At 37.0% G+C, this 132,127-nt stretch overlaps 5 protein-coding genes, 2 long non-coding RNA genes and 2 other non-coding genes across 10 annotated transcripts; 5 read left to right on the forward strand and 4 right to left on the reverse strand.

Annotated features, from left to right (window-relative positions):
• Positions 1–765: 765 nt before the first annotated feature.
• LOC135154332 (uncharacterized) lies at positions 766–6,578 on the reverse strand. Its single transcript, XM_064100443.1, has 2 exons — positions 6,248–6,578; positions 766–5,717 (listed from the first exon to the last, which is right to left on the reverse strand). Exon 2 carries the CDS (start codon positions 4,576–4,578, stop codon positions 766–768), a length of 3,813 nt encoding a protein of 1,270 aa, XP_063956513.1. The 5' UTR covers positions 4,579–5,717; positions 6,248–6,578.
• Positions 6,579–7,564: 986 nt separating this feature from the next.
• Positions 7,565–29,320, forward strand: LOC135154539 (uncharacterized). Of its 2 annotated transcripts, XM_064101082.1 has the most exons (9): positions 7,565–7,669; positions 8,205–8,342; positions 8,889–9,065; positions 11,238–11,594; positions 12,722–13,864; positions 13,895–14,074; positions 14,709–14,882; positions 15,302–16,708; positions 23,693–29,320. In XM_064101082.1, exons 1-9 carry the CDS (start codon positions 7,580–7,582, stop codon positions 24,785–24,787), a joined length of 4,761 nt encoding a protein of 1,586 aa, XP_063957152.1. In that variant the 5' UTR covers positions 7,565–7,579; the 3' UTR covers positions 24,788–29,320. The 2 variants fall into 2 exon arrangements, with proteins under 2 accessions (XP_063957152.1, XP_063957151.1); XM_064101081.1 differs by having other exon boundaries at positions 12,722–14,074.
• Positions 29,321–32,639: 3,319 nt separating this feature from the next.
• LOC129263290 (small ribosomal subunit protein uS17-like) lies at positions 32,640–42,394 on the reverse strand. The gene is made up of 4 exons (XM_064100444.1): positions 42,383–42,394; positions 40,101–40,223; positions 33,736–33,941; positions 32,640–32,821 (listed from the first exon to the last, which is right to left on the reverse strand). The coding sequence occupies exons 1-4, from the start codon at positions 42,392–42,394 to the stop codon at positions 32,695–32,697; spliced, it is 468 nt and encodes a 155-aa protein (XP_063956514.1). The 3' UTR covers positions 32,640–32,694.
• LOC129264013 (small nucleolar RNA SNORD35) lies at positions 33,267–33,355 on the reverse strand. Its single transcript, XR_008584820.2, has one exon. It is a non-coding gene; the product is annotated as a small nucleolar RNA SNORD35 (small nucleolar RNA).
• LOC129271673 (uncharacterized) lies at positions 36,024–38,709 on the forward strand. Its single transcript, XR_010293815.1, has 3 exons — positions 36,024–36,175; positions 36,949–37,061; positions 38,014–38,709. It is a non-coding gene; the product is annotated as an uncharacterized LOC129271673 (long non-coding RNA).
• On the reverse strand, positions 39,160–39,247 carry LOC129264007 (small nucleolar RNA SNORD35). The gene has a single exon (XR_008584814.1). It is a non-coding gene; the product is annotated as a small nucleolar RNA SNORD35 (small nucleolar RNA).
• A 15,176-nt stretch (positions 42,395–57,570) lies between the features above and the next one.
• Positions 57,571–62,007, forward strand: LOC129262899 (uncharacterized). Its single transcript, XR_010293920.1, has 3 exons — positions 57,571–57,674; positions 58,840–58,954; positions 60,380–62,007. It is a non-coding gene; the product is annotated as an uncharacterized LOC129262899 (long non-coding RNA).
• A 9,122-nt stretch (positions 62,008–71,129) lies between these two features.
• LOC129262900 (secreted frizzled-related protein 5-like) lies at positions 71,130–73,581 on the forward strand. The gene has a single exon (XM_054900877.2). The coding sequence runs from the start codon at positions 71,374–71,376 to the stop codon at positions 71,950–71,952; it is 579 nt and encodes a 192-aa protein (XP_054756852.1). The 5' UTR covers positions 71,130–71,373; the 3' UTR covers positions 71,953–73,581.
• A 24,849-nt stretch (positions 73,582–98,430) lies between these two features.
• Positions 98,431–104,986, forward strand: LOC129263752 (uncharacterized). Its single transcript, XM_054901658.2, has 2 exons — positions 98,431–98,534; positions 100,686–104,986. Exons 1-2 carry the CDS (start codon positions 98,444–98,446, stop codon positions 101,297–101,299), a joined length of 705 nt encoding a protein of 234 aa, XP_054757633.1. The 5' UTR covers positions 98,431–98,443; the 3' UTR covers positions 101,300–104,986.
• The last annotated feature ends 27,141 nt before the right edge of the window (positions 104,987–132,127 follow it).

Genomic DNA, 132,127 nt, shown 5'->3' on the forward strand with positions numbered 1-132,127 from the left:
ACACACACAATAGCTATCGAACACAGTGAGGGGTTGCCTACTCTAGCAGTCAGGTTTGGTCTATTCATAAACAAATTAAGGAGTTACTCAACCAAGTAGGCTCTTCCACTGGCTAGTAAAGGGGAGTTTGAATAAGCTTCTGACAATTACCCCCTATTTGAAAAAAATGTATCACATTTTGCAAAAACCAAAATATAAGAGCTTATTTCAACTCTAACATTAACTTCCTGTCTTTGTTTCAATATCGTCAGTAATCAAATTAAACACGACTCCTTTTCTGGGATCGAGTTTTTTTCTTTTTTTTTCTTCTTCTTCAAAGAAAATCATCAACAATGCATATGTGTGTATATATATATATCTATTCCTATTTAAAACATGTATACAGATGTCTTAGTAATTATAGTTATTATTTGTCACAGTGTTCAAGAAACTTGTATTTATCAGACATGTATGTTCATATATTATGTATATTATGTATACTTACTTACTATAACTGAACATTACACTTCAATACCTACTAAATTTATGTTAATGGTATTGGTAACAAATTTGTTTTCATTTTTTTTTTTTTATAAAGAGAAATTATCGAGTAAGTTAATTACGCTTGATTTATTATGCGGATATTTCTATTCCTAACAAGACAAATAAAATATCTCTTTACCTACTTAAGATCTTTTCATGGTATTAGACAATCTTTTTTTTTTAACACAAAACTTTAGATCAAGATAATAAAAAAAACACTAGCTCACTTTAGCTAGTAAAATATTAAATTACATTAAACTCTACTTGTTGACAACCCAGTTGACATTTACTGAGCCGAGCAGTCAGTCCTGCTGCTCGCAGTCTTCTCAGCAATTCTTGTAGAATAACAAGATGCTCTTCCCATGTAGGGGTGTGGATCAAGATGTCGTCTAGCTTCGAAAAGAAGCGGGACCCTGACAAACTAGAAAATATTTCTTGTGTCTTTGGAAGGGGCTCAGCATCAAAAACAGTCACGCGGTTCAACCGCCTAAAGTCTATGCAAAAGCGATTACTCCCATCTAACTTCTTGACAATAACAATTGGGGATGAATATGGAGAATTAGACTTTTCTACTACTTCCATCTCAATCATCTTCTCAACTTCATTATCAATTACGCCACGGAGGGCATGAGGAACTGGATATGGCTTCTGTCGGACGGTGTCGTCAGACGTTAGCCGAATCGAATGTTCACCTAACCGAGTCTTACCAGGTAAATCAGTCATTACATCTCTATAACTACCAAGTATCCTCTTCAACTGACGCTGCTGACTAGTTTCTAAGTTAGGTCCTAACTTTACATCTTCAACAGTCTCTTTCGCTTCCAATCTTGGAACTTGTATAGTAATTGGGTTTGATGTTGGAGATGGATTGTCCTCGTCGTCTTTCTCTTCATGGTCGACGATCGTGGCCTGGGCAATCACATCCAACAACCCAGCAACAGTAACATTGGGATCTGGATTATTACTACTACTACTATCTGAATTTGCCTTTGTTTTGTCAAACCTATCAATATATCTCCTCAAAAGGTTTGCATGGAATGTCTTGTGGTTTCCATTAACATCAAGACGATAATCATTATCGCCAAGCTTGTGTACAACCTTAAATGGACCTTTCCACTGGAGGAGCAACTTATTATGATCAGTGGGGAGGAGGATAAGTACCTTATCTCCAGGGTCAAATTTACGCTGCCTACTCCTAACATTGTAGTGCCTTTCACTTCTAGACGTTGCCTTACGAAGCTCATCATGAGCAGCTTCTAGAGTACTCTTCAATCTCTCTTTAAGATCGACTACATATTGATAAGTAGTCTTCAACTCGGGATCATGAGTTTCATCACTCCATAAGTCCTTGAGTATTTCTAGGGGACCTCTAACCTGCCTACCATAGATCAATTCGAAAGGGGAATACCTAAGGGATGCCTGAGGGGCTGATCTATATGCAAACAACACTGGTCCTATGTACCTGTCCCAATCATTGGGTCGATCCGCACAAACTCTTTTCAAGATTTGCTTTAGGGTCTGGTTGAAACGCTCAACCAAACCATTACAAGAGGGGTGGTAGGGTGTTGTGGTCAATTGTTTTATTGACAACAACCTACTCACCTCCTTCATCATGTCAGACGTGAACTGACTACCACGATCGGTAAGGATTTCCTGAGGAACTCCCACCCTACAAAACACTTCAACCATAGCCTCAGCTACTGTGGTTGTTTCGATATTTGGCAATGCGACTGCCTCTGGATAGCGAGACGCATAATCAACAATGGTCAGGATATACCTGTTCTTCTTTGTAGTCATTGGATGGATAGGGCCTACTATATCAATAGCCACTCTGAGAAATGGAATATCTATTACGGGCATTTTGCCAAGTGGCACTTTGGGAACTCTTCCCTTTGGTACTGTCCGCTGACAAATGTCACAAGAGCGACAGAAACGAGTAACATCGGCATGAATGCCGGGCCAGAAGAAACAAGTTAAAATCTTCTCAGTGGTTTTGCCTATGCCTTGATGCCCACTCATTATTCCTTCATGAGCAAGTGACAACACAACTTTCCTAAAGACCCGAGGGACTACCAATTGTTTCACAGAATTACCTCTCTCATTCTTAGGTTGAAACATTCTGTACAACAGTCCATCATCTACTACGAAATAAGTGTTCTTTCTATCATCATCTGACAAACTAACTTGAGCGAGTTCTCTCGCTCTCTTCAAACTAGGATCCTTTGCAGTTTCTCTTCTAATTTCTTCAGGAGAAACATCTGGGATTTGAGATGGAACTTTCAAGGGCCGCTGGGGGCGTCGAGCTTCTCGACTCTGAGACCTTGTCTGCACAGCTAGGCCTACATTAGTACCATCATCACAATTAACTTCAACTATCTCATCCTCAGAATTAGAGTTACCATTGGAATCTACATTCCTAACATGACCTTGAGTAATATCATCATCATGAACTTCAACTATCTCATCCTCAGAATTAGAGTTACCATTGGAATCTACATTCCTAACATGACCTTGAGTAATATCATCACCCTGAACTACCATTTTCCAATCTGGATGGGGATTACTCACGGCACGGACACCTTCAATGTCCCCTATTATAACATCAAAAACTGGTGTCTCTATACACAGTGCTTCTATTGTACCTACAAACAAAGGTGAGCTAATATGGACATTAGCAGTAGGAAACCTACGCAGAGTCTGATCTATCAAAACACATTGTCTATATTTACCAGTAAATTGATCTGACCTCACAAGACTTTTCTTAACCGCAACACCGGAACATCCTGAATCATAAAGAACATCAACCTTGTGTGATCCAATCCTACCTTCAACAACAGTCAACTTACCACGCCAACGACGCTGACATGCAGCACACATCATCGGTGATTTTTGTAAGGTATCTCTATTAACTATCTCTGACTTATCTTTCTCACTAACTAAAGACATTAACAAAAGTCCAAGTGTCTCACTTCCTTCCATATCTGGACTAACAAGCGAACAAGTTGCACAAGAATCTGACCTACTATCAAGTGACACTTTACTATTTGTTTCATACTGAGTTGATTCTCTTTTCTGATTTTGGCTACTACTTTTTGAATGATCAGTACTACAAATTAGACTTGCACCTTGTAATTTAGTGTTACATTTAGCTGCTAAATGCCCCATCTTGTTACAGATGAAACACGGACCAATTCTTTTCCGTTCAGGAAGTGAATTTCTTAAGTTCCCCGGACTTGTTTTAGCTTCACTGTCTGACTGAGGGTACCTACTACCTTGTGGCTTTCCCTTGTTATCGTTCTTATTTTTCCTGGTAATTCCAAAGTGACCACTATGGGCCTCTACATACGTGTCTGCTAGACTAGTCATCTCTGAAATATTCTTAGGTTTCCTTTCCTTCAGAAAAAGACCTAGAGAGGTTCCACCTCTCTCAACCAGTTGTTGCTTGAGCAACATTTCTACTACACCATCGAATGTACGTTGCGTACCTGACAGATCAATCCAACGACTCAAATAATGTTCTAACCTAACAACAAATTGAGTGGGGGTCTCCCCAGACTGTGGATTGGAATACCTGAACTTTTGACGAAAATCGTCACAAGTAAGTTCAAACCTTAACAACAATGCTTCCTTGAGGGCATCATAATCTTCAGCTTTATCTGCTGGAAGTCTTGAATACACATCGAGTGCCTTACCCTGCAAGAGTGCACTTAAACTAATGGCCCAACTACTTCTTGGCCATGGCTGAACTTCCGCATACTTCTCAAACCTTTTGAGATATGCGTCCATATTATCTTTTCCTTCAACAAAATGAGGGAGTTTCGGGGTTGGTACCAAACTACGACCGTTTCCATTACCATTATCACTATCAGACCTACTCTGGCTTTGAACACGAGCCAATTCAAGTTTCATCTCCAGAATTTTTTCTTCCTCTTTCCTAACTTCTCTATTAGCCCTACGTTCCTCTCGCTCTAATTGTTCCCTTTCTCCTACAAATGAAAGAAGCTCAGGCCCTGACAGACCTAATTCCTTGCCAATCTCAAACCACTTAGTACTCATGTTTAAAGGTTTAAACTACCACTATCTAAGTCAAAAAACTATTGAGTAACTATATACTATATCAACTATTTCTTATAGGGGTGTTTGATAACTTGTGTGGCACAATTTTCATACATATTCAATTTTGCAACTCACCGACAATCCAAAATAAACCTTTACTCGCACTTGACCTTGCTGCGCATGCTCGTCGCTAGCAGGAGTGTTGGTGCACTGGATGGTCCTTGGCCCACTGACACAAAGAACTTGAAGGATTTCGGCTAAATTCTGAAAATTGAACAGAAAATTTTTCATAAGTACATGTCACAAATTTTGCGAGGGGTCATGTCATCGACCAATTAAATCTTATGTTTGTTGACCAATAAAACAAACAGAAAATCCTAGATTATCTTCATCAGTACATTATACAAATCTAACAATCAAATCCTATACCAATTAATTCAACAAACAGGGTATGTTATGGCCTAAACAACTCCCGGACAAGCCCCCAAATTGTCACATTGTGTTTGATGTGAACTTGACTTATTAGTCTAAACAGGTTGTTTGACCACCCAAGAATTAAACTATAAGATAAAATTGTACCTTTCAATCAAAATGAATTTATTATATATATCAATATTGCCATTATCGAGGCTCACAAGCTGTCAAAACATAAAGTTCAATAAACCAGTATCAATAAGTTTTGGAACAATCTGTCTCAATTCAAATTAGTATAATGTAAATAAACTAAGTATTGTGACCTGCTATTCCTATTCAAAGGAAAGAGCATAAACTCTGTGTGTGTTCATGAAAACAATGTATATACTATACATATACCGACTTTATATTATGGGGAAAGTTCAGTTTCTCAAGTCTTCACTCATCACCCGGTGTCAGACGCAAATGGATGAGCAGTGCCGAACGGAAGACGATATGAGGATGAACTCGCGAATGCGATGAACTTGCCAAACTAGAAGAAACCGGATAACCTAGATCTCGGGACTTTCCCGTGGATAACGTAGCAATCGTAGAACGTCGTAAGACGTCGAAGAGGCCGTGAACGTCACAAGACGTAGGACGTAGCTAAACGAGGAGAACTTTGGCGATACATGGAGACACGGAACGTCAAAAGACGTGGATAAACCATGGAGAAAAACGGCCGTCTGGAAGAGAATACGCAAGGATTAACAGCCTACAGTCCATATCATTTCTGTTATTCAAATGGCTTATAATAAAGTAAATGCAGAGTACATTCAAGCAGGTCACTGAACTTTCTATACTTGCTTTCGAGTACCTAATAGCAGTGTCCTAACTCTGAACAAGTGAAACATTAATCCTAACAAAGCGTCATATAAAAATCTCCACTCTCCTTAGTTGACAAGTGTTTAACATTTGTAGTAAATAGACTAATTGTCTTGATAAATGACAAAATAGCTTTCAAGTTAAAATTATTGGACAGTTAAGTCACTTCCTAAAACAATCATTTCATGACGTGTGTAAGGCATAAAATGTATCATAAAGTGTATGACATAAATATAATATCCGATATCTTTACATGTATGTCTTATATCTTAGTCTTTAAATAGCATAATTATCCTTCGTCATGTTCAATTGTAATACAAATTAACATAACAGTTTCTAAATGTTATCAAAGCCTTCCATAATTATATGGTAAAATAAAACATCAACTTACAGTCTGGACCTTGAATTCCAACCAGTGAACCAACCACTGCTGGCTTACATGCCACTCCAAATATCAAAGGCGTGGCACCAAAGTGCTGGCTTTCCCAGCCAAGGAGCTGCTGAAAGGTGCTGCTGCACCCTATGCTTGCTTATCTGCAGTCTGCTGAGCATTTGCTTGCATTGCCCTATGCAGTGCACACACACAATAGCTATCGAACACAGTGAGGGGTTGCCTACTCTAGCAGTCAGGTTTGGTCTATTCATAAACAAATTAAGGAGTTACTCAACCAAGTAGGCTCTTCCACTGGCTAGTAAAGGGGAGTTTGAATAAGCTTCTGACACCCCAGCCATTGTCTGTTTTGCTTCAAGAAATTTACCTACATTGTGCTGTACTCAACCAGTTACTGGTAAGAAGAAATTCCTCAAATGCCAGAGCAGACCTGCTTTTTTTTTACAAAATCGTAATTTATTGAGAAAAACATCTCTTTATGTCTCTATTTCATTATGGTCATTAGATCAATGTAATTTCAGGTAACTTGTTTTTTTTTTCAATCATTTTGTAAAAATCAGGATGAGATATACACAAGTTTCAATGGTTTTTTTTTTTTTCATCTGCAAGAGCAGTGCGCATTTTAGCTTGCATGCAGCTTGAGCGTCGTGATGGGAGAGTGCGCCAAGCATTTTATTATGAAATACACTTTTTTTGGGAAAAATACAAAATATTTATCTCACACGGTAAAAATACTGATTTTTTTGTCAAAATACTGATTTTGGGGGATAAGAATACTGAAAATGCAAAATACAACTTGGCAGCTCTGCCAGAGCACCTGTAGGCAGCACGGCTATAGCCTGGGTAATAATAATCCACTTTTATATAGCGCTTAATGGTACGCTTAATACATTGGAATGAAGTGTCTTAGTGCTTTACAGATATATTATTACCCCGGTCAGCGGATTCAATCAGTCATTCCCGCGTACAATGTGTGCACATCCTTGACTCCCTGTGGAGCATTCCAGTCAGTTGCCGGTGAGGCGCACACAATACTGGACAAGCTACAATAACTTTCACATCCTACCTGGTACCCATTTAGCACCTGGGTCAAGAGTGGCAAAGTGTGGATTAACACCTTGCCAAAGGACGCCAGACAGTGGTGGGATTCGAACACACGACCCTCTGTTTGCAAGGCGAGAGTTAGAACCACTACACCACGGCTCCTCCACTTTAATGATAACGTTATTGCATTGTGCAGTTGAGTATATACTTGCGCAATGTAATTGTACAGTTATTTTTATCTGTCAATTACTTTGGGTGTTTGTGTACAGGGTGTCGAAGAAACCTCCAATGCCATATGAATTCTGGCAGGACAAGCTACGCAAGAACCTTGATGTCTGGTATGCCTTTCTAAGCGTTGAGACTGCTACACGACAAAGTGTGAGTTGAATCGTTGTATTCCCATTCTCAGTTTCTGTTTCGTATCGCCATGTTAATAATGATAATGATAGTAATATGGATATTTGTAATGCTCCAGTATCAATAATGAGAAGATGTTTATGGCACAGTAAAGACAAGAAAATAAATGGAAACATATTTTTAAAATAGTCAAAGGTTATATGTGACCTGCAACCCCTAAAACAATAGTAAGTCACCCAAAATTAATTTCAAGATTTTTATGGAGCTTGGCAATTCCATAAAATGATCAACCATTTTGTACGTCTGATCCCCATTTTTCTCAAGTTGTACTTCACTTCATAAACTCACCAAGTCATGGTCCTTTGAGAACATTACAGACTCTCAAAAGAACAAGAAATATGAAACAGAAAATTTCATGAAGGTCCCACATAGGGGGGTCGGACGTACATATTTATGGAATTGCCCAACTTTGTCAGCTCCGGTTTAAAAAAATTGGATGAGTCAGGCCTAATTGAACAATAAACTTTCGTTATTGTTTGTCTGTGTAATTCCTCAGGTTGCCCGTCATCTGTACATCTCTGAGCGTTTCTTTGAAGTGCTTGGGGATGTGAACCCCCTGACTGGTCGTCAGTATCATGATCTATCCATCTATGAGAGAGTTTGGATATTGAAGGGCATGTGTGATCATCTCTTTGTAAGTCTGAGCTTTATTCAAGCAATTCCATGACATTTGCTCCGGCGAAAATTGCTCCGATGTAAAATCTACACGTTTAGCCAAACATAAGACCTAACCTCCAAAACTAAATAATAGACCCTCATCTTAATCTTTACATTATTCTGAACCAAAAACTCTATTACAATCTTAACTCTAACCCTATGCCCTCAGAGATATTAAGTCCAGAGCAAATGTCGTGTCGCCACCTGCGAAGTCAGCAACATATCTTTGAAATGTATCTTACATGTTGCACTGTTTATATTGGATTTAAAATTTCCCCTAAATTACATGTAGGTAACATCAAAAGGAAAAGAAAATCTCCCAGTTGACTTTGCTTGACCTAACTAATGAGAGGTACTGGTATATTAAACATGTTCTTCATGAGCTGGTCTAATTGCTCCGACTTGTGAATTTTATATGGAGTTTGAACTGTGAAAGTTGAACCTATGTCTGTTTATTTTTGCATAATATCACTGTGATTGTGCCATACGCTCATTTGGATGATTTTGTTTCGCTGATCCCCAGGAAACGGACTATGATGTATGGTTTGGTGTGGATACCAGCACAATAGAGGATCAGCGCGTTGTGATGCTGGGGGAGGATGACGACAAGGCCAGCTATCTCTACTTCCCTCATTTCTTGTCGACTGATCTGAGAATCTATCGTCAGGCTCAAATCAAAGAAGACAAACGAAAGAAAAAGGTAACGAAAAATGGATTACTGACGGTAAACTTGCAGGCAGATTATTGTATGTTTTCAAGGGGAATTTTACACATTTCAGGAATAAATCACTTCATTTATAAACCCCCCCCCCCCCAAAGTGCATATCACAATTCCAATTCGTAACTAGATTTATATTAACCTTAATAAGATGGGGGTGCTGATTCAGCCCCCCTCAACATTTTTCGCGATAAATCCGCCGCGCAAAATGAGACCAAAATCGCGACCCCTGGGTATGCGGTTCGGATATTATGCTACATCTCATAAGTGCACGCAGACCCGAAATTGCTCAGAAACGTGAATTTGTGTACAAATCCAATACAAATATTGTTTTTAGCCAAGCAAAATCATTATATTTCCTTTTACTGATGAAAATCAATTATTTTCATCTTGTTTATGGTCAAAATGAAGTCCCCGTAAATTTCAATTGAAAAAGCAATACAGAACAAAAAGTAAAAAAACAAAGAAATACAGAAGAAATTAAACAAACGAATCATAAGAAAATAAATGTGATGTTTAAATATTTTTAAAGTACATTTGATCAGTTTCCTATAAAGAGTCTGTGAATAAAAAAATAGCATTTCAGGGGCATTATGTTAATTCAAGCAAAATTTTGGTTTTACGCATAAAGTAGAATAATTAGCAATGAGATTTTTTGCAGAATTTGATCTTATAGTTTTGTAGATTATGCCATGGATATTACGTGTGCCAATTTTTATCACGATAGCGCGATCAACGGCCAAGATGACAAGGGGGACTGAATAAGCCACCCCAACTAAGTAGGCGTCGAAATAGCCCAGTCTATTTTATAGGGTTAACTCCCTTATTAAACTGGGGGGGGGGGGTCAATTTGACCCCCCTCGACAAATTTCGTCACTACGCCGTCGCGCCAATTTTTTTTACCGCACTGCTCGCTTACTTTTTACTTTCAAGTCTTGCGCATCTTTTGAGACCAAATTTGCGACGCCTGGGTACGTGGTTCCGAAATTACGCATGTGCATGTCAGACCCAAAATTGCTCAAAAACGTGATTCCGTGTACAAAGTCAATGCAAATTGTGTTTTTCAACCAAAAATCATAAATGTATGATTATTTTCACTTTTGTTGGTTTTAATGGATTTATTTTATGTTATTTATGATCGCAAAAGGGTCCCTGACAAAGTTCATCAGAAAAAACAATAAAAAAAAAAGAAATACATAAGAATTTAAAAAACAATAAAATACGTAAGAAATTAATCATATTTTTGCAATTTTTTTGTAGATATTTGTTAGAAATGTGATAATTGATACTCCCACCAAATATTAGCATTCTTCTAGCTATATAAATTGAGATAAAGGCAAAAACATACACAAAAACCCAAATTTAGGGCAAATTTCATACGCTTATTTGCATAATTAAGTAATTAAAAAATATAAACAATTAATATTTTGAAAATTTTTCTATACAGTCTTGTAGTTTACATCCGGCTCTACGCGTGTGCAAATTTTCGCGGCGATCGCGCAATCAGCGGCCGAGATCTGAGGGGGGGTCAAATTGACCCCCCCCCCCTCCAGTATATACTGGTCGGAAATAGCCCAGTTAAGATAGGGTTAAAGCATGTGCCACAAAACAGTTATGATGTGAGATATATATAGTAAGATGTGTTTCATTAGATAAATTAAGAGATTTTACAATTTGATTTGATTAGGTTCCTGATCAAAATAAGATATATCCGTATTCATGTCTTGTTTTTTATGATACCCCTTTTCAAGCATAGAATTGGCTGAAAATTTTGGTATAGAATTTTTTTTTAATCCTTTCTAATTTCTGATAACTAAATATGTAAAGAAATTGCTCAAAGGTGTATTTTAGATAAAAAATGAAAACATTGCTGAGAGAAAGGATGTTAGATGCCAAATTTAAATTCTAACAGCCGCAAATGGGCCAAATTTGACACAATGTATGAAAACAGTTTAAGGTGAGTTTTCATTTTTCTAACGTTGGCAGTGAGCTCTAATCTATTATTTCCTATCATTGTATCCAAACCCAATAATTTGATGCCTTTTCTACCTTACATTTAGAAAGTATTAGAAATCCCTTTGAGTTGAATGCCATCTACCTGGTTATAAATTGAACAGAGCTTTTTTCCCCAATCTTTGTTGCCTCTCCTCTCAGAAAGCGGAAAAGGAAGCGAAGAGCCCTTCAAAGAAGGCAAAGAAAGAAGCTGAAAGCGCTTCTGAGGTCGAGGAGGGGCCCAAGAAGAGAGGCAGGCCCAGGAAGAATGCAGAACCCGATGAGAATTCGCCCAAGAAGACTGCCAAGACACCCGCAACCCCTGCCAGTGTAGGACCAAAGAAGCGTGGCAGACCTAGGAAGGATGCAGGAGAGACAAGTGAGTCAGAGACTACTACTAGTAAAGGGAAGGAGACTGGTGGTGAAGCCAAGACCCCAACTCCGGCTACTCCTGGTGTGAAGGCAGGTAGAGGGAGACCTAGGAAAGATGGTTCCACTCCAGCTCAGGCTGCTAAGAAGGTGAGGCATCTGTTCTTGTTTGTATTTTTATCATGTTTTTATATTGTACAATTTGAATTTGAATATTGAAATAACTGAATTGAATTGAATAAAAATTTGGCTGGATAGGAATCATGGAAAAATATTCCACAGGGCCTCTGGCAATTTCACTCCCTGAATGCTGAAAAGAACCCTGGAAAATTAAAAACCTGCCCCAGAAAATTCCCATTCACTGCAATGTTAAAGCTTATTCAGGGTTCCCACAGTCACGGAAAATCCTGGAAAAATTTGTGGTCAGGGAAAAGTCAGGGAATTTGGAAAATTTGTGACAAGTCATGGAAAGAATTGCATTTACCTCTTTGCTATAGCAGCTTTCCAGTTTGTCGTGTCTCGCAACTCTCATATTCTGTCATCATACTCTGCTATTATAATTGATGTTCATGATTTCAATTTTTCCCAGTTTTGTGACGTCCCAAATTCTACTTAACTCCCGGGACGTCACAGGAAGTCATGGAAACCAGCAATTTAGTCATGGAAAAATCATGGAAAAGTCATGGAATTCTGTTTTCAAATTTCTGTGGGAACCCTGTTATTCATTGTCGCTTATTTAGTTAGTCGGTTGTGGAAAGAAGCCCCGAAAATACAAAATTGATTTTTTTTTTTGCCTCAGAGAGAGGGCGGGTGCACTAGGATTCTTGTCTGGGAGTGATAAATGAATTTCACCAAGTATGTTATGAATTTAGAGAATATTTGGTCATTTCTACGGTGTTTTTTCTTGATTTTTCCAAACAGTAAAGACCTGCGAGTTTTGCAAATTTTGTAAATGGTTTTTTATTTAACGGTCATTAGAACATTCATGAACCGTTCTGGCTCAGACTTACTAATTACATGTACCTCCAATATTTGTTTATTACAACTGAAAACTGTCAATATTTATTTGTAAACAACAAGCTGATACATTTTAACATGATTTATATACATGTAGCATTGCATATCTTTGCAGGCAGACCTTTTTCATCATTGAATTCTCATTACATGCCCCATTAAGACACTTACTCTTACTCTCCATACTATCAAAGAGTTATTGATTTTGAAGCAAATTAAACAGACACCTTGAATATTCTTTTTTATTTATCTGTTGACTACAGACGCCCGCTAAGCCAATGGCAATCGTAACACCAACAAGGCGTTCAAGTCGGCGATCGGCAAGATTAGAAAAACCTGAGCTTGAGGAGCAGGATGAAAAACTGGAAGAAAAGAGCCAAAGTGGCAGTGGTGACAACGAGGATGTTACAGATGCTGCCTGTGACTCACAAAACAATGAAACAAACGTTGAAGATAAGGACCTAAAATCTGATAGGACAGTGTGTACTGATGGACCTCAGTCATCATCCGTGTGTGATGACAGTCTGGATAGGACAGAAAATAAAGCAGGGACTCTATCTCGGGAAACAGAAGAGGACGCAGATAACTTGGACAATAAACACCTTGAAACAATATCAACTAAGGACATTGACAATGTTGTTGATGGTTTATCTGGGAGTGATGAGGGAAGGACTCGCGAAAGTGATGTACAGGGAGGGGAAGCCTGTTGTACAGCAGAAGGGGATTCCCCTCATTCAGCGGGAGGGAAATCCCCTTCCGAGAATGTATTATGTAATGGTGTAATGGAGGTGGATGATAGCAGTCGTCAAACACATTCCAATGATGCCCCAAGGGGCTCCAAAGATGATGGTGCAGGTCATTCTGTTGAACTTACTAAACCAACGGAGGAGGTAACCAATGGACCTGATGCCCAAGTTTCACCAGATACTGTCCAAACCAAGGGTGAGTCAGTGGATGAGACTCACCAGTTGGAAAATGGCAGTTCCGCCAATGGAATGAGTACGCTCAATCAGATCCAATCTAATAATGTTATGGACATTGACCACAAGGTTGCCCAGCTTTCTGGAAATGACATCAGCAAGGACCCATGCAGCAATGGCATGGACACTGGGGATAATGTCAGTAATGACTGCGTAAACAATTCTAAGTCTGTAGATACTGAAGCAACAAGTGCTAAAAGCGATGATCTTTGTCAGGAGGATTGTTCAGTGGACAAAGATGTAGGTGCCCAGGATGGACAAACACCACAAGAATGCTCTGAGAAGGATTCGGCGGATGCAGAAAATGGCCCATCTGTAGCCAAAGCCGAAGCTCTGCCAGAGGTCAAGGCAGAGTTGGCCGTCAAGGACGAAGCAATGGAGGTGGTGGAAGGTGACCTGAAGGGGAATGACCTGAAGCAGGGTGACCTGAAGCAGGATGACCTGAACCAAGATGACCTGAAGCAGGACGGTGAGGTCATGGAAAGAATCCCAACCCCTCCTCCCCCACAGCCTTTACCGGGTATCCTCCCGCCAGAGGGAGAATTCGAGATGGTGTGTGACAGTCTGGAAACCTTCAGGGTCCTGGTGGAGAAGTTTGCCCAGAAGGATGAGACTATCACCAAAGGACGAAAGACGGTAAGATCAGGAATCTAAGTCAATATCAATAATGATATCGGGAGCCTTTAATGGCACTACGGAAGTAGAAGACAGAGGCCTATATGCTGAAGTCTTGTTCAACTTTGACCATGGTCTAACTGGCCTAAAATTTTCATTTGTTTCATTTGTGACCTGTGTTCTTTCCCTATGCTTTGATGGTCTCGGAAACAATTTTAGTAATTATGAGACAGTTATGAATAAATTGAGCATTTTACAGAGTGGATTTTGAACTTTATAAATCACATTATTATTATTATTTTAACAGCTATTTCAATATGAGTTCATACAGAATCCAATGAAATGACCACCCAAATTTCTGTTAGTATATGAGCAAAATGGTTCTGGAAGAAAATCTGCAATTGCTGAGAATTTCTAAAAACATCTTGGCATTCCAGCCAGAAAGGGGTCTTTTCCCAATCAATAATAATACACTGTTCTACAGTGCTAATCTGTAGTCACGATCGTTTTCAGCTTTATTTCATAAATTTCAGTTTATGATATATATGATCTATGATGATACAGTGGCAATTAACCTTGGTTTTACAGACTTTCTCATGAAATAAATGATTACTACAACTGCATTTACATAGCTTTAATCTTCGTACTTCTTCAGATTGTCCAACCTATCAAGAGATCCGGTCGAACCACTGACCTCCACAGGACACTCGCCAAGATGCTTGAAGACTTGGAGCCAATCGAAGCCAAGCTGCAGAAGGTTGTCCACAAGGCCAGAGAGGTGGTGTACAATGAGCAGGAGGCCTACAAGAAGGATCCTAGTCCTGACCAGGTATGGTCATGATTAATTTCCATTGGGCAAGGGTTGTCATCAGATGTAGGAGGGACTACTTTGAGCCACTCCAATTGGGGCATGACTGAGAATTTTATCTGAAAGCAAGGGAATGTTAAGGGCATATTCAAGCTCCCAGTAAACAATTTTCAACATTCGAAAATTGCCCGGCACCTTGCCACAAGGTTCAGGGGGGGTGGGGTGAAATTAGCTGCTTTTATTATTTTCAGATCATTTTCTTTGTCAGTGGGGAAATATTTTTGACCAGTAAAGTTAATATACTCTGTACAGGAAAAAACATGAATCCACTGTAATTTTGTTTATATTAATGATGCAATGTACTTGTTCTCAAACTCCCACCAGTAGGTCATAGTTTCCTAGAAAATTATTCAATATATTTTTCTCTATCTGCTTTGCAGGAGGCAGCAGCTTACTGGTACCAGCTTCACGTCAAGAAGCCATTAGAAGCAGTTGAGACATCCTCAATAGCGGCAAGCAGCATTGATGATGACTTCTCCAGTTCGGAAAGCAGCTCTGAACTTGACAGTGATGAGCTTAGCGATCAGGAGAGTGATGATGACACAGCAGAGTATGATAACAGTGATGGCGATTATGAAGTGTCTGTGTCGAGAGGTCCAACCCCTAGTGTTGAGGTCAATGGGTCGGAAGGATCTGAAAGTCTTGGAGGGAAGGTTGATCTGTACTCTGGTGTTGAGATTGCGGGAAGGACCATGAGGTCTTCAAAGCGTAGAAGAGCTCAGAAGAGGGAGGTTATAAGGGACCGGAAGAAAGCCAAGCGATCTAAAATCCAGATCGTCAAAGGCGTTCCTCTTCAAGGTAGATATGCGCAACGTGGTGAAGGTGAGGAGACGGACGAGACCAAGCTCAAGAAGGTTCATGAGGAACTCAAGGAGAAATTGAAGGCAGGTTCTACGTTTCAAATGACAAAGAACATGGTCCCAGGAGCAGCGCAGAGGAATTTTCCGCCCTATAAAAAGAATGAGAGTTACAGCCGTCCATCTGCTCCTAAGAAGAAGGCAACTCCAGTATTCCAACGGGATACAAGTGACAAGTTCATCAGAATCCTGAAGCGTACTGCAGGAGCTAGCGAAGCTGCTGCAGTATCTCCAATCCCTAAACTGACCAAGCAGTCACCAAAAGAACCAACATTGAAAGTTCCATTTCTACAGAAAACCAATGCTACCGTTCAGCCTACTACTGATGCACCAATTGCAGATAAGAAAACAAAGACAGAGACATTTTCGTTCACCATTGACGCTAAAGTTTGGGAGTCTCTGAAGGACAAGCCAGAAGAGCGTCAAAGACTAATTGTAGAGCATGTTGAAAAGATGAGGGGTGCCAGTGGACAAAAGAAGGAAATGTCTCAGAAAGTTCAGAACTATAGGAATACACCATGGTTCTCAAACAAGAGCAGTGGTTCAAGCAAGTCTACTAGCTCAGCAGGTGGGTCAGCTGAGGAATTCAGCCTATCTCTGCCTGAGGCACCGGAAAAGAGATTGCATGTGGCCATTGGGAATGCCAGCCAGGGGCAGACGGGAAGTCCTGTCGTCAAGCAGAAGCACACTCCAGGCATTCCGGACAGCATGCCCATCCTAGATCCAATTGGTAGTCACAAGGGATCAGTGCTTCAAAACACCAACATGCCTACCCTAGCACCGGCGGTTTCACAGAAGATTGTTCAGTCTAACATCTTAGTTAGTCCAGGAAGTGTCTCTGTGCCACAACAGGCATTGGCTCAAACCCAAGGACTTCTGCAGCCAAGATCGGGGAATCAACCTACTGCAATAGTATCCTCAGGAAATAATGTAAGTACTTCAGTGCCCAGGGAACAACTGTTCATCCTCTTACCAAATGGACAGCTGACTCGAAGTGACGGTACTCCTCTGGAAACCAAGCACTTTGGTGTCGCTAACAAGGCTACTTTTTCTCCTTCACGGCAAGCAATTGAGAACTCTCAACAGCTTCCTAGGGTGCAATTAGGCACCCAACAGTACATGTACATCCCGCCTCAGAATGTGGGAAATGTTCTATCTGGTGCCAAAGGTAATGTCGTCAGAAAGGCGCAGGCACCAGGAACTGCTTTGTCCTTGAATGTAGGGATGGCTCATCCCACCGCTGCCTCTGCTAGCACTCAGAGTGTCAGACAGCAGGTTCAGGCAACGCAACTCCAGGACCAAATCAACAAAAAAGTGGTAAAGTCCCAACCGTCTACTCCTTGCACTCTGTATATCATACCCCATTCTAATCAAAACCCACTTTACACTGCATGCAAATCATCCAATAATGCTACCAAACCCAGTGCAAGTCAGGAAAATACACCTCTAAATCTAATAAATTTCCTCAACATACCACTTGGTACTACTGACAAGCAGGGTAGGAGTAAGAAAACTAATGAACAGGCTGCTGAGGAAATGTCTTCATCAGGGGGGAATGGAGATGGTTCTCATCGCATAAGTCTCAAATCCCCACCCATACATTCTAAAATGACAGATTCTCCTGCAAACGTAGGAGGAACTAATTTTAGCGGTTCAAATAGGGGCATGACTGAGAACTTAACCTTGAAGCAACAAAACAATAAGGGCATAGTTAGGCTTCCAGTAAACAATCTTAACCAACCATGCATAGTTCTAGGTAAGGTGTTTCAGCAAGCTTCTGGGAGGGATGAACTTCAGCAACCTAATTGCAAAACTGATAAAACTGAAGTCAGAGGTCGAGATCCCAATCCTACAGCTGAGGAAACCGTTCCCGTGAAACCAGATACTGTAACATCTATTGCAATGAAACCAGTGTCTGATGAGGTAGCTGGAACCAAACCTGATGAGATCACTCATCAAGCGAAGGATCAGTCAAGTTGTAGTCATTCTGAAGCTCATGCTTCACCAGATGAGGGTGTCTTTAAGCTACTTAATCAGTACTTTGATGAAATCCTGGAGGAGAACCTTGGCCCCTTGTACATGCCTCCTTTAGATCAGGGTGCCCAAGATGCAGGGACATCAATGTAGCTTTCATATGTAGTCCAAGAGCCAAGTCTTGAACAGTGTTATTGGGAATACCTCTTTTGCCTCCAAATGCTTCCCAAGATATACAAGGGCCAAGTCTTTATGGACATGGTTTACAGGAGCATTATATTTGTAGTTCCAAATGTTTTCCACCAAATATGTGGCCAAATTTTATGAAAACGTTTTTCAAGATTAAATACTTACGAATTATGGGGGCAGACCGAAAGATGTACTTTTGTATAAATATAATCTGTATGATTTTTATTGGAGAAAGTGCTTAATATTTATATAGGAAGAGGACATGGATTGCAGAAATCTACATATTTTTTTCAGAGGCCAATGTAGTTTAAGGATGACGGTATTAGATCAATTTAGACAGATTTTGGAGGTTAAAGGTGATAATCACTTGGACTCTTCAAATGATTTATTAGTGACGGAAATTAATCCATCAAGATTTTCCATGAAAGGACAATGGGGGGGGGGGGGGTCAACTCATATTTATTTACTACACTGAAAGATATTAATCAGTTACTCAATTATTCTTTTGAATAGATGAAAAAAATTCAGATGAAGATGCGATAAGGGGAACAAGAATTTTTTAATGTATAGTCAGTGGACATTTATAGATTAAAGGTGTGTAATCAGAATAAATATCCCATTGAAATATGGAAAGCATTGCCAGTCTGGTACCACTAAAAAGCGAATAGTCATTCGCTCATGCAACCTTGAACCGTAGGACTTTTCCATCCAGAGGCTCTTTTTCAAGGATAAGATGCTTTGTTCAAGGTATTTTTGACAGCTTATTCAAAACCAATAGATTGAATCGTCCTTGGCTCCTGAACCTTATCACCCAGAGGCGATTCTTGCAGCATACGCTTTTCAGCATGGCAATCACCTGGCATATGAAGCAAGGACTCGGGATTTGTTTGAGCTTGGTAACTATAGTGTATTTCACTGATAAGTGTTTGTTGTCAAGAGTTCACTGTTTAGAACGGTTGAGTTTAATTCCTGCTTTTCTGTTTAAAAAGGACAGTTCAGTTGTGTCCTATCGGCTGTTATCTCTTTGGCTTCTCATCTGATACCTGGTAATCCCTGTAAAAAGAAAGGGAAATGTATTTAGAGGTCAAAGGGTAAACAAGTTTTGACTGACTCATTTTCATCACAGTTTCAGTTTTGGCTTGCTATAACTCCAAATGTTTTACTTTCCCCAAATTTTGCATGAAAGTTTAATTTGTTCTGTTTTTAACCTAATTTGTTTTTTATCCCTGCTTTAACTTTATTAATGATTCATATTTACACCATATTTACCATTTCATAACTTTGATATATGCCAACCTGGGGCCCATAATAAGTAAGAAGCTCTGTGATTGATTGTTACTTTGTACGACATTACGATCAATTCAATGAAGCATAAAAATCAACACTTAAATGAATCACCAAGTTCGTTTAATGGGGCATTGGTGAGTCTTTCACAAAGCTGTTCGTAAGTTACAAGCGACTTTACGCCTGGCTGGTGATATCTTCTTGTGGTAAATGATATACTCCAGATTTTCATTGATTTTGATTCAGCACCTAAGGAAGGATCACTATTTGTTCATTAAAGATAAATTCCAGTATTGGTAACGATCTCAAAATGACTTTTTACAAAATCTAATATAATGACCACCCAAGTGTCTGTTTTTATGAATAAAAATATGTGCCAAAGGATTCTGGAAGAAATTGTGTAATTGCTGAGAAATAAGCAAAATAAGCGCGGATTCGGTCACTTCCGTCGGGTCTTTTTTCCAGCAATAATAATACAGTGTCCCACGTGTGCCTATCTGTGTTGGTGATCTTGAGTGTGAACATTTTTCAGCGTAGATTTCAAGATTTCACAAAGTTAAGTTATGTAACTGTACCAGATCTAGATCCTCGATGATATACTGACAATTAAGCCTGGTCTTACAGACTTTCTCATGAAATCAGTGTTTACTGCAATTACTGGCATTTCTCTTTAAGTCACTGGTAAATTACGAATAGCTTTATGAAACACCCACCATGAGTATGATATCAGGGTGCCGTTTCATGAAGATGTTTGTAAGTTAAGAGTGACTTTAAGAACGACTGGTGATCCTTGTAAATGATATCCATCATTAGTGATTATTTAGCACATAAAAAAGGTTCACCAGCAGTTCTTACTTCTTAAGTCCTTCTTAAAGGTCAAGTCCACCCCAGAAAAATGTTGATTTGAATAAATAGAGAAAAATCGAACTAGCATAACACTGAAAATTTCATCAAAATGGATGTAAAATAAGAAGGTTATGACATTTTAAAGTTTCGCTTATTTTCCACATAACAGTGATATGCACAATTCAGTGATAAGCAAATGAGACAGTCGATGATGTCCCTCACTCACTATTTTGTTTTTTATTGTTTGAATTATACAATATTTCATTTGTTACATATTTGATAATAAGGACCAACTTGATTGAACAAGTATTAAACAATGCTAATTCCACAAGTTCAGGGAGGAATTAATTGTTTCACTTGACAATGATGAGAAAATTATAATTTTTTGTAATTTTTATAAAAAAAATACAAAAGAAATAGTGAGTGGATACGTCACCAGTCTCCTCATTTGCATACCGACCAGGATTTGCATATGACTGTTTTGTGAAATTAAGCAAAACTTTAAAATGTCATAACTTTCTTATTTTACATCCCATTTTGATGAAATTTTCGGTGTTATGCTTGTTAGATTTTTCTCTTTTTATTCAAATCAAGTTTTTGTTGGGGTGGACTTGTCCTTTAACTTACAAACAGCTTTGTGAAACACCCACCCTGGCCCCATCTTACATAGAATTGTGATTGATTTGATCAGTTTCAACTATGGAAATCCATCCATGTCATAATTCTTTGTAGGAAGTATACACAACACAATATTCCTTTTGAAATGGAAGGGGGATGCTGATTGGTCAAGAAAATGATGCATGCATGATTTGAGAAAACACTTAAAACAGACATAGTTCTATTCTAGAATTTGGGTTCCCTGTCTTTTCATAGTTAAGATTAGATCAATTGGATCAATCAAAACTCTTCATGAGACGGTTCCCTGTTCTCTTGGCCAGTGAGTTTTTAGCATATGTGACCTACTACCCAAAAGCTACCAATAAGTCGCCAGGTAAGGTCCTGAAGTGGAATAAAAGAAAAGACACCACTTTTTCGGACTGCTTGGAAGTTTCACTGAGATTACACGGTATGCACATCTCATGCTTGAGTGAACCCCAGACTTCCAACCTTGTTTTCTCCCGATTTTTTAAAGCTCTTGCTTAATTTCCTCTGCATTCAAACAAGTACTTGTAATGGTTATTGTTGGTCAATTTCAACACATCATATATCATTTGAAAGCTTAGGAAGTGAATTTTCAAGCTCAATAAAAATCTCAATTTTCATTTTGGTCGACTTATTGTTGGTTTTGAGGTGGCAGATCACATATAGACATGACAATATTCTCCATATTCAGCATATCCATGAGTTCGCAAGTTTTTACATTTGCTAACAGTTTCGATAATTATTTACTGTACACCTGTATAAAAATGGAAATCCTAGAAATGTTGCACTAGCAGAAAAGTGGCATAAATCAGTGCAAATGTCAAATTAGACATTAATATGCATTTCAGTAAGTATGAAGCTGCAGTTTGCTGATATGCTAATATGATTTATGTTTTCTTTTTTCTCACTAATTGTTGAAATAAGGTGAGAGAACATTTTTTTTTTCATTTTGTATTCAATATAAGTTCAATTTTTTTTTTCATTGTTAAAAACGAAAGGCATCAATTTTCAGATTTTTATTTTTTATTTTATTTTGTTTATTTTATTTTATTTATTTATTTTTTTGTTTGGGGAGTGATATTCTTTGCATGATGTTATTTGTCTATATCAGTGGCAGATCCAGAATTTCTAGGGGTGCAACTATGGCAATTTTCTTAGATTTAGATATATCAATATCTATGTTCAGTGCTTCTCAAAATACAGGTGGGACATACGTCCCTTGTGTTTTCGCCTGGATCCGCCACTGATCTGCATGAGTTTTGATATACACCTTTTCAGACTCGTATCTGGAACGTTACCACTTACTCACTGATGACTCATATTTTCATGTTACATGGAGCCAGATATAATCTCTATTGTGTTCGCAATGAAGTCCAGGGGCCCGTCCAACAAAGAGTTGCAATTGGTCCTATCAATCGCATCTATGGAAAGCCAGAAAAGTCAACATATTAATGCATGTTTGTTCAAAATAATTTCTCGATATGAATGAATATCCATAAATTCATTGATTTCTTGACAATTTGGTGTGTTCTCCTTTGTTCACAGGGGGCATTTTGCAAATTTCCTGTAAAAAAAATTATGACACTGATTAATTGTAACTCTTTTTAAGAAGGGGGCCCAGGAACCTGCCTCACAGAGAGTTGCGATTGATCCAAGGTACCTCACCTATATGGAACCCCATCATTGACATGTTCGTAAAGGAAATTTGCACAATGCCCTTTGTCAAGGAAGAGAAAGCACACAATTGCAAAGACAATAACGAATACATGAATGTACATCATATTTACATGTAGAAGAAAAAAAACCAAACAAACTTGCATTTTAGATGTTGGCATTGTTGGCTTTCCATAGTTGTGGTTGATTGGATCAATCACAAATTTTTGCAAGACTGGAGCCTGTAATACAGTGCATAGTGACTGCTCATGTGACTAATTTTTATTTTTTATTGTACATTGTGTTCAAGGCAGTTGAAAACAAAAAGTTGGTCTTGGATCATTGCTGCCAACTTCAGGGGTGTTGCAAGAAAAGATCTGTAATCGCAAAGATTTGCAACTACAGCAAATTGAGTTTTATTGCTTGTTGCAAGATGCACACCATCAAGCAAGAACATATTTGCAATTGATTGCCAGACGTATGATTGATTTTGGACTTGTAATTGAGTGGTTTCAATTTTGGTGTCGGTGTTAGGTCAATTTTTACATGAATATAACACCAAACATGAAATGAAGATGGTCCTGAAAAGTCACTCACTAGTTGTTGAGATGTCAATATTGTGATCTGGATCAGTTTTACAAACTCAAAATAGGTTTTGGAGCTAGGGGAAGCAATCCAAATTCCAACACCAATGCCAAGACCGGACTTGAAATCACCCATTGCTTGACAAGTTTTTTTGCAACACCCTATTAGTGTTACTGTCCCCAGGAGAGGATTTCACAAAGTGATTTTCACAGAACAACTGTTATTAGCTACTGAAATCCTTGCATCTGATTGGCTAGCAGCAACTTTGTCTGTTATGTGGAACCTTCACTCTTGGAATAGGAATGTTTATTCTTGAATTGAAAGAAAAATATTAAATTGTTCACCATATATTTGGGCCCCGTCTTACAAAGAGTTACGAATGATCCAATCAATCTCAAATGTTTAGAAATCCATCCATACCGTAATTTTTTTACAGGAATTTAGCACTATCTCCGTAGTAAACAAATAGTGTTATACTGGATCTTCAAGAGATTGATGATTGTATGAATATACATCATATCTAGAAATTATTTTGAACAAATTTGCATTTTAGATGTTGATGTTGCTAGCTGTCCATTTAACTCTTTGTAAGATGGGGTTCCTGGTGTATATTTGATAAACCTAGAATACTCTGCCTATTTTCGTTTAGCTAGGAATGTGGTAGTCCTATATTGCGATTGCAGATGCTGATGGGGTAACCTTATTGAATTAAATGTCTTTTTTTTCTCTTTTGGATATCAGGCACAGAGCATCATCCAATCTAACGCTGTTGGAACCAATTTCCCAGGAGTAACAGGAGCCAAAGGTATGAAACCTCAGGCGACTGTCATTTCCCTCTCACCTAAGCAACAAGGGGTTCAACAGCTTGCCTCACCGACGGCGCAAGATATCAAGGGAGTGCCAAATATCGTGGCGCAACTGACTGCAGGTGCTTCAAGTACCGGCGCCCAGAAAACCGTAGTTCTGCCGACCAACTTGAAAGTCAATATGCAAAACAAGCAATATAAGATTTTGTACGTGCAGAAGCCTGGTGCGTCTAAACCTGAATTGTGTCTTCAACCATGCAACACAGATGGTTCAACTGCACCTGGTGGTACTCTTCAAGGTTCGGTGCCTCTGGTATCTTTGCAGCAGCCTATCCAACCGATCCCTGCCGCTACCTCTGGCAGAAATGTGCAGATTCAAATGTTACCACAGGGTGGGAATAAAATTGTAATGCAGGCTGTAGGGGGAACCCCACAAGGACTTATGGTGCAAAACACTCAACAGCCGCAAGTGGTACAGAATTTGGTATCACAGAATGTTCTACAGGCGCAAGCGTTGCAGAATGTGGTGCTTCAGAGTCCTGTAGCGGCACCGCAGGTTGTGAATCCAGCTGCAGGTAGCAATACCAGTGTAGTTACTATGATATCTACTCCGATACCACCAGTTCCACCAGTATCAGTCATATCAGCACATTCAGTCCAAATGGCACCTTCCATCCAGGTTCCTTCAGCAGTTAGTCCACTATTGGTAGCACCGCCAGTGAATCAAACTACCATGCTAGCAGGGAGCCCTTCCAAAGCTGCGCCAAGCCAGATGGTGCACCTCCTTGATTCTGGCATTGTTGGAGCGTCAGGAGCACCGACCATGGCGCCAGCTGGCGCACCATCATTAATACCATCATTGGCACCGCCCATGCTTTCCCCTGTCACTCAGCAAGTGACACATTTGGGGCCATCAGATAATGTTATCTTACAGGCGGCGTCGGCTTCTGGGTTACTTTTACAGGCACCGGAACCGTCAATGCAGCAAATTGCAGTGAAGGGATTGTTTGAACCAAGTGGACAGTGTTGAAAGAATGTGCATTGCTTCTAAGCGGAGCCCACTTCAATGTAATTACCACACACTAAATTGTCATAATGAATATTGCAATTTTTGTAGAATATTTTCATTCTTGGCCACCATTTCCACTGTTGTGTTGTAGTAATTTCTCTAAGTGTCCCAAAATTGGATACTATAGGAGCATTTCATGAACCAACTCGTCATTGATTCTACTGGAAGCAGTTGTTACAAGCTTCTGAAATCCCTGCATCAGATTGGCTAAGAGCAAATTTGTCAGTTAATATTAATGACGAGGTGCTTCATGAAAACACTCCTTTAGTTGTAATGGAAAGTCACCATAATAGCATGACAAACTGACCAGGGTCCTTTACACAAAATGTTATTAGCGATTGATCGTACAATTCAGTTTTATGTACATTGTGGTCATTTCAATCAACCATAAAAGTTTATTCTCCAATCAGTTGCTATTAGCCGAGTGTAACAGGACCCAGGGGACAGTTTCACAAACGGTAAGTTGGATAATAATAAAGTCAGGCGTCGACGCCGAAACGCATAGTATCTAACTTCCATATTTCATTGGTAGACTTTGCCACAGAGTCTGGACTCCTTGTAGAAGTTGACCATTACGGTGAGGATTTGTATTTTTCTACACAAGTTTGATAAGCCCAATAAGATGTTGTGTAAAATTTTGGTGCAACTCGTGGAGCATTGGAAGGAACTTGCCATCCACTGCACTAGTCAAATTTGGGTCAAAAAATCAATCATCAGTCAGGCAATAAATTGCAAATTTGAATCTGTACTTGATGGGGGGGGGGGGGGGTGATTCACAAAGATTTAAGTATGAGTTAGAGTCGCACTGAAGTGCCCACACGTACATGATATGCAATGCACAATCTTATTGATTATAAATATGCAGTAGTGCGCGTTCTCTAGCATATGACCAATGCAGTCATGCCTTTTATACCGCACGAAAATAGGCATTTAAGTGTGAATCTAAGTCATACTTAAATCTATGTGAAACACCCCCCCCCCCCTGGTCTGCTTTTTGCAACAAGCAGTAAAAATCAATTTGCATTAGTTACAATTGGTATATATCACTTGCTAATTTTTGGATTGGAAATTTGCAATCAATTTCAATTTTTTCTTTGCAACACCCCCCTAAGACTTAACTTGCTACTCAAGTCTAAAGTTACTCCCTGTGAAACAGGGCCCTGGGGAGTGTTTCATGAAAGGACTTGTCAGACGTTTTATCCGACAAGTCCCATTTTGTCTGACAATTACCATAGTAACAATGCTTCTCTGCCAATCAACATCAGGGAAAGTTGTCAGATCTGACAACTTGTCGGACAAACATGTTGATGAAATTCTCCCCTGGTTTGCCTCTTTTTCAATTTAACTGCAATTCCATTCTATATACATTATGTGCTACCAAAGTGGTGAAAGTCAAGGTTCCCAGTTCCAAAAGACTTGTCATAGTAACAAATGCACAATTTCTATTACAAGTTTACTATCAGCCAATCAAATTGAAGGATTTCAGTAGCTTGTAACTGTTGTTGCAAATTTGTTATTATAACAGGTTTTATGAAACGGGGACCTGGAATAATATTTTTTGTATGAAACCGTCTTACATCGATAATCATGTACCTGGGTACCTATTTCCTTGATGTAGTAGTATGTAGTAGTAGAAGTATACTAATTTATTGTAGATGATATAATGCTTGGAGCAGTTCGTGACAAAACATAGGCCCGTATTCTGAAGTCGGGTTTAACTTAAACTCAGGTTGAAAGTTGTGGTTTAACTAGATGTATGGAGAGCCAATTGGAGCACAAATGAAATCCCTTACAGTATACATTCAATTTATTAACTCATTTGACACCAAAATTGTTCATAATTGCCTGAGAATGGTAGCTGAAGTATTTTTCTTTGTTATGAAAGCAAAATAAAACAACATAGTAAACATAAAGAAATATACAATATGAACAGAATTTTTGAATTTTTGCCTCCCCATAATTTTAGCACAGAGTTAGACCATGGTCAAAGTTAAACCTGACTTCAGAATACGGGCCATAATAGAGTTTTGGAAGAAAATTGAATATTGAGAAGATATGTTGTCAAGGGATCGTCTTTCTTTGGGAAAGATCTGGGTCCCGTCACATGAAGCATTGCGATTGATTGTTTGGCTGACTTTTATGATTGATTATGAATGCAATCAATCATAAATATTAGCTTTGCGATTAATTGTTAAAGGAGAATGAAACCTTTGGAACAAGAAACCTTGTGTGAAAACAGAAAATCAAAGAAACAGATCAACGAAAGTTTGAGAAAACTCGGACAAATAATTAGAAAGTTATGAGCATTTCAATATTGCGATCACTAATGCTTTGGAGATCCTCCCATAGGCAATGCAACAGATGTTTGATGTCACTTGTGAACAACTATCCTATTACTTAAGTATATATTTCACTCAAACTGCCTCTCTTATCACATCTATCAGTAGATCATGTGTTCTTTCTTTAGGAGGGCATGTAATACAGATTTTTAAAGAATACATCATGGATAAAGAGTTTGTATCACCATAAGAAAGAGCAAAAAGAGACACTTTGGGGGTATTTTATAGTCCATCAAAGTAAAAGTTGTTCACATGTGACATCACACATCTTTGTGGCATTGCCAAGTGGAGGATCTCCATAGCATTAGTGATCGCAATATTCAAATGCTCATAACTTTCTCATTATTTGTCAGAGTTTTCTCAAACTTTCTTTGTTCTTATTTGGTTTTTCTGTTTTGACACAAGCCTACTTGTTCCAAAAGTTTCATTCCCCTTTAAGCTATATGTTACAGGGCCTAGTGTTTTGGATACTTTTATGAGCAGGTATGAATGATACATGTAGATTTGAACTTAAGTTGTTCCATTTGAATGTTTTCCAGAGAATGCGAGAAGCTCTAGAAATGACTTGTTCCCCAGTTTGCATTACATGTTGCTATGTCAGCAAGCCTATGCCAAGCTTCAGTTTTCTAAAAAAATTATCATTATTTATAAGGACATGTATGCATAAAGTTTGATGATGATTTTGTTTTTATATTTAGCTGGCTTTGTTCTTGCATTGATGATTATGTTGAGGAATGGCAGTACAATTTTAAGCATTCCAATCTGAAGTAAATAATGGATAATTTAGGCTGAAAATTGTATGATATAAACAGAGTAAAATCAGTAAAACAAAATCGAAAATCTTAACAAAATGGCCAAGGATTAACAAAGTTATGACAATTCAAAGTTTTGCATTATTTCTGTGAAACAGTTCTATGCATGTCCTCATGAATATGTAATTAGCCAGCTGATGATGTCATATCCTTATTTATTGTTGTATGAATATTGTGTCCTCCAAAAATGAAAAAAATATGTGATTGACTACTGATTTACTGTCTACGGTAATCATTGCTGAACCTATTTCTGTTACATGTACACACACGTGTATAAAATACGAAAAAAATATTTCTAGAAATAAAATAAGAAAGCGGGGACATGACATCATCAGCCCATCTATTGCATATTCATGACGACATTCATTTTAAAGAATATTGCTTAACTTAGGAATTCAACAACTTCATTATTATGTCAGACGTTGGTACAATATATTCAGAGCAAATTGCTCTTTGAATGTTACTCTGTTTATTTAGATATTTCATTTTCAGCTTGGAGTACCCCTTTCAAAACATTTTTCCCAAATAATGTTTTTTAGCCTTGAAAGTGGACAGGCAGTGGATTCAATCGGTGCTTGTGCGTGCCGTGCATTGCTTCACTCCACCTAATTTGCATGCCAAGAGCACAATGGCCCGTATTCTTAATTCTGGTTTAATTTAAATTCCAGTATAAATTTGTGGCTGACTATGGATAGCCAATTGTGACACAAATCAGTTCAGTTTGTCAGCTCATCTGTTACTGAGATTATTCTTTCATATTCTTTCAGAGAATAGTAATTAAGTTTGTTTTCTTCACCATTATAACATGATGAAAGAGCACACAGAACATAAATATGTTACAGGATTTTAAAATTTTTGGCATCCCATAATTTTAGCACGTAGTTTGACCATTGGCCTAAGTTAAACCAGACTAAAGATTATCGGCCAATGCATAAATATTAATTATTAAGCCATACTTTACTAGCAGTCTACTTGTGAACAAGCAAATTAAAATGCCCTCATGATGGCGCCCCATCACCTTTGCCAATGGTAATTATTTACTTACCATGTCGTTGTTTTATTTGACAGTAATGATTCAATCTTGATTACATGTACATATATGTAAATGTACAAAATACAAATGCAGCCAAATTTGTTTGTCCAGCTCCTGTTTTTGTTTAATAGTGTGTAATGAATGTAAAGAATGAATGATCTGAACTCGATTGATTTGATTGTACAATAATTTCAATGTTAGAATATGTATGTTCTAATACTCTCTGCTATTTCACAGAAAGAATTGTATTTTGGACTGTACATGTACATGTAAAGGAAAAATTAAACAGGTATTCAGGTATGAAAAAAAATAGAAGAAAACTGTGTCATTTGTATTTTGGTTTATTTATAGGTGATTGGACTTGTTTCTATGCATGTCTGCTACAGTGAAATATATTGTTTTAACACCTTTGAAATTGATTTGTCATGTTTGAACCCCCCCCCAAAAAAAAACCCCACAATTTTTAAAAAGAATGATTCTTAAAGAGGTATTCAGGTATGAACAAAAAATGGAAGAAAAATGTGTCAGTTATATTTTGATTTTGTTTATAGGTGATTGGATTTCTTTCTGTGCATGTCTGCTACAGTGAAATGTTGTTTTAAAATTGAAAACACCTTTGAAATTGATTGTCATGTTTGACCCCCCCCCAAAAAAAAAGTTTAAAAAAGAATGTTTCTTATCACAGCAGTAATTTGATGCGTTTTTGTCCAATAAGAGAAATGATAGACTGACAATCTGTGGCCCGTTTCAGAAAGAAACTCCCACAAAACCGTAAATTTTGATTCGTCAATGAATCATAGGCCTTTGTGGAGGATAATTACCACAAAATACCGATACAAGAAGTCCCTTTCATTCGATTTACATTAACTATTTGAATATCAATATATTCTGCAAGTATTGATGCTCAGATTGCAATCATGTTCCTACTGATGATACACCGATTATGTGACTGTATAAATGCATAGAATAGGGCAAGAGTTATGAAGTGCCAGAGTGATGATGGCGCAAGTTTACAAAAAAATTTCTTGTATATTTTAGCGCTTTTGAAACCATATCTTGGTGAAGCAGGATGAAATATACTGTATTCACGACCCAAATTTGGTGGGAGTCGAACCACAGCGGCCCCCAATAATGTGTTCAGACTCATGAATGCGTAATAAACCCTATTGTGTGGAGGAGTGTAATCATGCTCCGCCAAAATATGGGACAGTATCAGAAACACTAACATGCACCAAAGAAAAAAAAATAAATGGAGGTACTCTATTCACTTTTACACCATATTTTGGGCATAATTCATTTTGACATGCTTTGTTATATTAAAAGTTTAATCAGTGTGGATTGAAGAAAGACTAGTAACATAAGAAAGTGTAAGAGTGAAGAATAGTTTTGAGCATGACGGAATAAAGAGGAACGAGCAAAGGAAAACTTAAATGATGGGAGGATGAAGATGGAAAGATTTGTTTTCTTTCAAAATAATTATTTGCCAAAAAATTACTAATAGGGAGGTCATCAATGTAGAAACTGTCCGTATTTTAGAACATATATTTACATATTTCTAATGCAAATCCACATTTCTACAAGGCATATTTCTTGGTACAGAACAATTTTTACAAAATGAAATAATGAGGGGCACTGCTAATCTCCAAGTCAATATTAAAATTTCAGCCCTGGTAACAAATATGGTACTAGCTGTGAATGCATCTTGCTTTTAGGTTGTTTCACGGTGACACCCTCCCTCTATGGGCTGTATGTGCCAATTAAAGGAAACCAAAACCCAAGAAGAGAAGTAATCTTATTGGAAAGAGTAAAATGAGAGGAACAATTTAAAAAAATTTCATCAAAATCGGTTATAAAATAAGCAAGTTAAAGTCTTGCACTTTCTATGGGGATCCTCAAATTGGCAAACGTGCTTTGAGGCGCGATAGCTCAGGGGTTTCGGTCACCCGGGTTCGATTCCCAAGTGGTGCACTAGTGCCCTTTGGTAAGGCATTTATCCTCATTACCAGGTCCCTCGGAGAGGACCTTAAGCCGTTGGTCCACTGGTTGCTTGCTCACAGGCATTCATGCTTTCTTAGCAGTCAGGTAAAACAACCTCGGTATAACAAAATGGCTTATTTTTTGGACAACTCTCCATTTGTTTTGTACACAAATTTTCCTCATCTTTCAAACTGCATCTTGCCTCCTCAGCGTAACATAATTCATGGGAAAATATAATTCACACCACATATGTCAAGGTCAGGAGATGATGATGTGAAATATGTCAAATAAAGGGGAAAATCTGAATGATTGTGTACGAAACAAATGGAGAGTTGTCCACAAAATCAGCCATTTTGAAGCACATTTGCCAATTTGAGGATCCCCATAGAAAGTACAAGACTTTTTAAACGTCCATAACTTGCTTATTTCATAACCAATTTTGTTATTTTTACTCTACCCAATAAGATTGCTTCTCTTCTTGGGTTTTGGTTTCCTTTAAACACAAAATACATGTATGTACACAGAATAGGGCAGAAATTGCAGAAGCTCGGTGTACTTTATATGGTATAGTGCATGTTGCACAGGGGTGTAGTTTAACTAGCAGTTATCAGCAATTTTGTTTTTGATTTCCAGCCTTTTTGTATGCATATCCTCATAAGGTTGAAAATCAAGAACAAAATGGCCGATATGTACTGGTTAAACTCCATCACCCCCTGTGCAAAAGGCTTTACACCCATTTCTTCATGCATTTCTCTGTCTTTTTAATCTGTTCATTCTGACTTCCTCTCGTTTCTATAAATTTGATCGCTTAATCATCGCCTTCTTTCGTCGTCTTTACTCTCTTTCTTCTCAAGTTCATTCATCTTTCAAATCTTCATTTCTCCCTTTTATTTTTAACCTTTCTTTCTTCTACGCATCACTCGTCTCAATTTCTTAACCTTCGCTCGCATCAAAATCTTACTATGTCCATTTTTATTCTCTTTACCTTCCCACTAATGCCTATTAGTTCATGACTGCCATTCCCTCTCTAGCCTCCCTTTCTTATAAGTATTTCTTTTTTCAAATCGTATCTCTCCCAATAAACCCATTTCCCAAGTGATTAAAATTAATGCATGACATGTCATAGCGCCCTCCCTCAGAGGATATAGGGATCTGTGTAAACAGAGATGTGCCAGCTGCAGATCACCAACACATGCAGGGCAATGACGTCATTGCACAAGGTCTAGATAAGGTCAGTTTATTTCAAAATGGTTTATAATGCCGATTCGTCTACTATCATTTGGTCTCTATCAATTCATCCACTATCCCCGTTTCATCCGCTCAACATTTCATCTAATAGCCAGTTGGTCCAGTAGCCGTTTAGTCCATAAACCATTTGATCTAATTGGACTAAAGTGTTGATTGGGCGAAATGAATGAAAAGAAAATGGGTATTAGACCAAGTGGTTATGAAATGAAATGGTAATAGGCAAACTGGTGATTAGACGAAGTGATGATTGGACCAAATGTTGATGGACGGAATGGCATTTGACAAAATGAATGTAGACCATGTGATAAGTGGACAAGTTGGCAATAGACGAATCGGCAGTTTACCAAAAGGTCTATTCTCATTATACACAACACTTGACAGACCAATACTAAGAACAGTGCATGTTGATGTGATGTTAATTTATTTCTACATTCCCTCCAAATAATCTCTAGACAGCCTTTAGAACTTGGCAAACTGCTTCTTTGCTGATCCTGGAGCCTGTGTCACCTTCAGGACGTTGAATCGAACGGTCTTACTGAGAGGGCGACATTCACCAACGGTCACGATATCTCCGATTTTGGTGTCCCTGCGAGGAAGAACACGAGAAGAAAAACAGTGAATATGTATTCAGGCTTGCCGGGCTAAGCTTGGGATAAATATGATTATGTACATGTAACCTAGCCTACGACTAAGTCAAATCATTTAGGATAACAATCGTTTTCACTCTGGAGAAATTCAACTAAAAATATAATGTGTGTCCTTCATCATGTGGTTTACAAGACTGCGTCTTGAGCAAATATTCATCTTATGGAAGGTGGATTTGTCTGCTGGAAGTGGCAATAGACCTCAGATGACAATGTGATATGTGCTATATTTAAGTGGGATATTATTATTTTGATTTTTGCTATTACCACTAAGATCACTATACATTCTTGACAGAGGTATCCAGCTGTTTGATCAAAATTAATCAAGATAATCTGTACAGGCTTTTTCTCCCAGTGTGGTGATTTTCTTGGCATGAGTACAAGGGGAAGATTGCATCAGTGAAGTGCTTAAAAGCAATGTCAGCATCCCTCCTTGGGAGGGAATATGAAGACCATCGTGAGAAACATCATGTGCAATATTCCCATCTCATACTAGCCAATGAACGTTTCTTCAAGCGTAAATAAAATCAAGATAAAAACAACGGTTTAACTCAGTTGAACTGGCCTTGGTAACTTTACGTGACATCTTTCATCATGTAATTTTTTACTATATAGAAAAATTAACTCTTTCTTTTCATTCTCACTAAAAACAAAATTGTCATCATCCAACAGTAAGTCAGATTATAATAGTAATGACAAAACAAATTAAATATCTTCTTTACTTTTCATTCCTTTACTTGAATCTTTAACTTGGTTTATGGATTACTTATCCATTTCCTTCATTCATCTTTTGATTACACAGCAATTTATTGCCTTATTCTTCTTTGTAAGATGGGGGGGGGGGGTGTCGGCTTACCTGAAGCAGGGTGAGAGATGGACAGACATGGTCTTGTGCCTCTTCTCAAATCGGTTGTATTTCTTGATGTAATGGAGGTAGTCGCGCCTGATGACAATCGTCCTCTGCATCTTCATCTTGGTGATGACGCCGGTCAAGATACGGCCGCGGATGTGGACGTTGCCGGTGAACGGGCACTTCTTGTCGATGTAGTGACCATCGCGAGCCTGCGAAAGAAAACACGAAATGTCCAGTGTTAGTCAAGAAATCATGCTTAAATGTGTTTCATCGGGATACCATGCATTCCTGGGGGGTGTTTCATCAATATTTTCGTCCGACAACTGTCAGCGCTGACTAAAATTGTCAGCGCTGACAATTTAGTCAGCGCTGACAAAAATTCGTTTCATCAAACTCTCGGAGCTTCTCTGACTATTGTCAGAGAATTTTTATTTTACAAATCGTCTTGAACGAGGTTCGCTGACTAATTAGGCCACGCCCACTCACAAAGTCGTGAAAAAGATGTAAAATTGGTTGATGTTTTCGCCACGACGATTCGAAATGAAACGAAGACATGAGAAGAAGCGAAGGTCCTCGTAGAGGTGAATGAGGATTTTACCGTAAGTAAAACCCTTCAAAATGTCGTTCATATTGTATGTAAGGTGATTGAATTATTCGTTGTGCGTGATTATCAAATGAATTACAAGAAAAGAGGATCTTCTGGCAGGACCCCTGTCGATACGATCGGTGAACTTGACAGTACAAAATCCAGTCTAGTCCCATACCCGTGTTTCTGTGTCTGTAGAACTATCTCAGGTCCAAACTAACGACACGGCTCACGGCTGTCACGTTTTTATGATCCGCACATGGCTGCAATTTTATAAATTTTGCAAAGAGAATTCTTTATATTGTTCTACCTTTATGTCATTCTATGTTGCAAATCATATTTTTTCATTTCCTTTGGTTTTGTAATAATTTTGTTGCTCGGTGTGGTCGGAGATTATCATTGATCACCAGGCAAACCAGCGTGTGCAATTGTAAATGTACACATATCCAATGGGGCCATCCTAATTCTGTGTCACAGAAATTGGAATTGAACAGGAGCTAAATCACATGGTAATAGTGTGAGTGGTAAATTTGTAAAGTGGATGTTCTCAACTATTAATGTAGGCTTAGCCTTAGCAAGTCACAAGTCGAATGAAGTGAAGGCTCTCGACAGCTGGCGAGGATTCGGGGGGGGGGGGGTGATGCGATTGTGGCAGAGGTGCGTTCACACCCAATAAAAATTAAAATCTAGATATAAAAAAATTATTAGATCTAACTAAGTTTTAAATAGTGCAACCGGCCCGTGGCCGTACTGGTATAGCTTATAGATCTAGATCTATCTTAAATTATCTTTGACTTTGCGCACCCAAGTGAAATGATCGAGCCATTGCATAGCTCCCTTTTAAAAAAAAGATTGATCGTCCAATTTGGGGGAGAGGAAATAATGCTCTTCATTTGTGTGCGATTATGAAGTTTGTTTTGCTTTTATTTTTCTAAGTCAATTTTTTAGACAAATTACTATTTAGCATGAATCTGCAATAGCATCGGTGTTATTGGGGTAAATAAATTAAATTATTGTTGATAATGTCTCTTAATCTATTTTTTGAAAAATACTGTTGTACCACATAAAGTTAGAGTCTAGTCATACCTAACCTTAAATAGCATGTAAAGGTTAAAGGTCTCTTCATTAGAAAAAAATATAGGAGAATATGGAATGGATCTCATCAATCCCAAGTATTTTTCTGCCTTGAATCTCATATTAAAGTTCCATTGAACAAAGGTCACAGTCCAGAAATAGTTGACAGTTTGATGGGGATGCAATTTGCTGCAGTTACGAATTAGGAGCCTATTCATATTTTTTATTAATTTGATCGTGGCTTTTAACCGGCAAGGTATCCAAGCGCTATTGAGTTAGAAAAAAACTTTTATTTTTATTTTTGAATTAAAAAAAAAAATTATTGAAAAAGCTGTTTTACTATTTTGTATAGTTAATGTGTTAATTACCGTCTTGTTTATAATCAAGTGAAAATTATATGAATTAACAAGGATAAATTGTTGACCGATTGTTGGTAAATTCTATAAATTTCAGGATAATAAAAGAAGAAAAATGATTGGTATATTCGATCATTCCCCTTTATGAAATGTCAACAATATTCATTGAAAGTGCAGTATTTTTCAATGATCACTGTAAATCTACATATTTTCTTTGCTACATGTATAACAATGTGATATTATTAATATTTTAATTTCAGACTATGGACAGTTGAACAGTATGCAGAAGAAGACGGATCTGGAACTAGAAAGCAAGGCTCTGACTGGTCTACTACAGCAAGGAATGTGCCAGCGGCCAATCTGATGAACATGTGACAGAAGATTTGGCAATGGGTGAAGAAATACTGAGATTGAAATGCAACCACAGGTAACATGTAGACTAGTAAAATGCGATAATGATTAAAAAATAATGAAGGATATTGTTTTGGTTGCAGAATGTAAAATCATAAAAACCCACATCAATGACAATGAAATCGGACTGTGACCAGATTTTCTATTTAAAGTCAGTTTGAAATGCAAACATTACATAAGCATGAAAGACATAATAGATTCAATATATTTTGCATGTTAGCTGCAGGGTCAGCAGAACGGTTTTGAAAGTGAGGGGGCTGAGCCGAAAGTGGGGGGGGGGGGGGCTGACCAATGCAAAAAAGCACAAGCAGATGGTCAATTTTACATTTTTGTACATGGTTTTGGAAAACAGTGCGGGGGCTGAAGAATATGAAATGACCATCTGGTTACGATTTTTTGCATGGTCAGCCCGTTCACTGTAAAAACCGTTCCGCTGACCCTGCAGCTAACATGCACCCCCCCCCCCCCCGCCGGTTTCCGGAGCCCCTGCTCTCACCCCTCAATCCATTTAGCACTACTTGCTCATGTGTATGTACATACAAGCTACATTGTGAGGAATAATTTCACTTTTTAAGTTTCTCAGCCAGAGCATATGTCATTTACTATTGTTTGTATTTTTTATTAACATAATAAAAACTTGAACCCTTTATTTACCCCCTTCTATATGAAACCTGGTAATCAAAAGATGTTTTATTTCCTGTTTTTAGACATGTACATATACATGTGAGAAGAAATACCAGATTATGGCAAATATTTTAATTAGTTATTTCAATACTATTTTTCCTTCAGGTGGAGGCTTCAACCAAACTTTTCAGACAGACATGAGATACAAAGTTACACAAGTATAAATGGTTGAAGGTTTAGGAGAGCCAGACAAGAAGGCAGGAAATGTGATGTCACTTGTAAGTTAAAACACACTTATTTATGACTGCCTCACTTTGGCGAAGAAAGTAAAGTCACATTAAAAAAAATATTAAATTACTGGTACTGCTCTCTTCTTTATTTGGTCTACTCAAATATTTGAAAACAATGACATCTATAAGTGCTTAGATGCTTAATGGATTAATGGTGATATTTATTGGACAGTTGTAAAACAACCAATATCAATCAATGCTAGATGGTGTGACTTGCTTTCTATTGCCAAAGTAGTAAATGAATGTTCCATTGTTCTGCATTCCTATTAGACCCCCCCCCCCCCCCCCCCGCCCCATCACCATCTGCTTTGTATGGGAGTAACACTGGAAGATTACCCCCCCCCCCAAAAAAAAAAAAAAAAAAAAAAAAAAATTATATCTCTTGTAGGCCTGTATAAATGTAATGCCTACAAAAGCAGTCATGAAACCTCATTAATTCAAATGATCTTGGTAGGGGGGGGGGTGCCTCAGGATCTTGCCTGTTGATTGTGCACTCGCTTCAGAAATCATGCTGCTGTTCCTGATGGTTTTTTTTAATATTTAATATGATAACATGACTCTTGCATGAAATCAGCATTTGGCTCAAGAAATAAAGACCAAATGTGATAATTTTGGATTTTGACTCCCTTTCTTTGGTAAACCAATGAGAAAAACCCAAGTCATTAAAATCAATTGTGTATAAAAAAAGAGGAAATTTTAATCATTTTCTTATGCATTTCTTTGTTATTAACTTTTTTGTTTTCATTGTTTAATAAGGCTTTGGTGACAATATTTTAACCATTTAGAACTTAAAGTTCTTATTTCAAACATTAGAAATAAAAAAATGTAAGTTTTAACAATGATAATTAAATTAAGAATAAATGACTGATATCAATAATGATGGAAATTGATATCTTTATTAATAAAATATCACATGCTCTATAAATTAAATCCATTTCAGTTACTTCAATGAACATGGACAGCAGCAGGAGCAACAACAGCATCAGCAGCTGAAACTACAACTGCAGTAATAGATGCAACAACCACACCGACAACATCAACAGCAGCAGGAGCTCCAACAACCATGCAGAGAACATCGGGCGCAACATAAATAACTTCATCAAGAGATGCAACAACCACAGTGGTAAACATCAACAGCAGTAGCAACAACGACAGTAGAAACAAAGCCAACAGCAAGGATTCTAACAAGCAATCATACAAGCAACAACACAAGCGACAACATCAATAGATGCATCAGGAGATGCAACAGCCACACTCGTAAACAGCAGCAGTAGCAGCGATGACAACAGCAACCACACAGGCAACACCTTGAGCAACATCAGTAGCAAAAATAACTAATTGCACCAGGAGATGCAACAACCACACCCACAACACCAAGAGCAGCAAAAACAAACAGCAATTCCAGCAATCACGATGACAACAGCAGCAGCAACACCAACAACACTAATGAACATTGAAAAAACTTGTACAAAAGTCAATGAGGTCGCATTTTTCAGACATTATCAGACATTATTGATTAAAAAATGCACAATGATTTATTTGGGTTAAAGAAAATTATGTTTGAAAAAATGTGTACATTTGAAGATGTTTCCTATGTATTGATTGATATAATATAGTTTTAAAGATGAAAATATTATTCTTGAAATGTCTACTTTTTATTTGTCATTGACTAAAAGTAAATACATTTTCTTTGAATTTTCTCAATGAAATGAAAAATAAGCAATTTATTAAAATGTTATATTCAAAATCAACTGAAATTGATCGATTTTAGCTGCAAAGGCCCTCAAAAGGCTGATTAGTCGGTGAAAATTGGATTAGTCGGTGAAAATAAGTTTTGTCGGTAGGTGAAGGCCACCGACCAAATTAGTCGGTGGTTTCCAATAATTTGTCGGAGAAAATCACCGACAAATTTTCATGAAATGGAATTTAGTCGGTGATGGCAAAATTGTCGGTGAAAATGAAATTAGTCGGTGAAAATCACATTTAGTCGGAGAAAACCACCGACTAATTGTTTGATGAAACGCCCCCCTGATTTATGATAAGGTTGGGTTTACCTATTGGTGTCAATTTGAGGATTGTTACAACGTAGATTGCATCAGTGAAGTGCTTTAAAGCAATGTCAGCATCCCTACTTGGAGGGAATATGAAGACCATCGTGAGAAACATCATGTGCAATCTAACACTTCCAAGTGACACTCTATTATCTTTGGGACATTTCATTTTCAAGAGGGGGGTGGGGGAGGCACTAACTGGTGTGATCACCTGTTAAACAAATATTTCATTAAAGAACAAGTCCACCCCGAAAAATAATTGATTTGAATAAAAAGAGAAAAATCCAACAAGCATAACACTGAAAATTTCATCAAAATCGGATGTAAAATAAGTTATGATATTTTAAAATTTCGTTTAATTTAACAAAACAGTTATATGCACATCCTGGCTGGTATGCAAATGAGGAGACTGATGACATCATCCACTCACTATTTCTTTTGTATTTTATTATATGAGATATAAATATTCTAATTTTCTCCTCATTGTCAAGTGAAACCGTAATTAATTCCTCCCTGAACATGTGGAATTAGCCTTGTTTAATACTATATGGTTCAGTCAGGTCAGTTCCTATGGTCAAATCTGTAAAAATATTGTATAATTCAAACAATAAAAAACAAAAGAAATAGTGAGTGATGGATATCATCATTGTGAAAAATAAGCGAAACTTTAAATTGCCATAACTTTCTTATTTTACATCCGATTTTGATGAAATTTTCAGTGTTATGTGAGTTTGATTTTTCTCTACTTATTCAAATCAACATTTTGCTGGGGTGGACTTGACCTTTAAGTTCATCAGATACTTGGTACTACATGAGGGGGGGGGGGGGGAATCCCCTTAAAGAAAATATTTAAGAGATAAAGATGACCCTAGTGCAGCTCTCCACATATCTTACCCTAACATGTCATCCATAGTACCCCCCCATGAGTGAACCTTGCTTAGCCCCTGCCCCTGAAGAGAGTGTGTTGATGACATACCTCAGATGGAGTCTTGAACCCTAGACCAACATTGCGGACGAGTCTGTTGGCCTTCTTGTTGGAGGCCAATAGCCGCTTGTTGTTCTGGAACACGGTGGGTTGTTTCTGGTACGCCCTCTCCGTCTAAACAAAAGAAAATTGACATTTTAACCGTCATCATTTCTCCAACAGAAAATTGTAAAAGCCATTTTAAATTAACAACCTTGAAACCTTCAAAATGGAAAGACCTATGTCCTTACCAGCAACTGTGCGAGTGTGACATTTTGTGAAAGTTGGCACAAATGGCACTATATATCATGCCCACTGTTAAACTTTTATCATCACCATCACTACCATCACCACCGTCATTATCATCATTTTGCTCTGGATTTTCCTAAAATGAATGCATTAAATAGCAAGGATATTTATGAATATTGGTACTTTGTAATATTGTCTGATATTACTTTCAATCAATTAATGAAATATCAAACACGAAATATTCCTTAAATTGTCCTCTTGCCTGGACAAACAACCTGTCTGGAAATATGAAAACCAGGGATATGACTTTCTTTTGCCAAAAAAGATAATTCTCTTTTATTTTCTCTCCTTTCATTTTGTGGACGCGATCCAATTTCAATTTCCTTTAAGATAGCCAATTCCAGCATTTGTATTCTAAATTGCCTCTTTTTTTAATATCTAAGAGTAAGAAATGGCAACATTCATGAACAAATTTCAACAGTTTTAATAATGCATTTCTATAATATCTTTTTTTTTAAATTTGTTCTTTGATATCCTATCAATGTAACAAAAAAACACAGTATAAAGCTTAAAATTAGATTCAGCAGACACTTGACAGGGTCTGTAGACCATCATGAGATAACATCAATATAATCATCGCCCATTGTCAATAAAGCCATTCGTGAAAGTATTTGAATTATTCTTGTGTTTTGCATCGAGTATCGAACATTTGTCTCATTCAAGCCCCCAAGTTTTGCCAAATTCCATCAAAACGTCTGTTGCTGTTTCAGTTCATTCATAATTGTCATTACCATAATACACATTGTAAAACTGGAATTATATCCAATATATACAAATTGTATTCTAAATTACCTCTTTTCTTATAAGGAGAATGAAACTCTAGGAGCAAGTTAGCTTTTGTGAAAGCAGAAAAATCAAAGAATAAGATCAACAAAAGTTTGAGTAAAATAGGACTAGCAATTAATAGAAGAGTTATGAGCATTTGAATGTCGAGATCACTAATGCTATGGAGATCCTCCCATTGGCAATGCGACCAAGATCTATGATGTCACAGATGAACAACTCTCCCCTTTTGGACACTGAAAATATAGGAACATCTCTTTTTGCTCATTCTAATCATATGACAAAACGATTCATCAATGATATAATGTTGTGAAACCTCTGTACTTGTCCTCTCATAAAGAGAACACCTCACCTTGTGATCTAGACTCTATAAAAGTGAGAATATAAGTGAAATAAGTACTAAAGTAATGAGGGAGTTGTACGTGTGTGACATCACAGATCTTGGTCGCATTGCCAATAGGAGGATCTACATGCCATTAGTGATCTCAATATTAAAATGCTCATAACTTTCTTATTATTCATTTAATCTTCCTCAAACTTTCAACAATATGTTTCTTTGATTTTTCTCTTTGATATGGATTCAGCTGGTTTCATTCTCCTTTAATATCAGGGTGGTCTTTTCCTTCCTTGATACCTTGAACATATGTTAAGTCAAGACAAGACTCGTGCATTCTCAACTTTTTTGTGAAATACAGTCTCAGATGGTTTTATTTCCAGGATTTTGCTGAATTTCACCATTTTCCTTTGTAAGTTCGATTATGATCACACATTCAGATTTTCAATCGAACCCTCTATTTATTCACTCAAACACTGCAATGCACAATACCCTAACATTTTGTCCATAGCTCTCAAGTCTCATTCACTTCCACTCTGCACACTCACTGCCAGAGAGGTTGTGTGTGCCTGCCCTGCCGGCTGCCCGCCCCAGGAATAAGCAATGTACGCTCCGCTCGCTCACACATGCACACCATACACGAACATGCCGTTTTCCACACGGACGTGGTCGTGGGTTTCCCTCACCGTTCTCGTCAAGAAGTTCCCACCCATTCTACCCCACTAAACTGGTATCATACTAACTCTATCTTAATCGAATATTATCTTTATGTCTTCTTTTATCATATTAACGATTTATTATATTATTGAGGCATGGAAAAATCACTAAATTTTACATTTATTCAAAGGATATTTTGTCACACACGCACCTGATCAGCCATGTTGAAAGGCAAAAGAAAGCAGGCAGGACTGTGTAAATTAGAACTGAGAGGGAGCTCTTTATTTCATATTTCTTTCGGGATGATCCACCTCGAAGGGATGATGCTGAGAAAAAAGGGACCGAGAAGAGGGGAAAGGGGGTGGGGGAGGCATGGGTAAAAAAGGCATTTACCCCTCTCCCATGCATTGCCCCAGGAATTGACGAAAATGGATAGTGTATAGTAATTTGTAAATAATATGCTGTATTAATCATCATTTTTCCACTGTTATAGTGCTTTAATTCAAGTTCAAAACCTTAATCAGACACGGATCAGGCAATATGCACCCAATATGCCTGTGTCAGCTGCAAACGGGGTAAGGGATAGAAAAAGGCCTATATAGCTATGATTGCCTACTGATGTAAATTTGCGATTTACTCATAAATGAGTTGCTTTACATCGTAAATAATGTTCTGACTTTATTTAGCTCCAGTGCTATCTGCCTTTGTGAAATGGGTGAAATACAAAGTCCCGTATGTACAAAGTGAAACACTGCGATAGGGATTTCCCCTTATTTATTTGCCACTCACTCATATGAAAAACAAAATAAGTATAGTGAATTTTTGTTTACCAAATTAAAGATGTAGGACTACTTCATGTTTGACTCTAAAAATATAGCGGATTTTTCTCTAACCATGATTAGTGTGGTTTTCTTCTGTAAGCGTGATTTAATTACCACTATGGGTATAGCAACCTACGTCAAAGTGACGCTAATCTATTTTTATGATTTTTATTGACCGTAAAATAATCTGATCAGTGAATTGGCATGCGAAATTAACAATTTTTCTCTATTTGTAGCAGTAAAGGTGTTGGTTCAGGTATTCAAGTTTTGAGGACATTTGAGAACTGCCAATATTAAAGGGAGGTCCGAGAAAAGCGAAGTCTATAAAGTGAAAAAAAAATGTGAGTTGCAAAAAAAAAGCTATTTTTTTTTATTTATCGTAGTAGCACTGGCTGACAGATGGGGGGGGGGGGGGGTGTCAAGGCTTTCGGGCCATATTGACCCCAAAAGTCTACCCCCCCCCCAAAAAAAAAAGAGGAGAAATTCAGAGAAAGAAAATGAAAGGAAATTTTAAGATATCCTAAATATTATGTCAAAGTCAATCACAAATTTGATTTTTGTATAAAAACCAAAGTTTGCACGCTCTTTTTTTTTTGTTGCTTTTCTTCTTCAATTTTTACCCTACACGCAATGTCTGGCCCCTCATAATGTTTAGCTCATTACGTCACTGCGTAGAGATATTGATTGCTGAATTGAGAGGCCAATGATGAAAATGTGATGAACTAAAATATATTTTGGTTATGATTTCCAGGCAGTTCTAATTTTGTATTTGATCCTGGGATAAATAATGTAAACTTCTAAAATGACTTCAATCGCCAAAAACCGTACCTTGCCCCGATTAAAAAAAATTGTAGTTCTTTTTTTTTCTTCTATTTTCCCTTTTCTTCCCCTTTTCTCCGTTACCCCCCCCCTCCTCCTCCCTTCCATGTCCCTTCTATTTTTAAATGCAATTCCCAGGGGCCGCTGAACGGTTTTCGAAGTGGGGGGGGGGCTGACCATGCAAAAAAAAAATCACAATCATATGGTCATTCTTACGATTTTTTTGTACACGGGTGATGGGAAAAAGTGGGGGCTGAAGCCCCCAGCCCCCACCCCGCTTACGCGACCCCTGCATGATTCCATGCCTGTACACAGTCTTCCATTTCTTGTACTGCCGTACAATCTTTCCATCCTTCGTCTCGCCATTATAACTGGCTTCTATATAACGGCAATGGGGGGGGGGGGGAGCATTATTGTAATATGTCTACATTACGACACTCATGACTGTAAACGAAAAGGCGAGATTGGAAAAAGAGGAATCTTCACAAATGATAAAGAAGGTGGATAAAGTCGTTTTTTCCGGATATTTTCTTCTCATTTCCGAGATGTAATATCATGGCCAACTGCTCCGTGCCTTTTCCGTATTTAAAACACGCTCCATGCTCGAATGGCGTGAGTATAATGTTGTCACCACTGCGGCAGAAAGATTGATAGATTTTAGCGATGATTTTGTCAGAAAAGCAATTTACTGTGAATCAAGGGAGAAAAAAAGTGTGTTGATAAGATTATGCGAGGATGTTATGCGAATGTGATGATTAATGTGATAGAATTACCATTTTCGCCCACCCGATTTGCCTTTAGTTAGTAGGCCTAACCTATCTTAATTTTTGTCTCTATCTCCTTTGTTCGCTTTTACTTTTCTCTTTGTTTTATGATTATTACTCATTATGATTATAGACGTCGTCATTGTGATAATTACCATGATCATTATCATTATTGCTATACCATAATTATCGTTATTATCATTAGTATCGTCATCATCGTCCATGAGCATGCATAACAATAATTAGCATCATTATATCATGAGCATCATTAGCATAATATTAAAGTTAAAAAATATCATTTAGTGTCTATCATTATCATTATCACTCTTATTATCATCATCATTATAAGCTTTTTTATCATTATTATGATTATCATTAACACTGTCATCACTTTTATTGTGATCATCATTATAAGCTTTTATCATCACTATTATAATTAATCAATTATCATAACATTGGCACTATCATTAACATAATCATCATCATCATCATCATCACCACCACCACCACCACCATCACGAAATTAACATATAGTTGTCAAAATTACCATTAAGGGATATCATTATTATTATCATCACTTTCATTATCATTATTATCACTATCACCATAATAATTTCCATTATTATCATTATCATCATTAGTAACATTAGATGACCCCCATCATCATAGGTACTGTTATTATCATCATCATTATCATCATCATCATAATCATCATCAATTTCAATATTATCATCATCATCACTTTCATTATTATCATTAAATCTTTATCATCTTCATCGTCATCATCATAATCATCATCACTTTTAATATTATCATCATCATCATTACTTTCATTATTGTCATTATAATCATCATCTTCATCATCATCACCATCATCATCATCTTCATCATTATCATCATCATCATCATCATCATCTTCATCATCATCATCAATATCATCATCAACATCGTCATCACCCTTCTCCTCCTCCTCATCATCATCACTTTTATCATTAACCTCATCATCATTATAGCATCATCATCATTATTATCAGATGCCCCCACCTCCACTGGTGGGGGCATCTGGGCGTTGTGGGCGTGCGCCTGTAATCCAAGCTATGTGGGGAAGTTACAAATTGATGCAGAGATTCGAGGTTCGATCCCTGGTCACGTCTTTCGGATGGTGACGTTAAAGGTCGGTCCCAGACGTAAATAATCATATCTGATTGATACACGTCTGACAAAACTCAAATACACACATCCACCCCCACTCCACCCCCCCCCTTGTCAACACCACTGCATCTCCTCCAATCTTCATGATCGATAGTGAAATACTATCGGTCATTTTGACACCCGGCTAATAAACGCCGAGAATCACTTTCGAGACAGAACGCGTCAATTATATCGGGGATGCGGTCACTTTTGTGTGAGGCTGGAAGGAAAGCGGATCTTCAATCATAATTAATATGAAATGAACAGGCCTATATCATTTAGATACCGGTTATAGCAGTATTTGATAAGAATCTGCGGAACGTAAGATCTCGATTGCCGTCAGTTACCGCTTATTTCACCTCTGCCGGAGACATCAATTATTATATCCGTTTGGTAAGTCTTCTTTTTAATTCATTTATCAATATTGATAATTCTTTTGCTTTGAATTTCGAAAAAAAGGTGGTTTCTAGCAAAAAGTAGATTACGCTGTACATGTACATTTCTAATTTATAGGCTATTTTTCGCAATCTATCTATTTTATCCGAAGTAATTTGTTAACTTTATTTTATAGAAAAATACAAGAAGAAGAAGAAGAAACTCATGCTAGGGAATACTTTTATTAAGTGAAAAGCAGTGCTTTCTGCAAATGTAAAACCATTTCCACGCAGTATTCATTATCACATTTTAATAATGCAATTACGTAACAATCATGGTCACAAGTCATGATGTAAGTCAGTTTCCCCCTTTGTGTGCATGTGTAGCACTAGGATGTAGTTTTGGGGGAATTTACACTATCTTCGAATGGTTGATTTTTTTCTTCTTTTTCACTCCCTTTAATATATGGGTCTTTTACCAGTGGTTTTCAGAGACGGATTTGAAACACGTATTCTTTTTTCTTATTTTTTTTCTCGGGGGGGGGGGGGGGGTGCCTGAATCGATATTACGTCAACATAAATTAGTTATGCACTGTAGTTATTTTTGATCCGGTTGACAGAGTATAGTTCAATACTCAAAACACCAAGTCACACATTACCATAAATACCGAACCCACTGACGTAAGTTGGGGGGGGGGGGGGTGCCCCCCAAGAAAAATCCATGAATGTGGAGAAAGAAAAAAAAAAGTGTTGAAATATGATATCATTTTCTAATGATATGTTATCAAAATCTATCACCAAACCAGTTCTTCGTCAAATTTTTGCTCGCTCGTTTTGCTGGTTCGATAGTTTTCCTCTTTATGCCATGTTTGGCCCCTCAAAGATTTTGGATCATTGCCCCACTGATTGAACCATATCAAATGAACCGTTTAACTCTGAAATAATGAGAATTTGGGTACTACTTCACGAAAGTTGCCTAACACTGAGAAGTTGTCATTTCTCGACTACAATTAGAAACCTGATCGAGCTTCTCTGCCAATCACAACCGAGGAAAAGTGATGAGATCTGACAACTTTTTCAGACGAATTGTTGGTGAAATGCTCCCTTGACGATCCAATAATTAGGCCTACTAATTATCTCTGGAATCATCATTATTGTTTGTAATCTGCCCTGACGTTTTAATTGGTTCTTAAGAACAAGATGTAATTAAAGACTAAGCAGATCATTCATCCGTGACGTCATAATTACGTCGCACTAATGGCAAAAGACCGCAAGACATACGGCTGCACGTAATTAACAAACAAAAGATACAAAATAGGATGAAGCACTAGCGTACCAAGGGGGCGGGGGAGGGCAGGGGGGCAGACTGCCCCCCCCTGACGAGTCACAACTCATGCAGGGGACGTATTCCTGCCCCCCCTGACGAGTCACAACTGTTACAATGGACGTGCCCCCCTTTTCTGGTATGAAATCTTTTTTTTTTTTGTTGAAGACTTTTTTTTTTTGCTTGTCAATTTTTGTTCTGGTAAGAAATCCTTTATTTGTGGTTGAAGACCCTTTTTTTTTTGCTTGTCAAATTTTTTCGCGGACGAAATATCCTCCAAGAAATTTGCCCCCTTCTGGAAAATCCTAGGTACGTAAGTGGGATGAAGGGTGGGGGCCAGGGGCGTAGACAACGGGGGGGATGAGGGGGATGCATCCCCCCCACCTCACAAGGTGGGGGGGATGGCATGTACAATCATCCCCCCCAGGTTTTGGGGAATGATATTTGGTTACTTAATAAGTCATAATGATGATAATAATAGTAATAATAATAATGATAACAATTATAATATTAATAATAATAATAATTATGATGATGATAATAATAATCCTCATCATGATTGTAATTGTGTTTATTGTTATTAGCCGTTATGGTTCCGATTTCTTCACAAACTTACAAAGCAGTATTGTTACTCCATGGATCATAGTGATACTGTTTATGTTTTTTGTATCTGTATGTTAATGAGCCGCCAGCCAATATCCATCTATGGATACTATGCCTGTTTCTTTGAGGTAAAAAAAAAGCATAGTATGTACGTATTCATTATGCTTTATAATGAACAGACATATTGTTATTTGTTTGTTGTTTATGTGTTCTATTCACAAATGGCCACATAGGCTGTTTTCATTCATAACCACATACCCATATCAAGACAACAAAGACTATAGCTGCGTGTACACAGTTGACATTGGTTTTTTTTCTGAAGAGGTGTAACAGCAAAATTCACAGAGCTAGAGATAAATAAATACGTAGTGTGGTTCAATATGCAATACTATGTGTCAGTCCATTCTGTATTCGTATGCCACGATGTGTAGATCTTGTCGATGTATGTCTGTCCATTCAAGGCGTAGTATGTGTGTGGTGCGCGCACCCGTGTGTGTGTGTGTGTGTGGGTGTGTGTGTGTGTGTGAGTATGTGTGTGTGTGTGCGTGCGCGCTTGTGTGTGTTATTTTACCTCATTAAGTATGCATCAGATTGCACGATTTCAAGTTCAAAATTGCAAAAGCTCCCTACCGTGGGAGGGGGGACACCCCCCTCCCACATCCTCCCCCCGCTCGGTCGCTTCGCTCCCTCGCTCGGGCGCTTTGCGCCCTCACTTGCGTTGGCAGCCCAGTCGGTTCCATGACAATTGCTCCGCCGACATCTGCTCCGCCGACAATTGCTACGCAAAATACGACAACTGCTCCGCCGACAATTGCTCCGGACAGTTGCTCCGCCGACAGTTGCTCCGTCGACACTTGCTCCGCCGATATTTGCTCCGTCGACACTTGCTCCGCCGATATTTGCTCCGTCGACATCTGCTCCGCCGATATTTGCTCCGCCGACAGTTGCTCCGCCGATAATTGCTCCGCCGACATCTGCTCCGATTTTACGACAATTGCTCCGCGACAATTGCTCCGCCGATATTTGCTCCGCCGATAATTGCTCCGCCGATAATTGCTCCGCCGATAATTGCTCCGCCGAAAATTGCTCCAATTATACGACATTTGCTTCACGACAATTGATCCGCAGTCTATTGCTCCGCCGTCATGTGCTCCGATAATACAATTGCATGAACATCTTACAAATTGTTTTGTTGTTGTGTTGTTATTATTTTTATCTATTTATTTCATTCTCCCCTATCATCACAGCTTTCTGCTTAAAAAAACCAAATTGTTCTCCCTGCCGCCGCCACTGTCTTGACAAATTGTAACGCAGAAGGGGAATGACACACTCCCCATTGGAATTGTGAATCTGGATTTTTGTTCATATATTATTATCATTGGTTTCAATCCGGTCTTGAGCGGGGAGAGAATGGGGGGGGGGGGGTGCTGGACACAATATCTCTTCCATAGGCGGATCCAGGGGAGGGGCCGAGGGCCCCTCCCCCACTGGCTGAACAAGAAAAAAAAAGGAAAGAAAGAAAAAAAGATGGAAAGAGAAGAGTAAAAAGAAGAGGAGGAAGACGAGTAAATAAAATAAGATGAGGGAAAGACTTGGAAAATAAAAAGAATCTTTCATGTCACTGTATAAAATTTTCCCTCGCGCTTCGCGCTCGCATTGCCTGTTAGGTGATTTTTCATATCTTGTTCAATAATTATGGAGTTTAAATATCAAGTTTGGAAGTCAATATACAAAACATATTTCACCTCGGGAATCGAACTTTCATTGTTTTGTGTGATTTACAAATTGATTTTTAAAAAGTGCTCTGTAAAAATGTCAGTTTTATGGTCTGAATTTTAACATTTTCTACTCGCGCTGCGCACTCGCAAATGTATATCAGGTACCTATTATTTTCGTGTATTCCGTAAAGTTTTCAAAATATCCCCCTTTTCAGGTCTGATTGTCAAAACGTATCAGCTAGCGCTGCGCTCGCATTTGAATGGAGAGTTATGTATTTCTCAATATTGAATATACAAATTAACTACTTAAGAGGAAAAACCCTATAGAAACCTATACCCCCGGGGAGGGCACTCAGTATATAATGCATAGTGGGTATTAACCCAGGGAGCCCCCATTTAATGACAGTTTATCAAAAAATTTGGCTCGCGATTTGCGCTCGCATTCATGGTTAAAAATATATTAACTGATGCATCCTATTTATGACTACGAAAGTAATTGAAATGTCCAGTTTTCAGACCATAATATCATCAGATTTCGTGCCGTCATTAGGCATTAATGAGTAAGATATTAATTTAGAAATTAAATTGTCCCTTTTGTTTTGTCTCGCGCTTAGCAAGAGGAATAGGAAAATAGCGTTCATTTTCATATGATGACATGTCCTAAGGATGTCCCGGTCCTATATATGTCAAAACTCAAAGTAATAATAGAACATATCAGCTCTTCATTAAGTGCAATCCATATCCACCTCACAAATTCACAAAGTGCTTGAAATATAGAGCAGAAATGGATTCTTTTTTACGTCGGAAAATCAAATAGTTTATTCTATTTAAAACATTATCCAGTTTCAGATCACAATATCAAAAATTTTCTGCTCGCGCTTTGTGCTCGCATTATCAAGTTAGGAAGATCCCATATTACTCATTCTTTTCATGGTTTACAAAACATGAATAGAGTGTCCCGTTTTAGGTCTAAATCTCGATTTTTTTCCGCCCGCGCTTCGCGCTCGCTTAAATTGGTTAGTTATATAGCTATCCTGTTCACGATTACAAAAATTGATTGAAATTTTCCATTCTTTATGTAGACATTTCAAAATGTTTCAGCTCGCGCTTCGCACTCGCTTTATATGATTTTTAAAGTATCTAACGTCTTCATGGCTATCTGCAAGCAATCTTTCACAAGTTCCTTTTCCATCAGTTCATTTCTGCTCGCGCTTCTCGTTCGTAGTGATTATTTAATTGCATACACATCTTTCTCATGATAACAAACATTGACCAGAATGTTCCAATTTTAGAAGAAAAAACACATAAAATTTCCTTTAAAAATTTAGCTCGCGCTTCGCGCTCGCATTATATAAATAAGGATTATGATATTATATATTTATGTTGATTTATAAGAATAAAGCTAAGTGACTTTAGGACTACCCCTTCAAAGAAACCAAAATCATCATCGAGCGGCCGATCGGGGAAAATATGGCTATAACCCCCCCCCTCCTATTGGCGAAGGCTAGATCAGCCCCTGCCCTTCTGCTTTCCAGCAACTTATACACCATACATTTGCGCCCCCCTCTCTCTCCCTCTTTCTCGTTTTGTTCTTTCACACTATTAATTTTCATTGGTTACCGCTTGATTTATTGTATATTTATCAGCATTACAATTGTTAATATTTTTATCAATATTTTTTAATACGTCTTGGGCCTTATCTACCCTTGCACCTTTTTTCTTTAAATTTGTTTCAAACGAAAGCATGATCATCACTGGCGTACAGATAGGGGAGGGGCGTGCTAGGGGTCACGGATCCCCCCCCCCATTCTCCCTACCAATGAAAGAAAAGAATAAAGGAAAGGAAACTAAATGTCATCCTTGTCTGGCCCCCTCCATTTTTTTTGTTGGCTCATTACGCTACTGGTGAGTTACTATAAGACGAGACTTCGGTTGTATTTTTTTCTATTCTGTGCAATAGCAACAATATAAATATATTTTAATAAATGAATATATGTATGTATCTCTCTCATAACGTATAAACAAATAATGTTGTTTCTAAAAGACAATAATACACATTATACACATATATATACCAGTAATAATATAGTTACATATTCATGAAACCCAATAACGCATCGCACTGAATTTATAATGCGAGCACGAAGCACGAGATGTTATTAACCTGGAAAGGGGAAATTTATACGCATTTTTTTTATTGTAAACATAAAGCATACCTATTGAATTTCACCTGGAGCAAATATCTCCACTTCGGAGCATATTTCGCCAGAGCGATTTTGACGCTAAGAATTTTTTTTTGTCCCGTCATGATAATTACATGAACACGCGTATTTTTTTTTCATTTTAATCACCAGGCACGAAATAAAACTTAAACAAATGCCCCCCAAGGAATAAGAATTAAGAATATCTATCCCTCCTTTGTGCTTATCCCTTTTTTCTATTTCTTTCTATGTTATGTATCAGGGGCCGCGGAACCGGGGGCTGGGGGCTTCAGCCCCCCCCTCCCCCTTTTTTTCCAAAACCGTGTACAAAAACGTAAAAATGACCATATGATTGTGATTTTTAGCATAGTCAGCCCCCACTTTGAAAACCGTTCCGCGGCCCCTGTTTATGTCATGTAATATATCAAATTTACTTTGCAATATATATATTATAATATACACATTTGTAAATTGACGTCTTCATCCTGTGCTACAATATTGTTATGCGCATGAAAGTACGAATTAATTTAAAGGTCAAGTCCACCCCAGACAAATGTTGATTTGAATAAATAGAGAAAAATCAGACTAGCGTAACGCTGAAAATTTCATCAAAATCGGATGTAAAATAAGAAAGTAATAGCATTTTAAAGTTTCGCTTATTTTTCACAAAACAGTGATATGCACAACTCAGTGAAATGCAAATGAGTCAGTCGATGATGTCCATCACTCACTATCCCTTTTGTTTTTTATTGTTTGAATTATACAATATTTCATTTTTTACAAATTTGAAAATACGGACCAACTTGACTGAACCATATAATATTAAACAATGCTAATTCCACGTGTTCAGGGGGGATTAATCGTTGTTTTACTTGGCAATGAGGAGAAAATTAGAATATTTCATATTTCACATAATAAAATACAAAAGAAATAGTGAGTGGATGACATCATCAGTCTTCTCATTTGCATACCAACCAGGATGTGCATATAACTGTTTTGTGAAATTAGGCGAAACTTTAAAATGTCATAACTTTCTTATTTTACATCCGATTTTGATGAAATTTTCAGTGTTATGCTTGTTGGATTTTTCTCTTTTTATTCAAATCAATTTTTGGTTGGGGTGGACTTGTCCTTTAAATATCGCAATATCGGAGCAATTTACGGCGGAGCAGATGTCGGCGGAGCAAACATTGACGGAGCAGATATCGGCGGAGCAATTGTCGCGATGCAATTTTCGGCGGAGCAGATGTCGGCGGAGCAATTATCGGCGGAGCAGATGTCGGCGGAGCAAAAATCGGCGGAGCAATTGTCGTATAATCGGAGCAGATGTCGGCGGAGCAATTTTCGGCGGAGCAGATGTCGGCGGAGCAAATATCGGCGGAGCATATGTCGACGGAGCAAATATCGGCGGAGCAAGTGTCGACGGAGCAACTGTCGGCGGAGCAAGTGTCGACGGAGCAACTGTCGGCGGAGCAACTGTCCGGAGCAATTGTCGGCGGAGCAGTTGTCGTATTTTGCGTAGCAGTTGTCAGCGGAGCAGATGTCGGCGGAGCAATTGTCGGGTCACCGACATCCCCCCCAGGTGTACGAACCTGTCTACGCCACTGGTGGGGGCAGTTTTGTTTAACCCCTCCATTCTATATTATTAGTTATTATACACAAGTTTCCCTTAACCCTGTGCAAAGAGGAAGTGTTCCCCCAACAATAAAAAAATGATTTTGTTATAAAGACAAAAACAATCAATCTTAACGATGAAAATTCAATTAAAATCGGATGTCAAATAAGAAAGTTCTGAGGGTTTTTTTAAGTTTCGCTCTATTATTTCACATGATATGCAAATCCTGGTTAGTTTACAAATTATGAGGGAACCAGTGAAATTTACACAATCGTTTTTCATTACTCTATTTGAAACATAATGTGTATATTTTTTTTTCGTTTTTCTACTCATTATAATTGATGTCAGTTAATTTTCCGTTCAAATTTCACTTATGACAATTGATTTTAGTTTCATCTTCTTTTATTCATTTTTTGTCCCGGATTCGGTAAAATAATATAATTTTGATTATCTTTTAATTTCGATGAAAGCGTGCGTATTATCGGTGTATGTGACCCATTAATTACAGTCGCACATCCGACTCGAAGAGGTGGGCGAAATATTAACCGCGATTTCATCGAAGCGTAGTAGGGTGAATGCTTGCTCGTGCGTGAAGATAATATAATAAATCGACACTTTCTACGTATTTGAGGGGGATGGGTGTTCCAAAGGGAGAAGGCATCTCATCGCTTGTCAAATTTCTTTAATTTTCCTCCCATATTTTAATCCCATTCATTTCCTGAATTCTTTTATTTATCGTTTTGGGACAGATCAGTGGGGGAATTCGTAAAATAGAAGGGGTGGTTTAAGAGAATGAGCTAAAGAAGCCTGATTGATTTTGATGAGGATGACGAGATTGGGAGAAAAAAGTTGAATTCTTGATGAGACATCGAGAGAGGGAGAGAGAAAGGGGGAGGGGAGGGGGAGAGGGGTTGGGATGGGAGAGGGCTTAAGGGGAAAGTCCATCCTGATTTCAACTTTGTTGCAATAAAAAATAGAAAAACAAAATTAAGTTTTGACGAAAATCCACTCAAGAAGCGAATTACCGAATAATTTTATGACGTCACATGCGAGCATCTCTTATAATGTCACACTTAAAAAAACCCAGAAGATTTATATATTTTGAAAAGAAGATTTCAAAGAAAAATAACAGAATTATTCTGCAAATTGCTAAAACAGTAAAATTTCTGCAATTTAACAGAACAGGTCTGTTGAAAATAGATGAAAACCAAGTTTTATTACAGGGAATTTGTAAGGTTTCAGACACCAAATATTGATAATTTCTGTAAGTTTACACAATGCAGCAAGTTATAGGTGTTCTCGAGGCCCTTCTGTGGTTATGTGTAGTGTTTGCGTGTGTGTAGTTTGCCATCAGACATATCATTTCATTCACACTTTGATAATCTACGTATAATGAATGGGAAAAATAGTTTTAATCATTACGAATCGACAAAGTGGGATGTTCTCGGATTTACAATGCCTGATGACATAAGTATATGGGGCAACTGCTCTCACATTATATGACGTCACACGAATAAAACCTGTAAACATTCACAAACTACGTCTTTTTCGTAAAACCTTCAGCAATATTTACTCTCTAATTTGTCTATTTTTATCAGAACAAACTAATCATGAGGGCAAATAAATTTCTCATTAAAAGGAGGTGAGATTGCAAAGACCTCTAGATCAGTAAAACTGAATATTTTTTTCTGTTTTGAATAATAAATTGCACAAAATATCGTTTCTCCCAAGTGGGAGTCTCTCCCTGATACTGAAATTGATATGATGACGTTTATGCCATAATTTTCATTCTATTTTCACATCCTAAAGGTGGAAATAGAATTCATCGTAGGCAGGGGATAAAATATTAATAGGAAAAATGATAAATGCGTAACTGAGAAGTTGGATGTATAGGGTGTTCCAAAGATGCGACTGGGGATCTAATAAATCACGGAAGTAGAAAATGGATGTAACTTGATTAGAATAATCTTAAACTTGCACACTGCAAGTGTTGGTTTAACACCAACCCGGAATCTATATATGTCCACACCAGAGAAGTGTTAAACAACACCAGTTTATTTTTGGTCTAACACCAGATAGGTGTTTATACATCACCAATTAGGCCTAATATTAAAACAGCATAGGTTTGATTCCATAGATTCCGGGCTAGTGGTATATCAACACCGGAATTTTTGCAGTGTATGTTACTATTTCCCCCAAACTTTCCAATCTACATAATATGACCTGCATGTCTTGAGTCCTGTGAACAATGTATGCCTACAATTTAAAGTTTAGGTCTAATGTATACTTTTGAAAATCACGGTCAACCAGAGCATGCGTAAAAACATAAATATACCCATGATTATTCAAGACATCTACAATTACATGTTATCTCAACCATTTTTTTATATTGAAATTTGGGTTTGACATTATATGGATAAAAACTGATTTACGAAGAGAATTAATGGTTTAATGTGATAAATTAGGAATTTAAGCTTGTTTTTAAAACGTATCACAGCTTATATTGGCAGCTCTTATTATAATTTTATTTTGTCTTGAGGACATTGTAGTACTAACCGAGGAGCCGCGGGACGCTCAATGATTAAGCATATCGATGCGTTCATATTTTGTGGCATGTATTTATTACTTTGCTGCCTTGTTTAATATTTAATTTTTTTTTTGGGGGGATACAGGTGATATTTTTTCCCGTATTTTTTCTAATAAATTTTTATACGATTTCTACATACCCGGTAGTGAAACTAATGAGCCAGGACGCTTAATGGTAAAGGTACCACAGAAAAAAGTTAAAATATAATGTTTATATATCTAAACATAGCAGCATCATTTTATTTTCGATTTGGGGACACTGTGACTCGTGATCGTGTTTTAAACTATTTTTCAAAATAAATTTGTTACACACTATGTAGTGCTAGCCAAGGAGCCAGGATGGTTAGTGATTAAATAACCGCAGAAAGAATGATGATGTTAGGTGCGATGTCTTTTTTTTCTCTGTGTATGGTCTCGCAAGAATTTAATTGGGCGGTGATAAATTTGTCTTTATCTGCCTACGATGGACATGAATAGAAAATGATCACTCTCTCTTTCTCCCCACCCTCTCTCTCCTCCTCTTCCTCCTCCTCCCCATCTCTCATCTTCTCTCTCCCTCCCTCGCCACTCTCTCCCCCCTCTCCCTCGCCACTCTCTCTCTCTTACCTTCTACTCCCTCTTTCCAAATCTCTCTCATCTCCTTTCCGCATTTCTCAATTTTGAGAGTTCTATAAATGATATATATTTCAAAGGACAAAATTCCAGAAAGAATATTCGATTCAGATTATCATTTTATTTGTTTATATGTTTTTAAGTAATCATTATCTATTTTATATATTTATTTATTTATCTATCTATCTATCTATCTATCTATTTTTTTTTATTATTTATTTATTCATTAACTTACCTACTTATTTAATTAATTTATATGTCTTATTTTGGGGTCCCCCTTCCACTCCCTCTCTCTCTCTCTCTCTCCTCGTCCCCCTCCCTTCCATCTCCTTTGTCTCCCACTTTCACCCTTCGATTCCTACTCTCTTGAGAAAGTTCTGTTTAAAATATATTAAAAAGAAAGTAATAGAAATTTTCATTTCAGCTGGAAGATAGATGTTATGAATGATGTGATGTTATTGTTTGTTTTTTAAATCTAGTATAGCTTGATGAGAAGTGAGGTCAAGTTACATTACAGATAATTGATTCAGACGACATTATGCTTAGGAAATACACAAAAATGTAACCAGTCACGTATCTGATTTAAACAAAAAAATCGGGGAGGGGAAGAAGACGCATAATGCTTTTGAAAGAAAGTCATTTAGTGAGAGAGCAAAGCGATCATGCTTGGCATGAGGGCACTTTTGCATTTTCTAAAGTGAAATTGAATTATTTCGTGCACAATTATGTAAGTAATGTGACTATTAACATTGTTGCTTTTTTTGTTATTTAGATAATGGACAGGCTGCATTTATTCATGCTTGTTGCCATGGCAACGATACTCAGCCTTTTAATGCCATCTGATGCCGGACGCGGAGATGGGTGCAGATATTATAGTGAGTATATCACGATGATACACTTCCACTTGGTCTATGCCCATTTGGTCCAATGAATTACTGCTAAGTGCTATAACCCGACACTAATTGGTCTAAATTAATTTCTTTCTCAAAGTTTAACCAGGGCCCCCGCCGGCTTACAAAGAGTTACGATTGATCCAATCAATCGTAACTCTATGGAAATCCACCACTGGCATATTTTTTCTACAGGAAATTGGCACAATGTCCTTTGTAAACAAAAAGAAGCACGGTGAATCTTCAAGAAAACAATGAATGCATGAATATACATCATAGTTAGAAAATATTTTGAACTAACATGCATAATACATGTTGATGTTGCTGGCTGTCCATAGTTGCGATTGATCGGATCAATCGTAACTCTTTGTAAGACGGGGCCAGATCGTACAGATGCAACAATTTACACGAATGAAAAAAATGTGGTAGCAAATAAACTGAAGTGAACGGGAAGTGTAAACTATGATCGTTTTTTTTCTGGAATGTTTTTATTTATTTGTTACAAAATTATATTTCATCTTTAAATGTCACTTTTGCTTCCCCACTTCGCTCGCACAAGACTAATTGAAAAATAAAAATCTACCATACGAATTTTGAAAGTTTAAAAACGAAAATATGATTTCTGTGATAGATTTTAAATAATATTCAAAACGCAATATTATCCCCTTCTCTGTTGCTTGGTCGTGATTTTTTTATGTTATTCATTTATTCATTCATTTATTCATTTATTTATATTTATTTATTTATTTTATTTTATCTTATTTCATTTTATTTTATTTTTATTTTATTTTATTTTATTTTATTTTATTTTATTTTATTTTATTTTATTTTATTTTATTTTATTTTATTTTATTTTATTTTATTTTATTTTATTTTATTTTATTTTATTTTATTTTATTTTATTTTATTTTATTTTATTTTATTTTATTTTATTTTATTTTATTTTATTCATTTATTTAATTTTTATTTATTCATTTATTTTGGGAAGGGGGAGAAGTCTATGGCCTTAAGCCATAGCATGTACGCCAGTGCTCGGCCTCTTAAATTAAGTTCATTTAGAAATCGCTTATCCCGTTTATATCGTCGGCTCCCTTTAATTTAGTAAAGCTTTGAAATATTGCTATGGCTTTTATTTCATCTGTCTTCCCAGGGAGGATGTGTAAACACGAAGGAACACGCTACGAACGATGGGATACATGGTCCACCGATGATTGCTATGACTGTACGTGTCTCGGGAAAGGCTATGGATATAAATGCTGCCAGGAGTAAGTGATAAGTGTTTATTTATTTATACATTCATTCATTTATTCATTCATTCATTCATTTATTTATTTATTTATTTATTTATTTATTTATTTATTTATTTATTTATGTATTTATCTATTTATTTATACATTCATTCATTCATTAATTAATTTATCAATTTATTTATTTATTCATTCATTCATTTATTTATTTATTTATTTTTTTATCTATTTATTTATTTATTTATTTATTTATTCATATATATATTACACACACTCACCTTGAGTGTGTGTAATATATTTCTTCCTAAAAGCAAAATTCACATTTCCACAAAGTATCCATCAAAGATTAAAAAAGTGATTAGATTAAATTTTTGTTTTGTGACATATACGAGCAGCTGCCCATTATGTTATGTCATAATAAAATCCATAAATTTCGATTTTTTTTTTTATAGTTCATGATGATTTTTTTTTCTTTCAGGAGCTTTTTTTTTTTAATTACACAATATATGATATCTTTTTAATAGGATTTTTTTCTATACGATATATTAGGCAGCTACTCGCATATGACGTATTAGATAAAAATATAAAATTCTTATAACTTTTTAAATCTTTGATGGATTCTGCTTAAACCTTCTTAAATTATTTTTTTACACTCCACACAGTTGCACACAGTCCACTAATCCTGTATCCGTCGCACAATCTTGTGCAATCCTCAATTTTGCGTGACGCCCTCTCGTGACCAAATCAGAGAGTAATCGAAACGAATAAATGTTCAGTATGTGCACTGTTTCCCTGTGTAAAACAGATAATGTTCTCTTTGTTTTGATGAAATAGAAGGTAATTTATAGGCATTATCACTAATGTGCTAATATATAGATTAATGGACATTATCTTTTTTTTAAGGAGGAACAGGCGCGGATCCAAGAGAGAGAGAAAAAAAAAGAGAGACGAATTGACCTTGCATATAAAGTTGAAAACCTTTTTTTTTTGGCTTGTTAATTTGTTGGTGGACGAATTACTGATCTTAAATTTAGGTGACAACCTTTTTTTTTTTTGCTTGTCAAATTTCCAATGGGTAAATAAAATATGGCACTCCTTAAAAAAATCCTGAATTCTGAAGCACCCCGTAAAATTTCAACTCTGGATCCGAGGGAAGGGGAGGGGGAGGGAGTAAATCATGGGTGTGAATGGGAGAATATTAATAAATAAATAATTATTTACCAATGACGTCACTATTCAATATAAAGTATTATAATGGTTATTTCATTTTTTTCTTAATCATCTTGATATTAAGCATGTATTGATCATGGAAGCTGCAAACGTTTGTGAGTGCCATATTTATGAAATTTTGTATTTCGATTGTATTTTTCATATAAATATTCTCACTCTGACTCTTTTCTGTCGAATTCCACCCCCTCTTTCTCTCTCTCTCTCTCATATTAGCTTTTGGTTACCAATGATATTCGATGAGAATCAATGCGAAGCCGTCTGGGATAAGGAAACCTGTTCCTACTCCGTTGTGAACCGCGACCCGACCGACACAACGCCTTGTGAAATCTTCGCTGGAATTCTGAAATAGATATAGCGCCATCTATAAACAACCTCTGTATAGTACTGTTGATTATTTTTATTCTAAACCATTGATCCCTATATTTCTGTTAATGAAAAAGACGAGTGTGCTAAACGGGGAAAATGCCAGGGAAATTACATTAGTTTAGTATAAGATTAGACCAATCGTTTTATTTTTTTTTTCATAATTATAATAATTTTTTTTCTGTAATCGATTATATTGCCATATGTAAAAGGAAGGAATTAATAAACTCATTAATTTCATAATACATGGATAACTGATGAAATAACGAATTTCATTGATGCAGAACGGTTCTTAACATTTGCTCCGGCGACAATGGCTCCGCTGTGAATTCCACACACTAATGGAATCGCCAACTTCAACCCTGGAATTATACCCTTTCCTAAATCTAACATTAACCCTATTGCAACCCCAACCCTATATCTTAGTCGAAATTAAGCCCGCAGGAATTGTCGCAGGAGCAAGTGTCGTGTCACCATGCAGAACATACAGATATATTGATTGTCAGTGATAACGCCTTGATTGGATCATCAACAAAACAAGCGGATCTTGAAATTATTCTAGCTTTGCAAAATTACTAAATTTCATTCAGTGCCGAACTATTGAAATAGCCAAGTGTAAGTTAAACAATGAATGATGTATTTCTGGTCATACATAATGCCAGAGAGTCGATATTTTAAAAAAAAAATTAATATCATTAGTATTATCGTTCATGATTTTTTGTTTAAATTTTGTTTATGGAGAGAGGGTTTGGGCATAATTTTGTGTTTTATCTGTTATCATTCTAAACGGAGGACAAAGTGTTTCTTTGAAAAGATGATAATTAATCTTTCTTTGTGAACAGTACTAGTCTATACACTCTAAATTCCAAGGACTTAAAATAAATCCAGATCTGATGTGAATAGTGACCAGCCGAATTTTGAATTCATTTTAAATCTTAAGGATTAACTTTTAAATCTCAAAAGATTTATATTCCAATCTTTTAGATTTATATTTAAATCAAGGTTTAAATTCAATATTCGGCTTGCCTCTATTCACAGCCGATCTGGATTTATTTTAAATCCTTGGAATTAAGAGTGTAGATTATCATATTTGTCATAATATGATATCAACAAGTCCTTTTCACACTCTTAACACTCCCCACCCAGGGTGAAAGGTCACAAATGTGCATGAGTCATGCATTGACGTATTGCCAATGAGCTTTTTATGAAGCGTATAAATTTTCGTCCCATCAACGTTGCCCTATACGATTTTCCAAGTACCGAAAAAAACAAACGGGTGAAAAATTAAAGGGGGAGAAAAAAGAAGAAGATTATATTAATAGGGAATTATCTGTCGTCAAACGATATCATACGTTTTATTCCACTGAGAAAAATATTTCGTCAATTCCTGCCCCATATATCGATTGATGTGTTCATTGATGTATTCCTTATTGTACAATGCAAATTAATACATTTTGTTTGTTCAACGTAAAACGTTCAATTATTTTTGTTTTCTTTTTTTTGTGTGCTGCTGATGGAGATCATAAGGAGAGGACGATAGAGAAAAGGATAGAGAGAAAAAAAAGAAAGAAGAAAGGGAGGGAAGGAGAGATAAAGGGGTGGGATGGGAGAGGGAGAGAGCGGAAGGGCAAGTTGGCAACCTACATTGTTAGAAAATTTATCCTTAAAATAAAAGAAGTTCCTGCAGCAGAGTCTCGAGAACACCTGTAATCTTACCAGATTGCGTAATCTTACAGGAAATTCGTATTTGGTGTATGGAACCTTACAAATTTCCTTTAAAAAAACACCATTTTCCCCTTTTTAAACAGACCTGTTCTGTTAAATTGCAGAAAAAATCCTGTTTTATGAATTTACAGAATGATTCTGTTATTGCTTTTTGCTAAATCTTCTTTCTTTTTTCTGTAAAATCAGGGTTTTTTTTACAGTGTATATGACTGGAAGTGAAGAATATAACAATAGAAGAAAAACAACACGAATTAGTAAAAAGAGAAGCCAGGAAAATTAAGAACTTAAATCATCTTCTTTTTTTTTGATCATCTGAAAAGATTAGCTTCCCCCTCCATGGACCGATTAATACCATTTATACACAAGAACAACAACAATAGAGACAACAATAATCGGACATCAATAAAAGACACCCTCTATTGACGGTCCCTGGACATGCTAATCCCATCTTTATCCTACATCCTCATTATCGTACCCCTATAATTGACCCCATACCAATTAGTAGCACCCCTTTGATCCCCCTCAATGGGGGTATTAGGGCACCTGTGATGGACCCATGTCGCTTGGTAGAGAGCAAAATAGATGAAAGAAGAACTGGTTTGATAGACGGGTATGTCGATAATAGAAGGGGGGGGGGTATAGTCATAAGAGATGGAGACATAGATATATTGGAAGATAGATAAGAGGTAGATAGATTGAGAGATATGGGAGATAGATAGATTTGGAGATAGATAAAAGGAAAGTTGAAAAGACAAAATATAGCTAGATGGAATGAAAAATCGATCGTGAGACGATAAATAGAATGATGGATGGATGGATAGATAAATAGGTGGATGGATGGATGGATAGATAGATGGATGGATGGATGGATAGATATATAGATAAATAGATAAATAGATGGAAGGATGAATGGATGGATGGATAGATAGATAGTTTGATAGGTAGATGGATGTATGGATTGAAGGAAGGATGGATGGATTGATAGGTAGGTAGATAGATAGAAAGAGAGATAGATAGATGGATAGATGGATGAATGGGGTTATGAGACAGACTGTATACTGGTAAGTAGATAGATTCATAGATGAATACTAACAAAAATACAATTTAAATTCCTTGTTTTTTGGGGGACACACATCTGTATTACATAGGCCTACTGCATAAATTGATATAGAGTTCAATTGTAGTTCCAAATCTTTATTTATTAAAACTATTAATGGAATGCGTATCATCCCACATAAATACATGTATGAGTTGAGCAGGGAGACTGAACATGTTTGAATGTCGGCTCATGTTCAAGTGGACGCCCTAACACGTAGAAATATTTTTACACCGTGAAAAAGGTTCACAGACAAAAATTTATAGACTGTGACATTTCCTCAAACATAGGTTATGCTACAGTATCAAGTATGTTTTCTCGGAGAAAGAAAGTCATGTAGCTAGCCTGTGAAATCAGACTCGAACTCTTGAACAAAAACTACAGTCGGATGTGAGACGGCTTCTATTGAAATTGAACAGAAGGTCCACTGAATTGAATTGATCTGAATTAAAATGAATGGAATCGAACCGAATTAAATGAAATTAAGTTGAATTGAAATGAATCATATTGAATGGAATCGAAGTAGACTTAATCGAAGTTGAATTGAGCTTGAATCGAATTAAATGGAATTAAATTTGAATTGAATCTAATTGAATCTAATTGAACTAAGTTAAGTTGGGTTAAACTGAATTTAACTGAATGGAATGGAATTGATTTGAATTGAAATGAACCGAATCGAAATGAATTTAATTGAATTAAGCTCAGATGAGCTATACACTGAATTAATTGAATGGAAACGAAGTAATATGAACTGAACTGACTTGAATTGTTTTTTTAATTGAAACGAATGAATCGAAACGAATTGAGTTTTAAAGAAAAGAAAGAATTCAATTGAATAAAGTTTAGTTGAGTTGGATCAAATTGATCCGAAAGGAATCGGAATTAACTTAACATTGGAATTAATATAATTAAATTGAATAAAATAATAAAATGAATTATTCGTATTTAAATGAATTGAAACAAACTGGATTAGATAAAGATTAAGTGGAATAAAACGAGTTGAATTAAATAGAATGAAATTGAAAAACAAAATGAAATCGAAACAAAATGAACTGAATCGAAAAGAATTGCATCGAACTAACTAAATTTGATTGAACTGCATGGAATCGAAATGAATTTGAATTAAAACAAAATAAATATATAGATATTACATAGAGAAATAAATTATAAGAAATGAATTGAGTCGAATCGAATTATACGTACAGGGACATGGAATATCATTTGAACCTTTTAGATTTAATCTAAATCTTGCGGATTTGAAATCAAATCTCTTCAGATTTAAAGGTGAAACTTTAGGATTGTAAAATAAATCCAGCTTGCCACTCTTCACAACCGAGCTGAATTAATATCAAATCCTTGAAATTTATTGTTTATCTATTAGTTTTAGACGATTTAAAATTTCGAGCGACCGGTATCAGAAAAATTGATGCGATCTGTCCTAGCACTGCCCTACATTTCATACCGAAATCACGCAGCTATTGAAAGCGATGCAGATTTTATCTATCTCCCCTTCCACTCACAGACTTTCACCATCCTTTCCGAATGGCACAAACTCGACAGAAATCGTATTCTGTTTCTTTCGAGTTGTCATAAAATTCTATACCCATCTTGACATAGCTGTTAGTCAGGCCCAGACAAGCAATAAAACATATTTTTTTCTCGGTGCCCGATGAAAACCCTTTTTTTACTGCTTAAGTGACAAATCTGATTCACAATTATGAAGGGATTAGGACTTTCTGCCCTTTAATAAAAAGGGGAAAAGAGAAAGAATAAAAAAGTTGTAGTCTATGAATGAAGACCCATAGCGCTGTTGTAAAAAATGACAGGTCAGAGAATATCATTGACCAGCTTGGCGTATGGACTCCTAAAGTTTGCACAGATTAACCCATGAAAATGTATCCAAGCTGAAACTGAAAATATGATAAATAGATAAAGTAAATAAGTAAATAAATTATAAAATGCATAAAAATGAAAATAAAAAATTATATAAAACAGATTGAATAAGATTATAAAATTGTGAACTAGAAAAAATAAACATATCGAAATATAGTCCCCTAACCGGCGAACATAAAATTATAGACATATCATGAAAATACCCTTTGCCCGAATATATTGTACGAAGCGCTGCCATAAAATGATGAAATCGGGGTCGAGAATATAGACTACGACGACCCATGTCAACCAAACAATTATTTATCGCAGCATTCCAACACGTCTGGGGACATGTCAACACCCCTCCCTCGTTACGACTTGGACGAAATGGAATCGTCCACTTTCAAAGTATGTTTAGTCTGATACCGCAGACAAGTTTGCTAAAACCATAAAGTACATGTTCATGGTTATAAGTATAAGTATTTATTCATTGTTCATAAATGGAAATTCTTCTTGTTTACATGCCGTGCAAAATGATAGACAACAAATTGTATGTATTTAACATGAACAATGCAATCTACATTTGGAACATGACAATAAACATAATATATCTTACATGATAATTCATAACAGAGTATTTAAAGGAGAATGAAACCCTTGAAACCAGCTGAATCCATATCAAAGAGAAAAATCAAAGAAACATATTGTTGAAAGTTTGAGGAAGATTGAATGAATAATAAGAAAGTTATGAGCATTTGAATATTGAGATCACTAATGCCATGTAGATCCTCCGATTGGCAATGCGACCAAGATCTGTGATGTCACACACGTACAACTCCCTCATTACTTTAGTACTTATTTCACTTATATTCTCACTTTTATAGAGTCTATCACAAGGTGAGGTGTTCTCTTTATGAGAGGACAAGTACAGAGGTTTCACAACATTATATCATTGATGAATCGTTTGTCATATGATTAGAATGAGCAAAAAGAGATGTTTTGGGGTATATTTTCAGTGCCCAAAAGGGGAGAGTTGTTTATCTGTGACATCATAGATGTTGGTCAAATTGCCAATGGGAGGATCTCCATAGCATTAGTGATCTCGACATTCAAATGCTCAAAACTCTTCTATTGCTAGTCCTATTTTAATCAAACTTTTGTTGATCTTATTCTTTGATTTTTCTGCTTTCACAAAAGCTAACTTGCTCCAAGAGTTTCATTCTCCTTTAAATAACATGAAAGGCATTATATGAGTTCACTGAAATTTGCAATTTGGGAAAGTTATAGCAAGCCAAACAAAACAGTAGCGTACAGATGGGGGGGGGGGGGGCTTCGGGCGCTTGCCCCCCCCCAATTTTTCATGACCACGATAACAAAAAAAAAAAGGAAAGGAAAGAGAGAAGGGTGAAATACTAGTATGATATTATTTTCTGAATATTATGCCAAAATCGATCACAAAATTGGACTATCTTAATAAAAATGTTGAAATTTTTGCTCGCTCGTTCACAACTTAAAAAAAAAATGAATTTTACCCGATACGCCATATCTGCCCCCCTCAAAATATTTGGCTCATTACGCCACTGAAACAAAAGGTTGCTTTGAATAAATAAAAATAAACCACGACTAACACTGATAATTTCATCGAAATGGGTGTAAAATACTTGTGGAATTATTATTCCAAAGGTCAAATCCGACTTTGAAATATTTCGTTATAGTTTGAAAATAACTATTCGAAAATAGAGATTATGCTAAAGACAGCGTGTAAATATTCATATCTGAATGGTACGCGCCTCAAATCCCAAATAACCAACAGCAATAACACCAACATTACAACAACCCTATACAAAATCATTTTTTTTCTTCACCCCACTCAGCCAATCACACCCCTCCCCCCTACGTTGTGCGAAGGAAATGGACGAGTCCAGTCACCAGTCTGTCAGGACCTGTCAACTATTCGCCGCGGGGTAGGCATTCCCCGATATTACAGAGGGATTCTCAGGAGACAAATTAGTGGACTTCGGAACACAATTTCTTCATTTCACCGCTATGACGTTTCGTCCCGGCCCCCGCGGCGAACGGGGGAATAAGAAGCAGAAGAGAGAAAAATAACCAAAACTGACGCAGAAAAAAGACGGTACATACATTTTTCGTCTCCGCTTTCAGTCACATTATTTTTAGATTTTTGTTTTTGAGACGGGATTCTTTCCCACACTTGGGACAGAAACAATTTTGACAACATTTGGTCTTCGGTTTCCAACAACTGAAATAGGAATAAAGGACGACCCATGCAGACTGCGCTGAATAGTGGACTATTGTAGTCTTTATGGAAATTTTTCTTGCATTTGCCTCTCTTTTTGCACTCACTTTTCACTCCTCTTGGTAGTGACGTCAATGATCACTCAAATTGGAGTGAATTTAGAGTGAACTTAGTAACAACAACGAACGGTTCACAAAATTTTCACTGGTTAAAAAGGTGAAATTAACTAAATAACACTCAAAAGTTAATCTTAATAAAGTGGTTTATTCACTCTCTCCGGGGAGTGAATTAATGTTCACTAGTTTTTGAGTACATTATCGCTGTGTTCATAGGAAGAACAGAGCAGCCATTATACAGGGCCCTGTAACGATTTTTTGACTGGGGGTGCTGAAGTAAATTTGACAAGCAAAAAAAAAAGTTTCACTAAAAATGAAGATTGGTTTAGGTCCCAAGAAATTTGACAAGCGAAAAAAAAGGCAAGAGGTTTCACTCCAAAATGTTGTGCATTTGGGTTACATTACCCACCAGAATTCTAGGGGTGCTGCCCATGGAAATCACACACGCAATACCCCACGGACAATTTTGGAGGTGCTTCGGCACCAACGCTACCCAGGGTCATGCCATGATATCAGCGGCTTTGAATAGAGTGATCCTTTTTTTATGCCATATCTTTACAATGTATTGTTTTTATTCTCATACGGTAAATAAAACCAAACCAAATAAAATCTCAGAACATCTGTCTAAACCCATTCGGTATTCCATTTTGGTCTGATAAACATTTGACTCAATATTACGTCGTCTACTCATTAAAATGATGATACGGATCCCAATCAAAATAATGACCATGGCTGACATCTAGATCACGTGACCAGACATTTATTTCAGCCGAAAGACAAATTTGCTAATGAACGGAAGTAATAACTAGTTCTTTTGACCAGCCATGGTTTGAGATCTTACATAATACATATCAATTTGCTCAGGCATTATTAGAATAATTGCACATGTTACATTAATTTTTAGAACAATCCAAAACGCCCTCGACTTTGCCTTGGGCGTGCATAAAACTGTTCCAAAGGTATTTCGTGCTTTTCATTTTTTTGTTTACTGATGCCTTAGTATTATTATTATTACATGAGAATTTGGTTCATAAATCGTTCATTCACCTATTAAAATGTAAGAGACAAAATTGTAAATTAGTAAAATGGGGAATTGGCAGTGCAGTTAGGCTATACCGATGAATCGATTACAAGATGAAGTCTGAAAAATTAAGACTAATCAGAGTGTGCGCGCGTACCCAAGAGAAATTTCACCTGTCTCGAAATCACAACCGGCCCCATGCATTTAAAGTCAACTGGGGTTTTGTTTGTCATTGTTTTCCATCAAATCTAATAAATTTATCTTTAGCTGGCGTTTTTTTTCATTTTGACAGAAATTGAAGACAGCAACTACGTTTGAGAAATGGCGATGTCAAAGTTTGTAAGATTTTTTTCAAAGGAAGGAAAGGAAGCTGTCTTGGTTTTTGTTTACTTTATTACGAGGAAGCCTGATTGTGTTTGACATGGTATGGAGGAGAGATGAAAGATGAGAAAGAGGGAGAGAGAGTGAGAGTGAGAGAGAGGGGGAGGGAGGGGAGAAGGGGGAGGGGAGAAGGGGGGGGGGGGCAATATGCGATATGAAGACAGTTTATATCATTATTCACGTTTCATAATACATTCTGGATTGGCAATGTTGGCATTCGACGAAATTGCGAGAAAAATGAACTTGACAGCCTCCCTGTGCATCAACACATTGAATGGAAAAGTTATTTCCTTAAGTTATTTGAATTTAATTGTACCCTACTTATTTTCAAAAATGAAATAAAGTGCCTCTACGCAAGCAAGGCGTCTGGTCTGCAAAAGCGCTCATTGCTTTTAGGGAATTTCCCCCAAATAATGGTTAAAAAGAAAACAAAAATATTGATAATAAATGAGAAATTTGACTATCATTGACTGACTGGAATACTCCCAGGGAGTGGAGGATGTGCACACATTGTGTGCGGGAATGACTGATTGAATCCGATGACCGGGGTAATATTATATCTGTACAGTGCTTAGACACGTCGTTCCGATGTATTAAGCGCTATATAAAAAAACGGATTATTATTATTATTGATAAAAAAGATGAAGTCAAAATTTGAGGATGATTTCCATTCGCAAATCGCCACTATAAGACCAAAGTGTCAATTTAATTCAATCGATTCAGTTTCAATCCATAGGTCTGTGATATAGAATGTATAATATAAATATTTCCCCACCTGCATTTTACACACGTGGGCATATATGTCTAAATATCATTATGAATAAAATATATTTTTTAAAATGACATGTGCGAATTGAGTTCTTTTGTAAATTTCCAGTTATTCCACTGTATAGAGAAATCTGGGGCCCGTTTCATAAAGAGTTACAACTGTTCTAAATTTGCCATAATGCCAACTACCATGGAAACAGGGCTTAGCAGCCAATCATAATCATGGTTATCATGGTAGTTGCCATAATGGCAAAGTTACAACAGTTGTAACTCTTTATGAAACGGGCCCCAGATATTTTATTTGTAGTCGAGTTGAATCGATCCCTATTGCTTTCCTGCCATTTTAAGGCCCCCGATCCTCCTGCTCATCTGTTTATTGTTTTCATTAGGCCTACAAGAAGTTTTTTATTTTCCATTTAAGTAACACAAGATCTTCTGATTCAAAATTGCTTGCAGTTCCTAAATCCAAGAAATCATGGGGGGGGGGGTCGGTCATTTGCACATGCTGGACCATCCTTGTGAAATTAGTTGCCATATTCCATTCGTTGTATTTCAAATATCGCTAATTTCAAAATTGCTCTAAAAACCCATTTGTTTAAAATTGCCTTCCAGTAGTTTCCTTTCATTTTCATGACTGTGCTTCTTTTATCTTTGTCCCTTTCTGATCCATGTAATTTTTCTCTTATTTCCTTTTCGCAGCGAATTGAGCACATAATCAATGTGGATTTGGCGCTTTAGAAATATTCTATATTATTATTATTATAACATACAAAAAAATTGTATCATGATTGGATCATCATCGTTAAAGAAATTACATCGTACAATTAAAATCACCTCTAAAGAACCTGACGAAAAGGAAAACATTCAGTGTATGGAAATAATGATTCGAAAAAAAAAAGATCATCTTAGCGATCCAAAGTATGAATATGACAGTTGATGAATCAAAAGCATATACACCCCCACTCTACTACATCTCAAGATGCATTGAAAATGACAGCATCTTATACTTCTCTCTAAAACATGAATAAGACTGACATCTTTTACTCGTCCGGGTTTTTTTTCTTCCAAGACCTACTTTAGATTGTCACGAACTCTGATTGACATACGTAATAGTGCCTTTCCATTGTACGTTTTGTTTAAAGGGAAAACTATCTTTCCTTTACCTCAATAGGCCACTGAAACTGCCAATCACACCGATGAAGAGAGGGAGAACTATGTACACAATTTTCGTGTATTGTTACTGAAATAATAGCCCGGGCGAACACTGACTGCGCCCGTACAAAGGGAATGTCAATTGAGGCGGGGAGTCTATTGTGCGCGCGTATTGAATGAGGTGTTCAGTAAGCAGACGACAGCCCTGCGCGATAGCCTCGCTCGATCACTCATTCTGTCCGCCGCTGTGATTTCGTCTGCCGCAACAGGTGAATACGGTCACGGATTCGTCACTGCTTGCTCAATTTTGCAGACGACTGTCGAACACTCTTGTTGTCGATAAAAGATTGATCCATTTGGTTTCAGTTTTGACGAGAAACTGCTGTTTCCAGCTCTGTATCTGTTCAGGAAACATTATCCGTGCCTTCGCCTCAGTACGAGATACACACCGACATCATGATCGAGAGGTTGCTCGTGATATTCCTTGCTTTCGTCGCGTCGACGCCCGCCGTCGTTTGGGGGCAGGAGACGGAGACAGACATGGCGATGCTCGGGGTGAACTCCCGCACGTACCCGCTCGACCTCAGCGGTCGCCCCAAGGAATCAGTATGCGTCGACATCCCGGAGGATCTGAGCTTATGTCAAAATATTGGATACACACGGATGCGGATGCCGAATCTATTGGAACATGATACCATTGAGGAAGTCAAAAACCAAGCTAAGAGCTGGATTCCTCTTCTCCTTCAGCACTGTCACGAAGGCACCCAGCTCTTTCTCTGCACCCTCTTCGCTCCGGTCTGCCTTGTCCTCGACCGCCCTATCTACCCGTGCCGGTCGCTCTGCGAGGAGGTCCAAGCCGGCTGCGGTCCCCTGATGGAGTCCAACTGCTTCCCGTGGCCGGATATGCTCAGGTGCGACAAGTTTCCCGAGGACAACGATCTCTGCATCCGACTGAACATGCGGAATCAGAACGGGACCGTCGAGGCTCAGCCATTTGAGATGTCTGCAGGTACGGCACGTTCCGGTAAAATTTAGTGATAGATTACTAATATTATATAATCATTAATCAAACCATGTTTTTCATGTTTTTGTAATATGTGGTCAATCTGCCAAGGCCAAGCGTGGGCGCAAGTCGAGCGAGGGGCATGGGCCGCTGTTGGGCCCGCTGTTGGGTCGAATCAACGACCCGGTCCAGATCCAGAAGCTTGGTTCAACAAACGTTGCAATTAACTTTGCCTTTGCGGCAACTATTATGATAATGGGTCTCAGAAAGCAATCAAGGTTGCCATGGTAGTTGTCATTCTGGGGCAGTTACCACAGTTGCATCGATTAACATCTAGATCAGTCATTACCCGTTGGACTGATTATTTACGATTAATCATAGACTTTGGATAACCTATACACCTGGGTGAAGAGCGGTAAAAATAAAATAACATTTGTCCATATCCATGACGATTGCCAACTATGCCAACTATGATTTAAGTGTAATGAAAAAAAAATAAGCCTAATGGAGACCCGTCCATAGCCGGGGTGACGAGAAATCATTTTATCTCTGGTGACCTATGTTATATTGGTTGTCAAACCTGTATAATCATTTAATAAAAAGAGTTCTCAAAAGGAACAAGAAAAGTTGTCTTATTGATAAAGGCAGGTGGTATTTGTAGACAGATAGCCTACAAGTGAGAACCAGATTTAAAGGAGAACAAAATAGAGCGGAGAAACGGCCTTTGCCTCTTCAGCTCCATCTCTCTGGAGTCTGGAATGCTCTTCCACTGAGGGTCCGATCATCTGAATCGCTTGAACATTTAACAATTATTTAAAATCCTGTTTCTTCTTACTTTGGTTGAATATGTTAAGGTAATTTTGATCTGACCATACACTCGCACAAGCAAACATTTTTTCCCCTGTAATTCCACCCCCATCTCTCTGCGCTTCGGAATAGTTTACTAGATAGATGGCGCGTAATAAATGCTGTGTTTATTACGGAAAGGGGGAAATACAGACAATCATTATAATTATAGAAAAGCTGACAGTGTTGACACTAAAAAAAAAATAAAACAGGTTTGGTAAAGTTTGGTTCACTACACCACTTCTGTTTTCCTTACCACTGATGAATAAAAAATGCATAAGGTTTTAATTAAACACTGAGTAGTGTTGTAATAAGTCACCTGATTTGCATGTAAATTGGTTTCCAATCACAGTTATGTAAAGGTTACCATGCCTCGCCGATAGTGTTGTATAATGTGACACAGTAAAAACTAGAGGGGTGAAACTGACTTTTACGCAGCAAAAACTGTGGTGTTAACCGGTGTACATAACGGACCACACCAGTTATTTTACACCGGTGTTGAATTGATGGTGTTAGTTTTACACCTATAGGTGTCATTACAACACCTTTGGTTGTTACATTTACACGCTTTGGTGTTATTTTTAATCTCTAGGGTGTAATTATAACACCTCGGGGTGTGGTCCTCTATTAACACCAACTGGTGTTAGTTTTAACACCGCAGTTTTTACAGTGTAGTTCGTAACGCCAGAGTAACAAACCCTGAGGTGTTTAAAAATAACACCCTAGAGATTGAACATAACACCAAAGAGTGTAACAGAAACAACAATAGGTGTTGTAATAACACCCACAGGTGTGAACTAACACCAAAAACGCTCCCCCCCAAAAAAAAAAAAAATGCGCAGTGAAATTACTGGTGTGGCCATTTCTGTGCACCAATAAACATGATCAACATCACGGTTTTTTTTTTGCAGTGGATGATGATTCCAATATTTTCCGTCGGTGGTTCATAGTCTTCAAATACTGCATGGCGTGATATCGTAAACAATTGAAATCCTGGTGAAGAGTTATTCTCCTATAGTGTAGCGTAGAATGTTGACTGGGTAGACAGGAAGATAGAACAGGTGCGTGAAGGATGGTGTATTTCATCGCGAAAATAAATAATTCATCGGTTTGAGAAATATTCATTCAAATGGGGGACATGGGCCCCGTCTTACAAAGAGTTACGATTGATCCGATCAATCTCAAGTATATGGAAATCCATCAATGTCATATTGTTTTCGTTTGGAAATTTGCTCAATGTCCTTTGAAAACAAAAAGACGCATGTGGAATTGTCGAGAAAATAGTGAATGTGTGAATACACGTCATTTCTAGAAAATATTTTGAACAAACATATATTTTAGATGTTGACATTGCTGGCTTTCCATAGTTGCGATTGATCGGATTAATCGCAACTCTTTGTAAGATGGCCCATGGTACAAATGAAAGTGGGTTGGGGAAAGAGAGAGACATGGCAGTGACGGAGAGGAGGGATGTGAGAGACGGGGGGGGGGGGGGCAGAGAGAAGGTGGGGTATACAGACGCTGTTATCTTCACAAGAAATATCTGACGATACATCTTCTGATATCAGTTATTATTACAGAAGTTCCAATAGGCTATAACAATATTTTCAGGGAATATCACCCTGCTGACACCAAGTTGCGCTTCTGTTTGGTCGAAAATAAAGTTTGAGATGAAAGTATAGTTGTGTTTGATTTTTTGGGGGTTGTGTTTAATTGTAACTCTTTCAGCAACTAGTACCCCTCGACTTTTGAGACTTGGGGAAGGACCAGAACTGCATTCGTGATGTTTTTTCAAATACTTCTCTTTTATGTTTTTCGCTTTTGACCTCTCCGTCCCTCCTACCTCAAGAGCTCATCCCTATTCGGGGTGTCACCGGGTGAAAAATGACTTTTATTCACGGAATAAGTGTTAGATGTGTTTACCTGAGTGTAATCAATCGCGCAGCCGAAAGGGTGGTACAGGGGGACATGCCCCGCCCCCTCCAGTGACAATCGGGGTAAAATTTTAAAATCTATTATAAAAGTAGGTCAATCTGACAACGACATACAACAAACCCAAGAAATATGAAGAAAAAATTAGAGAAAAAACATGGATCAAATTTGATATTTTTATTGTGCTTTAATAATATGCAAAATCAATGTTTTTCAATCATAATTTCGAATTTATTTAGGAGCGTGTTTCTGTGATGGTCATTGCTGGTGGAAAAGGGTGGGTAGTGTGGTGGTGGTGGTGGTGTGTGTGTGGGGTGGGGGGTGGGGAGGGGGGCGCTGCTCCTCTCTTTGTAACTTCCCGCCATACGATAAGTGCCCCCTCTCTTGGCATGGGTCCTTGGCATGGGTACATTTCTGTACCCCTCACTCTTCCCCCTACACGGAAAAAACTCTGGTGTTGATTTAACACTAGCCCGGAATCTATATATGTCCACACCAGAGAAGTGTTAAACAACACCAGTTTTGGTTTTACACCAGATATGTGTTTATACAACACCAATTAGTATTAAAACAGCATCGGTTTTATTCCAAATCGGTGTCATTTCAATACTTCTCTGGTGTGGACATATATATATTCTGGGCTGGTGTTAAATCAACACCGGAGTTTTTGCAGCGTAAAAATCTTCTGGAGTCTGTACCATATCTGTATGCCTTCTACGTGCACGTGATATCTATTTTCAGATTTTTTTGTCAGGGGGGGGGGGGCTATACATCTCGACATCTGATTGTAAAATACTACCATAAAACCAGTGCCCTCAATTAACACGGGTACCTCACTGCACCCCTCACTATCCCTGAAATCCATTTGAATCCCTTCGACGGGATTTCCACGGTAGCTTTAGCTTTTTCACCTCCGCGGTGACATGAAAAATGAGAAAACCAGACACTATTCAGACTTCAGTGCAATTTAAACGCAAATGAAAATAGAAGCTCGAAGTCCTACGAAGACTTGAATTGTCTGGTTATCCTGTGATCCGCCTTGATTTATGTTTAAAACGTTTGTATTCAGTGCAGTGACACCATATCCTTTCCATCTTTTCTTTACTTGTTTTCTTCTTTTTTAAAACAAGTTTTACATTTACAAAGATTATTAATGCTCATAGCATATCGTTACAATAATACCCCCGCCTTCGTGTTGACGAAACCTTTAAACATTTAGGACTTCTCTTTTCAATGAGAATGACAAGTCAATAAATATTTCATTTGACAAAGGAGCTTGCGCCCGAAATAGGTCGAGTTTTGACGTTTTTAAATTTATGGCAAGGTAAAATGTATCGAGTTTTTTTTTGTCGGCAGACCGTAAACACTTAGCCTATTTTCTTGTTCTTTGATCTTGCAAAGTATTATTGTCACGTAACGTAATAATTGGATGTCTTCTAAGCACGGGAAAAAAACGAAGCAATGTGGTCCTATAAACACGCTAAAGGTATACAATTAGCATATTGTACACTCTAAAAAACGAAGTGCTAATTCAGCTCTTAAAGAGCGTGTATAGTGACTGCACTTCGGAGTGCTGATTTTTTAGTTCAAATTTGAACGAGAAAATCAGCACTCCGAAGTGCAGTCACTATACACGCTCCGTAAGAGCTAAATTAGCACTCCAGTTTTTAGAGTGTAACTTCTTTAATCTGATCGTTGATATTAATGTATTTTAGTCGAATCTTTTGGAAAGCCCGCACTCAATTCTGATATTGATTTGGGAACGCTTGCTAATTTTGTGATCGCCATAATGAATCAAATTTTTTTCCGACGCTTTAGGCCTATTGGTTTTGTATTTTTAAAAGGATTTTGATAAGTAAAAAATGAATAGGTGGGTGGAAAAAAAAGCTTGAAATCTAAATCGAAAGTAAAATAAGTAAGTCATGACTTTAAAAGTTATCATATTTGCCCTTTCCTTTTGGAACATGTCAGACAGTCGCCATTTGATAAACCAGGTAAAATGTACACCTGTAACTTTTGAACATATTTTTCACATGATTTGTCATTGATCTTACCTTGGGTTATGAATTTCGTGCGACCGATGATGATATAGCTTCATGTTGATTCATTACATTCAAGGTTCTTTTGTGCATAGTGTCAGGTGGTCTGTTCGCTCAATCACGTGATCACCTCATTTTGGCCCCGTTCGATAAAAGGATGCTAAATTATCTTTTTAAATTATTAATCTTCCTACCCAAAGTCGAACAGTCTATACACTCTAGACAGTCGATCAGATTTTCGGTAAAAAGGAAAATTCGTGTTGGTAACTAATACCAAAAGTAGCCAAGTTCTTGTCAAAATTATACACATTGTTGAATTGAAGTTTACCCAACATGCATTGCGCTTAATAATGGGACAAATCTAACCCCAAAACATACATGTTCACTTTTCAACCAATATTGGTTAATTTTTTCTAAATTTGATTTTAGAGTTCACATTTGGCACGCAGTTCACTTTGCTACCCTTTCAGTTTTAACTAACCCATCACCATATCAGTTTTATTATCGCCTACCTGTCTGTACCCATCTGTTGCATGGTTAAACAAGTATCATAAATGATATTTTGTTCTGCCCAGACACTTCGCATGCAGGTTCACATTTTAACCAGGGCTGCGCCATGCAGGATATTATGATAGGGGAAGGGGTGCTACCCCCTCCCCCCCGGGGGGGGGGGGGGCGCCCCTACTACTTTCAATGATTCCAGTCATTAAAAGGGTTATTACGAGATTGGAGAAAGAAAAAAAAATACGGAAAGGAAAAAAAGATACTGGGCGGGATGGCTTGTTTGAACGTGCACGTGCGTATGGACCTTTTATCGTTATAAATATCTTAAGTTATACACATGTTTGATTTTTTTTCTCCACCTCCCCCACAAAAAAACTCTTACATCTCTTCTGGCAGTGTGTCCCTCGCAGCCGAAAAGCATGTCGAATATCACATTCCCATTTCTGCTGTCTGCGGGAAAACAAGTGACCGCAATTTGATTGTTGAAGCCTAATTAGGTAGTAACCTATATCTTTAGATCATCGTATTGTCATTAATTCAATCAAATTTCGAGTCTGAGCTAGGTGTCGTGACTCTTCTTTCGTCGGCTAGAGGGGAAATTATGTCGAAACAGTTGCAGAACATGAATGTTTCATCAGTTACATGCGTGTGTATGTGTCAATCACTGGCGTGCAGATGGAGTGCTTGGGGGCATGGTCCCCCCAAACCCTTAAATATTTACGACCAAGAAAAAGGGGAGAACAAGTAAGAAAGGAAATAGGATTAAATATATTATTTTGTCGAAATTTATCAAAATATAAATTGATTTTGAATAAGAAATATCAAAATATTTGTTCTCTCTCTTAGTCAAAGTTTATCCAAAAAACCCCAATGATTTTGAATAAGAAATATCAAAATATTTGTTGACTCTCTTTATCAAAATTCATCAAAAAGTTGATTTTGAATAAGAAATATCAAAATATTTGTTCACTCGCTTCGCTCGCTTGCAGCTATTAAAAACTTTTGCCCAATACGCCCGTAGTGCCTCCCGCTTTTTGGCTCATTACGTATGCTAATGATCGATGTTAATCATGAGAGCTACGAAAGCAAAATGAATCCGTGAGAGAAAGAGAAACGATGCACAGACACCATATAATACCCGTCTCCGACGAGCCGGAGGTTTGGGGAGGAGGACATGGATGTTGGCAAGTGGTCAAACCATTCTGACCACTTGTCCGGTCAAGATTTGACCACTTGTTACAAAGAGGGGATTGTATGAGGCGCCAGGTGTCCGATGGAAAAGTCCGTCTAATTCACGCCAATAATATTGTCTAGTCTTGCATCCATTACGAGGACACGATGGGACAACTCACTTGACTGACTTGGTCAGCTTTCTGTCATTATCTAAATCTTAGAGAAACTTAAATTATTTGATTCGCTTGCTTCAATCGCTCGCAAATTTTTTTCAGAAATATGGCATTTATAATACGAGGACAAGGTCAACAGCTGACTAGGTAATATGGCTGATATGGTAGACTTAATGTCTTTGACCATTCGTCATATTCATTCGGACACAACCTGGGACCCGTTGCAGAAAGAGTTACAATCAATCCCAACTCTAAAAATCATTCGTAACTTGATTTTCAACCAATCAACAGCGCGCATTTGGGACTTGCGATTGATTTTTTGGCTTGCGTTTAAACGCAACTCTTTCTGCAACTCGCCCCTGGTGTGTTCACCAGAAATTTCGGAAGCTCGGAGCCCCTCCCCCAATTTTTTTTTCATTGCTGAAACCAACTCTATCGCATTTTTTTTTTACAACATTATAGTTTTCATGGAATACCTCGGAATATTTGTTTTTTTAATAGTTCATTCAGGTGCGATCAATCTTTTAATGATTCAAGATGGTATTTAAACAGAAAATACTGTTTTGCTTTACCCCCCCCCGAACACATAAAGAAAGAAGAAGAAATAAAAAAGCGAAGCGAATTGTTCAGTGTATTGAATAAGCGTAACATCCAATATTTTCATAAAAGCTGAAAGTCAGAAATGTTCTTTTACGTGTGATAAACAGTCGTAAAACAGTCCATAAACCGGTCATTGAAATTTACGCTCTAAAAATAAAACCCCCTTTTAATGCTGGGTTAAAGTAAAAAAAGGGAAATGAATGTTGTAGTTTATTTTCATATCCCGGATATCTTTCTCTATGATTATTTTTTGATTTCGAATGGTATTTTTTCAGGCAGAAAAAAAGTGGGCGTGTAATTTTCATCGCCCTATAATCGGACACTATTAATCAAACTAACAACATTCATCTGATTGTGATGTTGGTCTCAAAACGTCAGTGCTCAAATGTCTACATGTTGGGGCTATTTGTGCATTGGCTTATAGATGGAGTGGGGGGGGGGGGGGCTTGGGGTCATGGCCCCCAAAAGTTCTACCACTAAAAATAATGAGAAAAAGAATGAAGAGGAAAGGAAAAAAGGGGGAGAATGGGATGTTATTTTCTGAACATATTGTCAATATCTGTCACGAAGTGAGCTTCTCGTACTAAGAGTGTCAGCATTATCGTTCAATTGCTTCGCTCACTCGAGACTATTTTATTAAGTAGAAATTTTGCTCCATACACCATTTTTGCCCCCCCCAAAAAAAAAAAAGGTTGGCCATTACACCACTGTTACTTTATACTTCCTACTAAGTAACTCAAAGTTTCAATATCCTTACCAAATTACGTTTTTAGCAAGCAATTTAATAAATGGAATATGTTTCCCTTTTAAATGAAAGCATGTTAAATGGTAATTTAGATTCGCTTTTATTCGACCGGATAAGACCTATACATCAGTGTACATTAAGCCTAAATCGAGTCACAATCTCCTAACGTTCATGATTTGAACGCGAACCTACTAGTAGTATCATGTAACATATTTATGTAGTCCAATTCGAACCAAATTGCGCTGTATATCAACATGGTCTTTGATTGTAATCTTCGATTTCATTACTAATTTCCGGGCCGATTCCTCCGAGGACCGAGAATGGAGACTTGCGGATATTTCGGTGAATATCCGCATTTTGGGGGAAAAATGGAGATGTGTAAAACGAGGGGTGAAATGAGTGGTACTTAAACAAAATTGGATTGGAGATGATGTCTGCAATGTTCAGGCATGTAGGTAATGTTGTTCCAGATAAGTTCAATTTCATGCGTCATATCCAATTCGAGATTGAGATAATATTTAGAAAATCTCTACTTGGTTTATGAAGGCAAATAGGCATCTGATTCAATATATTTTCGATTAATCGATATTTTTTATGATTTTCCCCATAAATATGAAGCTGCATGATCTCCAAAATAAGCAAATTAATGATTTTTATGACTATTTCATGAATTAATGGTAGCATTAGATAAACGAGATCCCCCTTTAATAGTACGATGTAATAGTTTGTATTTATGAAATATCAACTGCATTACTGTTCATGATTATGTACCATTAGTTTTCGTCTTACTCGTTTGTATAAAAATGTTCAATGAAATACGACATACATAAATTACAATCGTCATAAATTTTTATATTACATACGATTGATGTAAATTTCGATATTACGTGCTTTTTTATTTTCTCATTTTAATCCACTCATTTTTGATGAAGTGGTCATGATTTTTTTTTATTTCATCTCCCAGAGAAATCTCCAATTTGACCCAATTTTGACGTTTAACGAATAGATTTACGAGGTCTACTTTTCAATGTTTGCACTGCAAAAACTCCAGAGAAGTGTTAAACAACACCAGTTTCGTTTTGGTCTATCACCAGAAAGGTGTTTATACAACACCAATTAGTATTAAAACAGCATCGGTTTGATTCCAAACTGGTGTTGTTTTAATACTCCTCTGGTGTGGACATATATATATTCCGGGCTGATGTAAAATCAACACCGAAGTTTTTGCAGGGTTTGCTGTCACCGATTTCTCAATATTTTCAGTGTCTCTGAATAGGCATACTGTTTTCTGTTTGCGAAAGACTGGACTCCCATCTTCGGCTATGTATGACGATTTGAAACCATGTGAGTACAAGGACAAAGCAATTAGCATTTGATTGGCCACCAGTCTCAACAATCACTCACCAGTTGAAAAAAAACCCACAATTTATCCAGAAGCCGAAAGTGAAATAGGTTGATTTTTAGGGGGACCGGGGGGGGGGGGGGCGTTTCATGAAAGGACTTGTCGGACGTTTTATCCGACAAGTCCCATTTTATCCGACAGTTACCATAGTAACAGTACCTCTCAGCCAATCAACATCAGAGAAAGATGTCAGATCTGACAACTTGTCGGATGAAAATGTTGATGAAACACTCCCCTGGTCGCTTTTATACAATACTAATGATAGCTTGATAAACTTATGACTGTTAAGAGTTACTGATACATATGAATGGATTCGATTGTCTGTTATTTATATTTGCTTTTCAGGGAATAAGTTTGAAATTTGACCAATCGAGCTCATTTTATCCAGAAGCCGATAGTGAAATATAGGTTGATTTTTTAAGGGGGATAATGATTTTGGTTGCTCTTAAACAAAACTAATAATAACTTGATAAACCAATGGCTGTTAAGAGTTACTTTAATGACTGGTTTTAGGTGGCTGTTCTTGATAAGTGGTTGTCAAGTTATAAGTTTGAAATTTGACCAATCAAGCTCGAAGGTTCACAGTTTTTGCTCTCAGTTACTGGCGTAGACACGGGGGGGGGGGGGGGGGGACAGGGGGCATTGCCCCCCATTACGACCAAGAACATGAACGGAGAAAAAGTTTCAATCAGGTTCTGTGGCTGCAGAGGAATAGGGGTATTTCATGCTAGAAACGACTGGATGATAAACTTACAATTTGAATTTTGACGATTTTGAAAATTTGAATTTCGACAACTGGATAAAAAACCCTATACGATTTGAATTTCGACGATTTTTGACAATTTGAATTTCGATGACTCTATAACACACCTACGATTTGAATTTGGACGAATTTGACAATTTTCATTCTAGGAGTGGATAAACCTCCGATTTGACTTTTGCGATTTTTGACATTTTGACGACTGGATAACAAACCTACAATTTGAATTTTGATGATTTAAAAAATTTGAATTTCAACGACTGGATAGCGAACCTACGATTCGAATTTTGACAGACAAACGATCTGTCACTGAATTCAGGTCCTCCCAGAGTGCATGTGTCTACATCGTGAATAAACATGCCAAGAAGTTAATTGTCAAACAACTCAAATGTTTGGTAAACTCTCGGCTAGGTCACATGAAGAGGGCAGGAGGGACAGAAAGTAGTTTGACAAGCAGCACGGCTTTTTTTCCCGACTCGTTCACAGGCTAGTCTGTGAGCGCAGACTAAAATTTGACACTTAAACAAAGTTTGTCATGTCTAGGGTGAAGACTGGATTCCAAACTCTCCAAACAACTTGTGGCGTGCGCCTGAAATCCAAAGTGAATCGATGCAGAGGCTCAAGGTTCGAGCTCTGGACGTCTTCTGGACATTTTGGATGTTTTATCCGGAAAATGTATGTTTTATGCTACAGTTACCATGGTAACAGACGCCATGGTAACAGACGGACTCCAATGTTTTTCGGCCGATCAAAATCAAGGCCCGTTGCAGAAAGAGTTGCGTTTAAACGCAAGCCAAACAAATCAATCGCAAGTCCCAAATGCGCGCTGTTGATTGGTTGAAAATCAAGTTGCGCGTGATTTTTTTTTTTTAACTTGTGAGATGACAAATGCAGACAAAACTTTCTCCTGGCATTCTATGATCTGACAATAATTCGCACTTAAAGACAATTAAGCTTTAGAACCTCTCTTCAAAAATCAACTCGACGGATATCGTCTACCCAGATAATTATTCTCAGTCGATACCGATTTCTTCTTAAACATTTAATTACAAATCTATGACAAAGCCCTACATTCTGTATTAATACCCACACTAAACATTGCAGGGGCGCGTTGCAGAAAGAGTTGCGTTTAAACGCAAGCCAAAAAATCAATCGCAAGTCCCAAATGCGTGCTGTTGATTGGTTGAAAATCAAGTTGCGCATGATTTTAAGAGTTGCAATTGATTGCAACTCTTTCTGAAACTGTATTACATCAACAAAATGATTTGAAATTGGTGAATATTGCGTTTAGGTCAATCGGATGGTATTTTTGTATTATGCGATTTGTCTAAGGTCTAAAGCGCTTGACCGGCAATGTTGTGTGCACTTGTTAAAAAATGCAGAAAATATTATCTCCCGGTGTATTGGCGTGATTGGGATTGACAAATTGGCGGGTCCTCGCATTTGCGTGTAAATTGAAATTTCGCCTTGGGCGTCGTGTTATATTGAAATCCAATATATCTTGCTTTCGGAATGTTGTTAGTTTGGGTTTGGCTTGATCTGTGGGTTCCGACAATGCACTTGTACACATTCCCAATAACATTGCTCTGAATTATGAGGTCACAGGTCAAGGGTCAGCTCACGTTCACGATTCCCCATATGCTTCGGGAAGGTTGTTAAAGGGAACACGGGATGCTATCAAGGGGGTGTGTATATCAGGGATATCATATCCCTGGTATTATTTAAAGAAATGCGAATAATACCTAATGATATCAAATGATTGATTGCTCATATAGGTTTTAGGAAGTTATTTAATTAAAGTAAGTCGGTGGTTTGTGAAGCGAAGTAAGCTATCTGGGAGACTTTCCTGCTCATTGCGGGTTGAGATTGCTATAAACATAGTACTGCCGCAAAACACTGGCGATTCGAAACTCAACATAAATGATTATTGCTTATAGATAATATAGGCCTAATAACAACTTAAATCACTTTGATTGCAAATCCCAAAGTGGGAGAATGTGAAAACCAAGTGCATGATGGGTATTTACGCAAGGGAAAGGCGAGAGAAATAGATAAAAAAAATATCGGGGTGATACTGTGCTCATGGTGTAGCTATAGGTTGGGGAATTGTACGTGAGTAAAGGTCAATGTAAATAGTCTTGATTAATTACCAATGCCCCTTACCACAAACAGTTGTAATTGATTGCCAATCTAACAGAACGATTATTCATATTGATATCGGGTGCGTCGACAATGCGCATGCCATTTTACATGGGCCATTTACGAGTGTAAACTATTCGTGTCATTATTGGTCCCGTGGTTGACTTTAATGATCCCACCGCTGCCACCATAAATATGTTCCAAAAACATATACATGTATAAATAGGCGTGTACCGTGTCTGTATACCAACGCATATGAGTAAATATTCTTTGATATTGAACATAACAAGCCACCATATCTACTAATAGGCCAGGAAAAAAATTATGTGAGTCGTGAAAGGACGTTAATTGCTTCAACTTTGACGGACATTTTTTTTTCTTTCTCGTAATGCATGTGCGGTCACTCGTATCAAATATTTCGACAGTGAAACTAAGAAAAAGAAAAAAGGATGGGGGGGGGGGGGCTAACCTATCGATTCAAACAAACACCGTGGCTGATGATAGGGGCGTTCAACTTTTATTATATACCATGTATACATCCAGTATGACCAGAAACAGTATGGATAATGGCCCTTGGAATGTTTGAAGATGTGTACACAACCATCCCGGGTCTACCTCAAATCATTCAATAGTATAATTATATCCTGAAATTGTTTGAATATGTGATTGCATCCTTCCAGGAAAGAACTTCTTTTTAGAGGGATTCTAGCCAAGACATTCTAATGGAACCTTTTTTCCACCGTCACCTCAATGACCCTCGTCACATTGTATTGAAATCCCGCGGTAGAATGCACGGCGGTTTTGGAATCAGAGCAGAACGTCGTGGGTTCCCCCACGGGGAGATGTCGGCGGCTCCGGTAGCTGCCCACCGGTGAATGCAAACGGTTTTAACATGTGCTGTAGACAGATTTACAAGCTGGTCAACGCAACAGTTATTTACATCGAACTAAAATTAAGTTGACTGTCACGATTCGCTGATGATTACTGCACGTGTACATGTCTCAAGCATCAAGGTACACAACAGACTTACCTGGACCTACGTTCGAGATAGTTAAGGGGATTTCAAAATCAACTGGCTACCTTTAAAAGGTTTAACACGATAAAAATAATATGGGGTACTTATGCCTAAGTAATTCAGTTAACAGATATATTTTTTTCTTTAAATAGTTGATTTGAATATTATGCTTATAGGAATGTTGGAAAAGACAAATGTGGTAACGGAGACAGTGGTAGCTGTAGGTTAATGAATGGCAAGATGGCGCAAAAACAACTCCTGAACATACTGAATAGAAGGACAAGATACTCCTGTCCGTCGGAAGGTACATGCACATTGGACGGTAGACGATAGACAAGAGTTCCGCTTATCCTTCACATTTGAGGACGCAAAAGCTGCAATATTCAGTTCTTATGAAAGGAGGACGCAGAAGCTGCAATGTTTACTTAAGTGAATCTATGACAACACCTCAACACATTGACCTTTGGTTATATTGCGAAATACTATCTAACGAATATTGAGGATGACGATTGGATATAATGTCCATTGAGTGAGACAGACAGACAGACAGACTGACAACAAATACAAGAAGACAGAGGTACAAACCACAATAGTACACACAAAATGGTTGGCTACAGGGACAGCTGGCTAAACACTTTATTTAATAATAATTGGTCATCATCAATTGGACGTTTAGACCGATTGGTCCTGTGGTTTGTGGTCGAAGTCAACTCTTTTTAGATCACGGACCTACTCAGATTATCTGGAATTTCATTGTATATGTTGGTTTGTTAAGGCATGGACCTATGGTTAAGGTTAGGAAATAAGTGCTAATTCAGCCACCTTGGGATTGTGGTTGAAATAGTGAAAGTGGTTTTGAATTACCATTTTTCGAGTTTTTTGTTTTTCATATTTCCGGAAGTACACTCATTTGTGTTTTATGAAAATGTTGTTCTCTCGAAGATTTTATGTGTATCAACACTATAGACCAGGGCGGAGTTGCCTAGTTACTATTATGGTAACTTTAGCATCCAGTTGTGACTACCGTGCAACGCTGATCAACAGCCAATCAGAATCAAGGATTCCATGCAAGTTACCATTCAATGGCAAAGGTACCATAATGGTAACTTTTGTGCAACGGGGCCTTGATTAGTTGGACCATGGAGGTAAAAAAGGAACCGCCCTTGCTGGAAAGAACACGGTGTCACACAGTGTGATCACAGTGTGTTCACATACTGACCTATGTGAAAATACTATCCACACTGTTGAATGGTAGCATTTTAACAGTGTGGATAGTATTTTCACATAGGTCACTATGTGAACACACTGTGATCACACTGTGTGGATATATTATCACACTGTGGACACCTCGTCGTGTTCCCTTCGCGACTATGTGTATATGTAATTCACACTGCTCAATTTTAACGGTGTAAAGGTGATTTCACATCGTGTTCCACACTGAGAACACACTGTGGCACACTGTGTTCTTACACACTGTGTTCTTTACAGTAGGGATGGTCATGATGGTTGGACCCATCTCCTCACATTCATCGATACTCAATAGTAATGTTCCTCTAGTTCCTCCGTCTTGAAGTCGAGCCAATCGGGAGGGATTTTGTTGTCATCTCTTGACAAATGCAGTTTATTTTAGTAAGCTCTGCCTCAAAGAGCCAAAGTATACCCAGCTGTTTTTGCGAACGAGCCTGTCAGGTCAAAGGTCAAAATCCTTAACGTTCCTCTCTATTCTTGTCATGTTTTTTTCGGAATCCAAACTTCTTGGGCATCTTCTTTTCTTAAGGAGGCGGTGCCGAAGAAAGAGCTTTGTTTGCCACGTGAAAGTATTTTTCATTTAGACAAAATTCATTTAAAGTTCTATTTTCTTGTCGCAATTCTGTTAGATCGGAGGCTGGCAAAATGTTGCTCCAACATTCTTTCTCTCCACCCTCTCTTTGATTTTTTGGTGGCTCAGTGGTAGAGAGCCCACCTCATGAAGGGGAGGTCATGGGTTCGATCTCCGGCCAAGTCATACTAAAGAATGGAGAAATTGGACCCTTCTGCCTTCTTGTCAGGCGCTCGAATTTTGAGAATGGAGAAGGATTTTTACTTTTCAGGAGGGCCACTTGAAAATCAGTTTATATTGTAGTGTAGAAGTGTCTATACCCTGGGTAAATAATTTATTATTATCTAAAAACGCCTTGGGTGTCATTAAGATACAGGGCCCCTCTTCATACCACTTTGTATCATTGACCAAGTTTAGAACTCTATGATAAATATGCATGTGTGATGGGGGCAAAAATATAACATCAACATCATGAACATCAACAGATAACACAAATCGGCAAACAAATGCACATGCAGTTATAGGTTCATTCATAACCTTAACTTCCCTTTAAGACAACTTGATGCGTCAGTTTTTCCACATGATTCTCAAATCCTTTGAGGAAAACAATATCTTTAATCAAACATTTTCATGTTCCTAATTACCATACGCGCCATCACAAGGTAGGCATTTTAACAAAATACTAACATCGATTTCCGATGTTTCACGATGTGTTCCGATTTCCCTAATTCGCTCATTTCCGGAAATGCTCGCGAAGGTGACAGTAGTTTAATGCGAGCTGTCACTTTGAATCTAACTTTTATAGACACGGTGCTGTTATTACATAATTCAAGGATCTATTGCTCGATATGATTATTGTTTAGGTTATTCAAATTGAATTGATGAGAACTGATGTATACAGGGAGGGGTCGGTCGTCTCTTGTGATTATCAGGGGCCAGTAACACAAAACTTAGCAATGATCGTAGAACAAATTTCTACGATTGATTCCATTGACTACAATGTCATCAATCGTGAAAATCAAGCGTACGATCAATCGCTAACATTTGTGTTACGGGACCCAGGTTGTTTCAAGCGTTTTTGCAGACAGTCATGACGATTTCTTGATGCAGTTTATCAACTTCAAAAAGTCTCCATTTGCTTCTCAATCATCACATTGTGATCATCATTTCCTCGTTATAAATCACTCTGTCCGTCTTGCGAAAACGATTCGCGAAACGGATTTCGCAAACTAGTTGAAATTAATTTTTTTTTGTAGGAAATCAAATCTTATTTTGTATGATGATAAACGTGTATTCGAGGCCAAGACCTAAGAGCAATGTCCCATTAAGTGACATGTCTTGGATGATGTTTTAATGATTATAGGAAATTGATGGTGTAACCTTTCAAACCTTCAAACGCGTCTGGGATAGTTTGCTGGGCAAAACCCTTCACTTTAGCATGTTTAGGAAAGTGGTCTGGATATGTGGGGGCGTCGTGGTCTAGTGGTGACGACTCTTGTCTTTCAATTAGAGGGACGTGGGTTCGAATCCCAGCCACAGCGTGTTTTCAATCATCACATTGTGCTGCACTCGACCCAGGTGAGGTGAATGGGTACCCGGCAAGATTTATTCCTTGAATGCTTGAGCAACTATGCGGCGGCTCGGCTACAGCCGGGGTAATAATAATGATACCAAGTATATCAAGCGCATTAGAATGGTAGAGTATATGCAATATAGTAGCTGCGCTATACAAATGGAACATATCATGATTGTGTTGGTCTATATCCTACTCTCTAAAGGCAAAGGAGCTAATCTGGTCCCTAATCTCACTCCTCCCAGAGTGAGATGAGGGACCAGTCCTGATGGAATGAGATTTCAATCCTTCAAGAGTGAATTTTTACCTTTTTTGAGTGAAAGTGGGCATCTTTTTTACACTTCCACTAAAAAGGGTAAAATTAACTCTTGAAAGATTGAAATCTCATTCCATCACGACTGGTCCCTCATCTCACTCTGAGAGGAGTGCGATCAGGGACCATGCAGATTAGCTCCTTTGCATGTAGAGAGCATATAGACAGGTCTCCAAGCCAAAATGTTACAAGACAAACTAGGATTAGACAATTCAGAATGAGAAACAGCGAAAATAGACCAAGTAACATTTACCATCCATTAGATAAACTACAGTAGCCATCGCTGTATTCCTAGTAGTCGGTTTTCTGTTGAACCCCACTGATTCCTTTTAAAGTGGAGCACAAAGAAAACCTTCCACCCCGAGACAGTTTAAATATACTTTATTTCTTACCCATGCCACAGCCAACCGTATAATGCTCAGTCACACCCACGAAACCGGTTCCAGAACGATCAAAGCTATTACGTTATATCGGATGGCGTATCATCGGCCGGTTTGGAGTCGGTTTCGTTGGTGCGACTGTACAGTAGCATCATGACACTGTCACAGTCGAACCGGCGAACCCGGTTCTAAACCGATCAAATCCATTCCGTTATATCGGATGGTATATCTTCGATCAGTTGGAATCGGTTTCATTGGTGCGACTGACTGTGTAGCGTTAATGCTACTTGAATATACAGTAGTCATGTGAAGTGTTATGTTTATCTGAATATAGATGGTTGAGTGGTTTATGTTTCTTCTAACCGTGTTTACACATGCAGTGGGCGGAGTGTGAAAATGAATTAAAATAGGGCGTCTGTGTCGAGTTAACAGGGTGGATGTAGACAGGCGTAGGGGAATGGTGCTGATCGGATTGTGGGGGGGGGGGGTACTTTAAGAGAAAAAAAAGATGGGACAAGATCTCTTAGGCGGGAGGGGAGGGGGGGGGGGCTCCACTCGCCCCTGGTCCCGCATCTGGATGGGACCCCTAGTCGAAAACAGTGATAGTGATCATAAAATTTTTGCTATTACTTCAAAAAAAAAATTTGTCATAATATTGATGGATATTTTTGGTACAGGCAAGCAGTAAATTTCGATATGTAGACGACATCGACGACGCCTATTATGTCGTCACGACGTTTATGTCGTAAATCGAAATGCAGAATACTCACATGTAGTCTTGGCCTATATACCAAAAATGATACATCACGTATTTGTTGGGAATGGAAATAAGAGGGCAGTTAAGACACTGGATAGTTTTGTTTGTGAACTGAATTGAAGTTGAAGTGAAAGGCGGCTATTGCATCGCGCTGCAGTCGGATCTCGATGAATATTGGAATTGTAAGAATTGTAAGAGTTTATAGTTACAAGGGCGAACATAATGATTGAGGAATTTAGCCACATTGCCCTGTCTTACTAAAATAGTGATACCGAGATTCATTACTCATTCCAATTATATTATCTATTTTATGCATAAATCATCTCCATTATGATCATGTCTCTTTGATCGTTTTAACCCTCCGGGTACCCATCCCTCACTGACTTTTCATTAATTATTTAGTATTTAGGTATCATTTTCTCTAAAAGTGCCTTTGTTAATCTAAGGGGTAATATTTCTTCGATGACTCCCCATCCATTACATGCATTATGGCAGGTCGTGAAAAGGACCAGCGAATATTTTCATGCCATCTTATTGTCATCCCACACTGTTTATCACGAATCCACAATACAATAGAAACAAGTGCTTACTTCAAACCTCTTAACGTGACAATTGAACCTAAAACCGCCTGAAGATAGCCAAAGAATCTATTCTGCTCGCTGAATAAACATTTGTCCTTGTGGGTTTGTCTGCTTCCATTCAGTAAAATTCTACCGAGACACGTGTGATTTATCATCCATTAAACAACTACTTGCAAAATGAGGTTACACTCGCAAATATTCATGTTGATTCTTAGAGTAAATTCCTTTTCTGTTTCGGTTTTCATCAAAGATGCACCGTGAAATGGTATCTCCTATTAATGACACATCCTTTGTCTAAAACACCGCAACGCCTGTCAGTGTCAAGACAGGACAACACCAAGATTTTTCACTTTTGTTGAAATCCACGGTGTTAGTTCAAACCCGTTAACGTTATCTTCTATGTTATTTTAACACGGTTTGGTGTTATGCTCACCCTCCATGGTGCAGTTTAACACTTTGAGGGCATAGTCATGAGTCATCTCAGATTATTAATTGGTGTTATTCTTTACACCATGAAGTTTATATTGATTTCCTTTGACTTCATTATCACGGTGAAAGAATTAATCTGCTAATATCATATAAAATCAAATGAAAGTGAAAACAAAGAAAAATGTGGACCCTTAGGGCCTGCACCTTCTTACTATAGAACAAGAGAGGGGGCACATATATCCCTGCGTAACCCCTCATTTCAGTGGAGGAGCGCAATCGACAAAACATTCGCAGACACGGCTGAATCTAATATATTATAACTCGGCATGGTTCCCTTCGGATGTGTTTACTTTTTACTCGGAATTACATCTCCGTTCACAGATGACATTTTTTTTTTGGTCAGGAGTACATTTTGTATTTCCTTCTTCTGTCATGTTGTTGCTAGGAAAATGTTTCATTTTCAATTCCAGAAGTCACGAACCTGACGAAGACTCGCTAAGAATGTTTATCTTGCATGGGTCTATATGAATACACGACTTTACGGTTTTGCCGAGGTGCTGGTGTTGCTCATTCACTGACGATACTTCTTTTCAGGTTCAAGTTGGAATGCCATATTAGCCTGGACATGAGGCTAGTGCCGACATGCCCCCCCTCCTGTGCCTATTATGCGCCCGTGCTTGTTATTGTGTCATGTGGAATATTGAACATTAGATTGCTATTGCATTACTTGCACCTGTGTCTGTGTGGTTTGGGTAGGTGGTCTGGGGGCCATTGCATCAAACGCAACTTGACTTTGAGCCAATTAGAAACACGTATTAAGGGCTTGTGCATGAATTTTAAAGTTGCGTTTAAACACAAATCTTCATGCAACTGTTTAAAGGACTGCGCGGCAAAAAAACATTGGAGTTACACCTGCATAAGCCGAGGTCATGAGCGGACTGCGTACCTACCCATAGTAGGTCCATGGTATACCAAGCTCTCTACTCCAGTATTAAGTTAATGCACAGTAAATACGCTGTTTAAGATTTTATACAACGCTATTTACTATATGAACCTTACAGTATTTGTTTACCCGTTTAAACAATCATGTTTAATTTATTGAAGATTAGATATTGAAAATTAAACTTTGTTGCTTAAGATTTAAACACTTGTTAAACTGTTTAAGCAATTACTGTAAGGTTCACATAGTAAACAGCGTTGTATATATATTTTTTAACTGTGTGGTGTTAATTCAGTATATTGTACCCATTATTTTGTTATATTCTGATCGCAATATTTGGTGTAAAAATTATAATAAAACTTTGGGGTGTATGTTAACACGTGACGTTGCTCACAACTCCGACTAGGCCAATTGATTTTGCACCGTAATTTTACAATTGATTGCCGTGTGGTGTTCAAATAAGAACCACGATTTATATGGCTATTCGTCATTATTCAATGTCTACATTGTAAAATAAATTAGATGCTAAGACATATTCAAACAGTTTGAAGATATAGGCTGATGCAAGTAAACTGTTGTTCAACTTTAGGTCCATGTCTCGAATAAGATCACTTTTACATTATTTTTTTCCATTTTGGATAATCGTAATGACTGTATAAATGACTATATAATGACGGCATGGTTCACATTTTTTCCTTTTTGGACCATAATGACTGTATTAAAGAGAGTTGGATTTATATATCTGTTTAATAGAGGGCAATCTAAAATCGAGCGAAATCGTTTCCATAGTGACTAGTCGGTAATGTCAATGCCAGTAAATCTTAAATCACTCCACTGCCTCTTCAATAATGTAAGGCATAAAACTCTGATCTAATTCAGTAATGGGTTTGGGATATTCCCTTTCCGCTTTCACCGAAATTCGTCCCCTCAAAATTTATAAATATTTTGTTCAGTTCAGTCATCATGTGCCGCATTTTCTCTTTCATTTTTTGGGTCGTAAAATGACAATCGTTTGTCGTGCACCCATTGACCTTGTCATGTTTGAAGAGGAGGAAGGTCTGCATCGGAATGAGACCGAAATCCTTGCTCATATTTTGCATGAAATATGGCACTACCTTTTCTTCATTTCTGTAGTGTAATGTGGTTTTTAAACTGCAAGAGATATGAAAATTGTCAAAATATCACTGCAATCGATAAAACTATGAAAAATTAATATTTTGACGTTTGAACTTTTCGAGATTTAGAAAAAAAAACGCAAAGAGGCTAGTGTCAGCAAGAGTTGGTTGGTTCATTAAATTGATACGTTAAATTTCAAATTTAGCATCTACTGCTACAATATATAGTGGGAGTTTAGATTAGTTTATTCAAAATTTCTACAAAAGAAGAGATGCATAAGGACAATAAAATGTAACAATAAATTGGCAAGATATGTAACATGAACAGTTTGCAAGACAATGGCATGTGCGCGTACGTTTTTTTTTTTGGGGGGGGGGGGAGGGGGGAGACTATGCCTCCAACGTTCACCAGCAAAATAAAAAAAAAGGTGTCGTTATAAACGTGCTTCTCAAGTTACCGTGCAACAAATCCTTCAATTTTCACGTAGATACTTTTGAAATCCACTGGAGGAGTCACTTTTCAAATCACGTCTTCAAAACTTATGCCTATACCCTACATGCAACGCACAGTTCTTGTTATCGTTTTTGAGGGATGTGTGAGACCTTATGTTCTAAAGTTCTCTGCTGGTGTCCTCCTCCTCCTACCCCTCATCATGATTTGTATTTCTTGATATTTATTTATCATAATTATTACTGTTTTTTATCATTATTGGTATTATTAATATTTGTATTGTTGATATTAATTTATTAGTATTATTATTATCATTGTTATTATTTTCATTATTATTATTATTATTATTAATGTTATTATTTTAATAATAATAATAATTATTATTATTACAATTGTTATTATTATTATCATTAGTAGTAGTAGTAGTAGTAGTAGTAGAAGTAGTAGTAGTAGTAGTAGTAGTAGTAGTAGTAGTAGTAGTAGTAGTAGAAGTAGTAGTAGTAGTAGTAGTATAGTAGTAGTGATAGTAGTAGACGTAGTAGTAGTAGTAATTATAACAGTAGTAGTAGTAGTATATAGTTGTAGTAGTATTTCATTTCCCATTCCTCCTCCCCCATATTCCATTTCCCTTTTTTTGTCGAGGGGAGGGGGTCCCTCTATCTCTAACCACTCCAAGTAGTAGGCCTTATCCTAACCAGGTAATTCCCTGTTCTACCCACCCAGCCTATGAGGTGTATATCTGTAGTTGAAAGATATATTAGTACATGTATTATATATGCTGCAAAGCCTGCAATATATTTTGGCATTCTCGTAGGGCTCGTAAGAGATGCGTGATAAATGGTTGGTGGTATTTCAGCTGACTTCGTTTCATTGCCCTATCAAACAGGATTTGAGCACCCATAAACAGGACTTGGTCGTAATTTACGGTCACATAATATGCACCGGGACTTATTTCCACCATTGCCTTGATTGCTACAGATGGATTGAAGCGGGGCCCAGTGTAAAAGAAGGAAATAATGCCAACATCTAGAGTGATGTTTACGATTAAAACTCCACAAACTTGCCATTTTCTCAAGATAGAGTGATTTTTTCGGTGGATACAGTGGGCAATCATTTCCTAACCCCTTGTATAAGAAAAATATCTTTATTTCTCATGTTCCACTAAATATTGGACTTTATGAATTATATATGACATGATTATTTTGGGGAACCGCTCGCATACTGCTGTCACTAAACAGAAACTTTAAAACTCCATAACTCTCCTATTCTTTCATGGGTTTTTTTATATCAAAACTTCTGCAACATTTCCTCTATTTTTTTTTTACAAGCTTATTCTCAAGGATGAACTTTTCCGTGAAATTGTCTTGCCCCCAATAAAAATACCCTGGCCCAGTCCCTAGTTAAACATGGTTATACACCATGCTTTAGCAAGACAGTGTTCGGATGTCTTTTTGGCGAGTCCCGAAGGAGTATGGAAAGCTAAAAAATGATAGTTTGATTAACTATAAATCTAAAAAATGAATTGTTTATCTAAATGATGTTGATAAAGTATAACTTAATTCTACTCCCCTCTGAAATGTTGGATCGCGATATTAAAGTAAACTGTGCTGTGTGTAGCCTGGAGAAACGGGGTAAAACGTGTGGGCCAGTTAACCTTTGACCCGAGGTCACATGACTTCAGGGGTTGCTGGGAATGGGTTCAAGTACAGACCAATAGAAGCTGTCATGTTGGTGTAAATCAACTATTACCCACCCGACGTGTTCGCCAGACGATTCACTTAAAGGGGTAGTTAATCCCCATGATAAGATCGTTTTAGTAATAGCAGGAAAAATTCGAGGAAATACATGTATATTGTTAAAGGTTTGATACAAATCCATCAATGAATAATGTATTATGTTAATTTTCAAAATTTCAGATTAAGTGACTTGTGATTTCTGTCATTATATAGGAATTCCGTAAATTCCATTTTTAAATGGAATGTTATGAATACAAATTGAATGTGGATTAATGATGTGTCTGATGATATCCATCGCGTAAATAAAATTACTGTCAGTTTAACTTTTTTTGTTGTTGAGAAAAAAAAAGGCATTTTGAAGAATGTATATCACACGACACGGAGGAGCTGCTTGTCTGTGACGTCACAATAAGTCGATTTTTTTTTAAAATTAGTATCTCTGTTATTCTTTGACGTTGTGTATCAATGTGTTATCATTGAAGTGGGTCTGTATCACAAGACTTCACTGCTCAGAATGTTGCATTGTGGGCAATGAACAAGGCCAGATAAGGCAACTCGAGGACTTGAGGTGGAGCTATTTGATATGGGCTGATGGTCTGTATGCTCTTCAAACCAAGGCATTGTCATGATATAAAAAAAAAACCTCCCCGTTTGAGTTGGATCAACCTTTCCCGTATTGGGACATCGTGGTCTAGTGGTTCTGACTCTCGTTTTTCACTCACATGGTCGTAGGTTCGAATCCCAGCCATAGCGTGCTTACAGTAAGAACTCGTTGTATAGTAGGCCTACACTGTGCAATTCAGCCGCTATGGCCTTCATTTATACTCTTATATCTACCTTTAAACTGGCATGCGAGTGGAGTTACAATCGGCACGCACATTCACAGAAATCATTTCGATACCAACATTCCTACCATAGTCGTGATAGTGCATGTGCCTACGCAGTCCCCCTATAACTCGTCGATTGGGAATTCCACCGGCACGCAACCTTCCTGCACCCGCCAAACTCCGGGGGTGCGTGAACTCTGCTACCGACTTCGGTATATCTTGACATGTAGAAGTGCCATTTTGTCCAATTTAATTGCGGTTAAAAATATCAATAACATTGTGTAACAGGTTCATTTGATCGTCCACTTCATATTAATAAAATGACTATGATGATGATGAATATATGGAGACAAAGATGACAAGGATGATGATAGCAATGATTATGATCACGATGATGAGGATGATGATGATAACAAATATGATGAGGATCATAATGGTGGTTTAAATGATGACAATGATGATGGCTGTGATGAGTATGATGATGGTGATGATAGTTGTGATGAAGATGATCTATCAAGTAAACAATATATTTTTAGGATCGATGTGACGAAACAAAACCTATATACTCTCCCCTGCTTTTGTAACTTTCTTTTATCATTTGAAACTGTTTGTCATACCATAAGCACAAAGGAAATGCAAATTAGAAAAACATGAGGGCAAGTGGGCTATCATTTTGAATACTATAAGAGTCGATAAAAGCAGAAGGCGGTTTTTGTTTTCTATCTTCATAGGCCAAGCGCCTGACCTTGTTTTCTTATGTTATACTTCGGGTTTAACTTAAACTAATGTTTAAAGTTGTGGTTTAAGTATGGATAGCCAATTGTAACATAAATCACTAACAGTAGAGATATCATATTTCAGCTCATTTGGCTCTCAAATCATTCATAATTGCCTAGGAAGTATAAACAGACGATTGTCTTCACCATCGATGAATCAGGAAAGAGCACAGTAAATATAAGAAACATACAAATTAATAAAAAAATTGACACTTTTGGCTTACCATAATTTTAGCACAGAGTTAGACCATGGTCTAAGTTAAACCTGACTTCAGAATATACGGGCATAAGGCAACTATTTTGTATGTCAGATGTTATTTTATTTTATATGCCAACGTCATCTGAATTTTAATATGTTATCCGTTATATCTTGGATGTTTTGTTATGTTTATTTTAATGAAGATGATCAATAAAACAAGAATAAAAAAAATGATGATGTCAACGACGATTGTGATATGACGATGGGCAAGAATAATGACGATGATGGCATCAGCAAAGTCATGCCTGGCTTACATAAAAATGTATCAAGTCATGTCTTACATAAAATATGTTTTGTTTTCATATCGCGTACAATATCATGCACGACGTATCAAATTAGAGAGATGAGATTTGAACAAAATTTCTATTATGACGTCTGATGGTACGTTTGGAATGTACCCCCTCATCGCTGCGCTGATATTATTATCATTACACGTTTGACATGGATCGAGATTAAAAGGGACTAACGCCCGTTCACTTGCACTTTTCATAGCTTCGGTATACCCCTTTTCTTATTTTGTTTGTTTCTGCTTGTCTGTCTATCTCTCTTTCCTTCTTTTTCTGTATTTTTATTCGGAGTTGTCAGTCTAAACCACATATCTTTTGAATTCTTGCGTGAAAATGAATGTCTAAAAATAGGGTTAATAATTATATCAACGGAGGAAGTGAATAAAATTCACTAGATTAGAGCCGATTTCACTTGCGTGATTTTTCACCCAAATGAATATTCATGAAATGTTCGTACGGTTAGGTTTATCATCCTCAGTGGAGGAGGTACCACAGTAAATGCTGAATGTATTGTGATATTAAGTTGATGTGATGTTGTGCCGATTATGATGAATAAAATACCTCGTTTAGACAGAGGCTCAAAGAAAAAAATTTTTTCAATGGATTATGCAAATGCATGGCATGAATGTTACACTGTAAAAACGATGCTTACAATTTTTAGCACGTTGTTTAAGCCATATAACAACTATTGTTTAAACTTTTTAAACGACTGTTCAGACTTTTAAACAACTGTTTTAACTTTTTAAACATGTTGTTTAAAAAGGTAGACAATCGCTAAAAAGATTGAACAACTTGTTGTTAGAGAGACAGGCTTAAACAACGTGCTATTTTTTGTTACTGTATATATTTTCTTCATGTTTTGGTCCTCAACTTAATGATATCGTTGTGTTCTTTTCGTAATGCTTTCTTACTTTTGAATCGTTTTGTTTTTTATTTTGTTTTCTTCACAGCAATGCAAGAGGCTTACATGACACAGTTTACACAGTGCTACGTTGACAGCACAGAAGAAACGTTACTAAGAAAATTCTGCAACTCTGATTTTGGTGAGTAATTTTATAAATTTAGTTAAAGACCAAACCCCTCTCCCTCCCCCAATCACAAAAGTTGGAGCAATATGAAAGTGAACCACAACACTGACGATTTCATCAAAATTGGACTTAAAAAGAAAATGTTTCAACGTTTCCCTTGTATTCCACCCCCATAACATGCACAGGACTGGCAGACTGGTTGTATGCAAATGAAGGAACTGATGATATAAGACACTTCCTTTCTTTAATGAAATATGGAATATTTCAGTTTTTCCTCCGAATATACTTTGACTTCACGTTTAACATGTTGAACATGTGGAATCGTTGTTATAAGCTCAAAGCTTACCATAAGAGCTCCTTCGTCGTCGAATCCACAAAAATCGAAATATCATATAATCCATTCCGTAAAAATGCAAAAGAAATCTACATGTGGCATCATTCTACTCTCTCAATTGCATGTACATGTATCAGCAATTGAAAACGAAATCGATATCCGTGTCAGAAATCTTTGAAATTTCTTAATTATGATGAAATAATGTGAAGGCAAGCAAACCGGTTGAAATGTAAAATTCCATCAAAACAAGTTGATTAACATTAGAAGTCAATCAAATCCACCCCAGCAAAATGTCGATTTGAGGAAATTTTGAAAAATCAATATCGGATGTAAATTCATGAAATTGTCACAATTTAAACTTTCGCTACATCTCATAAAACAATGAAAAATTCGGGTGATTTTCTTCTTTCATGCTAAAATCATGGAGCTACTGGCTCCATGCTAAGATTTTCTGGAAAGGATTTTTTTTTGCTGAACTGCGAGTTTGGAATGCAGACGAAGACTTGTCATCCCGATTTCAACCCTAAACCAGTTCTTTCTGTCGGCATAACTGACATTGTGTTTTACCACCTCGAACCCAATGCTTATTATCATAGTAAACACGATCCACGCTCTGGCATTTCACAATCACAACAAAAATCATTGCCATGGAGATTTAAGGCCCCATTTGAGGGGATTTATTCGTAAAAACATCCAATTATCGGCCAAAATGACTGACCTATTTTTGAGCGATGTGTGCTTAGCTTCTACCGCGGTGTCGTTTGGGGATGATGAATTGTCTTTGTGTGCGACTGAGACCGACTCGGAAAACCCATTTAACTTTTACTCATGTAAATAAACAATTTTGAAGTTATAGGAATCCTTGGTTGTTAGCGCTGATGTGATCATCATGATGAATATGAAACGAGATTGTCATGCTTTGCTTACTAGAAATGTAAGGTTGGGTTTTTGGAAGAAGGGAAGCCGGAGCATGTAAATTGGAAAGTGGTATAATTCTATTCATTTTTAATATCTAGTTATTAAATAAATATAAATTCTTTTAATCTGTTTAAGTGCCCCTCTGAGTATGATAAGGATGAGGGACCAGTCGTTTTTACTTACTACTTTTCTTCCTCGTTTTCTCTTTTTCTCGCACTAATTGTAAATCGGGGGAGGGGGGGGGGGGTCCCATTCCCCTCTTGTTCTGCCCCTAGATCATAGGCGATTTTTCTTTTCCTTCTTGTTTTAACTCCATTCCCAATTTCCATGTTGGGTAGGTCTTCATAATGACAATCATAACAATAATGATTATTCCCAATAAAACGATATCTTGATTTTATAATCTTTGTGTCATAAAACTGACACCAATTCGATCGACGGACGGGTGCATCGTCGTGAATATGTAATAGGTTTTCCGTATTGCCGTCTTTTGGCAGGTGCACGCTCTTTCAACGCGGCGTGCGTCTTGAACTGGACTAGCCCCCTCTCTCGACAGGAACAACACATTTTTTTTTTTGGTTTACCAGCTGATAAGTCAACTGTTTCCAAATTGATTAATCTCCTAATTATTTTTAATCGAAATTGAGTTTTTTTTCATTGGATGCCACACCATTTCGAATCAAATTCACTGGAATCTAAGTCACTTTAACTCGGAGTCGATTTGACTCCCAGTTGGTACCATACCGTGTTAAATTTGACTCCGTGGAAATAAAAGTGTATGCAATGACCATACTAAACATATTTATACAATCTGAACTCCCTGGTCAATAAGTAGATTCCTCAACACAATACAAAGTCATGATTATTTTATGAAATAACAAAACAATTCTCTGTTTTTCTCTCACCCCGCTCAGTTCTGAAGTTGAAGATAAAAACGATTCGTGACTCCAAAGATGGTAAAAAGTACATCGGCGATACCAACCCTGAAAAACTCGACATCCTTAAGCAAGGTTCCCTCAAGTCGAAAGATCTTCAAAAGCTTATCTTCTACGTCCGCGAGGGCGCCAACTGCCAATGTGACATGCTAGAACGCAGTGGGAACTACCTTCTCGTCATGGGCGTCAGGGACAGCAGAAAGAACCGGAAGTTGTTCATGACCTTCGTCCACAGCTGGGTGAAGACGCGCGACTTCCGGCGCGCGATCAAGGGGTTTGAAGACCCGGGCATGTGCGAGAGCCTGGAGACGGCGACGGAGGGTCGACCGGAGGAGGTCGCCCCACAGGACACAGAGCCGCAGGAAATTACCCCTTCCGATGATGCTATGCTGGTTGGTCAGACCAATACTCCGGTCAACGATGGCGTACCTACAACACACCAGATCATGGCGGATGAGACGCCCTCTCCGGCCAAGACCAACACGAGGCGGGAGAGGAAACAAAGGAGACGCCCTCGCGATCGTCAACGGAAAAACCGCGACAGGGAAAACCGGGAAATACCTGTTAGGAGAGCTCGGTCTAAATGGGATTAAAGGTCAAAGGTCACATCCTGAACATTTGTGGACTCTGTTAGGTCCGTCCTTTCAAAGATAATGTGTACCCTTCTATCATGAAAACGAGGAATGGAGCGTGAACGAAACTAAAGAATATTGATCTTGAACCATTGGGTGTGCATGGGCACATTTTTATTCAGTCCCATACTATACCAGTCTACATCCCTTTTATATCTAGGCAAAATTAAATGTTCATCTGTTACACGTCCTACAAATCTTAGCCACTTCACAGCTCTCTTAGACAAATGTGAAGTGTTTATAAATTCCATTTAAGTGATCTAAGTGATGATTCATCATTGTGTATCATACGAATAGACGGTACGACTTCGTTAGGTATTGTGTGTGAAAAAAAGGTAAAAAATTAACTTGGTTATTGTGTGCTATGCTTATAGGTGTTGTAACGAGTACACACAAAACTAATGAACATGATCAACGCTCTTTGTTCATGTATATCGTTCCATCAAGTAACGTTTTAAAGAGGCTTATGAAATTTGTGGACCTCTTGTCAGTTTCTTGGTACCTTTTGAAGAATTGTTACACTGTTAAAATAATGGCGAGACTTGTCGACAAGCATTATTTATTGCTATGTCAGATTAAGCTCAGACAATCTCGCAGTTAATGTAAAACTGTTCCTTTGTAATAATACACTTGATATGATATTTGCTGGTCTATTCTACCATATTATCTGGGGTTTTTTGGTGAATAAACAACACGTAGTATAGATCACAAAAAAATCTAACAGTTTCAAAATGGAAATTGGATAATCGTTACCCGATAAATATGTCGTTTCCTCTTCACCAAGTAAGCATCAAAGGATCAAACGGCACACGAGCATAATAACATAATACTCGTGAGTTGTAGGGCCACTAAACAGTGTCCACTTGCGAGGAACACGAATTTGTATGAAGCCCGTAGACCCGGGATCGTGTTCACGGAATATCGGGCGTTTTGGTCTTGAGCCTCGTATGTAGCTGTAAGACCGTTGGGAAGTTTGACTCGTGGTGTGCCGAATGACTCGTGGGCCGAACGACACTTGGACTGCATAACTCGTAGGCTATTTAGGTCGTGGAGAGTGAGACTTCTACAAAGAAAGATCCTTAGCTGTTTGACTCGGGTCTTGCTCGTGGATTCCTACTTCGCGAGTTGAACAACTCGTGGTTCACTCGTGGACTGCCTTACTCGTGGGCGTCTAGTTCGTGAATCGTGTGACTCGTGAACTGAACGAATTTTTTGCTGAATGGTTCTTGGACTACAATCATGAATCAGAGGCTCGTTGAGAATAGGACCTCAAGATTGTGAGTCTATGAGCTTCATGAATTTTTTTTTGCTCGTGGGTCGCTAACTCATAAGCTATGTGACTCGTGGACTGTATGACTTGCGGGTGTGTTAATCGTCTAAAAGTAGTGAGGTTCAGGTATTTGGTGGTATATTTGCCGCCCAGAAACACGCACTCCGACTTGTCGCCTGTAGTGCCTCAACCAAATGTCCAAGACTTGTGACCAAAATAATGATCGAATTTTTTTCACAATGGCCACACAGTCATAAGTGTTTTAGTATAATATTGCTCTATCTTCGCATACAAGTAACTTCAGATATGGACATTATTCGTTCAATCAGTGGAATACAAATTTTCAACGATTTGTGTTTTCAATTTTTTTTCTCGATGGTTTTGTTTACATTTATTCATGTACGAACGTTAACAAACAAATAATTCTCACCTATAGTTTGTCGATCTTTAAACATGCTGAACTAGCTATAAACTAGAGAAAATATTGTACTCGTGTCTTTAAAACAAAGTTCATTGTATTAGAAGTGGCAAACTTGTGTATGTATCTTTATGCTTTTATTATTGTATATATAAATAAAATGGCCGCCGTGATTTCAGCGTAAAACTATTATGCAAATAAATGTGCAGTTTGACTGCGCGCCTTGGTTAGTGCGTTATGTTTGTATTGTTATTAAATGTTTTGATACATAACGTTGTTTTTCCCTGGACCAAAATGACATTTAAATGATTATTTGAATTCCAACGATCCGGTTTGATTAATTAGGGTGATGTTTTCTTACAAAGATCTAAAAAGACATAGGAGTTGTTTACAGTCGTGTTTAAGTGCCAGCGCGCAGATGTTATATAACGCGCAATCTCATTGGTTGGTGTGCGGTAGCGCGCGTCCTCTTTGAATTATTCTGACCAATGCGATGATGCGTTATGTGCGGCATGCAACGGAGAATTAAGTTGCGATTTATTGCCACATTTCATTCTTTGTGAAACACCGTAAGGATACTGTTCCAAAAAATCTCGTAATCAATGTCAAGTTATAAGCTAAGTAACAATGCACCTCAGGGGCCCGTTGCAGAAAGAGTTGCAATCAATCGCAACTCTAAAAATCATGCGCAACTTGATTTTCAACCAATCAACAGCGCGCATTTGGGACTTGCGATTGATTTTCTGACTTGCGTTTAAAAGCAACTCTTTCTGCAACGGACCCCTGCTTGGGTAATCCATCAGTTACACATGTGAAACCGACTCCAAAGCTATTACTTGTATTTCCAATCACATACCATTTTCGAAATGGGGTCGGTTTGATTGGTGTTACTGTAGCATAAAATATAGTTTTGCATGTTCTATAAATAGCTACATTATTCAAACAACATAAACAGGCTCAAATAGTCGATATCGACGGAGGAGCCCTATTTAAACATCCATCCATCCAACATAAACTTCAATATCCGCCATTTTGAAGACTGTGTATTGTATTCTCTAAGTGTACTTTGTAGTAATGGTTTGTTCTTGCGCACAAATAAAGATTTCAATGTAACATACAATGATGGAGGTTTTTCTAACATCAAAATAATGACACATTAAAAAAAAAAAAATTCAAAGTAGGTGCTACTCTGTTAATGTTATTTTGTTTGGACGCGCATGCCTTCAAATTCTGTTTTTTGGGAAATAAATGAATTTCATGCGTCCGTGGCTTTGAGTGTTCAAATAGACGGTTGGTTTGCATATAGAAATTGGTTCTTAATCTATTCCTTCACTCATATATTCAATGGTGGAATTTCATGGATGATCATTGAAAGCGATTTGAATGGAAGGTTTTTAAGGATTGTGGCTCGCTGGATTTGCCTCTGGACTTTGAATCGCAAGGTTTGGGGTTCAAATCCAACCGCAGCACCTACGTCGTTTGGCAAGGCGTTTATCTACATTTGCCACTCTCCATTCAGGTGTAGTAAATGGGTACCCGGTAGGAAGAAATTCCTTGAATGCTCAATGCGCCTGATTAGGATAGCCGTGCTAAAGCCGGGGTAATAGTATCTAGCGCTTAGAAACATTTGTATTAAGTGCTACATTACACATTATTATCACAATTGATTTTAAAATATTCATGTAGGCTATGGCAAGCGGGAAATGACTCCAATACATAAACCAAAGGCTTAGTTTACTATTTTCTGTAGATATATAAACCCTGAATAATTATAGCGAAAATATGGCTAATTGCGCTATATCGACATTTTTTCTTGATTCGTTTCTTTTTTCTACCGTTACATTTTTTTCCCCGGGGGCAGGGGTCTTTAATTTCTAGCTGCGATATTGCGTGTTTTGTTTAGGATACATAGATGTAAATAGTTACACTTATTATACCTAATAAAATAATCATAAAATAACATTGTTTGAGCTTGTGCAATTACTATGTTGTTGATGATTGTATTGATGGAGAAAGGAGGGATGTTTTGATGGATGGAGGGATAGACGGATGGATGGATGTATTAGTGATGAATGGCTGAATAGATCGATGGATGGATGAAATGTTAATTGAGAGATGGATAAATGAATGGATGTATGCACTAATGAACGTGTGGATGGAGCGATGGATGGATGAATTGATGAATGAATAGATGAATTGGTGGATTGATGAAGTGTTGAGGGATGGATGGATGAATAAATGGATGTATGGAGTAATGAACGTGTGGAGGGAGTGGTGGATGGATGGATGGATGAATGAATTGATGTATTGATGAATGAATAGATGGATTGGTGGATGCATGAAGTGTTGAGGGAAGGATGGATGTCTTGGAGAATGGATGGGTTGGTGGATGGATGAATGAATTGATGTATTGATGAATGAATCGATGAATTGGTAGATGGATGAAGTGTTGAGGGATGGATGGATTGATGAATAAATGGATGGATGTATGGAATAATGGACGTGTGGAAGGAGTGGTGCATGGATGGATAAAGTGTTAAGGGAAGGATGGATGTCTTGGAGAATGGATGGGTTGGTGGATGGATTAATGAATTGATGTTTTGATGAATGAATCGATGGATTGACGGATGCATGAAGTGTTGAGGGAGGGATGGATGAATAAGTTATTATTATTATCATTATGTGACCCAGATTGGATTTCCCTTCAAAATCCCTTCATATTATGGTAACTGGAAAATCGGTAAATTTAGCGAAATGTACAAAGAACATTATATTTTTGCGATATCTAGAATAGAGGGAGGCACGTTTTCCCGATCGTCTGCGGAAATGTGAGAAGGTCCTCGGTTTCAAAGGGGAGGGGGGGGGGGGGCACACTTGTGTAAAATTTGTGTACAAATTTTGATTGTAGCTCTCAAAAGGTATCCGCTACTGATCAAGAATCATGTATGGTCTGAAGTATACGGTTGATCACATACGACATCAGTAGTAAATCTCACGATTTTCGTTATAACCTTGACAATTTTAATCGTGAAATTTGCGATGTTCGGTGCAAACTTTGCAATTTTTATTCACGAATGTCACATATACAGAACAAGAAGTAGAATGTTTAGTCCACTGCGCGTGCGCAAAGTGAATGGCGACATTGTATGCCGTGCAGCGTGCGCTAAATCACTTGTTAGCTATGAGGCGCCGAATGTACCAATATTATATAGAACAATTATTTGTTATATAATCATTATTTATTAAATAATAACTATTATTTATATATAATTTACATTTTATTTGTAAATAACTACTATTATATAAAATATCATTTCTAATTATTTATATATAATTCCAAGTAATACTTCATTATTTGTAAATAATAATAGTTCGACATTCCATTATTTATAAATAATGATTATTTGTTTTTCATTATTTATAAATAATGATTATTTGTTTTTCATTATTTATAAATAATGATAATTGGTTTTTCATTATTTACAAATAATGATTATTTGTTTTTCATTATTTATAAATAATGATTATTTGTTTTTCATTATTTATAAATAATGATTATTTGTTTTTCATTATTTACAAATAATGATTATTTGTTTTTCATTATTTATAAATAATGATTATTTGTTTTTCATTATTTATAAATAATGATAATTGGTTTTTCATTATTTATAAATAATGATTATTTGTTTTTCATTATTTACAAATAATGATTATTTGTTTTTCATTATTTATAAATAATGATTATTTGTTTTTCATTATTTATAAATAATTTGTTGAGTTTTCCATTATTTATAAATAATGATTATTTGTTAAATAATGAAAACGTCTACTTCATTATTTATAAATAATTTTTTCGAGTGCACCATTATTCTCATTATTTATAAATAATCATTATTTAATGTTCGAGTTTTCCATTATTTATAAATAAAGATTATTTGTTAAATAATGAAATATCTACTTCATTATTTATAAATAATAATTTTGTTTCAATATCCCATTAATCATTATTTATAAACAATTTTTACAGTTTGCCATTATATACAAATAATCATTATTTATATACAAATAACCATTATTTATTAAATAATGCCATTATTTATTAAATAATGTCATTATTTATTAAATAATGCCATTATTTATTAAATAATGGAAAACTCGCTATAACATGCAAATGTGGGACCGCCCATGATATGAATATTCATGATGCGATTTCCTTTTTCGTGATTTTTCTTCACAAATTTTTGTCCATTTCCTCTTCATAATGACATTTCTTGAAGCAATTTTCTAGGGATATGGTCTGATTGTAATATTCTTCATTTTCTATATAACTTCGTCTTCGTAGAAATATCAAAAAGTGTAATTTTATACGATTTTTCCTACAGTTCACAATCCCCATAGGCGCGCGTGTACGGTAGGGACAACCGGTGAATCGACGGAGTGCTCTTCATCGAAATACTACGTTGGTTGGTCCCCGGAAGTGGCGGGCGGAATTTAGCCCGAATCTTAGATGGAAGTCGATCAAGTGCATATGAGCTGAGAGAGTGAAATATCAGTGTACTTGTACAGGCCCTTCTACTTTTTATAAATATTTCTTGTTGCTTTTTTTGTTAAGTTAATTTTTCCTGGTGTAGAGATAAGTTTCAGTTCTAATAATGCACTTCAAATACATTTTGGAGTGTCTGTTTGAGGCGTTTGGGGCGATTTCACCCTGGCCCCAAAATGCTCGCAACGACAATACGGGGGCATGATGACCCCTAAATTTTTAAAAACTTATTTTTCTATTGAAAATTATCACAAAATTCACCAAAAGTGTGCACGAAAGCCTTCGTATTTCACTTTTAAAACTCCAAAAAGTGCCCAAATGACAAGCTTGGTCGCTTCGCTGTGTCGTTTTCAACTTGAGAAAGTTTACGCGTCTGCTTCCCCCCCCCCCCCTCCTCCGAAAGAAATTATGTATACGGCCATGCTCTAAAGAGCCTGGCACATTGATTTATGTATACTTCATTTTCATTATTTTTATCTCATTATCATCATGGCCTTACGCATAATTTTTTCCGGGGGGGGGGGTGGGGGGAGCAGGACGCGCGTAAACTTTCTCATAAAAATCTTGAAAAAGCGAAGCGACCAAGCTTGTCATTTGAGCTTGGTCGCGTCGCTGTCTCGCTTTCAAGATTTTTTTGAGAAACTTTACGCGCGTCCTAGCTGCTCCCCCCCCCCCCGGTAAAAATTCTGTGTAAGGCCATGATGATAATGAGATAAAAATAATGAAAATGAAGTAAACATAAATCAATGTGCCAGGCTCTTTAGAGCATGGCCGTATACATAATTTCTTTCGGAGGAGGGGGGGGAAGCAGACGCGTAAACTTTCTCAAGTTGAAAGCGACACAGCGAAGCGACCAAGCTTGTCATTTGGGCACTTTTTGGAGTTTTAAAAGTGAAATACGAAGGCTTTCGTGCACACTTTTGGTGAATTTTGTGATAATTTTCAATAGAAAAATAAGTTTTTAAAAATTTAGGGGTCATCATATCATGCCCCCGTATTGTCGTTGCGAGCATTTTGGGGCCAGGGTGAAATCGCCCCAAACGCCTCAAACAGACACTCCAAAATGTATTTGAAGTGCATTATTAGAACTGAAACTTATCTCTACACCAGGAAAAATTAACTTAACAAAAAAAGCAACAAGAAATATTTATAAAAAGTAGAAGGGCCTGTACAAGTACACTGATATTTCACTCTCTCAGCTCATATGCACTTGATCGACTTCCATCGAGGATTCGGGCTAAATTCCGCCCGCCACTTCCGGGGACCAACCAACGTAGTATTTCGATGAAGAGCACTCCGTCGATTCACCGGTTGTCCCTACCGTACACGCGCGCCTATGGGGATTGTGAACTGTAGGAAAAATCGTATAAAATTACACTTTTTGATATTTCTACGAAGACGAAGTTATATAGAAAATGAAGAATATTACAATCAGACCATATCCCTAGAAAATTGCTTCAAGAAATGTCATTATGAAGAGGAAATGGACAAAAATTTGTGAAGAAAAATCACGAAAAAGGAAATCGCATCATGAATATTCATATCATGGGCGGTCCCACATTTGCATGTTATAGCGAGTTTTCCATTATTTAATAAATAATGGCATTATTTAATAAATAATGGCATTATTTAATAAATAATGGCATTATTTAATAAATAATGGTTATTTGTATATAAATAATGATTATTTGTATATAATGGCAAACTGTAAAAATTGTTTATAAATAATGATTAATGGGATATTGAAACAAAATTATTATTTATAAATAATGAAGTAGATATTTCATTATTTAACAAATAATCTTTATTTATAAATAATGGAAAACTCGAACATTAAATAATGATTATTTATAAATAATGAGAATAATGGTGCACTCGAAAAAATTATTTATAAATAATGAAGTAGACGTTTTCATTATTTAACAAATAATCATTATTTATAAATAATGGAAAACTCAACAAATTATTTATAAATAATGAAAAACAAATAATCATTATTTATAAATAATGAAAAACAAATAATCATTATTTGTAAATAATGAAAAACAAATAATCATTATTTATAAATAATGAAAAACCAATTATCATTATTTATAAATAATGAAAGACAAATAATCATTATTTATAAATAATGAAAAACAAATAATCATTATTTGTAAATAATGAAAAACAAATAATCATTATTTATAAATAATGAAAAACAAATAATCATTATTTATAAATAATGAAAAACAAATAATCATTATTTGTAAATAATGAAAAACAAATAATCATTATTTATATATAATGAAAAACAAATAATCATTATTTATAAATAATGAAAAACAAATAATCATTATTTATAAATAATGGAATGTCGAACTATTATTATTTACAAATAATGAAGTATTACTTGGAATTATATATAAATAATTAGAAATGATATTTTATATAATAGTAGTTATTTACAAATAAAATGTAAATTATATATAAATAATAGTTATTATTTAATAAATAATGATTATATAACAAATAATTGTTCTATATAATATTGGTACATTCGGCGTCTCATAGTTAGCGACAGCGAGAAATGACCAGTTTTTCTTCCTGAATTTTAGGTTACAGCCATAGAGATGTATACTAACTACGCTAGAGTGCGGAGTCGCCATAGGCGCGCGTACTTAACGTCTGTGATTGTGTGGAGCGTGGCGGCCATTGCTCGATAGGTATAGATTCGCAAAAGTACCCGGATGTACCCATAGCTCGTGCGTTGTAACGCTGTGAAAAGGGGTGCCGTCCCCGGGGTGCCGTCTCCGGCCTTTTTCTTGAAGAAAAAAACACAACCTCATAAAAATCGAAAATATGAATGACAAATTGCATCTCAATACACTATTAGAGTGATTACATGGGGATTATGCTATTAATTTGGCATTTTAAAAACCTGATTTCTCGGGATGAAATTCTAAATAATTTGCATTTACCTGTCCGTTTATATAGGCCTGTAATAGATAACAATGTTGAGATACTATCATATAAACAATCATATAAAAATAAAAACATACAGCGGACATTAATAGAAAGATTGACAATTAATTCAAAAGACTGCAGTGAATTAGCCCTTCTCTGGATTTCCCTACCTTTAACTGCATCGTCCTCCTTCCATCCTTCCCATGCACATTTACGTCCTTTGATTCTATGTTTATGTTGGATATAATTTTGTAATTTCTATATAGGCCTACATGATATGTAACTTGCTTTAATTTGTATGAAATATAGGCCTATCATTTTTATATATTAAGTTGTACAATAATTCTGTATAAGTTAGTGTTTTGATCTACATGCGCTATTAAAGGGCATCTCATTATTGTTCTTGGTGAGCCTCCCGTTACACCATCAATGTTGAAATTTGTGTTATTTGGTGAACGTGCTGATTTTGTTCTTATAGGAACATAATAAATTCCCCAAAATCTGCAGGCCTATATGGCCCGAAAATAAAATATTGATTTAAAATGTCGAGAATATAGCCTAATTTGTTCAAACTTTTCAAAAATGACAGTTTTAATTCCCTTCTCTTTAAGTTAGATTTGTTTTAATTCGCTTTTTAGGGGCCGTGTGTGCAATTAAAATAACAAACACACCTAAGCAAATTCGCTTTAACATACTGATCAAAATAAAATACAGGGGGCGCGACCGGACCCCTCCCTGAAATGAAAATGAACATTTCACATAATAAATGATTGTGATTTTATGCACCCCATCACTTTCAAAATCATTCCGCGACGCCGTAATTAACATAATATAATAATTTTGTTCATCCATGGAAATCTTATTTAAAAAAAACTGATCGAATAACCAAACTCAGGTCCATAGGCCAGCAAATGACATTAAAGGAAGAAAACTAGAAAATCAAATTCAGTTATACTTTTAAAATGAAAAACAAAACTGGATATTCAAAACGCGTGTTTATCTGTTTATATGTTAGGCCGGTGCCAGTGCTTACAAATATTTGCCATAAAATTCATTTATTCAAGCGACACAGACACAGTTAATTAACACAATTTCAAGGCAGGTATCAAATTTGAGATTAAATTAGGATTTTTAATATCTTATTCCAAGTATTGTCACTTTTGCAATATTATTGTTTCATAATATGTTTGGTTTTAGTACTCACAATTTTGCAACCGTTTTCATAATTATGATAAGTTTGCATTGATGTCTTTCATGATATTAGTTTTATACACTCTTGCAGTAGTAATAATATTCTTTATAGTATAATACAAATTATATATCATAATCCCGCCCCTTTTCTTCTCTCCTTCTCCCCCTTCTTCCTCTCCTTATTATTCTATCCTTGATTTGTTCACATGATATTGGTCCAATCATTATAGGATCAGAAACAACGGCGATAAACAAAATATTTCAGCCAGTTTGCCGATCAGCATATTTTCAGCCGGGGAGAATCAAGTCTATACTTTCCAGAAAATCAAAGTAAAATTGTTTTGCGCATTGTGATTTGTTTACTCTCCGAAATTTTAAAATGTTTGCAAGGCAATAACACTGTACATAAACATCCAACCCCCCATTAGGCCTCCTGTACATTGCAAAATTGTACGACTGCATGCGCGCATTTGATATGCAAATTTTGCTGTCAACAAACTTTTCTATACATTGATCGCAAACTTGTAAGAAAGTATACTTTTATATACATATTTATAAATATGATGGGATGGTTGCCAGCAAAGGAAATCTAAATCATCAATTTTTAACTGAATCAATGCGTAAATCATTTCCAAATATCAATAAAAAGTCATTTTATGATTCGCGAGTTTTTGTGATGTTGGTTTACATCAGCGTGTAAGACATGGGGAAAAGGGATCGAGTTATTATAGGCCCTATTGTGTAGATATATATGGAAAATGAATTATAACAATTATCTAAGGTGAAGAAATAAATTATCAGCAATCAGCATAATAGTAATTAGGAAACTATGAACTATAAAAATACAATCGTGGTTTTTTTTTTCGATACAGCGTCTCAGATGCATCAGACACTGTGATATGGCCTATGAATTTTCTTAGGTTAATGTACATCAAATCATATTAAAACACATTAAATTTATTTATCAGGACCTAGGCCTAAATGTTATTTTTGATATTCATCTCTTCCAAATCATTAGAAAATAGAAGTCATATTAATGTATCGAAATTTTACCTAAGCAAAAACAATTGGGACTTTAAATCGTTTGCCTGTATTATAGCTGTATCGGCCTATATATTATGCGCTATAGATAGGCCTATATAGGCCTTTTGACCTCAGTTTTGCTAGATTTTTGTTGTATTTGAACTTTAATCCAGTGCAATATTTACAATTTTGCTTTTCCATATGCTTTCGTGCTCATATATCATCAATTTGTCATGTTCTGTGCTCATCCGTGTACATGCCCCATAGGTACTGTACGCTCATGGCAGGCTGCGAATACCTATCGAGCAATGGCGGACGGTCTCCACGTAATCACAGCGATTTGACGAAGTACGCCCTCTAGCGTTACTAGTATACATCTCTATGGTTACAGCCCGATAGACCGCGGGTCCGATAGACCGCGGGTCCGATAGTCCGCGGGTCCGATAGACCGCGGGTCCGATAGTCCGCGGGTCCGATAGACCGCGGGTCCGATAGTCCGCGGGTCCGATAGACCGCGGTCCGATAGACCGCGGGTCCGATAGTCCTCGGGTCCGATAGTCCGCGGTGTGTGTAAAATTATGGTCAGGATATAGTGAGATCCAATGCCATCAAGAGGTCAAAAGGCCAATGATACGAGTCCATGGGGTTCTATAACGATGACCCAAAGGACAATCGCCCCCTGACATCTACTTCAAGGAAAATATTATCCCCATATTTTTATCGTCAGGGACTGTTACCCCCCCCCCCCCGGAAATTTACCCTCTAGACGCCATACGGAGCCTCTAAAATGCCATCGACTTGACGACATGGCGAGATAATTTATCTTGCCATGTCGACTAAATAAGCTTATTAGGTCCGCATGGCGAGATATTTTATCTTGCCAAGTCGACTTAAATAAGTTACATGTCAACATAGCGATATATCGGGATTCTCGCCGGGACTTGTACACTTCATATCTCGCCATGTGGACATATCGACTTGACAAGATAGAATATATCGGTATGTCGAAATAATAAGCGTATTAATTACTTAGGCGGCGGAAGCGGGGGGGGGGGGGACCTTTCCCCCCTAAATTGGAGGTGGGGGACGGTCCCCCCTAGATTTTTAGTTGAGAACCTTTTTTTTTGCTTGTCAATTTGTTTTCTACGTTCCCCCCCCTAAATTGAGGTGGACCCCCCCTAAAATCTTTTTGTCCCCCCCCCTAATTTTGGTTGATAACCTTTTTTTTCTTGTCAAAAAATTTTGGTGGTCCTTCCTATAAATTTTGGTTGACTTGCTTGTCAAATTTTTTACCTGTGTCCATCCCAAAATTTCAGGTGGACCCCCCTAATTTTTTTTTGCCTTCCGCCGCCGATGATTAATTAAGACATGGCAAGATGGCATTTCCAAGGCTCCGTACTAGGGATAATTATCCGGGGTAATTGTCTGGAGGGTAAATTTCCGGGGGGGGGGGGGGTATCAGTCCCCGGCGGTAAAAATATGGGGATCATATTTTCCTTGAAGTAGTGGTCATGGGATGATTGCCCTAATTTGGTTATTGTTATAGAACCCAGGCGTGGATCCAGGATTTCGTGGGGAGGGGGGGGGGGGCAAATTTGACCTGATTTTTGGCGCCCATATGTGTACTTTTCGAAGAAAAAAAGCGCCCACTCCCTCCCGGGAAGGCTAAATTAAGTGCCTTAAATGGATTTTTTTTTTTTTTTTGGGGGGGGGGGGTTCAATTTGGTTTAACTTCTAACCAGAGTAGGCCCTACTAGAATATTGTGTGAACGGGAGCTGTAGTTTCTGTACTGTTGTGTTAGAATACCCTTCAATAATATTAATGATAACCTCTTGGGAATAATGCAATCTCGAAGCAATCGACTAATTATCCTCATCAGTGGCGTATTTATTCAGCATGTGTGCACGGGGGGGGGGGGGGGGTGGCGAGGGCACCGAGTTAAAAAAAAAATGAAATGGGGGGGGGGTAGACCTCAAAGAAAATCTGAAATTTCATTCTTAAAAACAAATTGAGGTATCTCACAAGGCCTAAATAAATAACGAGAACGCGAAGCGCGATCTTTTTTAAAATAGATTTTTCATGTATTATATCCTGAAAGCCTAAGTCAGGGGCGGACCCAGCTTCCGCCATTAGGGTGAGGGGCCATTTTTTCACCCATATTTTTCCCGATCGGCCGCTCAAAGTTGATTTTTTTTTTCTTTGAAGGGGTTGTCCCAGTGCCGTAATGAGCCAACAATTTCGAGGGGGCTCGATATGGTGTATCGCATAAAATTAATAAGAAGTTGCCAGTGAGCGAAGCGAGCAAGCAAATATGCTGACATTTTTATTACAAAAATACAAGGTTGTGATAGATTTTGACATAATATTTGGAAAAAAAATATATTATATTTCATCCTAATCCCTTTCCTTTTCTCTCTATTTTTTCTTAGTCTTGATTCTCTCTATTTTTTTTAACAGTCATTTCCTAGCTTTACTTTATAAGCAACATAAATGTGTAATAATCTCTTAAGCCCTATGTAATCTAAAAATGAAATTTCATGTATTTTGTCCTGAAAATTGAACATTTTGGGCAATGTTTGTGAACCTGAACAGGACGCGTATGTAACTAGATAATTACCACGAGCGCGAAGCGCGAGCAGAAATGTTAAATATTCGTTCTGGCCTGGTCGAAAAGGGACCAGTTAAAGATGTTTTGCAGTTAGCCATTAAGACGATACACATTTCAACGGTTAAATAATGCGAGCGCGAAGCGCGAGCTGAAAATTTTTGATATTCGAACCTAAAAAGATGAGATTTCAAATCCCCCAATGGGACATTCGATTCATGTTTGTCAATCATGAAAAAGGATGGGTAATTTTTGGTATCTCCCTACAATAATAATGCGAGCGCAAAGCGCGAGCTGAACATTTTTGATATTCGAACCTAAAAAGATGAGATTTCAAATCCCCCAATGGGACATTCGATTCATGTTTGTCAATCATGAAAAAGGATGGGTAATTTTTGGTATCTCCCTACAATAATAATGCGAGCGCAAAGCGCGAGCAGAAAATTTTGGATATTCTGATTTGAAACTGGATAATTTTAGCACGTTTTGAATAAGATCAAGCTTTGTATCTCAAAAAACATGCGTGCACGTGTTTTAGAGTTAGACAGAATCCTAGCAATCTGAATACATTTCATTTTTCATCATAAAAATCAATAATGCGAGCGCAGAGCCCGAGCTGGAAATAATATTTGAAATTCCGATATGAAAAGGGTCAATTTAAGCACTGTTTACAGCACTGTGTATATAGGGAAATTTGATAGCACTATATAAATAATGCGAGCGCGAAGCGGGAGCTGATATTTTATTATTTATTTGACCTAGGATCGAGACATTTTAGGCCTAAGGACATTTTGTCATCATATAAGAATGATGACTATCTTCTATTTTTTTTCCTAAAACTTGTTGATATTTATTTCTGAAAAAGGGACAATTTAGTTATTATGAATTCATACAAATCTTATTTCATATTTATTAATCTGTTAAGCCTAATGAGTGTGTGAAATTTGTTGACAGTGCATGAAGCCAGAAAACTTGATATTTTAAGTATTTTTGTAATCATAAATAGGATTCATTGGTTGATATATTTTTAGCAAATAATGCGAGCGCAAATTGCGATCCGGAATTTCTTAATGGGGGGATTTAAGTAGTTTGTTATAGAATTAATATATAGGTATACATAACTCACCAATCAAAATGCGAGCGCGCAGCGCTGGTTCATAGGCCTTTATTATTTTTTTTACAATCGAGACACCTGAAAAGGTATATTTAGATAATCTTATATGAAATATAAAAAGACAATAGGTAGGCCTACTTGGCAAATAGTGCGAGCGCACAAAATGTTGCAAATGTTGATTCAAACCATAAAACGGACATTTTCCAGAGCACTTAAAAACATAAATTGGTAAATAAAACAAAATAATGAAAGGTCAATGTCCGAGCTGATTTTTTTTTTGTATATTGATATAAAAACTTGATATTTCAAACTACATATCAGCCTATTGAGCAAAATATGTATCTCATTGAACAGGCAATGCGAGCGCGATGCGCGAGCGAAACTTTAATATAGTGACATTAAATATTTTTAAAAATTGTTTTCCAAGTCTTCTCCTGACCTTATTTTATTCACTCGTCTTCCTCCTTTTATGTTTTGTCTTCTTTTTTTCTCCTTTCTTTCCCCCTTTTTTCTTTCCCCGTTTTTCACAATTTATTTGCTCTGTCAATAGGGGGGAGGTTGCCCTCGGGCCGCCTCAATCTGCCAATGTTAGTAGTTGTTATGATGAACACGATGCATATCTATTAAGAAATGAATGCGACCGCGAAGCGCTAGCTGAAAACTTTTATAATGATGAAATGAAAAATACATTTTCAGTTGTCAGGTTAGAATATCAAATATTTTCAGCTTGTGCTTCTCGTTCGCATAAAAAACTGTAAGGTCGGGATGCGTATATAACTAAACAATGTATTGATGCCAGCGCGAAGCGCAAGCTCAATTTTTTATATACTGACTTAAGAAGGACTAAGGTATAATTCCTATTCTAATTGCTTGTCCTTTTTCTCTTCCTTTTTTCTGTTTCTTACCCCTTTTTTGCGCCACCATGGGGGGGGGGGGCAAAATCTTTGCCCCCTAGATCGGCCTATGTATGTTGACTTGAAAAACACTAATACTTACATGTGGGATTGAAGCAGAGGATGAATACCTCGTTAATCAAATATTACGAGCGCGTAGCGCGAGCTGAATTTGATAATAACCCTTTTTTGTGACCCTGAACAGTGTATCTTTCTCGCTAAACAGACTTAAAACTCGAAAACATTGTTTTTTCTGTTATCGTAAAAACGGGATATTTTAATTCAGCCGCATTAATTTAAGTTTTTTGGGCAGGACATATATTTCACTATAAACAGGCAATACGAGCAATGTTGCACCCCCGGTCGAAAATGAATTTGCATGAAGCCCCCTATTAAAGTTCAAGGTCAATTTGGCGCCCTCGGTTGAACATAAACTTGGCGCCCCCATGTGAAATATAACTTTGTCCTCCCTCCCCCTCTCTGAAACATGTATTTGACGCATTATGGTCAAAATTCAAATTAGCGCTCCTCAAGTTCGAACATCAATTTGGTGCCCCGCTAGATCGAACATCAATTCAGCGCCCCATAGTTTGAACGTCATTTTGGCGCCATCAAATCGACGTCCAGGTCAACATCTCCCTCTTCCGTTTCCCATCTCCTTTTCTTTCTTTTTTCTTTCTCTTATCCTCATTCCCCTTCCTTCCTTTCTCTTTCTTTCCCCCTCTTCTTTTCCCCCTTTTCTTCTCTTTCCCCCCATCTTTTCTTTCCCCCTTTTCTTCTCTTTTTCTGTCTTTTCTTTCCCTCTTTTCCTCTCTCTCTCTTTTCTCGTTTTTCCTCTCTTCCCCCTTACTCTCTCTTTTTTCTTCTCTTTTCCTCTCTTCTTCTCTCTCTCTCTCTTCTTATCTTTCTTCCCATCTTCCTCTCTCTTTAAATATTATTCTCTTCCTCTTTTTTTCTTCTTCTTTTCCCCCTTTTCCTTATTCTGTTCTTTTCTTTCTTTTCCCTCTTCCACTTTTTTCTCTTTCCCCCTTTACTTCTCCCTTTTTCTTTTTCTTTCCTTTCCCTCTTTTTTCTCTTTTAATCTTTTTTTTCTTCTCTCCCTCCCCTTCCTCCCTCTCTCTCTCTTTCTTCTCTACTTTTCCCCTCTTCCTCTCTCTCTCTTTTTTCTTATCTTTCTTCCCATCTTCCTCTCTATTTAAATATTCTTCTCTTCCTTCCTCTTTTTTTTTCTTTTTCCTCCTTTTCCTTTCTCCTTTCTTTTCTTCTTTTCCTTTTCCCTCCTCTTTTTTTTACTCTTCTTTCCCCTTTTCTTCTCCATTTTTTTCTTTGTCTTTCCTTTCCCCTTTTTCTTATCTTTTTTTCTTCTCTTCCTTTCTCCTTCTTACTCTCTTTTCTATTCTCTTCTTTTCCCATCTTCCTCTTTTTTTATTCTCTCCCTTTTCCCCTCTTCCCCCCTCTTTTATGAGCTGGGGGTGAGGGGGGGGGGGGGGTGAGGCAGTTCCCCCTCGGCCCCCCATGGATCCGCACCTGATAGAACCCCATGGCTTCGTATCATTTGACCTTTGGACCTCTCGATGACATTTGATATATCTGATCGTAATTTTACACACACTGCGGACTATCGGACCCGCGGTCTATCGGACCCGCGGACTATCGGACCCGCGGTCTATCGGACCCGCGGTCTAACGGACCCGCGGTCTATCGGACCCGCGGTCTATCGGGATGTCCCCGAATTTTAGGACTTTCAATATCGGGGAAGAAAGCTCTCTCCTAAAATCGACTTTTTAACAATCGATTCAAACTATTAGTCGTTCAAATAAAAGGAATCAAGTTCTGAAGAATGTTTTTAGCAATTTCTATCATAGTATAAAAATAAAATTTTATTACTTTTAAACTGTTATGCCTTAATCATAATTTTTTAACTCCCTTGACATAATCATCATAATTCAAATGAATTTGCAACACACACTGTTTTAAATATACAATAATCTATAAAGACCAATCTATTAATTCTTGACAAATTGAGAATATGTTATTTCTATATTATCCAAATTTTGGCATGGGCTCCACACCATCATGGTTGAAAGTCCATTGATTCACACCAAACATTCTAAAAACAAAGTGATCAAACCAAAGAATCAAGGTACTGCTTTGATTCTAATCTCGAACAGTACATCCACTCTTCCGGGAATCCAGGAAATTCCAGGAAGTTTTGCTATTTTCCATTTTTATTCCAGGAAGTTTTCCAGGAAGTGAGAAATTCCAGGAAGTATATCATTTTCGAGAATTATATTATATTATCTGAATATTTTGTCAAAATCTATCATAAACTGATAAAATTGGATCTTTATTATTAAAATGAAATTTTTTTTGCTCGCTCGCTTCGCTCGCTCGCAACTCTTTATAAACTTTGCCCGTTATGTCATGTTTCGCCAATACGCCCCCTCAAAATTTTTGGCTCAATTACGGCACTGGGCCCTATATATTTCATTTTTTGTGTGTATAGAAGAGAATGATAACTTATGGAAGACTGGAGATCCGTTCAGAAAATTCCAGGATATTTTGTAAAATTCCAAGAACTTTCAGAGTGAATTCCAGGAAGTTCCGTTTTGAAAAGTGGAAGCACTGTCTCGAAGCGGAAAAACAGAAGTGAGTGAAAATTGATTCTATTTTCGAGATTTAAAACAGAAAAACGGTACATTTTTTCCGTATTACCGTTTTTACATATTTTGATTTTTAGTTTTTCCTTTGAAAAAACACAAATTTAATTTTTATTTTCGTTTCATTTTTCTGTTTCGCGATCACGACACAGGACATTGAATCGAAACTCTTGTTTCCGTTTTCAGTTTTGCCTTCGCGAAACAGACAATTGAGCGCTCCTTCTCCTTTCCTTTTTCCGTTTCGAAATCAGAAACACGAATTATCTGATCGTAGGTCATCGTACCGCCGTCAAGGTACGATTAGATAACTCCTTTTCATTTGGCCAGAAGGAATATTGAAGACCGAAGCGTTTGCGAAAGGGGCGGAGTCAGAACTAAACAAAATCAAGGAATGTAACTTTTTTTTGTTCACGTCCTCTTTAAAAATAGGAACAAAATATGAATATTAAAAGTTGCAACGTTTAGCCTAATTGTTGTTTAATTGTAATTTTCGGATTACCCAGAATTACCTGGATCTTTTTCATTACCCGAAAATTATCTGAAAATAATGTGAATTATCCAGAAATCTGGTAATTCCGTATCGTCAAAGTGGAAACTCATTCTAACTGTAGAGTAACTTTGGCCATGGACGCTAAAGAATTCTGGCTTCTAAGAACAAAGTTCGGTCATCGACCTAGCAATCACTTATGAATTCAGACAGACCTTTAACAAAAATTCATAAATATATTTTAATTTATTTACTGTAGTTTGAACAAAATGCATGTAAAAACAATATCTTTACAGTAAATATCTATATTTGACAGTAAATTTTCATATTTACAGTAAATTTTTATACATACAAGAAGTATCTGTATCTATAGTAAATATTATATTTAATTGCAATTTGCTTTAAATTTAAAGAGATATAAATACTGAAAATGAGACAGCGTTTAAGAGAAAAGAGGATCTTCAAAATATAACATAATTTCATAACGAGACTATCGTAAGGGTTCAATCATGATCGATAGTGTTTGCTCGCGATCGTTCTCTCTCAATTTGTCTCAGATATAAATACATTAAAATAACCTGAAAACATATAATTATAAGTTATTGTGTAATGCTTCACATATAACATGACATGACATTATATTTTATCCTAACCATACACTAAAACTATACATGTTGCCATTACATACCTTATCTTATTTTTGCCAGTTGATACTATATACGAAGTATAATCGAATAAGGGATATAGATCCTAGAAAAGAAATGCAGAAAAAAATAAGAGGAAATTCACCCTAATGAAAAGTGGTTTTAAAAAGTAAAATATAAAAATATTGCTGAAGGTATGATCAATATCTGTCAAAGAACAAAAGAAAATAGATTTTTGTTCTGTGACGTTGCCGACGAGCATTCCACTTTATATTACGTGATAATTCCCCAAAATTCAAATTTTCTCGATAAATTGACAGCAAGTTTGTTTGTGCTGGGGATATATCATCAGACACATCATTTCAAACCTCCTTCCCACAATTTGTTTTTATACATCATGTTCCTTAACCCCCCCCCCTGAATTTATATATATGAGAGAGCTATTCGCAATTATGGATCTTCTTCCATATAGTTGATTACAATAACTAAAGTATTCAAAAATCGGAGAAGAGAGGAAAGGGAAATACCATTGTAATCGATTAAGACTGATTGCAATTCAAATATATTTTTTTTCATTTCTTCAAAAGAAAATTACACAAACAATTGCATCAAAAACTGCATTTTAATTCTCTAATTTAAATAATTAAAAAAAAAAATATATTCATAACATATATAAAATAAACTAATTTTTTTCAAAGATAATGCTGATTCTAACCGCAGAATTAATAATTTATTAAGATATATATATTTTTACATCTCTGGAACTTGCAATGACGTCAAATGAATAAAACACTTTCTTTGGAAAGCTAGGATACATCGGTATCTGTAGCTTAATATCAGCTCAAAATTAAGATGTGACAGGAGTACATTGTCGATTCGTTCACTCATCATGTAGGTCTAGCTTCATTTAGACTAAAGCTATTCCGTCCATCAACATATCGTCTAAGAACCATTTCGTCCAATAATCACTTCTTCTATTCACCAGTTGAGTTCGTCTATGACCATTTCGTTTAATAACCAGTTGGTCTAATACCCATTCTAATACTCCAGCTTTTTTACTTTTTCTGACTGACAGTTCTTTCAAGGACTACACTCATTTTAACCTCCACCTTTTGGCCTCCCCATTTCCCTTTTACTGTTGCATAAAAGTTACTATTATGGTAACTTTGCCATCCGATGGAAACTACCATGGTAACGCTGATCAACCCCCAGTCAAAATCAAGAAATTCAGGGAAGATACCATAAGATGGTGCCCAAAGATACCATAATGGTAACTTCTATAGATTTAGATTTAGATTCATTTATTTCCGTTCAAAAAATGATATAATCTGATTAACAGTTTAAAATACATGTTCAAATAATACATACTCAAAATAAAACATACAGTTCTATGATATTTCATAACAAATATTGAAAATAAATTATCTGAACGGAGGGACTTGCCAAGAAAAGCAGAGCTTGTAAAAAAGGCAAGTCTCTAAACTTAGTTCCAATAGTAGTTAACATAATCTATATACAAGAGATGGACGGAAAACGAACTTAAAGGGGAATGAAACCTTTGGAACAAGTAGGCTTGTGTCGAAACAGAAAAATCAAAGAATAAGAACAAAGAAAGTTTGAGAAAAATCGGAAAAAATAATGAGAAAGTTATGAGCATTTGAATATTGCAATCACTAATGCTATAGAGATTCTCCCATTGGCAATGCGACAAGGATGTGTGATGTCCACTGAACTAGAGATTTCGCCGGCGCTGTTTTGCTTGGGTGAACACGACTTCCACGTATTTTTAGTTCAGTGGTGATGTCACATGTGAACAAATTTCCCTTTGATGGACTATAAAATACCTTCAAAATGTATCTTTTTGCTTTTTTTTTATGGTGATACAAACTCTTTATCCATGATGTATTAAAAAAAATATGTATTACATGCCCTCCTATAGAAAGAACACATGATCTACTGATAGATGTGATGAAAGAGGCAATTTAAGTGAAATATATACTAAAGTAATGGGGAGAGTTGTTCACAAGTGACCACTGATCTCTCCCTTCAGTGCAAGTGACATCACACATCTTTGTCGCATTGCCAATTTGAGGATCTCCATGGCATTAGTGATCGCAATATTCAAATGCTCATAACTTTCTCATTATTTGTCCGATTTTTCTCAAACTTTCGTTGTTCTGTTTCTTTGATTTTTATGTTTTCACACAAGCTATCTTGTTCCAAAGGTTTCATTCTCCTTTAAATACATAATCCACAAAATGCCAAAATAGAGCGAGTAAGCGACAACAAAAAAATGGAAAGTAATTTAGGTAATATGTTTTCTTGCCGACAAAATAGCATGATGTCGACATGGCGAGATACAAGGAGGAGAGGATGTGCACACAATTATTGTGTGGTAATGACTGGTTGAATTCGATGACCGGGGTAATAATAATATCTGTAAAGCGCTTAGACACGTCGTTCCGATGTATTAAGCGCTATATAAAAGCGGATTATTATAATAATTAGTATTATTATTATGTCGACTTGTCTAAATAACATATTCGCCTTGACGTCAAACAGCGTTTGCGGAGTGTTTGTAAGTCGACTTGGCCGAAATAGACCGAAATATCCTCTCCCCTTCACAGACCGAATAATCCAATAGGCATCAACATGATCAAAGAGTGCGAGATAGCTCATCATTTCCCCCATAGATACTGTAGTTAAGCGTCGTGAGATCAAGGAGTTTTTTCAAGCTCCGTAGTATGACCCACCACCATTACGAGTCCTCCGTCTGCGTAGGGGGAGGAGGACTGAGAAAAGTTAGAAAATGTTTTTAAAAACTCTTCCGATCGGAAATAGCGTTTTTTTTTTACTCGCTATGGTGATATACAATGCTTATGAGGCGACTGACAAGATATTGTAGTATAATTGAATAAGGGATATAAATTCTGGGGAAAAAATGCAATAAAAAAATTATGGGGAAGCTTATCGTGACGAAGAAGTAGGTTTTAATGGGAGAGGGAAAAAATGTTTGATGAAAATCTGTCAAAGAACAAAAAAGATTTTTTTTTATGACGTCAGAGACGAGCAGCTCCCCTAACGTCGTGTGATATAATACATTCCCCCCAAATCAAATTTACTCGAATAATTGTGATTTTATTTATGCGGCGGATATTATGTTAAAAATGTAAATATAAGTATGAAAATGAGTAAATCTCAGGAACTGAGAATCATTAGATTTTTTTAGTTATATAATTATCGCTTCTATTATTCTGGCTTCGTGTCATTTGTTTTAATAGTATCATTTTATGATGACTGCAATTTTTTAAAAAATATTTTATTTTTTATTAATTATTTTTGTTACATTGATTAAAAAATATCATAACAACTATGACTTTTGTATTTGTCACTGTATAAAATATATATTATTTTATTATATAAATGCAATTTCCCACAAGGGTTCGTGGTATTGAACCATACAAACAAGTCAAATTTTGGAAAGGATTTTCATCGAGTATGTTGAAAGTCCATACAATCAGCCAATTACGTCCAAATATACCATACGCCTACTCACGAGTTTATAAGTTTGCAGGACATTTCAGCTATCCCACCTCCAGCTTTGTAATATGCGCCATTAAAGCATTAGCCTGTATTCGTGACAATGGCGCAAGCCGAAATGCGACGCGATGGAAGAGACACCGGGCGAGATATATCCTGAGAAGCGATACATGATGTATAAATGGCGGACATAAGAAAGTGGTTCTTCAAACAAATCGAGTACATTTCAAGGCACAAACAAACTTACTGATCTGGAAGAGCCGTGGTGTAGTGGTTCTGACTCTCGCCTTGTAAACAGAGGGTCGTGTGTTCGAATCCCACCGCGGTCTAGCGTCCTTTGGCAAGGCGTTAATCCACACTTTGCCACTCTCGACCCAGGTGCTAAATGGGTACCCGGTAGGATGCGAAAGATATTGTATGTTTGAATTTGCCAGCGCCATAATGAGGCTGCGATGAATGCAAGGAATGCTCCCCAGGGAGTGGAAATTTTGCACTTTTCGTGCGGGATTGAAATGAATCCAATGACCGGGGTAATAATAAGCTGTATCGCGCTTTGAGCCATTCTGGGAAAAGCGCTATATAAAAATTGGCTATTATTATTATTATCTATAAGTATAATTTTCCCCTAAAAACAAAATCGACATTGCATCTAACATGGATTATTGGTGAGATCACTGGCAATTACATCTGTGGGTCACAGCCACCTGTCCCGCTAAACTATGGAAGCAGGAGACCGTCAAAAACACGGATATACGTCGTGTCGTAATTCAATTTACTACACGACGTAAATAATTACGTCGTGTAGTAATTCGAAATACCACACGACGTAATTATTTACGTCGTGTAGTAATTCGAATTACTACACGACGCAATTCCGAATTACTGACCATTTAATGTCATGACGTTAAATGAATTAGTGTCGCTACATCAAATAATTAAGGTCGTGTAGTAAACTGAATTACGACACGACGTATATCCGTGTTTTTGACGGTCTTCTGCTTCCATACTAAACTGTGTCGCATGAGTTGAGATGAAATCTGACTGTGTATTTTTGCTCTCTTTTCCGTTCGCTCTTCCGACACAAACGGTAAGCCAGGGCGCACATAGTGTGAAGAACTTACACCCTGTGGGCTTAATGTCCCCCCCCCCCACATTGACTGATTAGATGTTAAATTATTCTACATTCAAATGGGATAAGACTCGTCAATTCAATGATTCCTACTCCTTATTGTTCCTGAATCTATTATATTCGTACTTTTCCTTTCTTTCTTTCTTTCTTTCTTTCGTTCTTTCTTTCTTTCTTTCTTTCTTTCTTTCTTTCTTTCTTTCTTTCTTTCTTTCTTTCTTTCTTTCTTTCTTTCTTTCTTTCTTTCTTTCTTTCTTTCTTTCTTTCTTTCTTTCTTTCTTTCTTTCTTTCTTTCTTTCTTTCTTTCTTTCTTTCTTTCTTTCTTTCTTTCTTTCTTTCTTTCTTTCCTTCTTTCTTTCTTTCTTTCTTTCACTGCGCCCTGGGCACTCTGCCGAGTGGATTAAGCGCATTACAAATCGATTATGATTTCATATAATAACATAAGAAAAAGGAAAATGGGGATGTGACATCATCAGCCCACCTATAATGAATATTTATGACAACGTTTATATTAACATGATTTCACAAAATGTTGCTAAAATTTTATAATAATTTTAATAAATTTAATAACTTCTTATTTGTGATCAGATTTTGATGGAAGTTTTTAGCATTTTGCTCGGCAAATTTTACTCTATTTATTCAGATTGAGATTGTTTCAGCCCGGACCACCGTTGCGTTCTTGCGACTGTCGATATGCACGTATACAAGTCTATACATGAAGTCTTTTCATCATCCCGTGTGGAAACCCATTATAAAATAACTTTCAAATAACTAAATTTATAACCCTAAAAAGAAAATTGGGCTGCGCGCTACCCATGGCATTATAATATACAAAACTATGAGATCAAATTGTGCGAAAATTTCCACTGCTAACTATTTATTCATGCGTAAAATCAAACGTTTGCGCTAGTCAACTAAATAATGCCCCTAAAATGCAAATTTTTAGTTCACAGACTATTTACAGGAATCTCATCAAGTGTACATTTAAAAAGATTCATCATCGCATTCATTTCTCTTTTCTTTTTCTAAATTTCTTATGTATTTCTTTGTTTTTCGACTTTTTATATTTTTTTCAATGGAAATTGTCGGGGACTTTAACTTAACGATAAACAAGATGAAATTAAATCAGTAAAAGGAAAAATAATGATACCTTTATGAATTTTGGCCAAGACCACTATTTGCATTGGATTTGTACACGAATTAAAGTTGTTGAGCAATTTTGAGTCTGATTTCACTTTTGAAATGGTGCGTAATTTCGGAAACCGGATTTTAGTTTCAAAAGATGCCGCGAAAAACTGAGCGAGCGATGCAGTTTGCAAAGTGTGCACGGGGGGGGGGGAGGGGGGGGGTAGCGGAAGGGTCTAAAACACCTAACTCAGTCCCCCCACCCGCCCCCCCCCCAGTCATTAGTTCTTGATTTTGCGTTAATGAAGACTTGGTCATAGTTCAAGTCTCGGTCAAAAATGTTTACGAATATAAATCGATTCGCTTTTAATAATAGCTCGCGCCCTCTAAATAATTTGGGTGCAGGGGAATATGTGAACAAAGATTTTATTTTAAAATAACAGTTAGTATAATAAAATATATATAATTTGAACAATTTATAACAATTTCTGCTAAGATTGAAATGTTTCTGTACTAAATTGAATATATATTAAACATATTTAGTTTACTTTTAAAGAGATTTATTGATAGTGGGTGTTTATATTTTGTTCGCGATGATACATAACTTGTGGAGTTGCTTTAGAAAACAATATCATGATCGATTATAAGACCAACAATCTACCTCGCGCCAGATAATAACTGGACTGTAGTTTGAGAATGAGGCATCACACACGCTGACATTATGAATATAAAAAAAGAAGAAAACAGGTGAACACGTTGGTATCAATAACGCGTGAAGAATTTTCATTTATTTGATGCAAGGTAGATAAAAATGCCTTGGTCAAGGGCCTGTTGCGGGGATTCGAACCCCAGACTTTCACGGTGTAGTCGGGCCCCTTAGAACACATAGCTATGGCACCTCAAGCAAGAATCAGATCATGAACATACCCAAAACACCAAATGTAATGCGAAATTTGATGACGTAAATATTTTTTATGCTTAATCAACAAGTAATTGGAATATTTCGATTTATAAGCGGTCATTAAAAGGAGAAGTTCACCCTCATGAAAAGTTTGTTGTTAAAATACTAAAAAAAATATATTGATGAAGGTTTTAGAAAAATCCAATGGCCGGGGGATTGAGAAAGTTAATATAATTTTTTTTTTTTGTGATATCATTATGATATTTCGATTTATAAGCGGTCATTAAAGGGGATATTCACGATGACGAAAGTTTGTCGTTGAAAAATAGTAGAAAAAAGAATGGAAAATATTGACGAAGGTTTTAGGAAAATCCAATGGGAATTCAGAAAATTGTTAGAATCTATCTATATGTGATGTCATTATGAGCAATTGCCTCATATGTTGCGTAATATGAAATGCATAAGTTTCACTTTTTAATGTTCCATGAGTAAATATATTCTTCCTTCAGGAACAGATGGAAAATAATTATAAAATTTTATTAAAACTTGTTATGACATTTTGATTAACAAAGATCCAATAACTTTGTGAAAGACTTCGACATAATATTAAGAAAATTGTTTAATTCCCGTGAATGATATCTTACCGAAAAAAATCCTGGAAAGTAGCCAAATTTCCCGGATTTCTTGGATTCCGGGAAGAATTGAAGTACTGCTATAGGGCACACATGAGTATTACAGACCCCCATTCACTCACGTGTTATATCATAGCTCATCAAAAAATCATTAAAAATCAATCCCTCGATAGATTTTGCTTTAATTCACTGACATTAGTCACAATTAACAGTACATTAAGACTTGATATGTTAATCAGGTACTTGCCCAGCTCAATCAAAAGTTAAATGGCCTGAAATAAGACTAACATAATTTCGGCCAGTTCAGTGGTTCATTGCCAGAAAAACCAGAACTGCATTGTGGGTAATAATAATTAAAATGAAATACAAAAATGCAGTCTAGCCTCCCCAAACGCCTTAATTATGAGAGTATGAACATAGCATTATCTCTATCGTTTTTCTTTTGATATACAAACATTTGATCTATTTTTAATGAATTATTTTAATCAATAAAGTCATGTGATCTTTACTTACGCCTGTCCGGCATGCTTTGCGCGCAGATGAATTACACTCGTGTGCCCTTCACTGTCTTTGCTTTAGTAAAGACTTGGTCAAAGTTAAAGTCTTGGTCAAAAAGAATAACCGCACGAATTGCGATATATAGCGAACTGGTTAAACTTCAGAAGTGAGTATAAATCTATATAAAAAAATTATATTTATAGTAAACGGTGAAAACAAATTAGATTATTTCATTTTATTTACAATAATAAAATTTGCCAAATTTGTCTACAATCTGGTTGATTTTTTTTTTGCATTTTATTAATGTTATAAAATCCACTATACTTTTTGAAAGTTAAATAAATCGTTAATTGTGGAATATGATAATAAATAATTGCGGTATTAATGATCGATTCAAAGATCCGCGATCGAAAGAAATCCTTCTCACCATTAAGGCAATAGAAAGGAAATTTTTAAGACTAAGATATTGCACACTGAATAGTCGATTTTAAAGGGAGTTTCAGTATAAACTCTTGCATAATATTCCCTCTTGTCTTGTTAAATTTATCTCATATACAATATCTGAATCGTTATATATATATATATTTTTGTATACCATGGGTATGAATATATTGTCATGATTGTATTAATTTTTTGTGTAGCGCATAAACATACGAAGCTTGACCCCATTAGTATTCTTCAAAATATTCTATTGAACATTGTTAATTTCTATTTGTATTTGATAAATTTTAATCAGTTATTTATTTCAGGGGACTCACATAAACAAGCGAAGCTTTCCAGTGAGTTCCCTTTTTTCATTTCTGTTATTCATATTATGTTTTGTTCCTACTTACTTTGTCAATTTGTTTGAAAAAAAAAAAATCAATCAATCAATATTATATACACTAACCACCACCTTTTCCGTTTTGGTCATGACTCGACCAATTTATGCTCATTTTGTGAAAAGGAAGAAGAAACGTATGAGCATTTATTTTAAACTTGTGAATTTTCCAAATCACTTTGGGATCTGTGTGCAAGAAGTTTAAATTTAGAAATAAATATTTAGTTGGCAAGAAATTCTTTTCGGGAAGCAGGAGAGAAATACATTTTCTTTTCTTAGCAGAAATATCCGATTAGCATAACAATGCTTGCGTGAGGAGTGTCTGAATTCCTAAACGATTCGGAATTCACTGACCGAGTTCGACACAGCACAGTACGGACGTCTTATTCGGGATGGATATGTGGACGATTGACTGGATGCAAGAAGATAGAGCAAAGAGAATTCTGATGGATGGATAGGCCTTTCAGCATGTACAGTACATTGATGAGTTCTTCGAGATCTGAACTCAGAGGGAGGCCTCAGAGTGAGCAAGTACATTCGTCAGTAAGTACCGTTCGTGCTGTCTTGCCGTCGAAGCTTGGCGCTCCCCTCGAAACAGGTATGTTTTTGTAAAGTATATAAATGTTTTCTATTTCAGATGTTGATGTTGTTGCACTGGTTGTGCTTAAGGATAGTGAGGCGTGACTGAAAATAATTTATTCACGATTGAGAGTCGAATTAGGGAATAAGTAAAGGTAAATATTATCAATCAATTAATCATGTTTTGATTTTAGTTTACAAAAACCGAGAATAAAAAAAACCTCCTTCATCATGGTCATTGAATGAAATAAAAAAATAGTATTTGGGGGATCAAAGAGAAGAAAAAAAATTAGCAACAAAGAGGGGGAATCTTACAATCCATTTCTCTAAAAGGGAAAACTTAAACATTAGACCATTAATTGGAGCCCGGAGCCAGTTCTCCACTAGTCCAGATTGGACCTTGGTGTTTGGAAGTTCCCTTTTCCCAAAGCTAACATAGAGGGCACATGTCTCACAATCTCTTATCAGCGGCAATCACGGTGGGGAGGTAGTCTGCTGAGCAAACCCTTCGCTCGAGTTAAGGGTCTGAATGTGCAGCCTACTCATGCATTGTGTACTGAAGGCTCTCTCGCTATTGGAACAGCAAGTTTTGTATGTGCTAGTCTTTGCGTGGAGGCACACTTGTTGATCAAAGTTCCAATGAGGGTCTGTGCCTGCAGACTAGTGGGGAGGCTGGGAAGATGAGTGGATTGGCGCTGATTAGAGATTGGGAGACATGAGCCCTCTATGTTAGCTTTGGGAAAGGGAACTTCCAAACACCAAGATCCAATCTGGGCTAGTTCTCCACCGGATAGGGGATGGGGGTGTTTTAGGGAGAGTGGGGGGGGGGGGGGGGGGGTATGGTCCAGGGCTGAGTTTTGTTGTTCAGATTTAATTTTTTTGAGTGAAGAGGCCGAGAAGATGGGGGTTTAAAAATACATATATGCTTATGGCTTCAATTTGTTTAGGTTTTATTAATGATTTATTTTTGTGTATTTGGAAAGTCTCTTTTTTATGTTAATATTTGACACTGGAAAAAAATTCAATATGTTGAATTTATTGTAGAAGTTTTATTCTTTAATGCATATTATTATCATCAATGTTATTTATGATTATGTATTGGAGTCGTTTCACGAAGATGCTATATGTTTGCAATATAACGCCTCACCGTGTTCATCTGATAATTCGTACTGATAAGACATATCTCCCATATTCAAGAATATATCAATACATAATCAATACATAATCAATACTTAATCAATACTTCTACAGGAAGTAGAACAGGAAACTATATGTTTACCAGTTTCAACTTTCTTAAGAAAGTATTACTCATTCTTCTTCCGTCTGCTCTCCCGACTGGAGAGTACACTGCAAAAACTCCGGTGTTGATTTAACACCAGCCCGGAATCTATATATGTCCACACCAGAGAAGTGTTAAACAACACCAGTTTCGTTTTGGACTAACACCAGTTTCGTTTTGGACTAACACCAGAAAGATGTTTATACAACACCAATTAGTATTAAAACAGCATCGGTTTGATTAAAAAACTGGTGTTGTTTAACACTTCTCTGGTGTGGAGATATATAGATTCCGGGCTGGTGTTAAATCAACACCGGAGTTTTTGCAGTGTGTTCTCCAGTCGGGAAAGTCCCTGGAATTTACTTTGGAAGTCCCTGGAATTTCACAGATGTTTCCCTGTCTTCCATTAAATGTTATTAGTAATTCTTTTTTATACACACACAAAAAAAAGGTCCAGTGCCGTAATGGGCCAAAAATTATGAGGGTGCGAAATA

The sequence above is a fragment of the Lytechinus pictus genome, chromosome 6 (assembly GCF_037042905.1).
Source record: "Lytechinus pictus isolate F3 Inbred chromosome 6, Lp3.0, whole genome shotgun sequence".
Classification (NCBI taxonomy): Eukaryota; Metazoa; Echinodermata; class Echinoidea; order Temnopleuroida; family Toxopneustidae; genus Lytechinus; species Lytechinus pictus.

Coding starts and splice junctions, on each gene's coding strand:
- LOC135154332 (XM_064100443.1), bottom strand. CDS start 4,578: ATGAGTACTAAGTGGTTTGAGATTGGCAAGGAATTAGGTCTGTCAGGG.
- LOC135154539 (XM_064101081.1), top strand. CDS start 7,580: ATGCCATATGAATTCTGGCAGGACAAGCTACGCAAGAACCTTGATGTC. Junction 7,670..8,204: donor AGACTGCTACACGACAAAGT/GTGAGTTGAATC, acceptor GTAATTCCTCAG/GTTGCCCGTCATCTGTACAT. Junction 11,595..12,721: donor CAGCTCAGGCTGCTAAGAAG/GTGAGGCATCTG, acceptor TGTTGACTACAG/ACGCCCGCTAAGCCAATGGC.
- LOC129263290 (XM_064100444.1), bottom strand. Junction 33,942..40,100: donor GGTTCAAGACTCCATCTGAG/GTATGTCATCAA, acceptor TTTCTTTCGCAG/GCTCGCGATGGTCACTACAT. Junction 32,822..33,735: donor CATCTCTCACCCTGCTTCAG/GTAAGCCGACAC, acceptor TCTTCCTCGCAG/GGACACCAAAATCGGAGATA.
- LOC129262900 (XM_054900877.2), top strand. CDS start 71,374: ATGATCGAGAGGTTGCTCGTGATATTCCTTGCTTTCGTCGCGTCGACG.
- LOC129263752 (XM_054901658.2), top strand. CDS start 98,444: ATGCAAGAGGCTTACATGACACAGTTTACACAGTGCTACGTTGACAGC. Junction 98,535..100,685: donor ATTCTGCAACTCTGATTTTG/GTGAGTAATTTT, acceptor CACCCCGCTCAG/TTCTGAAGTTGAAGATAAAA.